The sequence below is a fragment of the Rhinoderma darwinii genome, chromosome 6, assembly GCF_050947455.1.
Source record: "Rhinoderma darwinii isolate aRhiDar2 chromosome 6, aRhiDar2.hap1, whole genome shotgun sequence".
NCBI classification, from domain to species: Eukaryota; Metazoa; Chordata; class Amphibia; order Anura; family Rhinodermatidae; genus Rhinoderma; species Rhinoderma darwinii.
Genome location: NC_134692.1, coordinates 105,857,786 through 106,001,964, shown reverse-complemented (window position 1 = coordinate 106,001,964; position 144,179 = coordinate 105,857,786). Strand labels below are relative to the sequence as shown.

General features: G+C 46.0%; 1 protein-coding gene across 2 annotated transcripts; it reads left to right on the top strand.

Moving 5' to 3' along the window:
• The first annotated feature begins 66,882 nt into the window (after positions 1-66,882).
• CARHSP1 (calcium regulated heat stable protein 1) lies at positions 66,883-119,899 on the top strand. Of its 2 annotated transcripts, none has more exons than XM_075831321.1 (4): positions 66,883-67,020; positions 104,958-105,158; positions 110,215-110,337; positions 118,523-119,899. In XM_075831321.1, the coding sequence occupies exons 2-4, from the start codon at positions 104,971-104,973 to the stop codon at positions 118,683-118,685; spliced, it is 474 nt and encodes a 157-aa protein (XP_075687436.1). In that variant the 5' UTR covers positions 66,883-67,020; positions 104,958-104,970; the 3' UTR covers positions 118,686-119,899. The 2 variants fall into 2 exon arrangements, with proteins under 2 accessions (XP_075687436.1, XP_075687437.1); XM_075831322.1 differs by lacking the exon at positions 66,883-67,020 and adding an exon at positions 67,112-67,171.
• The last annotated feature ends 24,280 nt before the right edge of the window (positions 119,900-144,179 follow it).

The following is a 144,179-nucleotide window of genomic DNA, read 5'->3' as shown; positions in this document are numbered from 1 at the left end:
GGGTAGGCACAGGAACAATACGGAATACAGGAACGGTAACAGGGCACGGGTAACAGCTGGAACGGGAGACACTAAGGGACCATTTGCGAGACAGACTGGGAAAGACTAACAACGCTCAGGCAAGGATTAGAAGGCCAGGGGCCTTCTTATAGACCAGGAAATCGTGGCAGTTGATAATGATGATTTCCTAATTGCGCGCTGGCCCTTTAAGGCCGGGCGCGAGCGTGCGCGCGCACCCTACGGGACCCAGCTGGACGGAGCGGAAGTGAGCACTGGCATCTCCTAGGAGGGAGACGGAGGCCAGCGCTCACAGATCCATGGCTGCGGGCGTCGGGAGGTGAGTAAACCCGACGGCCCGCGGCCATGGGCGCTACAGTATCCCCCCTCTTACGCCCCCTCTTCTTGGGGCCAGAGTGAGAGAGGAACTTTTTAATAAGAGTAGAGGCGCTGAGGTTCTCTTCTGGCTCCCAGGACCTCTCCTCAGGACCAAACCCTCTCCAGTCCACCAAATAGAAAGTCCTTCCTCCTACGCTCTTGCGGTCCAGGATCTCCTTTACCTCGAATACATCAGAAGGGCCGCTGGGAGCAACTGTGGAACTAGAGGTCTTGCTGTAGCGATTCAGGACCACTGGTTTCAGGAGGGACACATGGAAGGAGTTAGGGATTCTGAGGGTAGGAGGCAGCCGCAGCTTATAGGAAACAGGGTTAATTTGTTGCAGGATCTCGATAGGACCAAGGAACCTGGGAGCAAACTTGTATGAAGGCACCCTCAAGCGAATGTTCCGAGAGGACAGCCAGACTTTAGTCCCAGGAAGATACTGAGGCGGCTCTCTTCTCTTGGTATCTGCCTTACGCTTCATGCGATCTACCGCCAGCAAAATAGAGGACCGAGTCTGTTGCCAGATTTGCAGGAAGTCCCCATATGCACAGTTAGCAGCGGGTACCTAAGATGAAGTCGACACTGGAAGAGGAACTCTGGGATGTTGACTGTACACGATGTGAAACGGAGTGGAAGTGGTGGACTCACTTGTGTGGTTATTATATGAAAACTCGGCCTATGGAAGAAGCTGTACACAGTTATCGTGCTGTGAAGAGATGAAGTGGCAGAGATAATTTTCCATGATCTGGTTGATCCTCTCAACTTGCCCATTGGACTGGGGGTGATAGGCAGAGGAAAAGTCCAAACTCACATCCAGGAGTTTACAGAGGGCTCTCCAGAACTTGGAGGTAAACTGAACCCCCCGGTCGGACACAATGTGAAGAGGCAAGCCATGCAAGCGGAAGATGTGCTGAATGAAGAAACTTGCCAGTCGAGGAGCAGAGGGTAGGCCGGTCAGCGGGATAAAATGTGCCATCTTAGAGAAACGGTCCACCACCACCCAGATGGTGTTGCATCCTGCTGAGAGAGGAAGGTCCGTGACGAAGTCCATAGCGATGTGCTGCCAGGGGGCACTGGGTACAGGCAGAGGTTGAAGCAGGCCTGCAGGCTTGCTGTGAGTCACTTTGTTAGAGGCACACACCGTGCAAGCAGAGACAAAGTCCAGAACATCCTTAGGTAGCGTGGGCCACCAGAAGTTACGAGCGACCAAGTCTTGGGTCTTACGGACACCGGCGTGCCCAGCCAGTTTAGAACTGTGTCCCCAGTGGAGAATTCTTTTTCTGTCTGCCAACTGAACAAAAGTTCTCCCCGGAGGGATATTTCTAAGCTGCAGAGGATTGGCGGTGACAACGCAGGATGGGTCTATGATCCTCTGAAGGGACTCCACCGTGTCTTCCGTTTCAAATGATCTGGACAGGGCATCGGCCCTCACGTTCTTGTCAGCGGGACGGTAGTGGAGCAGAAATTGGAAACGGGTGAAGAACAGTGACCACCTGGCTTGACGAGGATTTAGTCTTTGAGCGAACTGAAGGTAAGTGAGATTCTTGTGGTCGGTGAAGATCAGGATGGGGTGAGCAGCACCCTCCAGAAGATGTCTCCACTCCTCCAGAGCCAATTTGATAGCCAGTAGCTCCCGATCTCCAATGGAATAATTGCGCTCAGCAGAGGAAAACAGTCTTGAGTAGTAGCCACATACTACTGCCTTTCCTTTGGAGCTCCGCTGAAACAGAAGTGCGCCTGCACCAACAGAGGAAGCGTCCACTTCCAGTGAGAACTGCTGAGATACGTCAGGGTGATGGAGGATCGAAGCTGAAGTGAAGGCTTTCTTGAGGCTAATGAATGCGGGCTCTGCCTCTGGAGTTCATACCTTGGCGTTCACACCCTTCTTGGTAAGGGTAGAGATGGGGGCCGTCAGAGAAGAAAAGTTCGGAATAAACTGGTGGTAGAAATTGGCGAAACCCAGGAACCGCTGTATGGCCCTTAGGCCTTGAGGACGTGGCCATTCCAGGACAGACTTTAACTTCTCAGGGTCCATCTTAAGGCCTTGATCCGAGATGACATAGCCCAGGAAGGGCAAAGACCTCTTTTCAAAGGTGCATTTCTCTAACTTGGCATACAAGCGATTCTCTCTTAGTCGCAGAAGAACTTGACGAACATGCCTCCGATGGGTCATCAGATCTGGGGAGAAAATTAGAATATCATCGAGATAGACTACAACACACGTATAGAGGAGATCTCGGAAGATGTCATTAACGAACTCCTGAAATACTGCGGGAGCGTTACACAGTCCGAAGGGCATCACTAGGTATTCGTAGCGCCCATCGCGGGTGTTAAATGCCGTCTTCCATTCGTCACCCCGACGAATCCGGATTAGATTATAGGCCCCCCGCAGATCTAGCTTGGAAAAAATTTTGGCTCCTCGTATGCGATCAAACAGCTCGGAAATTAGTGGCAACGGGTATTTGTTCTTGACCGTGATCTGATTGAGACCACGGTAGTCAATGCAGGGTCGGAGAGATCCATCTCTCTTTTTAACGAAGAAGAATCCTGCCCCGGCCGGGGAGGAAGATATTCGAATAAAACCCCTCTCCAAGTTCTCCTTGATATAGGCTGACATCGATAAAGTCTCTGGCAAGGAGAGAGGATATACTCGTCCACGGGGAAGAGAAGCATTGCGAACCAGTTCAATGGGACAGTCATAATTCCAATGTGGAGGCAACGTCTCAGCCTCTCGTTTGCAGAAGACATCCGCAAAACTGGCATACTGAGAAGGTAGATCGGAGAGTGACTGAGGCAGAGGGGGCACAACAGGACGGACTTGTGACAGGCAATGGCTATGGCATCTGGAACCCCATTGAAGAACTTCTCCAGAACTCCAGTCGAGTGTCGGGGCGTGTAGACGGAGCCATGGCAGACCCAGCAGGATAGGATTGATAGCCTTGGGTAGTACCAGGAAGGAGATCTGTTCTGAGTGAAGAGCTCCGACCCGTAGTGTCAACGGCTCAGTGATGAGCATGATCGGATCAGGCAGCGGTAGACCATTCACAGAGGCAACTGCCAGGGGTCTCTCCAGACGGACTGTGGGTAGTTGAAACCGATCCACTAGATCTTGGTGGATAAAATTAGCAGCAACTCCAGAGTCAAGATAGGCGGAGGAAGGATGTGATGCCTGTCCGGTGACGATGGCCACAGGTATCGATAATTTGGAAGAGGTTTTAACGTTTGGAGACGTTCCACCTAGAGTTGCCTCTCCAACCAACCCTAGGTACTGGAGTTTCCCGGTTTCTGTGGGCATTGGCGCACAAAATGACCCTTGAGGCCGCAATACATACAAAGTCCAGAGGCGCGTCTGCGCTGCTTCTCCTGTTCAGATAACCGGACTCTGTCTACCTGCATGGGTTCCTCAGGTAGCGCACTATGAGTGGGCAATAGTGGTCTCTGTGGGCCCGGCTCTCCTGACGAACCTCTTGAGAGCGCTCCCGGATTCTCATATCAACCCGGGTGGCTAACAGGATGAGGGCATCCAAGGTAGAAGGAAGGTCGTGGGCTGCCAGTTCGTCCTTGATGTGAGAGGACAGTCCCTGCCAGAAGGTCGCCACCAGTGCCTCATTGTTCCATGCCAGCTCAGCTGCTAGGGTACGGAAGGAGATCGCATACTCCCCTACTGTGGAGCCTTCTTGCTTGTGGGTCAGCAGAGTGGCTGCGGCAGAGGATGTTCGACCCGGCTCCTCGAACACGGCACAAAAGGACTGCAGGAACAAGGCTAGGTCCGAGGATACAGGTCCTTGTTGCTCCAAGATTGTGTTCGCCCATGCGAGGGCCTTGCCAGCGAGGAGGGAGATAATGAACGCTACTTTGGCATCCTCGGAGGGGAAGAGATGAGGCCGTAGCCTAAAATGCACCGTGCATTGATTGAGAAATCCTCTGCATGCTCTGGGGTCACCGTCGTAACGAGGAGGAAGAGGCAGAGGAACTGAGGATCCGGAACAAACAGGGGAAGCAACAGGCAGTGGCACGGCAACAGCCTCAGGAGGAAGAACCGGGGGTGAAACCGCGAGTAGATCCAGGCGGACCAGAATAGAATTCACCGCCTCAAGTAGTTGATCCTGACGTGTGCGTAGGTCATGCATCTCTGTCTGAATCTTCTGTACTGGGGTCTTGGGCTGGCCAGCGGGTTCCATGGCCTGAGCGTACTGTCACGGACACTGGGTTTGTGGACCCACTAGGCCGCTCCGCCGTAGCGGGGAGGCAGCTGACCAGGTCACAGTCTATGCGAAAGTAAAATGGCAGACAGTAATGCTTAGGTACCTGAAATAGTCCGGGCGGTGGCTGTGGCTTCAGCACGGATGGAGGAAGGTGCGGCAAGTGGCGCCAGACGTGGCGGGCAGTATCCGATGAGCGGTAGACACTTGACGTGGCAGATGGCACTTGACGTGGCAGATGGCACTTGGCGTGGCAGAAGACACTTGACGTGGCAGATGGCACTTGACGTGGCAGATGACACTTGACGTGACAGAAGACACTTGACGTGGCAGAAGACACTTGAACGCGGGTAGGCACAGGAACAATACGGAATACAGGAACGGTAACAGGGCACAGGTAACAGCTGGAACGGGAGACACTAAGGGACCATTTGCGAGACAGACTGGGAAAGACTAACAACGCTCAGGCAAGGATTAGAAGGCCAGAGGCCTTCTTATAGACCAGGAAATCGTGGCAGTTGATAATGATGATTTCCTAATTGCGCGCGCTGGCCCTTTAAGACCGGGCACGAGCGTGCGAGCGCACTCTACGGGACCCAGCCGGACGGAGCGGAAGTGAGCGCTGGCATCTCCTAGGAGGGGGACGGAGGCCAGCGCTCACAGATCCATGGCTGCGGGCGTCGGGAGGTGAGCAAACCCGACGGCCCGCGGCCATGGGCGCTACACTGCCCGAGTCCTGTTGTGAACTCGCGGGAGGTTTGGTTGGGCCCATTGCCCCTGAGGAAACCTTACCAAGTCTGAAGCAGAGTTCTTTTTTAAGAAGGTATCAAGGTTACCGTGTCTGGTAGAGGTAGCGGGTTCTCTAGGTTGCTGGGACCGATTTTGACCATCGTAGATGTTTCTTTCACCTAAAGGATCATGAGGCTGACCTACATAGGTCTAGGATCAAGGCATATTCAGGCCCTCCGAGTGGACGTAGATGAAGAAGTGTGGTTGAAAGCCTGTAGCTATCCAAGAAAAATTGGGCCAAGCCCTTAATAGAGGTGAGGTTGGACAGTCTAAAAGACACACCAGAGTAGACACTTGTAGCGAGGTTCAGAAAAATTGGGGCCAGGCCCCTTGTTGGTCCGGAGGACAAATATGGAGTTTATGCTCGCCAGAGCAACTGCCAAGCGGCGGGCGCCTATGTCCAGATGGTAAAGACAGGTGTGGCAGGCAGGAGTGGTGCGGTGGTATGGCAGGGGGGGTTGCGGTGGTACTAGCGTAGTATTGCAGCAGGTACCACTGTGGGCTTTAGACCGCGACAATTGCCTCAGAGAGGCTGCTCACCAACCCCCAAGGATGTCTCCACATGCAGGCAGAGAGAATTCCAAGATGGCGGCCATGGCCCTGCACCAGCTTTCCCAGCCGACCAGAGTGTCAGAGAGTAGCCCAGCTGCCGCAGTACTTAGGTTAAGAGGCCTGGGAGTGAATCCCTCCGTTTCCGAGGCTCTGGATGGGATGCCAATCAAGCCGCCAGATGAGTCTCCTGTATGGCCGCCATTGAAAATCGAGGCCGCGGCTTCAGTCCCGCCGCTAGGCCTCAAACCCTGATGACTGCCGAAACAGCCACACTCAGCCTCAAAATGTTCAGCGGGAGGTGAGGAGCACTGCGCAGCTGGTAATAACTTAGGTCTGATGGCGGATGAGGTTGGATGGCGCTGGATGAGACTCTCCTTAGATGCGACCATCCAGTTCCACTGCTAGCCATGCCCCCCAAATACGGTAGTTTTATTTTTTTTAAAGTGGTAAAACATAAAACAAGACATATAAATTTGGTATCGCCGTAATCGTATCAACCTGTAGAATAAGGTGAATATGTCGTTTTTACTGCCTGATCGATGTCGCAAAGACAAAACCCACAAAAAATGGCGTAATCGCTGTTTTTTGGCCATTTCACTCCACAAATAATTTTTTTCAGCTTCCCAGTACATTATGCGGTACAATAAATAGTGCCATGAAAAACTACAACTTGCCCTGATATGGCTATGTCAACGAATAAATAAAAAAAGTTATGGCTTTTGGAAGGTGGGGAGGGAAAAAATCAAATTGGCCTGGTCTTTAAGGGGTTAATGACCAGCCTATTTTAAACCTTAATGACCAAGCTATTTTTTAAGTTTTTCCATTGTCGCATTCCAATAGCTATAAATTTTTTATTTTTGCGTCGACTTAGCTGTTTAAGGTGTTGTTTTTTGCGGGACAAGTCATATTTTTTAAAAGCACCATTTTGGGGTACATATAATTTATTGATTAACTTTTATTAACTTTTTTTGGGGGGTATAGAAAAAAAACCAGATATTTCGCAACCCTTTTTTGCATCCTAAATCTATGCCGTTTACCGTGTAGTATAAATAACACAATAACTTTATTCAGCGGGTTGTTACGATTGCAACGATACCAAATTTGTATAGATTTTGTATGTTTTACTACTTTTACACAGTAAAAATACTTTTTTTTCAAAATTATTTGTTTTTTTGTCTCCATATATAAAGAGCAGTAACTTTTTTATTGTTCCGCCGATGTCACTGCATGGGGGCTTTTTTTTTTTTGCGGGACGACTTGCGTTTTTTATTGGTACCATTTTTTAGCACATGCGACTTTTTGATCACTTTTTATCACATTTTTTTTAAGGCAGGATTCACAGAAAGCAGCAATATTTCCATTGTTTTTTATATTATTTTTACGGCGTTCACCGTGCGGATTAAATAATGTAATCGCTTTTTAGTTGGGGTCGTTACAGACGCGGCGATACCAAATATGTGTAACTTTTTTACTTTATTTTGTTTTTTTATTAGTAAAGCATTGTGTAGGGGGAAAAAGTGGGTTTTTCATTTTTTTTTTTAAAAACAATTTTTATTAACTTTATTAAACTTTTTTTTTACTTTTTTTCTAGTCCCACTAGAGGACTTTAACCCCTTAATGACCAGCCTATTTTAAACCTTAATGACCAAGCCATTTTTTACGTTTTTCCATCGTCGCATTCCAAGAGCTATAACCTTTTTATTTTTGCGTCGACATAGCTGTATAAGGTCTTGTTTTTTGCGGGACAAGTTGTATTTTTTAATAGCACCATTTTGGGGGACATATTATTTATTGATTAACTTTTATTAACTTTTTTTTGGGGGGGAATAGAAAAAAACCTGAAATTTCGCCACTCTTTTTCGCGTCTTAAATCTACGCCGTTTACCGTGTGATATAAATAACACAATAACTTTATTCAGCGGGTTGTTACAACTGCAACGACACCAAATTTGTATAGTTTTTGTATGCTTTACTACTTTTACACAGTAAAAATGCTTTTTTTTCAAAATTATTTGGTTTTGTGTCTCCATATTTGAAGAGCCGTAACGTTTTTATTTTTTCACCAATGCGGTTGTATGAGGGCTTTTTTTTTTGCGGGAAGACTTGTAGTTTTTATTGGTACCATTTTGGAGTAGATGCGGCTTTTTGATTACTTTTTATCACATTTTTTTAAAGTCAGGATTCACAGAAAACAGCAATTTTTCCATAGTTTTTTATTACATTTTTTACGGCGTTCACCGTGCGGGTTAAATAATGTAATAGATGTATAGTCGGAGTCGTTACGGACGCGGCGATATGAAATATGTGTAACTTTTTTACTTTATTTTGTTTTTTTAATAGTAAAGCATTTTGTAAGGGGAAAAGCTGGGTTTTTCATATTTTTTCAAATTTTTTTTCAAATTAACTTTATTAAACTTTTTTTTAACTTTTTTACTAGTCCCATTAGGGGACTTTAATATGCGATTCTCCGATCGCTATTATAATACACTGCAATACTTTTGTATTGCAGTGTATTACTGCCTGTCCGTGTAAAACGGCCAGGCATCTGCTAGGTCATGCCAGAGGCATGATCTAGCAGGCATTCATTACAAGCAGACCTGGGGGCCTTTATTAGGCCCCCGGCTGCCATTGGAGACACAGACACTCGGCGATCGTATCGCCGGGTGTCGGTGGGAGAGAGAGGGAGCTCCCTCCCTCTCTCCAAAACCACTCAGATGCGGTGCACGCTATTGTGCACCGCATCTGAGGGGTTAAACGGGTGAGATCGATACTTATATAGATCTCACACGGCAGAGCAGGGACGCTCCCAGCCCTCATCTGCCTCTGGCAGCTGAGAGCAGGGAGATTTGACGCTCCCTGCTCTGTTTACTTTATCCTGATGCAGTGCCGTAAAAAGGCATATGCATCAGAATAAAGCCCGTTAGTGGCCGCCGTTAAAAGGCGTATTGGCGGTCACTAATGGGTTAATATGCGATCCTCAAATCGCTTTTATAATACACTGCAATACTTTTGTATTGCAGTGTATTACTGCCTGTCTGTTTAAAACGGACATGCATCTGCTAGGCCATGCCTATGGCATGACCTAGCAGGTATTCACTACAGGCTGACCTGGGGGCCTTTATTAGGCCCCCGGCTGCCATCGGAGACACAGACACTCGGCGATTTTATTGATGGGTGTCAGTGGGAGAGAGAGGGAGCTCCCACCCTCTTTCCAAAACAACTCAGATGCGGCACTCGCTATTGAGCACCGCATCTGAGGGGTTAAATGGGTGATATCGATACTGCTATCGATCTCACCCGTTCGAGCAGGGATGCCCCCAGCCCTGAGCTACCTCTGGTAGCTGAGAGCAGGGAGATTTAACGGCTACCTGCTCTGTTTATTTATTCTGATGCAGCGCCATGAAAAGGCGTATGCATTAGAGAAAAGCCCATTAGTGGCCGCCGTGAAAAGGCGTATTGGCGGTCACTAACGGGTTAAGAGGTTAAAGAATAATGTAGAGGCTCTTGTGCATGCCTTGTGTATACCTGTTTTAATTGATGTGCCATTTATGGGTTGTCTGCCATCTTAATGCCTACTTCCCCTCTGATATGATTCCCCTAATGCAGCCTACATTTTCCGTGATGCTTCTGACTTTACAAAGGCAGAGAGTGAAGAGTCTTATTATACTGCACTTGCTCTGCACTTAGGGCTTATTCAGACAAACTTGATATACGTCCGTGCAACGCGCGTGATTTTCACGCGCCTCGCACGAACCTATGTTAGTCTATGGGGCCGTGCAGACTGTCCGTGAGTTTCACGCAGCGTGTGTCCGCTGCGTAAAACTTACGACATGTCCTATATCTGTGCGTTGTCCGCGCATCACGCACCCATTGAAGTCAATGGGTGCGTGAAAATCACGCGCAGCACACGGGAGCACTTCCATGTGACGCGCGTGATTCGCGTAACAGCAGTAAAAACTATGACTGAAAACAGAAAAGCACCACGTGCTTTTCTGTTTACAAACATACAAACAGAGTGTCATAATGATGGCGGCTGCGCGAAAATCACGCAGCCACGCATCATACGCGGCTGACACACAAAGCTGTTAAGTATCTTTTGCCCGCGCAAAACGCCACGTTTTTTGTGCGCGCAAAACGCACACGCTCGTGTAAATCCGGCCTAAGTCCTATCTAACTGCAGAAAGTAATAGATCAATGACATAGAAATACTGTACTCACACTGCAGTCATAGTGTATTCCTATGTAGCTTCAGCCTATCTCCTCTGCTTTCTGCTTGTGGTAGGTTTCTTCATGTTAGTTTTTACACAAAAGACAATGAGAAGCTGCATCTTATAGAACTACACTGGATATTCCGCATACAGCACACACAGATAGTATAGACAGTTAGGCCCCATGCCCACTTCAGTTTTTTCCTTCAGGGTGCTATCCGTTTTTCTGACGGCTAGCACCCTGACCCATTCATTTTAGTGGGGCCATGCACACTTCAGTGTTTTTGACGGTCCCGTTGCTCCGTTCCGATCCAAAGTAGAGCATGTCCTTCTTTGGTCCGAGATTCCGTGACCGTGAGGCCCATGCAAGTCAATGGGGCCGTAAAAAAACTGAAGGCACACGGAAGGCATCCGTGTGCCGTCCGTGTGTGACGGAGCCGTTGTCTAGCAACGGCCGGGCGGGCAGAAATACATTACAGAAATATTACACTAATCTGCAGCCACTTGTCTCTATCAATCACTGATAGAGAGAAGAGGCTGCTAATTAAAAATAAAATAAAAAGCAGTTCATACGTACCCGGTCGTTGTCTTGGTGACGAGTCCCTCTTCTTCCTCCAGTTCGACCTTCCTTTCTGACGTGGCAGCCTGTGATTGGCTGCAGAGGCCGCTGCAGCCTGTGATTGGCTGCAGAGGCGGTCACGTGGGATGAAGCGTCATCCCTGGAGGCCGGCCATCTGACGTCATCCTGATGGGCGTGACCGCCACTACAGCCTGTGATTGGCTGCAGCGGCGACATGGATGAAACGTCATCGCTGGAGGCCGGACAGGCGGAAAGTAAGTATGAACTTATTTTTTTATTTATTACATGAAAATTTTATTTTCCGAGCGCCGAGCATGGTACTGTCCAGGGTGCTGAAAGAGTTACCGCCGATCAGTGCAGCCTATTAACTCTTTCAGCACCCTGGACAGTACCATGCGTAGCTCGGAAACGGAGACACGGAGTGCATATGGGAGTGCACACGGCCGCTAAACCGAGCACACGGATCTGTCAAAAACGGCCGTGTAAACGGTGTCGGAAGTGTGCACGAGGCCTAAGTGTGAGTCAGGGGAGTTTTACAACTCTGCAGCTAATTATTATATGGACTCACCTATTATACTCCTGATGATCCAGTGGTCCTAGTCTTTGTTTAAAAGCGGCCAGCACGTGACTGCTGCAGCCAATCTGAGGCCTCAGAGGTCATGTGCAGAGATGAGCGAACCGGGACAACCGAACCCGGTTTCGGTCCGAACTTCCGGAAAAGTTCGGTTCGCAGCGAATCCGAACTTCACCGGGTTCGGCCGAACCCGTTTTGACCGAACCCGGTCAAAAATATTATACAAATCAGCAGCCACTTGTCTCTATCAATCACTGATAGAGAAAAGAGGCTGCTAATTAAAAATTAAATAAAAAGCATTTCATACGTACCTGGTCGTTGTCTTGCGGACGAGTCCCTCTTCTTCCTCCAGTCCGACCTTCTTTTCTGACGCGGCAGCCTGTGATTGGCTGCAGAGGCCTCTGCAGCCTGTGATTGGCTGCAGAGGCCTCTGCAGCCCGTGATTGGCCGCAGAGGCCTCTGCAGCCCGTGATTGGCTGCAGCGCTCACATGGGCTGCATCGTCATCAAGGAATGTCGGGCCGGATGTCGCGAGGGACGCGTCACCAAGGCAACGGACTGGAGGAAGCAGGGAGTTCCCGGTAAGTATGAACGTCTTTTTTTTTTTACAGGTACTCTATATTGTGATCGGTAGTCACTGTCCAGGGTGCTGAAACAGTTACTGCCGATCAGTTAACTCTTTCAGCACCCTGAAGAGTGACTATTTACTGACGTCGCCTAGCAACGCTGCCGTAATGACGGGTGCACACATGTAGCCACCCGTCATTACGGGGCCTCATGCACACGACTGTAAAAACACCCGTTATTAAGGGTCGTAATTACGACCCGAAATAGCGGGCCCATAGACTTCTGTTAGCCACGGGTACCTTCCCGTTTTCTCACGGGAAGGTGCCCGTGCCGTTAAAAAGATAGAACATGTTCTATTTTTTTATTTTACGGGTCGTGCTTGTAATTACGACTCGTAATTACGAGCACGGCCGGCCACGGGCAGCCGGCCGCTTTTACGAGCCATGCTGTCATTATAAAGGTATGTTCACACGACAGCGTCCGTTATGGCTGAAATTACGGGGATGTTTCCGCCTGAAAACATCCCCGTAATTTCAGCCGTTACGGCATATGCAGGCGCTTGAACGCCACGTCCATCACGGACGTAATTAGCGCTGCTATTCATTGGAGTCAATGAATAACGGCTCCAATTACGGCCAAAGAAGTGACAGGTCACTTCTTTGACGCGGGCGTCTATTTACGCGCCGTCATTTGACAGCAACGCGTAAATTACGCCTCGTGTGAACAGACAAACGTCTGCCCATTGCTTTCAATGGGCAGATGTTTGTCAGCGCTACCGAGGCGCTATATTTGGACGTAATTCGGGGCAAAAACCCTGTGTTCACACGCACTAATTACGGATGTAATTCGGGATTTTTTGCCCCGAATTACGCCCGAAAATAGCGCCTCGATAGCGCTGACAAACATCTGCCCATTGAAAGCAATGGGCAGACGTTTGTCTGTTCACACGAGGCGTATATTTACGCGCCGCTGTCAAATGACGGCGTGTAAATAGACGCCCGCGTCAAAGAAGTGACCTGTCACTTCTTTGGCCGTAATTGGAGCCGTTATTCATTGACTCCAATGAATAGCAGCGCCAATTACGTCCGTAATGGACGCGGCGTTCAAGCGCCTGCACATGGCGTTACGGCTGAAATTACGGCAATGTTTTCAGGCGGAAACATCCCCGTAATTTCAGCCGTTACGGACGCTGTCGTGTGAACATACCCTAAATTTTATAGCAGCACGGCCCGTAAAATAGAACATGTTCTATTTTTTTAACGGCACGGGCACCTTCCCGTGAGAAAACGGGAAGGTACCCGTGGATAACAGAAGTCTATGAGCCCGTTATTGCGGGTCGTAATTACGACCCGCAATAACGGGTGTTTTTACGGTCGTGTGCATAATGGGAGCACGGCTTGGAAAAACGACCGGCTGCCTGTGGCCGGCCGTGCTCATCTCCTGAAATACTCTGTGCTGCCTTAAACTCTGTGGACAGGTCAGGATCCTGTTTCTTTTAAATGCTGCTAGGGAACCCGCTCGATCCACTATATAAGGCTGCGCTACAGTGCAGCATTTAAAAGAAACAGGATCCTGACCTGTCCACAGAGTTTAAGGCAGCACAGAGTATTTCAGGAGATGAGCGTGCAGATTCAGTGCTGCTGTGAACTCTGCTCTTACCATTACGTAGCTCTCAGTCAGTTACCTCTCCTCCACTACTGTCCTCAATAACACCTTCATGATTGGCAAGTCACCACGTAACGGTAAGAGCAGAGTTCACAGCAGCACAGAGTATTTCAGGAGATGAGCGTGCGGATCTTGTGCGCAGTGGTGACTTGCCAATCATGTGAAGGTGTTCTTGAGGACAGGAGTGGAGGAGAGGTAACAGACTGAGAGCTACGTAATGGTAAGAGCAGAGTTCACAGCAGCACAAAATATTTCAGGAGAGGAGCGTGCAGATTCTGTGCTGCTGTGAACTTTGCTCTTACCATTACGTAGCTCAGTCTGTTACCTCTCCTCCACTCCTGTCCTCAATAACACCTTCACATGATTGGCAAGTCACCACCCCGCACAAGATCCGCACGCTCATCTCCTGAAATACTCTGTGCTGCTGTGAACTCTGCTCTTACCATTACGTGGTGACTTGCCAATCATGTGAAGGTGTTCTTGAGGACAGGAGTGGAGGAGAGGTAACAGACTGAGAGCTACGTAATGGTAAGAGCAGAGTTCACAGCAGCACTGAATCTGCACGCTCATCTCCTGAAATACTCTGTGCTGCCTTAAACTCTATGGACAGGTCAGGATCCTGTTTCTTTTAAATGCTGCACTATAGCGCAGCCTTATATAGTGGATCGAGCGGGTTCCCCAGCAGCATTTAAAAGAAACAGTGTGTGTGTTTGGGTATGTGTCTTTGTCTGTTTTTGTTTTTATATGTGTGTTTGTGTTTATGTGTGTTTGTGTATATATGGGTGTGTTTGTGTATGTGTTTGTGTATATATGTGTGTGTATATATGGGTGTATGTGTATGTTTGTGTGTAGGTGTTTGTGTGTGTGTGTTTTTGTATATGTGTGTGTTTGTGTATATGTGTGTATATGGGTGTGTGTTTATGTGTGTGTTTGTGTATATATATGGGTGTATTTGTATATATGTGTGTGTGTGTTTTTGTATATGTGTGTGTTTGTGTATATGGGTGTGTGTTTATGTGTGTGTTTGTGTATATATGGGTGTGTTTGTTTTTATATGTGTGTGTATATGTGTTTGTGTATATGTGTGTGTTTGTGTATGGTTGTTTGTTTGTGTGTGCGTGTATATATGTGTGTAGGTGAGTAGAAGTATTGTTATTGTTCACATTGATAACTGTTTTTTTATGTTGTTGCAGATTTTGATGTACCGATTGGACTACATCTTCGATTCGTTGGACTACTGCGTAGATCTACGTTTTTTCAAATTTTAATAAAATGGTTAACGAGGGTTTTGTTGGGGATTTCTTATTTCAATAAAAAAGAATTGTCTTTGTGTTTTTTTTTAAACTTTATTAGTGCCTAGATAATGGCAGTTGGCTGATTGACAGCGTCCATTATTAAGGCGGTACTTAGTGTTAGCCGGTGCAGAGGCTAGCACTAACCACCCATTATTACCCCGGTACCCACCACCACCAGGGGTGCCGGGAAGAGCCTGGTACGATCCAGTGCCCGACCATCTGTTGTGATGGTCGGGTACTGGGGCGGCCGTAGGCTGGTATTATGAGGCTGGGAAGGGCCAAAAACAGTGGACCTTCCCACCCTTGTAATGCTAGGCTGCTGCTGCTGTGTTGTATCGGGCTGGTTATAAAAATGGGGGGGACCCCACGTCGTTTTTTTTTTTTAATTTAACAAATTTAACAATAGACGTTGGGTCCCCCACATTTTTAATAACCAGCCATATACAAGGCCGCAGCAGTCTGGCATTACATGGGTGGGAAGGGCCACTGGTTTTGTCCATTCCCAGGCTAATAACACTGTGTTGTATGTGGCTGGTTATGATAAATTGGGTGGAACCCCATGTCTTTTTTTTAAAAAATTAAAAATAAATAATTTAAAAAAAAATGACGTGGGGTCCCCCCCACTTTTATAACCAGCCAGATACAACACAGCAGCAGCAGCCTAGCATTACAAGGGTGGGAAGGTCCACTGTTTTTGGCCCTTCCCAGCCTCATAATACCAGCCTGCGGCCGCCCCAGAGCCCGACCATCACAACAGATGGTCGGGTACTGGATCGTACCTGGCTCTTCCCGGCACCCCTGGTGGTGGTGGGTACCGGGGTAATAATGGTGGTTAGTGTTAGCCTCTGCACCGGCTAACACTAAGCCTCGCCTTAGTAATGGATGTTGTCACTCAGACAGCGGCCATTACTAAAGTGGTAGTAATAAAATTTGAAAAGAAAAAGACAAAGATATAGATAAAATATTTTATTGAAATAAAGCACCCCCAACACAACCCTCATTAACCATTTTATTGTAGAAAAAAAAAAACGTCATCGAAGTAGTCCTCGAAACCGACGTAGTCCAAACACCAAACCTGTAAAAAAAAAAAAAAAATGAAATAAAACATGTCGTAGGCTTAGATTCAGTTTAATGTGTGATACTGACTGTTATACCATGTATAGAAGCCTGCCACGAAGTTGACTTAGATACAGGACGCCAGCAGACAGTATCATACATGGCCATACAGACATATATACAAACAAACATACATGCAAACATACATACATATATACAAACATACACACATACATACATGCAAACTATCATACATACATGCATACACACACATGAAACCATAAATACAAACATGCAAAGATACATACATACATACATATATACAAGCATGCACAAATATACATGCAAACATAAATACATGCAAACATAATTACATACATGCACATATATATAAACATACATGCAAACATACATGCAAAAATCAAAACATGCAAACATACATGACAACATACATACATACATACATGCAAACATACATACATACAAACATGTATACATACATGACAACATACATACATGACAACATACATACATGACAACATACATACATACATACATGCAAATATACATTCATGCAAACATACATACATACATACATACATACATGCAAATATATACATGCAAATATACATACAAACATGCACATCTATACATACATAACAACATACATACATGACGACATATATACATACATACATGCAAACATACATACATGCAAACATACATAAAATGCAAACATACATACATGCAAATATATACATGCAAATATACATGCACATATATACATACATGCCAACATACATACATACATACATGCAAACATGCAAACATACATACATGCAAACATACATGCATGCAAATATACATGACAACATACATGACAACATACATACATGACAACATACATACATGACAACATACATACATGCAAACATACATTCATGCAAACATACATTCATGCAAACATACATACAAACATACATTCATGCAAACATACATACATGCAAATATATACATGCAAATATACATACACACATGCACATATATACATACATAACAACATACATGCAAACATACATGCACATATATACATGACAACATACAGCATACATACATACATGCAAACATACATACATGCCAAAAAAAATAATAATACGTTCATACTTACTTTCCTCCTGTCCGGCCTCCAGCGATGACGTTTCATCCATGTCGCCGCTGCAGCCTGTGATTGGCTGCAGAGGCGGTCACGTGGGATGAAGCGTCATCCTGACGTGCGTGACCGCCACTACAGCCTGTGATTGGCTGCAGCGGCAAAAGGGATGAAACGTCATCGCTGGAGGCCGGACAGGAGGAAAGTAAGTACGAACGTATAATTTTTATTTTTTTATTACATTTAAATTGTATTTTCCGCGCGCCGAGCATGTACTGTCAAGGTTGCTGAAAGAGTTAGTGCAGCCCATTAACTCTATCAGCACCCGAGACAGTAGCATGCTCGGCGCACGGAAGTGACAGGTTCGGTCCGAACTAGTTCGGTCCGAATCAAACTTTTTTGTGAAATTCGGCGAAGTAGCCGAACCGAACTTTTGAAAAGTTCGCTCATCTCTAGTCATGTGCCGTGCTCCTGGCATCGCAGCTCAGCGATGGGAGCCATGATGCCAGGCATACGTTTGACCGCTGAGGCCTCTGATGGGGACTGCCGCACCATCAGAAGAGGTGAGTACTGATTCTTTATTTGTTCTAGAATATTTGCAGCTGTTTTTTTGCATTTTTTTACAAGTTGGATTTTCAGCCTCTGAAAGTAAACAATAATGTGCTCATTATCTAACACCAAACCGAAATCTTGAAAAAAGTGAGGTATTGAAGCACTAATTATATTAGAAATGTAAATAACTTTTCATCATACAATTATTTAACTTTACTTATACAAGTCTGGAGAAGAATTACCTTCATGTTTCTCTTTTAACCCCTTCCCGACATTTGCCGTATGGATACTGTAACGTCTATGGCCGCGGACCGTCGTACTGACTTACCCTCTGACGGCCGCGGCCATGGACGAGTGAGTTCCCGGCGGCATCTCCCTCCTGAGAGACGCCGGCACTCACTTCCTTGGCCGGACACTGTCTCCCGCAGGGTGCGCGCGCCCGCACATGGCCTTAAAATGCCAGTGCGTGCACAGTTGCAGAATATCTGCAATTAGCCCAGAATGTTGCTGGACTATAAAAGGGGCTCTGCCCTCTTGAACCTTGCCTGAGAGTTGTTGTGTTACCTTTAGTTTGTCATTGCAAATGGCCTCCTAGTGTTTTCCAGTTCCCAGTGTTACCCATTCCTGCTGCCTGTACCCCGTATCCCGTGCTACCATGCCCCTGTGCATTCAAGAGTGGAAGTCGTGTTGTGCCCTCCGCTGCATCTATTGTGTCGCACCCCGCCGGGTGGTCGTCTACTGTTGGAGCCTCGTCTTAGCCTGAAACTCTTTGTTTTATTTGAAAAATAGAAAAACATAACAACATAACTAATACATAACATAAATCACAACAATATATACAATATATACACAAAATACATTACTGCATTTTTTCTCATCCCTGGTCTTGGCCAATTTCCTCATCCATTTGCACTCATCCACGTTCAACCTTAATTATATTCCTCCCTCCTCCCACCAGAATCCACTCACCCCCACTCACTCCCTTCCGTACTCATTCGAAACAATCAGCCGGAAATGTGTCAAACCCCCGGCATACATACCTATATACATGGTGAAACACCATACACCGCACACATTATATACACCCTAACATATTTTTTTTATTTTATTTTATATTAATATACTGACCCTAACTCTATCTAAACTAACCCATCACCACACCAGGCCAACACCCCGCCCCATGTCCTCTCATGTCCGCTTAGTCCTGGCGTTGGCCTCCACCACCTCACCCTAAACCTCCCACTCAGACCCTCGCCCCATGTCCTCTGATGTTCTGCATAGTCCGGGCCTGAGTGGGAAAATAAACTTTAACCACACTCCTCCCCACTCCCCCCAATTACCCCACCCAACCTATCTAAACCCCTTTCACTATCCCTCACATATTCATAGCAACGAAACAACAAAACCACAACCCAAAAGCACCAAGTTCGGTTCCTGTAAGCCTTTATACTGCCTTTACGTATTAAAAAACAAAAACCTGAAGTGCACTAATCCAGCCTACCACCAGAAGGAAGGAGAAAAGAGACCCACCCGACCCCCCCAAGGCCAGGTCCCACCCACGCCGACACTTTCCCTATCGCTTCCCCTATCGCTTCCCCCTATTGCTGTCCCTTCTCTTACCCTATGTTTGATCTAGCCCTAAACTTACCCTCCTTTCCCTATTATTCTCCCTATCGTTTTATGTGCCGAAACGAGGGCGAACCCCCCCAGACAAGCCGGATGAGCCCCCCCCTAAAGGCTGATACCCTAAGGCACCCTAAATGAAAAGCCCCTCCATAAGCGAGAGGCTTTGGGTGCTCCCAATCTATCAACCTCCAAAGAATGCACCTTCACCAGGTCACCGATGATATTCCCTACGAACTCATCAACCCGGAGGATTTTGCTCTGCGTAGATACTAAACACCGTGCATTCCAAGTAAAGTGCCTAACCACTATGCTAACTAAAAAGGAAGTGTTACGGTCCCTACTACCTAGGTCTCTGAACATCCGATAAGTCCACCCGGCATAGGAGAGGTTGGCTAAGCCGGGCCAGCCGATGGAGGTACCCACCCTTTTATATACCTCTGCATTAAAGGGGCAATGAAGCAGGAAACGCTCCATACCCTCCAGTGTATTGCTACACTCCTCCCGAGGACATCCTCTGTCATCAGTGTTTCTGTACTTCAGATTGCCCCTTACGTACAATCTCCCGTGGAAGCAGCGCCAAGCCAGATCCCAAAACTTCTGGGGAATCCTCACTGAATTTAAAAGTTTTAATCCCTCCCCGAGGTTACTACTTGGGCAGTCTTTGAGTGCCAGGGGCTTCTGGAAGTGGGTCATCAGAACCCTTCTGTCGAGAAATTCTCTCGGCATGGTCCCGATTTCCCACACCTCCAGACCCCACCGGCGCACTATCTTCAAAACCAGGGCGACATAAGCCGGGAGATGCCCGTGGGGTGTACACAGGTCTTTCACTTGGCCTCCTCTCTCCCATTCCTGGAAGAAGGGCTGAAACCACTCCCTGCAGGAGAGAATCCACCAAGGAGCCCTCTCTTGTCCGAGGTTTGCTAGATTAATCTTAATAAAAGTGTTCACTAGGAACACCACTGGGTTAACCATACCTAACCCTCCTAGTCTCCTTGGTAGATACGTGACTTCTCTCTTAATTAGGTTAAGCCTGCTCCCCCACAACAGTTGGAAGAACAGGCTATAGACCCGAGCCCAGAGAGGTTCTGGCAAGATGCACACACTGCCAAGGTAGAGCAACATGGGCATTTGGTAAGCTTTGGCCAAATTAACCCTTTCTCTAAGGGTTAAGGACCAACCCTTCCATTGGCCGACCTTCTGGGCAACTAAGTTTAGCCTGCCATCCCAGTTTTTCTTGGGATAATCACCCGGGCCAAATTCCACTCCTAAGATCTTTGCAGACCCCTGAGGCTCAGGAAGGGTGTCCAGGAGACCAAAACTAGGATCTCCTCCTCCCAGCCAGAGACTCTCACACTTGTCACAGTTAATCTTGGACCCAGATGCCCGCGAGTAACATTCCACTTCTGACATAACCCACTCCACCTCCCCTTGCGAGGAGACGAAGATGGAGACATCATCCGCGTATGCAACCATCCTCTGAGTGGCTTCTGCCCCTTCCAAGCCGATCCCGATCCCCGCCAATGGTCCACGGTCAACCCTTCTAAGAAAAGGGTCAATCGCGAACACATATAGCAAGGGACTCAGAGGACAGCCCTGGCGGACACCAGAACCAACCTCAAAGGGGGTTCCAACCCAACCGTTAACCAGTGCAAAAGTCTCTGCCCCAGCGTATAAGGTCTGGAGCCAATTGACAAACCCACCCGGCAGGCCATACCTCAGAAGGACCGACCATAGATATTCATGATTCACCCGGTCAAATGCTTTGGCCTGGTCCAAGGACAGGACGTACCCCTTTCACTGGCCAGAATTTCCCCGCTCCACTGCCTCTCTGACACTGAGGACAGCACTAAATGTGCTGCGGCCTGGAACAATGCTGGACAGGTGAATGGAGCCGGGTGCAAATTTCACCAACCGATTAAACAGCACCTTGGCGAGAACCTTTCTGTCCGTATTGAAGAGCGCTATGGGACGCCAATTCTCAATACGAGTCGAATCCCTACCCTTTGATAGAACAATCAAAGCTGACCTCCTCATTGACCTCGGCAGAGTGTCTGAGGATAGATACTCATTAAACACCGATGTTAAGAGGGGAACTAGGGTTCCTTTAAAGGTCTTATAGAATTCGGATGTTAAGCCATCCGGCCCTGGCGATTTTTTCAGACCTAGCCCGTCAATCGCCAGCATTACTTCCTCTTCTTTGATTGGATCTATCAAAACATTAAGAGAGGAATCCTCTCCTGGCTCGGGAACAGTTTCAGCCAGGAAAGCCGACATCTCCTCTCGGCCTGGATCCTGCTTACCCAAAAGGTGAGAGTAGAAGGATCTAACAATCTCCAGAATCCCTGACTTGGATCTCCTCAGGGACCCTATACTGTCTATTAGTCCAGTCACTATTTTACGACTCACTGACATCTTACAGTTCCTGTAGGGGTCGGGCGAGCGGTACCTCCGGAAATCCCTCTCAAGAACCAAAGATGCATGCCTATCATACTGACACCTCTTGAGCAACGCTTTCATTCCGGAGATCTCGACCTGGCTACCTCCGGCCGAGACCAGACGTTCGAGTTTCCTCCTCCGTTCCTGATACAGGCAGTACCTGCTCATGGACCTGAGGCCTGAAAGCCGGTGGAAAAATCCTGCCACCCGATATTTGAACAACTCCCACCACTCTGACTTAGTGCCACCTAGATCCAACAAAGGTACCTGGTCCTGAAGAAAATCCTCAAAGGCCTGTCTTATCTCTGCTTCTTCCAGGAGAGTGGAATTCAGCCTCCATATACCTCGTCCCATCCGGAGGGATTCTGCAATGTCCAGAGAAAACTAAATCATACAGTGGTCGGAGAATTCCACCTCAACAACGGACACCGGTGATGAGATGGCTTCCTCAGTCAAAAAAAACCTGTCTATCCTAGACCTACAACTACCTCTTTGATAGGTGAACCCGGGGTGACCTGGGGTATGCCTAATGTGGATATCCACCAGACGAGCCTCGCTAGCTATGCTATTTAAGGCCACGCTATCATAGCCCAGTCTATCTTTGGAACCTCCTCTATTACGGGGTCTAACGACAGTGTTAAAATCCCCTCCAAAGATGACCTGTCGACTAGAAAAAAGGAAAGGCTTAATCCTCATAAAGAGACTTTTTCGGTCCCACTTTGTTTGGGGACCATAGATGTTAATTAGCCTTAATTCTTGTCCCTTCATGAGAACATCTAAAATCAGGCACCTCCCTATTTCTAATTCTAACATCCGTCGGCATTTTACCGGTGCGGTGAAAAGAACCGCCACACCGCTATATGGCTCAGCCGCAAGCGACCAGTAGGAGGGTCCACGTCACCAATTCCTCCTGGCTTTTACGACATCTGCCAAAAGGGACAGTCTGGTCTCTTGCAAAAACAAAACGTCAGCTTCAACTCGGCTGAGAAAATCAAAGGCGTCAAATTTATCCATATCTGACTTAATGCTGGCGACATTAATGGAAGCCAGCGTCAACGTTGCGGGTACCGCCATCCTGGATGAACGAATTAGACGGCTTTCTTCTTCCCTCCCCTGTCATGATCTGAAGAGGACCCACCAGACCCTTTCTCTTTAGTTCTTTTTTTGGAGGTAGTGGAGTCCATCTCCTCCTGGCGGACCTCCTCCCCCTCACTCACACTCCCATCCTCGTCCCCTTGTCCCAGGTTGACCCCTGCCCCAGAGGCCTTTGTGCCTCTCGGGGGAAGGGGCCCAGCACCCCCTGAGACCCCTACCTCACCCTCCTCCTCACTTTGCTGAGGAGCTGGAAGATCCATGAGGTCTTGGTAGCGGTTGGGGGAGAGCACCAGAGGGGTGCAGATTTTACCTTCCGTGGCCGGGGCTTGTCCAGATGACTTTGGCCCCCTCAAGATCTTATCCTGTGTCCCAGATGTTTTTTTAGGCTGTACCCTCTCTTCTTCACCAACACTTTCATATTGGGAGGATTGAGAGTCCTCAGCCACTTGCTCCCTCTGGATCCTCCTGACCTCCTCATCCAGTTCAGCGTCCCCAAGGGCATCCGTCTCCAGGGCAGGCTCCGGGTTCAGGCCAGAGGTCCCCCCAGTTACCTGGGCTTCCCTCAGCTCCCTCTCCTTTTGCCTCTTCTCCAGCCTTGCCTCTTCTCCAGCCTTTGATGTCTTCACTTGCCCTTTTGCCCCGCCATCTCTGCATGCCTCCTCATCTACAGGAGCCACCATACTCTCTTCTCCTGCAGGCTTGGCGACAGCATTGACCACGGAGCAAGGACACCTACTGAATGGGTGACCTAAGTCACCACACAGGTGACACCTAATCTGGTCACACGATGCAGCTAGATGAACTACCCCCCACAGTGAGCGCATTTCTGCACCGTGCAGGCCGCACTCAAGTGTGAGGGGTCGCACACCGGTGACACAGCCTCGGCTGTCCCTGGTAGAAGACCAGGATGCGATCTCTCCCAAGGAAAGCAGAGGATGGAATGTGGGACACAGTTTGCCCCAGATGCTAAAGTTTCACCATAAACGTACAGGCCCCCGACCAGATGCCAAACTCATCCAGATTTTTCCTGGGCATCTCCGCTACCTCTCCAAATCGACTTAACCAGGTCATGATGTCAACACAAGAAAGTGACTCGTTACGGGTGAGAACGGTCACCTTCTTGAGACCATTCTGGCGGGATATTGCTTGTGCAGCAAAATCCCGCCAGCCGGGCTCGTCCTTCACCAACTCATAATTCCCCCAGAAGATCTCCAGGCCTCGTGGTTGAACAAAGCTGATGTCAAACTCAGCTGAGCCATGAGGGTGTATCAGGGCAAAGATGTCACGTGCCCTGAAGCCCATCCCTAGCAGCAGCTCCACCACCGTTTTTCTGGGGGGACAGATCTCATTGCCACGCCACCGGAGACGGACCAAATTCCTCCTGACCACAGCCTGCCCGGTTGTCGGGAGTGACCGCTGATCCCCTCTTTTCTCTCGGAAGGCCTCCAACCCGTACCTATCTATCCAGAAAGATAGGTCCCTCTGCACACCCCCTACAATTAGGGACTGCTTCCCCTCCCTTAAGGCCTGCAGGAGGCGCTGTTGCAAATGACCTTCCCCAGGGCCAGAGGACGAGGATGGGTGGGCCGGTGGTTCTCCCCCACTACCCCGGCATAAGTCCTGCTTAGGGCACTGGGGAGAGGAGCACCAGGCCCCCCCACATCACCGGCTGATACATTCACCCACGATCCTACCATTATCTTGGCCAAGCCAGGTTCTTTATTTTTTTGCTTTTCCGTTGCTTTCCCTGCCCTGACCCCAACCCCCACCTTTGCATCATCAGGTGCAGCTATGGAGGGGCCGCCAGATGACATAAGCGGCACCTCCACATGACCCTCCGCATCATCTGTGTCCATATCGCTTGCCAGGGCAGGAAAATACATTTCTTTACTTGCAGAAATATTTTTATTCTTATCTTTATTTTTACTTTCTTTATTAACTTTATTGCCTTCGGTGACTTCATTTGCTTTTTCTTTTGCAGGGCTGCTTTGCAGCGGCCGTTCTGCACTTATTCTTGCCAGGCCAATCCCGTCCTCCGCTCCGGAGTGGCTGGCTCCGCCCCTTGCAGAGGCTCTGACTCCGCCCATATCCGAGGCATCGGGTGCCTGCAGACCTATCACGCCGGCCGGTCCCTGTGTGACAGGACTGGCCATGTAACAGGCACCCGACCAACGGTACCGCGCTGCAGCTGACTTCCAGTCCGTCCCCTCCTCCGATGCACGGCTCACACCGCCCACCGGTCTCGCCGTCAGCCAGTTCTGGGACCACGCCCCTGCTGCGCTCTGGCTGCCAGTGCCGCCCACTTCACTGTAAGTAGCGTCCGGCGCCATTTTGCCCGTCCTCGCTTCAATCTCCCCGCTTTCCTGCCCTGACTCCACTGCAGAGGCTGGGGGGCTTGCGGGACCTGCTGTAAAGGATCTGCCAGGCACTACGTCTGTGGATACTCCCAGGATTAATCAGTCGACACCTGAGGCCAGACCTCTTAGACTGACACCGGCTCCCACCAATCTGGGTGGCAGGCTCAGGAGTGGGAGAGCCTATCGCGGCCTGGTTAGTCGGAGTTAGTTCCGCCCCCTGTCCATTTATACCTGCCGTTTTCTCTTCCTCATTGCTTGTTATTCTTCTTGGATTCCTGGCCCCACTGCTGCCTTGCTCCAGCCTGCTTCTGCCGTGCTTCTGCCTTGCTTCAGTTCCCGCTTATCCTGCTTCGCTCTGCCCCTGGCTTGCTTCCTGCTCCGTGCTCTGCGTTTGTATACTCCACTACATCCTGATCCTGACTGGCTCGTTCACCACTCCGTTTCCTCACGGTGTTCCGTGGGCTACTGCCCCTTCCCTTGCTTGTTCCCTGTTTGTATCCCCTTGCACTTAGTCAGCGTAGGGACCGCCGCCAAGTTGTACCCCGTCGCCTAGGGCGGGTCGTTGCAAGTAGGCAGGGACAGGGCGGTGGGTAGATTAGGGCTCACTTGTTCCCTTCACCTCCTTCCTGCCATAACACCTGCACTCTGGGCCAGAATCTCTTCTGACCCGGAGTGCAGGGGAGACTCATGAACATATACGAGCCTCACCTCTTGTTTTAGCCGTCTCTCCTCCCTCTGCTTCTGTCTCAGCTTCTTCCTTCTCTGGTTCTCTGCTGCCGCACTTCGTGCTTCCTCCTCCGGGGGCAGATCCGGGCCGTAGCTGAAGTTCTCCAGAGACACGGGGGACTCCTGATCCCGGATCTGTGTTAGTATCCCGGGGGGATGCTCTCCCTCTGACCCGGAACTGGACTCTGGCAGGCGTGCCGTGTTGGGAGAGATCTCCTCCCTCACCGTGAGCTCCCCGGACTCGCACGGTGCCTCAGAGTCCGACTCACTGTCAGGGACCGGCACCGGAATGTCAGGGGTTTCTCCCACGGTGACCTCCATGCTGGTCTCCATGCTGGTCTCAGCTGCCTCCTCTTGCTGCTTCCCCCCTCTCTGGCTTGCGTCAGCCATTGCCTGGAACCTGTCTTCGTTTTTCAGTTTTTCGGCGAAGACTCCCCCTCCGGTCATTATCGTTCCCCTCCGCTGCTCCACCTCCTTCACTTCCCTTAGCAGGGCACGGACCTGTGCAGCGAACTTCGCCCACCTGCTGCCTGATGACTTGGCTGCCCACTGCCGGGCCACGGTCAGGTCGCCGCGGATTCACTGCAGGGACCTCCCCAGATCTTTGTACTCCTCCATGTGGGCCACCAGGCGGGAGCCAAACGTGGCGGCGTCTTCTCCTGGCCTCAGTGACCCCCACTCGGACGGGTCCCTGCAGCCTTGTTGATCCATTCCCAGTTGACCTTCTCCTCCTCTCCTCACGGCATGCTGCGATGTCCCAACCCTGGGAGAGGACGAGGCCACGCTGTTACTGCCTCGAGATGTCCTTCTCTCCCCCAGGGCTGGCTCCACTTTCCCAGCCGGCTGGGATGTCCCTCCATCCCACACCGGCCTTTTCCGGAGGGTGAAGGACCGGGACTCCATCTCCAGATGGAGCCCCCCCTCGGGGCACTCTGCTAGCCAAGGCAGGTGTAATAAACCTGGGCAGATGAAAAGGCAGAGTCCCCGGGAAGGTATATGCTCCAAGCACAGTGCACCACACGCAAAACACTCCTCTCTCCTCAGAGATCAAGCTCGTTCTGGCACCTGTCTTAGCCTGAAACCACCACTACTGTCTACGTTGCCTCAGGTACCCTTTCTGAACTGTAGACATTGCATTGTACCTGTTTGGCCAGCTGCTATCCCGCTACGCGGTATGGCCCAGTGGGTCTACACCCCGCGCCGTGACCGTACGCTCAGGCTATGGACCCCCCTGGTCGATCCAAGACCAAGATGACGTCACAGGAGATGCGGACGGATATGCTAGACCTCCGTTCTCGACAGGACCAACTCCTCCAGGCCTTGAACATTCTCGCACGTTAGCAGGAGGTGCGAGCTGCCGTTCCTCCTACTACAACTCCTGGCAGTGTTGATCCTCTGACTACACCACCTGGCAGTGTTGATCCCCAATTTGCTTTGCCACTTCCTGATCGCTATGATGGAGACGCAGGGACCTGTCGTGGATTTTTGAACCAATGCCAGATCCACTTCAGCCTGTATGCTAGGGCATTCTCGTCTGATGGCGCAAGGGTCGCTTTCATCATCTCTCTACTTACTGGCAGGGCCCTTGCATGGGCGAATCCTATCTGGGAGAGACAAGGACCAGAGACCCGTGACTTATAGGGGTTCATCCGGAGATTTCGCATAGTGTTTGAGGAGCCTGGACGAGTTTCGTCTGCAGCCGTCTCCTTACTGAACCTACGCCAAGGAGACACCTCCGGGGGGCGGAGCTAGCGACGGACCTGAATGGACGTGTGCTGCTGAGCTCCGTAACCACCGACAGCTCATTCATCGCATAAGATAGCGTGTTTCCACTCACCATGGTCAAGATCGGCGGCAGTAAGTCCAGAGACTACCAGGATCCCCCCAGAACAGCTGGGGCACAAGGTAACATGGAGAAGTTTGTGAAGAGGGGGCCATTAGGTGCAGGCGGACATGAGGCCAAGATGGCGCTGACCTCCTCCCGCTCTCGTGAGGAGGGGATAGCTGGAGCAGTAGACGATGGCAGCGATGCAGGCAGCACTTCGACTGACTTGCCACTCACCAGGGACTTCTTCACTAAGGTACTAAATAAGGCTTTGGAGCCTCTGGTTAAGGATTTGGCGGACATTAAACAAGATGTGAGGCATGTGGGGCAACGGGTAGAGAAGTTGGAATCGACACAGGCGGCCATGCTGGATTTTAACACTGCAGTCACACATTGCTTCTCCTCGTGCCAGAATCACTTTAATTCAGTTTTCCGGGCCCTGGAAGATCAGGAGAACAGAAACCGCAGGAACAACCTGCGTTTCAGGGGTGTTCCGGAATCCATCCCTGCTGAAGCTCTGATGGATACTATTAAGGGACTCTGTCGCTCGCTTATCGGCCCTAATACGCCTGCGGACCTTGTTCTGGAGAGGGCTCACAGAGCTTTGCGCCCTAAACCTACAGCCTCTGATCCACCACGGGATGTAATTTGCCGGTTCTTGAACTACACGGATAAGGACGCTGTGCTGACTAAAGCAAGAAACACGGCTGCTCTCACTCTGCAAGGTTCTGCTATCTCCATTTATCAAGATCTGGCATCTAGTACCCTTCAAAAACGTTGTCATCTGAAACCGCTTACTGACCACCTGAGGAATAAAAATATTATGTATCGCTGGACATTCCCGTTTGGATTATCATTCTTTCATGAGGGTCGTCGCCTGCTTGTTTCTTCCGTGACGGACTTGGATTCTGTATACGCTCACCTAGATATGGAGCCTTTGGATATAGAAGACTGGGATCCAGTTCTGGATTTGACGTCTCTTCCTGCTACGGCCCATTTGACACCATGGGAAGATGTTCCAGCTCCTAAACGTCAACGCAGTAAGAAGAAATCTGGACGCTTGGGCTCACGCAGATTAGTGGCGGAGAGAGAAGTTCTGCCTTGAATTGCGGCGTTGTAACTCATGCTTTATATCCTTATATCCTTTTTTGCCATGGTGTGGACTGCTATGGCCTGATGGGCTGATTGTGATAGTATATGGTTAACTTACCAGATTCCCCCCCTTGGAAGGTTCTGTGTGAACCGCTATTGTTTTTGTTCTCCGTTTTGGGGTACTGTCCCCCATCTTTGTTATTTATGTTTGTCTTCCCCTTTCCTGTCCTGTTGTTGGTACTTTATGTCCTGTCCGCGTACTCTGTCCTTAGTTCTACAGCATTGTGGAGAATGGATATTCTATCTCCCAGCTCACCTTCACATGGTATCGAAGAGACCAACTGTAATTTATTCGCCTGTCAGGGTCGGCTGTTCGATACTGTATCTTGCCTCTGTACTATATTATGGCTGCCCTGAAGATTGTGTCATATAATGTGAAGGGCCTTAACTCCCTCTCAAAGCGTTGTCAAATTTTTTCCTTTATGAAAAAAGCAAAGTGTGACGTTATGATGCTACAGGAGACACACTTTAAGAAGGATCATTATCCGAATCTTTCTTTCTCTCATTTCGCGGTATGGTTCCATTGTGGGAGCAATAGCTCGGCATCCAGGGGGGTTAGCGTGGGTTTTAAAAAAGTAGTACCGTTTGTCTGTCTCTCTTCCACTCTAGATCCAGAGGGCAGGTATGTTATATTGAAGGGCAAGATAGGCACTCAAATTATCACTTTTGTAAATTTGTATGCTCCCAATGTTGGGCAGGTTCTGTGGTTGAGTAAGGTTCTACTTGTGGTGGACTCAGTGGCAGAAGGTATGATTATCATGGGTGGGGACATCAACCTGGTTATGGATCCTTTAGTGGATTCGTCTGTTAAGAAATCGGCTTTATCTTATAGAGCTTTGAGGAAGGTTAAGACTTATCTGGGGGATCGTGGCCTGGTTGATGTATGGCGATGTTTTCACCCAACTGAGGTGGACTACACCTTTTATTCTCCTATGCATGATTCCTACCAAAGATTAGACCACTTTTTTCTGCACAAAACAAACCTTCAATACTGTGTGAACAACCCCTGACGAAGCACCAGCGAAACGCGCGTTGGGTTAAGCAGAGGTCCCCCTCCTGGTCTTGATCTCCTATTTATCCTCTTATACGCAGGTGTAGGTATACTACTTTACATGTCGTTTTTACTTAGATTGTACCTTATATATATTCTCTATACTTATTTATGTGTTCATCTGTGCAAAGCGTACCATGCCTAGTACCTGCTTATCAATATGTACTTATGCACTTTAGCCATATATAGGTTGTGTCAGACCATTTTTACATCTGGGGGGCTACTCTGCTTTTACGTTCGGATTCCGTTTGTGTTCGAGGGTCCATGGCATTTTATTATGTCTAAGTGTTATATGTTGTCTCCATGTGTCTAATTGACTTTAATAAAGATTATTTGTATTTTTTCAAACACCTGGTCGTGACTTGTTTCTTATTCTGGTTTACTGTGTGAACACGGTTATAGGCTCCCGAGTACACTCAAATCATGCACCGGTTTTTCTGTCCTTGCAGTTAGCTAATATACAAAGCAGATCGCCAAGGTGGAGGCTTAATGATTCTGTTTTAGGGCTACGGGACGTCAAGGATAATATTAAGGGAAAGCTGGAGGAATATTTTAGGCTTAATGCTATACCGGACACTTCTCCCCAGGTAGTTTGGGATGCCCACAAAGCCTTTGTTAGAGGGCATTTGATCAGCATCTGCTCTCATATGAAAAAGGAAAGAGATAGAGCCGCTGAGACACTTCTGTCCCAGATTCAGAAATTGGAAAAGCTTCATAAACAGTCTCTGGCTTGCCGACACTTGACTGAACTGAATGACCTTAGATCCCAGCTTAAGAACTTGCTTAACGCCACTTCTGCTAAATATTTTGAAATGTCCCGACATAATCTTTACGCCCATGGCAATAAGGCCTCTAAGTTTCTGTCCAAGAGGGTCAAACAACGGCAGGTTAACAATCATGTCCATATGTTAAAGGCACCGGATGGCAGCTTGACTTACTCGGCCCCTCGAATTGCTACTCTGTTTAGAGACTTTTATCATAACCTTTATAATCTGGAAAAATCGCTGCCATCGGGGTGTCTGGGGGAGAGACCTGGGCTCATATCCTCCTTTCTAGACTCTCTCTCCCGGTCATCTCCGAGGCGCAGGGGGAAGTCTTGGCGAAACTATTTACTATGGTGGAATTGGAGATAGCAGTTAAGCAGTCCCCAGTGGGCAAGTGCCCGGGGCCAGATGGCTTATCTATAGACTACTATAGGTCCTTCGGAGAAGTACTCCTTCCTCATTTATTATGCATTGCAAATCTCACTACTGAGGGTGTGCCTTTATCTGTAGATATGTCAAGGGCATACATTTCCCTTATTCCCAAAGAGGGGAAGAACCATACGATTTGCGCCAACTTCAGACCCATCTCGCTTCTGAACACGGACCTGAAGCTGATAGCAAAGATGTTGGCGTCTCGTTTAAAACTCTACTAGGTTATTGCACATACTACATCACTCACAAAAAAACAGGGTTCCGACAGTCCTTCTCAGCACAGATGCTGAGAAGGCCTTTGATAATGCTGTTTTTTCAATGTTCGCGTCCCCCTCGGCGGTTATAACCGTGAATGGTGTCCTGTCCTCCCCCTTCGCAATTAGTAACGGTACACGGCAAGGGTGCCCTCTTTCCCCCCTGCTGTTTGTCATGGTTATGGAGACTTTGATGCAGTCTATACGATTACAGCCAGATATCGTGGGTATGTGTTTGGGAGGGGTGGAACATACATTAGCAGCCTATGCAGACGACCTACTTCTGATTGTCACGAACTCTATCACTGCACTCCCAAAAGTAAAAGAACTACTGGACTCTTTTGGCTATATCTCTAATTTTTTGATTAACGTGAGTAAATCTAAGGCACAAGGTATAGCACTACCGTCGGATTGCAGAGTAAGAGTGATGGCCAATTCGGCCTTTGATTGGTCGTCATCGCATATAACCTATCTGGGGATTAAGATGTGTGCAAACTGTGATGAGTTGTTCTCCTTGAACTTTTCACCGCTACTAGCTTCTTTCCCCGACTGGTTACAACGATTAGATCTGCCTTATCTGTCGTGGTTTGGTCGGAAGAACATTGTTATGTCCTATGTCCTGCCTAAGCTTACCTATTTGATGTAGACATTGCCGGTAGCTATCCCACGGCTACATTTTTTACGTATAATCAGAATATTTGCTAAGTTTATTTGGAAGGGGAAAAGGGCACGAATTGCGAGGTCCATTTTAACTCGGCAGAAAATAGCAGGTGGTATTGGTTTTCCTGATCCAGAACAATATTATAGGGTGATACACTTAGCTAGGGTGCAGGATTGGATGTGGGCCCCTGGACATAAACTGTGGGTGGCATTGGAAAATGCCCTACCCCCGACGCCGCATTGTACTCTCATACTAATGGACCCCTCCCTGATTTCGAATAGTGGCCCCTCGAACCCTTTTACGCGGGCAACCCTTTCAGTCTGGAAGGGGTTTATAGCTAGCCTGGGAGGGCAACAGCTGCCATCTCCCGGTGCGGGATAGTGCTCCATTGCATGTTAGTTGCTCTCAGATGCCGCTGACACAACTATTGGATGGCGATGGTTGTTTGATCTCCCATTCTGCTCTAATGTCAAAGTTATCTGTTACCAACGGTCATTTTTTACTCCTTGCTTATGTAAAATCTACCACTTTGTCATGTTGTAGGTCTACCTCGTTTCACAGAGAGGCAAACTGGTTTGAAACTCTGTTTTCGCAGAGCCGCACGCCAGTTAAGATTATCTCTCAGATTTATAGGAGGATCTCTGTCCCTCTTGCAGCCAGACCTCCATATTTTATAGGGTTGTGGGAAAGAGATCTAGGAAGGAAATTTACTGATGCTGAAATCTCTCGGATATTGGTCGCCCCGCATAAAGTGTCTAGATGCATTAAGATACAGGAGAATAGTTACAAAATACTATCCCGTTGGTATAGGACACCAGATAAGACTAGCTTGTTTGGCTCATCACACCCGGATACCTGTTGGCGCTGCGGGACGGACAGAGGTACTTTTTATCATGTTTGGTGGGAATGTGCCTTGGTGCAAGCATGGTGGGAAAAGATTTTTTCAATAGGTAACTCCATATGCAACTGTTCAATTCCGGTGTCGCCAGAAATTGCGTTACTCTCTTTTGCGGACTCCTCGGTCCCGGTAGTCCCTTCTGCTCTATTCAAACTACTTATAGTGGCGGCTCGCCTGTTAATTCCCCTCCATTGGCTATCTGATTCAGTTCCATCTATTGATCACTGGATTGCGCGGGTGGATCAGATATATAGATTTGAGAAGATGTCTCATTGGGACTCTCACTCTAGGGACAAATTTCTCAAGGTATGGCATCCATGGAAGGTGTACCGTAAACTTGTGTGATTTGACCATAATGTAAATTGAGATGTCATATTGTGCCTTATTTTGTGGACAGTATTGCTTGACCTCGATGTACCAATGTTTTCCCTTTCCTGTGTTATCACCCTTTTTATTTTTTATTTTCCTTTTTTCTCTCCCTATTTTTCTGTTATATATGTATAACATGATATGAGATGTAATATGATGTATACCTACCTGTTCAGACATATGTCTTTTTGTTTTGTTGGAAAATGCAATAAAAAATGTACAAAAAAAAAGGAGACACCTCCGTGGGCGAGTATGCCATCCACTTCCGCCCCCTGGCGGGAGACTGTTGTGGAACAATGAGGCCCTGGTGGCTATATTCTGGCAGGGACTGCCTCCTAAGGAGTCTGTGTGGATGGACCAGTTTAAGCTATCTACACAGGAGAGACAACGCAGACGCACCTCGGGACTCTGTCTATATTGTGGCCTTGAAGGCCATCTTCTGCGTCTGTGTCCCAAAAAGCCCCAAAGCCTAGGGTTGGTATGAGAGACAACCTTGGATAAAGAGGGACGTTCATCTAAATTGTCCATTCCCGTGACTATAATGTCCGGCTAAAAAAATGCTCTGCAGCCTATTTTATACGCAAAGACCTTGTGGATCTTCTTCACTTGCCCACTACCCTTTTGGAGAAGCCATTGATCACTGCCGCAGTAGATGGACTACCGCTGCCCGACCAAATATTGTTTGTAACCAAACCGCTGAGGCTTCAAGTGGGAGCCCTTCATTTGGAGCACATCTCCCTATTTGTTCTACCCAAGGCCGTCAACCCGGTGCTGCTGGGTTTGCCTTGGCTCCGTCTACACACCCCAGTCCTGGATTGGAACTCCGGAGAGGTTCTCCAGTGGGGTCCCAAGTGCCTCAACCGCTGTCTGGGGCATATACATCCGCCTCCTCCGCATCAGTCATTGGTAGGTTGCCCTCTTGCTACTTTCAGTTCTCGGATGTCTTCGACAAGAAGGAGGCAGAGACATTGCCACCACATCGAGCTTATGATTGTCCTATTGACTTGGTTCCTGATTCGTCCCCTCCTCACGGTAGAGTACACACTCTCTCCTTACCTGAAACCCAGTCAATGTCTACCTATATTAAGGAGAATCTAGAGAGGGGCTTCATAGGTAAATCCTCATCCCCGACCAGGCCGGGTTTTTCTTTGTGAAAAATAAAGACGGATCCCTCCGACCCAGCATTGACTACTGGGGTCTCAACCAGATCACGGTAAAGAACAGATACCCATTGGTTTTAATCTCTGAACTGTTTGATCGCATACGAGGGCCGAATTTTTTTTCCAAACTAGACCTGTGGGGGGGCCTACAATCTAATCCGGATTCGTCAGGGTGACGAGTGGAAGACTGCATTTAATACACGTCATGGGCACTACGAATACCTTGTTATGCCCTTCGGCCTGTGTAACGCCCCCGCGGTTTTTAAAGATTTCATCAATGACATTTTCCGTAATCTCCTCTATGTCTGTGTTGTGGTGTGTCTCGATGACATTTGGTATTTTTCCCTAGATCTAGTTACTCATCAGAGACATGTCCGCCAAGTTTTGCTTCGATTAAAGGAGAATCACCTATATGCCAAGCTGGAGAAGTGCGTGTTCGAAAAAAAGTCTCTACCTTCCTGGGCTATATCTTCTCCGATCAGGGCCTCAAAATGGATCATGAGAAGGTAAAAGCTCTTCCGTAATGGCCACGCCCTCAAGGCTTAAGGGCCATACAGCACTTCCTGGGATTCGCCAACGGTGTGGACTCCAGAAACAGAGGCCGCGTTCAAGAGCTTAAAGAAGGCCTTCACATCAGCCTCAATTCTTCATCATCCTGATGTGTCTCTACAGTTTTCGTTGGAGGTGGACGCCTCCTCTATTGGTGCTGCGCACTTCTGTTCCAGAGAGTTTCCAAAGGCAAGACTGTGGTATGTGGCTACTACTATAACCTCTTTTCTCCCGTAGAACGCAACTCCTCGATTGGGGATCGGGAGTTACTGGCCATCAAGCTGGCCCTGCCGGATGTCAGTGGTATCTTATCGGAACCAATGGCAAACGGAGGCCTAAAACTGGCCTCCCGGTCTGCCTAGCACCAAAGGGGTTCAGGAACCGCCCGGCGGCGGAGCATGAACGGCTTCCGTAGCCGCCGGCAAGATGGCACCAGCTGAGGAGCTGAGCCGGCGTCATCAGCGGTGGATGTCCGCTGTATGTTACAGCGGACATCCACCTGTAACAGCAAGATCCGGTGCTAGCTCCAATCCCTGCCAATAACCCCTTCGATGCTGCGATCGAAAGCGATTGCTGCGTCTTAGCAGTTGGTAGCAGATCGCCAGCCCTGACAGGCAATCAAGACTGGCGACTGCTGCTATGGCAATAGGAGACCCAATGGCCTTCTGCTCTGCCATTACGAAAGCCGGTTAGGCCCCGCCGGGAGGCGAAGCCTAATCGGCTTGCTGTCAGTGAATAACTGACAGATCTAATACATTGCACTACGTAGGTAACATAAAGTCCCATGTGTCACGAGAAAACAATCTCAGAATCGCTTGGATAGGTAAAAGCATTCCGAAGTTATTACTACATAAAGTGAAACATGTCAGATTTGAAACTTAGGCTCTGTCAGGAAGGTCAACAGTGGCCAAAGAGGGAAGGGGTTAAATGCAAGATAAAATTCAGGAATAACATATAATGGCAATTTTTTCCATTGTCCTCTGAGGAAGATGGAAGACATAACTGCTACACATACTATATCAGTTATTCCAGTCATTAGTGTTATAATACACTTCTGCCAGAGACAGGAAAATTTAATTTTTGCCCCACTTGGTATAGGAACCCATGATAATTAATGGAATCTGTATACAGATCTAAATAATATATTGAAGCTACAATATTTTGGAGCAATAATGAATAAAATCACATAGTAAGTATAGTAGAGCTGGGTTTACCATTGGAAACAGTGTGATATTACAATGTAGGTTTTCACAGGGCTTCAGAATACCCAACTGAGTTTTTCTGTAATCATTCAACGACAAATAAAGCTCTGCTACATTTGTAATTTGCACAAAATTGAATGTAAGGGGAGATTCACACGAACGTTGCGTTTTTGCGCGCGCAAATTACGCAGCGTTTTGCGAGCGCAAAAACCATTTGACAGCTGCGTGTGTCATGCGTGTCTGATGCGCGGCTGCGTGATTTTCGCGCAGCCGGCATCATAGAGATGAGGCTTGTCAACGCCCGTCACTGTCCAAGGTGCTGAAAGAGCTAAATCTTTCAGCACCCTCGACAGTGAATGCCGAACACAACAGCGAAAAACCTGTAAAAAAAAAAGATAAAGTTCCTACTTACCGAGAACTTCCCGGCCGTTGCCTTGGTGACGCGTCCTTGGTGACGCGTCCTTGGTGACGCGCCTCTCTTGACATCGGGCCCCACCTCCCTGGATGACGCAGCAGTCCAAGTGACCGCTGCAGCCTGTGATTGGCTGCAGCCTGTGCTTGGCCTGTGATTGGCTGGAGCTGTCACTTGAACTGAAGTGTCATCCCGGGAGGTCGGACTGCAGGAAGGAGACAGGAGTAATCGGTAAGTTAGAACTTCGTTTTTTTTTTACAGGTTAATGTATTTTGGGATCGCAAGTCACTGTCCATGGTGCTGAAACAGTTTAACTCTTTCAGCACCATGGACAGTGACTATCTCCTGACGTCGCGTACCGATAATTTTTTTGCCGGGATCGGCCAAAACGAGTTTGGCCGAACCCGGTGAAGTTCGGTACGCTTGTCCGGCTTCGCTCATCGCAAAGACACTCCGTTTGGATGTTCGGAAACAGAAAAGCACGTGGTGCTTTTCGGTTTTCATTCATCCTTTTCACTGCTGTTGCGCGAATCACGCTCGTCCCACGGAAGTGCTTCCGTGCGGCATGCGTGATTTTCACGCACCCATTGACTTCAATGGGTGCGTGATGCGCGAAATACGCAGAGTTATTGAACCTGTCGCGCTTTTTGCGCAGCAGACAAACGCTGCGCAAAAAGCACGGACTGTCTGTACTGCCCCATAGACTTGTATTGGTCCATGCGTGCCGCGTGAAAACCACGCGGCCCGCACGGACCGAATACACGCTCGTGTGAATCCCCCCTAAAAGTGCAGCAGTGGCAGCTTTTAAAAACGGGCGTGTAAAAAAACGGCCGCGAAAAAGAAGTGCATGTCACTTCTTCAGCCGTTTTTGGAGCCGTTTTTCATAGACTCTATAGAAAAACAGCTCCAAAAATGGCCGTTAAAAACGCAGCGAAAAACGCGACTTTGATTAAAAAACGTCTGAAAATCAGGAGCTGTTTCCCTTGAAAACAGCTCCGTATTTTGAGACGTTTTTTTATTATGTGTGTGCACGTACCCTAACAATGAAATTACTGTATCACAGAATTAAATAATCTCTTAGGCTGGGTTCACATGGAGATTTTTGCAGGCAGAAAATCTGCCTCAAAATTCCATTTGCAATTTTGAGGCAGATTTTGCTCTGCCTGCACTTCCATTTTCGCCCGCGGCCATTTAACGCCGCGGGCAAAAAAGTCAATAGATACGCTTTCTCTCACTCCTATTGATGTCAATGGGAGGTCAGAGACGTAAACGCCTGATGACAGGGCATGTCGCTTCTTTTTCACGCGAGACGTTTTTTTCGCTCGCGGGAAAAAAACTCCCCCGTTTCTAATTGAAATCAATAGGAGGCATTTTCAGACCTTTTTTTGGTGCATTTTTCAACATGGTTTCGGCGTCAAAAAACGTGTAAAAAAACTCAGCTAAGCTAAGGCTAAGTTTTACTGTACGTCTGACGTGCACATAAAAAACTGGTCAAAATGTGTACCACAGCGTGTACATTGATTTCTATGGTCAGGACCTATTCCCTAAGGCATTCTTCACGCGCATCGCACGGACCTATGTTAATGAATGGGGCCGTTCAGACTGTCAGTGAATTTCACGCAGCGTACGTCCGCTGCGTGAAACTCATGACATGTCCTATATTTGCCCGTGTTTCGCGCTGCACGCACCCATTGAAGTCAATGGGTGCGTGCAAATCGCGCTCGGCACACGGTAGCACTTCCGGGTGCCGCGCGTGATTCGCGCAACAGCAGTAAAATAAATTATTGAAAACAGAAAAGCACCACGTACTTTTCTGTTTGTAAACATAAAACCAGAGTGTCATCATGATGCCGGCTGCGCGAAAATCACGCAGCCGCGCACCATATGCTGATGACACACGAACCTGTGAATCCGGCCTAATGGTGTAGTTTGTGCATAAGTTTTGTTTGCTTACGTTCTATCCTTTTATTTTCCATGTCCTGAAAAGCGTATACAAAATATATACGTTTTTATTAGTATTGAAGTTAAACAACGTAATGGACAACGTATGCAATCTTTTTTTTTTTTAATTCTGTTTTTATTTATTTATCAAAGGTGCATGACAGAGACATAGAACATTTCACGACTCGGTGATATACAGTTGTTACATATGAGCACAAATGAAAATCATACAGACATAGAGAATTCAAAGAGAGAGTGAACCAGAAAGGGGAAGAGAAGAGGGAAGAGGAAGAAGGGTATAGAGGGGGACTTATCCTCAGCATCCACCCCATAAGCAGACGTCTCTTGGAAGGAATACGTAAATTCAGTTACACACTATTGGGACAGCAGAGCGATGTACTCCGGAGAATTCTCAAAGCTTACCCAGATTGACCACACTCGCATAAACTTATCATGAGTGTCCCGCAAGGAAGCTGCAAACTCCTCCATACGTTTCACTTCCTGGATCTTCTGAAACCAAAGGCGCACCGTGGGGGGCTCGACCTGTTTCCACATAGCCGGAATGCAAGCACGTGCCGTCTTGATCAGATGTCGTACTATTGATTTCTTGTATGTGGAGATCGGGATGTCACACAGATGAAGCAGGAAGAAGCCCGGGGATCTGGGCAACGTATAGTCAGTAAACCTAGAAGCTACACTCCAAACCGTATCCCAGAAAGTTGTTAATCGCCGACAATCCCAAAAGGTATGTAAAAGATCACCGACCCCCACCCCGCATCTCCATCACAAAGGAGACACTCCAGGGTAAAATTTGTGAAGTCTGGAAGGGACCCTGTACCATCTCGTCAGAATCTTATATCCCGCTTCCTGAATTCTACTTGATATGGAAGACTGATGAGTCATGGTATACAGTCGAGTACGCACCTCCGCTGTAATACTTATGTCAAGGTCCGTCGCCCATTTAGCCAAGTAGGATGGATGTGAGTCTGCCCTTGGGGAGTTTATGAAACTACATGTTACCGAAAGGGCGTGACTGACAGGGCCCAACATTGTGCATAACGTTTCAAATGCTGTAAGATCACGTGAAAATTCGGAAGCAGGGGCGAGAGATAATTGAAAGTGACGGATTTGGGAGGCCTGCCAGAGCGGGTGGTGGCCCGGATCCGATCTGTCTGTTAATTGAGATGCCGTCTTCCAACTGTCATTACTGATATAATGGCGGGCCGGTGTCTCCCTAGCTAAACGTTTGTGAGAGAATGGTCTAGGTTCACAACCCGGCTGAAAAGAGTGATTGTCTAATACTGGGTATAGTGGTGACGGGGACGGGGAGATACGGAAAAGTTTGAATGCAAGCATCGCAACTCGCAGGGTGGGACCGATAAGAGAATGAGATCTCGCCGATGGTGGGATCTGATCCAACAACCATGGGGCCGCCGAAACGTATGCAATCTTATACCCTACGTTTGCATACATTTTTTTCACCATATATGGGAAATCTTGACTTTACAAAGTTTGATTTATCTCAAGAACAAAAAAACATTTTTTTTAGAAGAACGAACACAAACAAATAAAAACGTATACGACGTATAACGCAGGTATCATCACATGCAATCTGAAAGGCACTCTATACCATCGTGACAGAATCTTAAACCCCGCCTCCTCAAATCTGCTAGCCATCGAGGATTTATGCGTCATAGTGAACAAGCGATCCTTATGTTCTGTAGTGAATGTTAGACCCAAGTCCCTCTCCCTGCTAAGCAGGTAGGAAGGTGTGGACAGATTGGAGGGAGAGATCAGGAGAGCATACAGTCTGGACAATGAGTGACGCACCATGTCCGTGCCCGTGCAAAGGAGTTCGAAAGGGGAGCTATCTTGTGAGTACGCCGATGGATTAGGTAGGGACGCAAGGAAGTGTCTCAACTGGGTGGCCTGCCATGTAGTAAATGAGACAGGGCCAGACAAAGACTCCAACTGAGCGCTAGTCATCCACGTCTCATCCTGCATAAAGTGTGCGGCACGTCCCCTTCCCGTCCCGGAGGGAATGCAGGATTGTCCAAAATCGGAAACAAGGTAGGGAGACGGAGAAATCTCTTTTTGAGGAAAGAGCGGCGACGCAACCGCCAGGGTGGGCCCGATAGTCGGGTGCGTCCGCGCCGACAGGGGAACGTGGTTGCCCAACCAAGGTAAGGCCTGCAAAGGGACTTCAAGAAAGGCCTGTTCCATGGACACCCACTCTTTAACCCCTTAGTGTCTAAGCCTGTTTTGGCCTTGTGGACACAGCCGATTTTTGCAAATCTGACGTGTTAATTTATGTGGTAATAACTCCAGAATGCTTTTGCCTATCCAAGCGATTCTGAGATTGTTTTCTCGTGACATGTTGTACTTTATGATACTGAAAAAATGTTGTCGTTAAATTCAATATTTGTAAAAAACACAAAAATTGAGAGAAAATTTGCAAAAATCAGCATTTTTCTAAATTGTAATGTATCTGCTTGTAAAACAGATAGTAATACCACACAAAATATTTAGTAGTTAACATTTCCTATATCTCTACTTTATGTTTGCATCATTTTTTGAACGTCCTTTTATTTTTCTAGGACGTTACAAGGCTTAGAACTTTAGCTAGAATTTCTCGCATTTTCAAGAAAATTTCAAAAGGCTATTTTTTCAGGGACCAGTTCAGTTCTGAAGTGGCTTTGAAGGCCTTATATATTAGAAAGTCCCCATAAATCATCCCATTTTAAAAAATGCACCTCAAAGTATTCAAAATAGCATTCAGAAATTATTTTAACCCTTTAGGCATTTCACTGGAAATAAAGCAAAGTAGAGGTGAAATGTACAAATTTCAAATTTTTTTTTTATGAAATTCATTTGTAATACATTTTTTCTGTAACACAGAAGTTTTTACGAGAGAAACGCAAGTCAATACTTATTGCCCAGATTCTGCAGTTTTTATAAATATCTCACATGTGGCTCTAGTGCGGTAATGGACTGAAACAGAGGCCTCCAAAGCAAAGGAGCACCTGGTGGATTTTGGGGCCTCTATTTTATTAGAATATATTTTAGGCACCATATCAGGTTTGAAGAGGTCTTGTGGTGCCAAAACTGTGGAAACCCCACAAAAGTGACCCCATTTTAGAAACTACACCCCTCAAGGAATTTTTCAAGATGTATAGTTAGCATTTTTAGCCCACAGGTTTTTTGCTAAATTTATTGGAACTGGTCTGTGAAAATGAAAATCTACTTTTTTTCTGAAAAAACATACGATGTTTTAGTTTTTACAAGGAATAAAGGAGAAAAAGCACCCCAACATTTGTAAAGCAATTTCTCCCGATTACGGCAATACCCCATATGTGGTAATAAACGGCAGGGCTCAGAAGGGAACGAGGGCCAGTTGGATTTTGGAGCGCAGATTTTGCTGGATTGGTTTTCGGTGCCATGTCGTGTTTGCAAAGCCCTGGAGGGACCATAACAGTGGAAACTCCCCAAAAGTTAGCATTTTGACCCTACACGGTTTTTGCTGAATTTATGGGAATTATGCAGTGAAATTGAAAATCTAAATTTTTTCTAATAAAATGTAGTTTTAGCTCAGATTTTTTCATTTTTACAATAGATAAAGGAGAAAAAACACCCCAATATTTGTAAAGCAAACTCTTCTGAGCACAACAATACCCCATATGTGGTAATAAACTGCTGTTTGGACACATGGCGGAAGTTAGAAAGGACGGAGCGCCATTTGACTTTTGGAGCTCAAGTTTTGCTGGAATGGTTTGCTGCCCCATGTCACATTTGCAAAGCCACTGAGGGGCCAAAATAGTGCAAACCCCATTTAGGAAACGATACCCCTCGTGGAATTTATCTAGCGGTATAGTGAGCATTTTGACCCCACAGTTTTTTTGCTGAATTATTGGAATTATGCAGTGAAAATGAAAATCTACATTCTTTCCACTAAAATGTTGCATTTTTTTAATTTTCACAAGGAATAAAGGAGAAAAAGCGCCCCAACAATTGTAAACCAATTTCTCCCGAGTACGGTAATACCCCATATGTGGTCATAAACTGCTGCTTAGATACACCACAGGGCTCAGAATTGCAGGAGTGCTACTTGGCTTGTAGATTTTGGTTGATTGTTTTTTGGGCGCCATGTCGCATTTGCAGAGTCCCTGAGGTACCCGTACAGTAGAAACCCATGAGAAGTGACTCCATTTTGGAAACTATACCCCTCAGGGTAATCATCTAGGGGTGTACTGAGCATTTTGATCCCACAGGTGTTTCATAGATTGTATTAGAATGAGGCAGTGAAAATGAAAAATTCATTTTTTTTCCCAAAAATATGTAGTTTTGCACCCAATTTTTTTTTCCACAAGGGGTAATAGGAGCAAAAACAACACATAATTTGTTACCCAATTTCTCCCGAGTACGGCAATACCCCATGACTGCTGTTTGGGCACATGGCAGAGCTCAAAATGGAAGGAGTGCCATGTGGCTTTTAGAGCACAGATTTTGCTGGACTGGTGTATGGGCGCCATGTCACATTTGCAGAGCTCCCTTAGGTACCAGAGTAGAGTGTAAAACCCTGAGAAGTGACCCCATTTTGTAAACTACACCCCTCAAGGCATTTATAATTTGCCTGGACATATGACAGGGCTTAGGAGTGAAAGGCGCATGTGAGACCTATTTTGGTGATTTTCGCAGCATTAGCCCACAATGGCAGGGCTCTGGGGTAAAATAGTAAAACAAACCCCAAAGTAGTGACCCCAATTTTGGAAACTGCACCCCTGAAGGCATTTTATTAATGGGTGTAGTGAGCATTTTGACCACACAGGTTTTTTTTTTCTATTAGAAATGAATGCTCAGTGGATGGTGCAAAGTGAAAATTACAAATTTCCACAGGTATATGCCATTTTAGTGCACGATATCTTCTGCCCAGTTCATGCCACTGAAGACAGATACCTCAAACTATTAAGCGGGTTCTCCCGGGTATGGCGATGCCATATATGTGGACGTAAACTGCCCGTTTGGCACGCTGCAGGGCTCAGAAGGGAGGGAGCGCCATTTGGCTTTTGGAGCGCAGATTTTGCTTAGTGATAGTTTTGTTTGGGGTTTTGCTGGTATTTCAGTTTATGATGTGGGGGCATATGTAATCTGTGCGGAGTACATCAGGGGCATAATAAGAGGGTTTTTATAATGGGGTAAATAAATAATAATTCATAGATATGTGGCCGGTGTCGCACTGATAAATGGTGCCAGATCTTATCCGCTTTTGTAACACCCTGCACATTTTGCATCGCCATATTCTGAGAGCCAGAACTTTTTTTTTTTTCTCCACCGGAGCTGTGTGAGGGCTTATATGTTGCGGGACAATCTGTAGTTTTCATTGGTACCATTTTGGGGTACATGCGATTTTTTGATCACTTTTGTATTTCATTTTTTTTGGCAAGCAAGGTGACCAAAAACCTGCAATTCTGATGTTTTTTATAAAAACATTTTTACGGCGTTCGCCATGCGCTATGAATGAAAATTTTATTTTATACTGCGGGTCGGTACGATTACGGCGATACCATATGTATATAGTTTCTCTTATGCTTTGCAGCGTCTGCACAATAAAATCACTTTTGTTTAAAATAATTTATTTTTTGTGTCATCATATTCTGAGAGCCATAACTTTTTTATTTTTCCGTCAAAAAAGCTGCGGGAGGACTTGTTTTTTGCGGGACGGGCTGCAATTTTTAATGGTAGAATTTTGGGGTACATGTAACTTTTAGATCCCTTTTTTTATTCTGTTTTGCGAGGGGTAGTGACTAACAAACAGCGATTCTGGAATAGTTTTTTATAAAAAAAAATTACGGTGTTACGGTTTACGGGTAAAATAGCGTCATATTTTTATAGTTTGGGTCGTTATGGACGCGGTGATACCACATATGTGTACTTTTTTTATGTTTTTTTGTTTTTCCTACAATAAAAGACTTATTATAGGAAAAAAGGCTGTTATAGTAGGGTTTTTTTTCATGAAAATTATTATTTTTAACTTTTTTACAACATTTTTATTAACTTGTTTTAACCTTTTTTTGTGTCCCACTAGGGAACTTGAAGGCATGAAGCCCTGATCGCTATTCTAATACACTGCACTACCTACATAGTGCAGTGTATTAGAGCTGTCAGCTATTCACTGACAGCAAGCCTATTAGGCTTCGCCTCCCGGCGGGGCCTAATTGGCTTCCATACAAGGAAGCGATTGTTAGGCTACGGTTGCCATAGCAACCATCGAGAACACCCTCCGGGTACCGATGGTTGTCATTAGCAACCATAGGGTGCGATCTAATCACTTAGATGCAGATTGCTTAATGCCCAAGTGGGCGTGTTTTTACTTTAGACCAAGTGGGCGTTGTACAGCAGAGTGTATGACGCTGACCAATCAGCGTCATCAACTCCTCTCCATTCATTTCCTCAGCGCATATGGATCCTTTTAGATCGCTATGTGCTGTCTTATACTAACACATTAACGATACTGAAGTGTTTAGACAGTGAATAGACATTCCACGGGATGTCTGTTCACAATCTCTGCACTTCGTTACTCTGTCTGTGGTAGTTACAGCAGAGGAAGCATAATCTCATTGTAACCTGTCATCTACAGCGTAATCTCGCGAGATTACGCTTCTTCTGCTGTAACTACCACAGAAACAGTAACGAACTGCAGAGATTGTGAATAGACATCCCGTGGAATGTCTATTCACTGTCTAAACACTGCAGTATCGTTAATGTGTTAGTATTAGGCCGGATTCACACAAGCGTGTGCGTTTTACGCACGCAAAAAACGCTGCGTTTTGCGTGCACAAAAGGCACTTAACAGCTCCGTGTGTCAGCCCCGTATGATGTGCAGCTGCGTGATTTTCGCGCAGCCGCCATCATTATGACACTCCATTTGGATGTTTGTAAACAGAAAAGCATGTGGTGCTTTTCTGTTTACATTCATAGTTTGACAGCTGTTGCGCGAATCACGTGCGTCCCACGGAAGTGCTTCCGTGTGGCATGCGTGATTTTCACGCACCCATTGACTTCAATGGGTGCGTGATGCGCGAAATACGCACAAAGAACGGACATGTCGTGAAATTTTCGCAGCGGACTCATGCTGCGTAAAAATCACGCAACTGTCTGCACGGCCCCATAGACTAATATAGGTCCGTGCGACGAGCGTGAAAATCACGCGCGTTGCACGGACGTATATCCCGTTCGTCTGAATAAGCCCATAAGTGATCTAAAAGGATCCCTATGCGCTAAGTAAATGAATGGAGAGGAGTGCATGACGCTGATTGGTCAGCGTCATACACTCCTCTGTACAACGCCCACTTGGTCTAAAGTAAAAACACGCCCACTTGGGCATTAAGCAACTCATTAGCATAAATCTAAAATCGCTAATAAAGTGGTGAAAACAGATCGTTTTAAAAAAAATAAAAAGCACTGCTGTCATCTACATTATAGCGCCCATCTCCTTATGTAGGAGATAGGGCACTTATAATGTGGTGACAGAGCCTCTTTAAAAGGGTAAATATTTTTTTAAAGGGAGCCTGTCACATTGATAATGGAGAACAATCTGTGGCAGCGTGTTATTGAGTAGAGGGAGCTGAGCAGGTTGATGTATATTTTTGTATGTCAGCTATTTACATATATGGCATATCTGTAGGATAACACATAAATGCATGATTGGTTAAGGTATAACCACTGGGATTCCAACCAAGCAGGAAATTGTGATTCTTGGTCCTTTTGTTGCTGCTCAAAGTAAGTAAAGTAGAGTCCTTCTCTATGAAAACGAGTAAGTGTGTAAGGGGTACACTTACCTGTCCTCTTGGGGGATCACGCAGGAACACAGCCGGTCGTTGAACTGGAGTCCGGCGGGCGGAGGAGTGTTCTGGTCGCCATGGAAACGGCCGCTTTGCCGACAGCTGCGAGCAGACGTTCCGGCGGACGGAGGAGGAGAAGTCTCGCTCTGCGAGCAAGGAAAGAAGGAATAGGAGGGGCCGTGACGTGGCAGGCGAGAGAGGATCTAGGAGGAGTGTCCCTACGTGTCCTCCAGAGTGTAAACAACTGTAATACTTGCATGAACTGTTGTTGATGAATCTTGTTGGATCAGGAGCAGACAGAAGGAATGGTCAGGTTGACGGGACTTTATTGGACTATTAGCTGGACTTGTGTGAACCTTAGCGTCAACCCGCCAGTTCAGTTGCGTCCTAGGGGGTCCACCATTCGGACCACCGACTGAGGAGAGAGAGGGTTTGTCATGAAAGGTAGCGGATAGCTCCGCAAGGACCCGTGACGTTGCTAGTAGGTACGGTAGTTCGCTGATTCCCACGACGCGACGCGTGGGCCGAGAGTGTGACTCTTACCCTAGGGTAGGCTGCCAGTAGCGGGTAGCTCCCGCCGTGACTGACAGCGGCGTGTCCGTAGCCAAGCCTGGCAACGTGGGTTCAGGCACAACCTCTCTCCGGGGGACTTCCAGCGGGATCGAAGTCCCCAACCTCAGGGTTCCTGTCTGCTCTACTAAAGAGAAGTGTCTGTACGTGTTATCACTGAAGAGAAGTTCTTGTACGAGTTGAAGAAAAGAGCGAAATCTTTGTACGTGTTTATAACAGTAAAGAAGTTGTACCAAGGAGTGTGTCTCGTGAATTGCGTTACCGACAGTGGTGATCCCTCCTACAAGTGCCCTAGGCTTTTTCTATATCTCCCATAAACTCGTATGAGAGATTATCATTACTCTCCATAAAATCCTAAGCCTGAAATGCCAGTCATCCCATTTTTGGTGCAGATTCATGCCAGCAGTGTGGGTCACAGAAGCCCCATTCAGTCAGTCTTAGCGAATATGCCATGGATAAGCCATTAATGTCTTGAATACCCTTTTAAATGGATTTTGTCACCATAAATAATGATGGCATATTGCTCTTTGGCTTTTTCCCTGACACAGCCACAATCCTGACTATGCACCATGTAAAGAATAGCACCTGGCTCCTAGTAGCGCTGAAATAGACCGAGTCAGATGTGTAAGGCCAGGTGCCTTGCTCCACAGAGGAATGGTGCAGAAGAAATAGCAGATGATCAGGAGGTAAATTTCAAACGTTACTTTACTAACAAGGAGGTTTAAGGGCATGACCACACATGGCGGAATTCCTCCGCAACTGTCCGCATCAATGCCGCACCTAATCCGGGTTGCGGATTACGGCTGCGGATCTGCACAAAATGTGCAGAAAATTGATGCGGACTGGCCGCTGCGGACTGCAGGAAAAGTGCTTCCCTTCTCCCTATCAGTGCAGGATAGAGAGAAGGGACAGCACTTTCCCTAGTGAAAGTAAAAGAAATTCATACTTACCGCCCGTTGTCTTGGTGACGCGTCCCTCCTTCGGCATCCAGCCCGACCTCCCTGGATGACGCGCCAGTCCATGTGACCGCTGCAGCCTGTGCTTGGCCTGTGATTGGCTGCAGCCGTCACTTCCACTGAAACGTCATCCTGGGAGGCCGGACTGGAGACAGAAACAGGGAGTTCTCGGTAAGTATGAACTTCTATGTTTTTTTACAGATACATGTATATTGAGATCGGTAGTCACTGTCCCGGGTGCAGAAACAGTTACTGCCGATCGCTTAACTCTTTCAGCACCCTGGACAGTGACTATTTACTGACGTCTCCTAGCAACGCTCCCGTCATTACGGGAGCCCCATTGACTTCCTCAGTCTGGCTGTAGACCTAGAAATACATAGGTCCAGCCAGAATGAAGAAATGTCATGTTAAAAAACCAATACGCTCCGCACCACACATAACATGTGCATGACAGCTGCGGACTTCATTGCGGAACTTAGAATCTCCATTGAAGTCAATGGAGAAATTCCGCCATGAGTCCGCAACCAGTCCGCCACTGCTCCGCAACAGACAGAGCATGCTGCGGACACCACATTCCGCTCCGCAGCCTATGCTCCGCAGCGGAATTGTACGCATCGTGTAAACGAACACTGCGAAATTAAAGTGAAAGTCAATGGAGAAACGGCTCCGCTGCGGATTAACGCTGCGGAGTGTCCGCAGCGGAATTTAAGTGAAAATCCGCCATGTGTGAACCCGCCCTAATTCTTTGTGGTTTCAAGTACAGTCATGGTATGTTCACACGCAGTGACCAAAAACGTCTGAAAATACGTAGCTGTTTTCAGGCGAAAACAGCTCCTGATTTTCAGACGTTCTTGTAGCAACTCGCGTTTTTTGCAGCGTATTTTACGGCTGTTTTTGGAGCTGTTTTTAAATGACGTCAATGAAAAACGCCTCCAAAAACGTCCCAAGAAGTGACATGCAGTTCTTTTTCGCGGGCGTCTTTTTACGCACGACAGCGACGCGTAAAATTAAGCCTCGTGGGAACAGAACACCGTAAAACCCATTGAAACCAATGGGCAGATGTTTGTAGGTGTATTAGGGGCGTTTTTTCAGGCATAATTCGAGGCGTAAAACGCCCGAATTACGTCTGAAAACACTGCGTGCGAACATACCCTCACTGTTACAAAAATGTTAACAGTGGGTCTCTTTTGGTCCTGATGATGGCAGCTGCCCTTCTCAGGGTCACTTACTTTTTGGCACCACCCTCTAGACTCTGGAACTCTGGGCATTAATACTTAGTCTCTCCCCTTTTCTGTAACAGCTAAGCGCTGGGTCGGGCAGTCTCTTCTACTGCTTTCCACTCTTTTGCGCAACAGCTTTACACCATAGGCCTGCGTCCAACCGAACACTCCTCGGGTGGGAAATATTTATTTGTATCGATTACTAAACTGCACTCACGTATGGCCTTGGCCTAACTGCAATGTAGATGCGTCATACGTCACTATGGGGCTCTCAATGAAGGGAACCCCGCATTTCTGATAATAAGCAACATGGCATGCAGGGCAATCAACACTGAATCCAATACTGGTTTGATTAAGTAACCCCCACCAACCAGACTATAATGTATAAAAATAAATACAATAACATAATTACCTTTCACTAAAGAGCTGCGTGATGCACACCGCCCAATCTTCTGAAAATACTACAGTCCTGTAAAGAGAATACACACATTAAACTAAACATTCTTAACTGATAGGCATAGATGGGCTCGGGTCACACAGTGGGAAAACCTCTTTTATCATTACTTTTATGAAAAAGTTTATCAATAGTTTTATCATTAAATTCATGGCAAGCTGAATGCAATGTTTCAGCTACATAGAAATCAAGAAGCATTATCATGGTTCAGTCAACTACATTACACAGCAATGTCTTATGATGAACAAATAAGGTGTAGCCAGACTCCTACTAGTCCGAACCAATTCAAAAAGCACTAATAAAAATTTGTAAAAGGATTGTTGTGAATAAGAAAAGATAAAATGATAAAGACGAGTAAATTAATTACTTATCTATTTAAATAGAATAAAAGTGAAAGTGATGAAGGAAATACAGTAAGAAAGAAGACTTGTGACTCACGTCTTTCATCTGTACTTGGTTATGTGAGTGAAAGCAGATGCAGACTTCCAGCCCATGTTGCTGAGGTAAATTATAAAGAATATACTGTATCATATAATGTCCATATTTCAATATACTTGTAAATATTATATACTGAGAATTGTGCGGATGTATCTGGCTCCATGAATCACTTACTGTTTGTTCAAACAACTTATTTTCAGGCGTATGTCGGACCAGAAAACACACGTATTTCGCTCCAAAATACATTCGAAATACGCCTGCAAACAGTTTCCCATTGATTTGAAAAGGAAATACACTTTGGAGTTCATATAAGGCATATTTTTTATGCAGCTGAATTTAAAAAAAGCCTCATAAAAATACGCCTCATAAAAAAAAAGTGACGACAGCTGATTTTCCATTGATACTAAAAAAAAAAACACTTTGAAAATACGCCTCAAAATATGCTTGCATCTGCCAAAAACACCTTGAAAATCAGCTCCAAAAATGCCTGGATCAGAAGCAGTTTTCTATTGAAATCAGACTCCTTAGTTTGGGTTCCAATGGGTCGGACACGCTGCGTAAATGTACGCAGCGTATGTGACCTAGAACCCGCAGGGAATTCTGCCAAAAAAAATGCACCAAATTGTGGTGCACATTTTGATACTTACCCCCCGCGTCATTGTTATAGCTTCGCCTCCCTCTGTTGCGCGTGCATCCGGCCTCCTGGGATGACGCTGCAGCCCATGTGACCACTGCAGCCTGTGATTGGCTGCTGCAGTCACATGGGATGAAATGTCACCCCAGGAGGATTTTTTACTTTTTGAGATATAGCTGCTTTGTTTACAGAGCAGCCGTATCGTTCGTTAAGACCTGAATCCGTCAGGTCCGGGGGACTGACGGGTACAGTGACAGCGGATTCTGCGTGTCACTGTACCCTATGTGATCGATAGAAGCTTGATCCAGGACCCGCTGACACTGAACCCGTCAGTGCTGCTGACGGATACAGGATTCAGCGCAATATACAGTTGCTCTGTATACAGTATACAGTTAGGTCCAGAATTATTTGGACAGTGACACACTCTTCATGATTTGGGCTCTGCTTGCCACCACATTGGATTTGAAATGAAACAACTGAGTTGCAATTGGACGCAGATACAATTGTATATGGCAGTGGCTGAGACACGTCTGGGACAGTAATTTGCCGGGACTGCCTCTGTAGATTCAGGACAGTCCCTGCAAATTCAGGACTGTTGCTAACTATGCCTCCGGTATAAGCTTTCTCCCCCTACCCATTTATACTCTCTCCTTCCTCTACCCCTCCCCATGTATAATTTCTCCCCTCCCTTCAGATATCATCACTTTTCACCCAATTATTACCCCCCCCATTGTATAATGCCTCCTCCTCCAATGTCACGATACCAGAATTTGGACTTCGGTACCGATATTTTGTGTAGTATTGCGATTTCGATAACAAAGCGATACTTTGCCAACAGTAATAAAAAAAAAAAACAGTTCTTCCATTTCTGATGTGAGGCACGTGGTGTGATGGTAAATTTAAGCTCCATGTGTCTCACATTAATAGTAATTAACCCCATCATCTTCCTCAATTATAATGGGTTAATGTGTAAGGTACATGATGGGGTTAATTACTATTAATGTGAGGCACATGGAGGTTAAATTCATCATCGCACCTCGTGCCCCACAATATTAAGTGAAAGAAGTTTTTAGTTTATTTTTTACAGCGTACACATCATAAATGACGCAAAAAAATTGTACAGGTTATTACGGCTGCGCCAATAACGAATATGTGTATATTTTATGTATTGAGACTTATTTTAATGTGTTTTGTAAAAAATGTGTATGTGTATTTTTTTTTCATTTAACATTACTTTATGTTTTTACTTTATTTTTAAACTTTAATGTACTGGTATATATCTATATACGGATAGTACACAGGCAATTGTTAGGACAGACCTGAGTATGCCCTAACAGGAAATATGGTAATACAGCCCTGGGGTCCTTCAATGGACCCTGGGCTGTCTGCCCATATATGGTATGTCCTTCAATTGCGTCACAGGAATTCCCTGTGACGTGATCCAAGGTGCATCCCCCCTTCTCATTTTCCCCTGAATGCTGCAGTCAGCTGTGATCGCAGCATTCAGGGGAATAGGGGCGGAGATGAGAGGTTTCTCTGATCTCTGCCTTTATAGAGTGGGACTGCGGCTGTGTAATACAACCATTGCCCCGCCCCGCACGCGGTCAGCATGAGGTGATGCGGGCGGCGCTGCACTAATGAGCGGCGGTTCAGGCACTGAAGACAGAACATGTGGGTGTTTTGTAGTGCACCCGCCATGTTCTGTTTTCAGTGCCGCCGCTCATTAGTGCAGTCCTGGCTGCATCACATAATCCTGGCGGCGCGTACATGTCAGGACTCCAGAGCGGGGCCGTAACTGTATTACACAGCCGCACTCTCATACATTCATGTATTACAGTATTGAGCTGTGCGCCCGGACAGCATAGTATCAAAATACATGAAATAACGGTATCGAACCGTTTGGGGGTGCACGGTATCGAAACCGTATCAAAGTTTTGATGCATCGTGCATCCCTACTCAAGTGCCATCCTCCCTCCATTATTATCTCCTTCCCACTCTAGCATAATTTCCCTCCCTACCCAATGCCATCTCCCTGCCCCATTATCATCTCCCTGCCCCCATTATCATCTCCCTGCCCCCATTATCATCTCCCTGCCCCCATTATCATCTCCCTGCCCCCATTATCATCTCCCTGCCCCCATTATCATCTCCCTGCCCCCATTATCATCTCCCTGCCCCATTATCATCTCCCTGCCCCCATTATCATCTCCCTGCCCCCATTATCATCTCCCTGCCCCATTATCATCTCCCTGCCCCATTATCATCTCCCTGCCCCCATTATCATCTCCCTGCCCCCATTATCATCTCCCTGCCCCATTATCATGTCCCTGCCCCATTATCATGTCCCTGCCCCCATTATCATCTCCCTGCCCCCATTATCATCTCCCTGCCCCCATTATCATCTAACTCTGCCCCCTCCCCATAGAAAGCAAAAAATCTTACCCACGTCTGTATTAGTTTACACTGCAGCATAGGATTGTATCACTCAGCTCTACAACGGATCTTTTCTCCTGTCCTGTGTAAACAGAGGGAGAAGACAGGTTTATTGTCACATGTTACACAGGACGGGAGATAAGAGCCGTAGAGCCGTAGGGCTGATACAATCCTATGCTGCGGTGTTAACATAATACAGAGGTGGGTAAGATATTTACTTTCTATGGGGGCAGGAGGAGATTTTTTCAGGAGGCTCCGGGCAGCAGCAGCCGGACACAGACATAACTTAGTACTCACTGTGTCTGAAGAAGAAGACGACGCCGACTGCTGCTGCTGGACGTATCCTCCGAGGCTGAGCTCATAACTCCCGCTGCTGTGATGTCTCCACCCCTTGTCTCCTCCCCACACGCTGTCACGCTGTTGTGGAGGAGGAGGGGTGGGCACATCTCACTCTCCAGTGGGCCCTTACGGTTTTATTCTCATGTAATGAACGGGCCCCTGCTTCGTGATGGGACCTGTTCCTTTCACCGAAGTGAAATCGTAAGAGCCACACTGCCGTGAGTGTATTAATTCCAGCGGCAGAGTGCGGGCCCCTTTTTTTTTATTTATGCCCGGGCCCCTCACTGCAGTACCCCCAGTACCCCCCTGATGGTTGCCCTGCCCATGCCATCACACTGCCTCCAGCATGATTTACAGAGGATGTGGTGTGCTTTGGAACGTGAGCCGTTCCAAGCCTTCGCCATACATTCTTCCTCCCATCATTCCGGTATAGGTTGCTCTTAGTTCGATCTGTCCAAAGAATGCTGTTCCAGAACTGGGCTGGCTTCTTTAGATGTTGTTTGGCAAAGTCTAATCTGGCCTTTCTATTTTTGAGGCTGATTAATGGTTTGAACCTTGCGGTGAACCCCCTGTATTTGCTCTCATGAGTGTTATTCACTTGGATAGATTTTGTGATGGGGTTTTTCTTCACCATGGAAAGGATTCTGCGATCATCCACCACAGTTGTCTTCCGTGGACGTCCAGGCCTTTTGGAGTTCACGAGATCACCAGTGCGCTCTTTTTTTTTCAGGAATGTAACTGTTGATTTGGCCACTCCTAACATTTGTGCTATCTCTCTGATGGATTTCTTCTTTTTTTTCATCATAACAATGGTCCGTTTCACTTGCATTGAGATCTCCTTTGACCTCATGTTGTGGGTTCACAGCAACAGCTTCCAAATGCAAATGCCACACCTGGAATCAACTACAGATCTTTTACCTGCTTAATTGTTGATGGATTAATGAGGGAATAGCCCATGCAGCCCATTAAATAGCTTTTGAGATAATTGCTGTAATTCCTAATCTCTTCCTGAAATTAGGATGTGAATACCCTCAAATTAAAGCTGAGATTCTGCACTTTAAGCTCATATTGATTATATAACTGTATATTTAATATGTTTTGGTAAACAGCTAAAATGCCAAAACTTGTGTCACTATCCAAATAATTCTGTTCCTAACTGTATAATGTAGCTGTATCTCAAAAAGAAAAAATAATTTTTAATAAAATATATTTAGGTAGTTGAACCAATCACACTGATTGACAATTTTATTAAAAAAGAAAAAAAATATTTCAAAGGCTTACCTAACCCCTTTCCGCCACAGCCATTTTTCAGATTTTTAGTGTTAGGAAACACCTATTCCTTTAATGATCTCCATGACTACTGTTCTGGCTTCTGGGCGGTTCTGTTTTTTCCTTGAGCCTATCTCTTTTCTCTGTCCTTCTGCCTATCAGATTTTGTTTAGTATTTATACCTGTCCTTCTCACTCAGTCTTTGCTTGTGATTTTCCTTACCTTCAGGTGTCTTGATCAAGCTTCTGACTAAACCCTATACCTTTGACTTTTGGACTAGTTGGAATACTGACCTCGGCTTGTCTCTCGTTAACCCCTTGTTTGTTGATTTGTATTATCTGCTCCCCGGCTGGCTCTGTCCTCTGCTTTACCTGGTATCCACTTGCTTATTGATTTGGACTTTCTCTTTAACCTCTGGCTGTCAGGTTATCCTGTTTAGGTTTGCCTGCATTGCACTTCTTATCCAACATTGAACTCTGCTAAAACAACTTGGGTTCTATGCTGAAAAAAACATCCCCGCCTTGTGGTGGGCTCTGGCGAATACCATAGAGTAGCCTTCGACTCTGTTGATCAAAGTTGTGGCGGATTTGAGGTTCCGGATTTATATGCACTCTCTCTCCCAGCAGTCTCCAGCAACCTTTGGGGAATCGCTCTCCTAGCAATTCCATAACATAGTCTCCAGCAGCCTTTGGGGAATCGCTCTCCTAGCAATTCCATAATATAGTCCCCAGTAGCATTTGGGGAATCGTTCCCCTAGCAATTCCATAACATTTAGTTTCGTTTTTTCCTCCCCACCTTCTAAAAGCCATAACTTTTTTTTTACCATTGGTTGAGCGGTATAAGGGCCTATTTTTTGCAGGGTGAGCTGTAGTTTCTATTGGTATCATTTTAGAGTAAATTAGACTTATTGATCACTTCTTATTTAATTTTTTTTGTGGGAGATGAAGTGACCAAAAAAACGGAGATTCCAGTGTTTTCTTTTTTTTACGGCGTTCACTGTGTGGGGGTAAATAATGTTACATTATATTGTAATAATTCTGACTTTTATGGACACAGCGATACCAGTTATGTTATTTTTTTTTTCATTTTTACATTGTGCTTGGGGGGGAATTGGGAAAAGGTTTATTTTTTTAACTTCAATTTTTTTTTCTATACTAAGGGTCAGTTCACACGTAGCGTAAATACTGCGGATTTTCCGCACTGGATTTAGTGGTGGAAAACCTGCAGCATAATACAGTAACAGCAAAAATTGATAAGATTTGAACAAATCTCATCCACACCCTGTATAAATAGTGAGCGGAAAACACGCTCAGAAATTGACACGCGGTGTGTTTTTTTTAGTCTGCAGAATGTCAATTGTATTTGCATAAACGCTGCTTATTTGTTGCAGGATTTCCCCTTTGAATTCAATGGGGAGGTAAAACCCGCAACAAATATAAGATGTTGCGTTTGTTGCGGCGGAATCGTTGCGATTCCACCATAAATATATAACAGTACATTACGGTTAAAATAAAATATTATAAGTAAAAGTCCTCTAATGGATCTAAGGCTGTGTTCACATCAGCATCGCCCTTCCGTTGAGGGGATCCATCTGAGATTTCCATCAGATTAACCCCTCAAAGGAAAGGCAAACTGAAACCCATTAGCTTCCGTTTCCCTCACCATTGATCTACCCGGGTCTGCGGCAAACTTTATCCAACAGGACCTAGTGGATCATCTCCAGTTGCCCACGGTCCTACGTCAAGGAGAATCTTGAGAGCGGGTTGATACGAAAATCCTCCTCGCCGGCCGAAACCGGGTTCTTCTTTGCTAAAGAAAAAGACGGATCTCTTCGACCCTGCATCGACTACCGTGGTCTCAACCAGATCACGGTCAAGAATAAATATCCATTGCCACTGATCCCCAAGTTATTTGACCGTAAACTAGGAGCCAAGATTTTTTCTAAGCCGGACTTGCATTGGGCTTAAAACTTCGTCCGAATCCGTCGGGGTGATGAGTGCAAGACGGCATTCAACACTCGAGACGGGCACTAGAAATACCTGGTGATGTCCTTCAGTCTGTGTAACACTCTCGCGGTCTTCGAGGAATTTGTGAACGATACCTTCCAAGATCTTTTCTATGTCTGCATGGTGGTCTTTCTAGATGATATCTTGATCTTCCCTCCAGACCCGATGACACATCGGAGGCATATCCGTCAATTACTGTGGCGATTAAGGGAAAATCGCCTGTATGCCAAGCTGGAGAAATGCATTTTTGAGAGAAGTTGTCTGCCCTTCCTGGGCTACATCATCTCTGATCAAGGCCTCAAGATGGATCCTGAGAATGAGAATTCCATCTTGGAGTGACCACGTACTCTGGTCCTGCGGTCCATACGCGTTTTCTGGGATTCGCTAACTTCTACCGGCAGTTTATCCAAAATTTCAAAAGGCAGTAGTGTGTGGCTATTACTCAGGACATTTTTCTTCCGCAGTGCGCAATTACTCTATTGGGGATCGGCAGTTACTGGCCATCAAGCTGGCACTGGAGGTGTGGAGACATCTGCTAGAGGGAACAGTTCATCCCATCCTGATATACGCCGACCACAAGAATCTCACCTATCTCCAGTCGGCTCAATTGCTAAACCTCCGTCAAGCCAGGTGGTCGCTGTTTTTCACCCGTTTCCTGTTTGTGCTCCCCTTCCGTCCCGATGACAATAATGTGAGGGCCGATGCCCTGTCCAGCTCATTTGAAATGGAGGACACTTTGGAGACCCCTCAATGTATCATAGACCCGTCCTGTATTATTGCTGGTAATCCCCTCAACTTGACCATTAGACTGAGGATGGTAGGCAAAGAAAAAAAAAGTTAAATCTCACATCTAGGAGTTTACAGAGGGGTCTCCAGAATTTTGAGGTGAACTGGACCCCTCGATCAGATATGATATGAAGAGGCAAGCCATGCAGTCAGAAGATATGTTGAATGAAGAGGTTTGCCAGACGAGTAGAAGGTAAACAGGCTAGCGGAATAAAATGTGCCATCTTAGAGAACCGATCCACCACCACCCAGACAGTATTGCATCCTGCTGAGGAAGGAAGATCTGTGACAAAGTCCATTGCAATATGCTGCCAGGGAGCGTTTGGCACAGGTAGAGGTTGGAGCAGGCCGGCAGGTCTGGGGTGGGCAACTTTATTAGAAGCACAGACAGCGCAGGATCAGACACAGTCCACAATATCTTTGGGCAGCGTGGGCCACCAGAAATGATGAGCTATCAGGTCTCGCGTATTACGAACACCAGCGTGGCCCAGCCTGTTTGGAGCTGTGTGCCGAGTGAAGAATTCTGTTTCTGTCTGCGAGACGAACAAAAGTCCTCCCCGGAGGATTAACCAAATCTTGGAGAATTATGTTTGTCACTTTATCTCCATGCAGCATGACTGGGTACAGCTCCTTCCATGAGCCAAATTCTCCTATAACAACCACACAAGTGAGTCCACTACTTCCACGCCATTCTACATCGTCTAAGGCCAACATCTACAAGTTCTTATTCCTGTTCCTGCTGCATCTCAGGTACCTGCAGCTGACTCTGCATTTGGGGACTTTCTACACATTTGGCAGCAGACCAGGTCCTCTATTCTACTGGCAGTCTATCGTATGACGGCTGATACACGAAGAAGAGAGCCGCCTTGGTTTGTTCCTGGAATCAAAGTGTAAAGGATTTACCAGACACAGCTTCTGTGTCGACGCCCGTGATTAATCAGTCTGCATCTGCTCCTAGGTCTGATAGAGTGACTCCATCTGCTACCACTCAGGCTGGTAGGCTGAGGAGTGGGAGAACCTATCACAGCCTGACCAGACTGAGCTAGCTCCCACTCTCGGTCTATTTATACCTGTAAAGGATCTGCCAGGCACAGCTTCGGGGTTAACGCCCATAGATAATCAGTCTGCACGTGCTTCTATGTCTGTGAGACTGACTCCATCTTCCACCACTCAGGGTGGAAGGCTTAGGAGTGGGAGAACCGATCACAGCCTGGCCAGACGGAGCTAGCTCCCGCCCTCTGTCTATTTATACCTGCCTTTCCTGTTCCTCCTTTGCTTGTGATTCTTTTCGTTTGGTTTCCTGGCCCCGCTGCAGCGTCTTGTACTATTGTCCTTGCTTCATATTGACCCCGGCTTGCTGACTACTCTCCTGCTCTGCGTTTGGTACCTCGTACACTCCTGGTTTGACTCGGCTTGTTTACTTCTCTTGTTGCTCACGGTGTTGCCGTGGGCAACTGCCCCTTTTCTCCCCCTAGCTCTGTGTACCCTTGTCTGTTTGTCTGTCGTGCACTTATTGAGCGTAGGGACTGTCGCCCAGTTGTACCCCGTCGCCTAGGGCGGGTCGTTGCGGGTCGTAGGCAGGGACTGAGTGGCGGGTAGATTAGGGCTCACTTGTCTGTCTCCCCACCCCCCATCATTACATAATCACAAGCCCATACCTAGTCTACCCTGGTCCCTGACAGTACTATGGACCCCCTTGAGACCCTGGCTCAGCAAATGCAGGGTCTCTCCCTACAGATCCAGGCCCTGGCTCAGAGGGTCAACCAGCCTGATGCTACCTTGGTAGTCCCCCTCAACTCACAGGTCCTGCATCGTGTCGGACGAGCGAGGACACATCGGCACCAGAGGCTACAGTTGATTCTGCAGCAGCATCGGCGTTTGCAGGTAAGTCGATGTAGCTACTTACCTGCAAACGCTGATGCTGCTGCAGAATCAACTGTAGCCTCTGGTGCCGATGTGGCCGACACGATGCAGGACCTGGGGCAGGAAGTGAGTGACGTCACAGCGTGATCCCTCGAGAACACGGCTGTGTCTGCACTGCCAGAAGCTGGGCGTTCTGAAGAGAAATGGATGATACTTCTCGTCAGAACGCCCAGCTAGTAAAAGTAGTAAAAACGCCCCGATGTAACACACATAATACACGCCCACTTGGACTTTTACTTTAAACACGCCCACTTGGACTTTTGCAAGCCTCATTTGCATAAATACAAAAATGGTCATAACTTGGCCAAAAATGCTCGTTTTTTAAAAATAAAAACGTTACTGTAATCTACATTGCAGCGCCGATCTGCTGCAATAGCAGATAGGGGTTGCAAAATCTGGTGACAGAGCCTCTTTAAGGTGCCAGTTTAGGTTGGGTCTGTCGAACGCCCTGAAAGACCTGCTAGTTAGCTATCCCTCTTCTGACTCCCTAGACCAGGTTATGGCTTTAGCGGTACGACTTGACCGACATCTCAGGGAACGACAACGTGAACGTTTTCTCCTCTGACTCCCCCATGATGCCTCCCGAGGTTCCGTTGCTTCGTTCCTCCCCGGAAGACTCTGAGGTACCTATGCAACTCGGGGCCTCCGTGTCCCCCCAACAACGTAGAGATTTCCGCAGGAAGAATGGTCTCTGCTTCTATTGTGGGGATGACAAGCATCAAGTGAACAACTGTACCAAGCGTAAGAATGCAGCCGGAGAACTTCCGCGCCTAAGTGATCATCGGGGAGGTCACTTGGGCGCACAGGTATTTCCCGTAAATATGAAACGTAATAAAATCTTGCTTCCCTTTCAGGTCTCTTTTGGTGGTAGGTCTGCTGCCGGCAGTGCCTTCGTGGATTCAGGGTCTTCTGCTAATATTATGTCTGTGGAATTTGCTATGTCTCTAGCTATGCCATTGATTGATTTGCCTAAACCTGTCCCGGTAGTGGGTATCGACTCCACTCCTCTTGCTAATGGTTATTTTACACAGCATACCCCTGTTTTTGAACTCCTTGTTGGCTCCATGCATTTGGAGCAGTGCTCTGTACTGGTGAGGCAGGGATTATCGTCCGATTTGGTTTTAGGCCTTCCCTGGTTGAAGTTGCATAATCCCACGTTTGACTGGAATACTGGGGATCTTACCAAATGGGGTAATGAATGCATGACGTCATATTTTTCTGTTAATTCTATTTCTCCCCCTGAGGAGGTGAACACTCTACCTGAGTTTGTTCAGGACTTCGCTGATGTTTTCTCTAAAGAGGCCTCCGAAGTGTTACCTCCTCATAGAGAATACGATTGCGCAATTGATTTGGTACCAGGAGCTAAGCTCCCTAAGGGTAGGGCTGGGTCTAAAAATATTAAGGCTGATGCACTGTCGCGTAGCTTCATGGCCAGCCCTCCTTTGGAGCAAGATCCTGCTTGTGTTTTGCCTCCAGGTATAATCATTTCCTCTATTGATTCTGATTTAGTCTCTGAAATTGCGGCTGATCAAGGTTCAGCTCCCGGGAGCCTTCCTGAGAACAAGCTGTTTGTTCCCCTGCAATTCCGGCTAAGGGTACTTAGGGAAAATCATGACTCTGCACTATCTGGCCATCCAGGCATCCTGGGTACCAAGTACCTCATTGCCAGAAACTATTGGTGGCCTGGGTTGCCCAAAGACGTTAAGGCCTACGTCGCCGCTTGTGAAGTTTGTGCTAGGTCCAAGACTCCCAGGTCCCGACCAGCGGGCTTACTATGTTCTTTGCCCATTCCCCAGAGACCTTGGACCCATATCTCCATGGATTTTATCACCGATTTGCCTCCATCTCAAGGCAAGTCGGTGGTGTGGGTTGTAGTAGATCGCTTCAGTAAGATGTGCCACTTTGTGCCCCTCAAGAAACTAGCCAATGCCAAGACGTTAGCTACCTTGTTTGTCAAACACATCCTGCGTCTCCATGGGGTCCCTGTCAATATTGTTTCTGATAGAGGGGTACAATTTGTTTCATTGTTTTGGAGAGCCTTCTGTAAAAAGTTGGAGATTGATCTGTCCTTCTCCTCTGCCTTCCATCCTGAAACTAATGGCCAAACCGAGAGGACTAATCAGTCTCTGGAACAATATTTAAGGTGTTTTATCTCTGACTGTCAATATGATTGGGTCTCATTCATTCCCCTCGCCGAATTTTCCCTTAATAACCGGGTCAGTATCTCGTCAGGGGTCGCCCCCTTTTTCTGTAATTTTGGGTTTAATCCACGGTTCTCTTCCGTTTCATCTGGTAGTTCCAACAATCCCGAGGTAGAGGTCGTTCATCGAGAACTGTGCACAGTCTGGGCTCAGGTTCAGAAGAACCTAGAGGCGTCCCAGAGCATACAAAAAACTCAGGCAGATAGAAAACGTTCTGCTAACCCCTTGTTTATGGTTGGGGATCTGGTGTGGCTATCGTCTAAAAATTTGCGCCTTAAGGTCCCGTCCAAGAAGTTTGCTCCCCGGTTTATAGGGCCGTACAAGGTCATTGAAGTCCTCAATCCTGTCTCCTTCCGACTGGAGTTGCCCCCATCTTTTCGAGTACACGACGTGTTCCATGCCTCCCTCCTTAAACGCTGCTCCCCGTCCTTGGCTCCCTCGAGGAAACCTCCGGTCCCTGTTCTCACCCCTGAGGGGGCAGAATTCGAGGTGGCCAAGATTGTGGACAGCAGGATGGTCCAAGGCTCCCTCCAGTACCTGGTCCATTGGAGAGGATACGGGCCTGAGGAGAGGACTTGGGTACCCGCTCGGGATGTTCACGCTGGGATATTGGTCAGGAGGTTTCACCTTCGTTTCCCCAGTAAACCAGGTCCACTTAGAAAGGGTCCGGTGGCCCCTCATAAAAGGGGGGTTACTGTAAAGGATCTGCCAAGCACAGCTTCGGGGTTAACGCCCATAGATAATCAGTCTGCACGTGCTTCTATGTCTGTGAGACTGACTCCATCTTCCACCACTCAGGGTGGAAGGCTTAGGAGTGGGAGAACCGATCACAGCCTGGCCAGACGGAGCTAGCTCCCGCCCTCTGTCTATTTATACCTGCCTTTCCTGTTCCTCCTTTGCTTGTGATTCTTTTCGTTTGGTTTCCTGGCCCCGCTGCAGCGTCTTGTACTATTGTCCTTGCTTCATATTGACCCCGGCTTGCTGACTACTCTCCTGCTCTGCGTTTGGTACCTCGTACACTCCTGGTTTGACTCGGCTTGTTTACTTCTCTTGTTGCTCACGGTGTTGCCGTGGGCAACTGCCCCTTTTCTCCCCCTAGCTCTGTGTACCCTTGTCTGTTTGTCTGTCGTGCACTTATTGAGCGTAGGGACTGTCGCCCAGTTGTACCCCGTCGCCTAGGGTGGGTCGTTGCAAGTAGGCAGGGACTGAGTGGCGGGTAGATTAGGGCTCACTTGTCTGTCTCCCCACCCCCCGTCATTACAATACCTTCATTTCCTGCTCTTCCTTGCCTGTGACTTTGTCTTGTTTCCTGGCTCTGCTGTTCCTGCTTGTACTACTGACCTCTGCTTCTATTTGACCCTGGCTTTACTGACTACTCTCCTGCTCTGCGTTTGGTACCTCGTACACTCCTGGTTTGACTTGGCTCGTTCACTACTCTTGTTGCTCACGGTGTTGCCGTGGGCAACTGCCCCATTTCCCTTAGCTTCTGTGTACCCTCGTCTGTTTGTCTGTCGTGCACTTATTGAGCGTAGGGACCGTCTTCCAGTTGTACGCCGTCGCCTAGGACGGGCCGTGCAAGTAGGCAGGGACTGAGTGGCGGGTAGATTAGGGCTCACCTGTCTGTCTCTCTACTCCGACATTACACAAATTCTGGTTGTCCTCGAGGAATATTCGTTTGAAGATGCCCTCGTACAAATTTGTTCCAAGGTTCCTCTGACCTTTAGAGATCCTGCAACAGATTAACCCTGTCTCCTTTAAGCTTCGGCTGCCTCCTACCCTCAGAATCCCCAACTCCTTTCATGTGTCTATCCTGAAACCTGTGGTTCTGAAACGCTACAGTAAAGCTCCTAGTCCTGCAGTTGTTCCCAGCGGTTCTTCTGATGTGTTCAAGGTGAAGGAGATCATGGACTACAAGAGAGTAGCGCCTAAAGAAAAGGAAGAAAAACACGGTGCCACATGGTGCAGGTTACCCAAGGCATTGCAGGTGCAGGTTACCCATATGGACAGTGACGTCAGTGGCTACTGATTGAGCAAAATCCCGTTGCTGATGATCTGGCTGGGGATTCCGCTCCTAGAGGAAACCCCTGAGGTTACTGTCCATATATGGACATTGACGTCAGGGGCTCCTCCTAAAGCGGAATCCCTGGCCAGAGTCGGCAACGGGGATTCCGCTTAAGGAGTAGCCACTGACGTCACTGTCTATATATGGACAGTGGCGTCAGGCAGACCTCCGTGACGGAATCCCCAGCCACAGTGTCGGCAATGCTGTGGCCGGGGATTCTGTTCAGGGAGTAACCCCTGACGTCACTGTCCATATATGGACAGTGGCGTCAGAGTCTCCTCCCGGATTGAATCCCCGGCCACAGCATCAGCAATGCTCTGGCCGGGGATTCTGCTGCTAGGAGGAGCTTCAGTGGCGAAATCTACAGGGGAAGGGGGGTAGCACTATATACGGTGGGGGTGGCGCTATATGCAGGGGGCCCTATGTGGCACAATCTACGGGGGACGCAGTGTGACGCCATCTACAGGGGACTCTGTGTGCTGCTATCTACAGGGGGCTGCGTGACATTATCTACAGGGGGTACTGTGGCAAAATATACAGAGGGCACTGCAGCATTATCTACAGGGGCGTGTGGCACTATATACAGGGGGATGTGTGGCACTATATACAGGGGGGTGAGGCACTAACTAAAGAGGGCATTGTGGCATTATCTACAGGGGGGTGTGGCACTATATACAGAGGGCATTGTGGCATTAGATGCAGGGGGTGTGTGGCACTATATACAGGGGGTGTATGGCACTATCTACAGAGGGCACTGCGGCATTATCTACAGGGGTGTGTGGCACTATCTACAGAGGGCACTGTGGCATTATCTACAGAGGACAGTGTGGCACTATCTACAGAGGAAGCTGTGGCATTATCTACAGGGGGTATGTGGCACTATATACAGAGGGCACTGTAGCATTTTCAACAGAGGGCACTCTTTCATTACCTACACATGAAATTCATCTGTTTTTAAAAATTTGTCAAGAACGGAAAACATGGACACAGAATGGATACAAAACAGCTGAGGGTCATGGCCCACCAGTAAATTTCAGCTGCGTCGCTAGGTCTCTTAAGTGACCCATCCATGCAGCCCCTCCTAAAGATAAGTAGTATAAGCCCCAACACGTTTCCCCCTCTAAGAAAAAAATATATCGGACACAGCATAACTACAAGATTGTGACCCCCTATAGCTATGTCACTGGAGAGGATTAGATACAGTGGCTCAGCAGAAAGTACCATAAAATCTGCAACTGTTTCTGCATTCAAATTTATAATCTGCACCTAAAAACGCATTAAAAAATGCAATATTATCTGTGGTTTCGATGCATATTTTCGCAATTTGTGCATGTGCATTGAATGGCTTTCCCAAGAGAAAAATGGCTGTTTAGCGACTGAACAGTCATGTGAAGATGCATCTGTGGCCAGTGGCGTAGCTATAGGGGTCGCAACGGTCGCATTCGTGACCGGGCCCCTAAGCATGGGAGGCCCGCATGGCCCCCGTTACCACACAGAGCTGGACCCGCTTCCAACTGTATCTGCGTCCTCAGGACGCAGATACAGTTCAGTTCAATGCTGGATCTTTGCTCCAGCATTCACTGTGCCATGAGCGGCTCGGCGCAGGCAGGCGCTATGTAGTGACGTCATCGCACCTGTCCGCGCCGAGTCACTCACAGCACAGTGCAGAGGAGGAGAAGGATCTCCTCCACTCGTTGTGGGAACGGGGATAGGTAAGTAATTATGTTATTTTTTTTATTAGGTACTTACATATGGGGGTATTATACTGGGTATGGGAGGGGGGCTGATATGGTAGCTGCATTATATTGTATGGGGCAGCTATGGGGAGCATTATACTGTATGGGGCAGCTATGGGGGCATTATACTGTATGGGACATCTATGGGGGCATTATACTGTATGGGGGACATTTTACTGTATGGGACATCTATGGGGCATTATACTGTATCGGGCAGCTATGGGTGCATTATACTGTATGTGGCAGCTATGGAGGGCATTGTACTGTATGGGGGGCATTATACTGTATGGGGCAGCTATGGGGGCATTATACTGTATGGGACATCTATGGGGGCATTATACTGTATGGGGGACATTTTACTGTATGGGACATCTATGGGGCATTATACTGTATCGGGCAGCTATGGGTGCATTATACTGTATGTGGCAGCTATGGAGGGCATTGTACTGTATGGGGGGCATTATACTGTATGGGGCAGCTATGGGTGGCATTATAATGTATGGGGGTATTATACTGTATGGGGCAGCTATGGGTGGCAATATACTGTGGGGGCAGCTACGGGGGGCATTATACTGTGGGGCAGCTATGGGGGCATTATACTGTGTGGGGGGCAGCTATGGAGACCATTATACTGTATGGGGCAGCTATGGGGGGCATTATACTGTGTGGTGGCATTATACCGTGGGGGCAGCTAAGGGGAGGCATTATACTGTGGGGGCAGCTATGGGTGGCAATATACTATGGGGGCAGCTATGGGGGATATTATACTGAGTGGGGGCAGTTATGGGGGCATTTGACTGTAGGGGCAGCTATGGGGGCATAAGGCCTTATTCACACAAACGTGTTAAACTTTTGTGTGACGGCCGTAGAAACGGCATCTCGTCTATAGGGGATGTGTGATATCGCATCCCACAGCGCAGAGCACGGATTCACCTCGGACGTGAAAAACTGCGGTTTTTCACGTCCAAAATGATCAACGCCCATGTGAATCTAGCCTAATACAGTGGGGGCAACTATATGGAGCAATATACTGTGGTGGTCAGCTATGGGGGCCATTATACTGTGGGGGCATGTATAGGCAGTATTATACTGTGTGGGGTGCAGCTATGTGGGGCATTATACTGTGTGGGGCATTATACTGTGTGGGGCAGCTATGGGGAGCATTATACGGTGTGGGGCAGCTATGGGGGGCATTATACTGTGGGGCATGCATCTGCCAGGCGAGCCGGCTGGGCATAGGTGTGCGCAGGGGTCTGGTGGTGTTGGACAGAGGTGAGCCTTTAGCTACGCCCCTGTCTGTGCCCCCTTTTTGGGGTTTTGCTTGCAGGACTGTGTGCAGTATATAGTGTAACATGTCTATGATTAGATCATCCACTTCTGCTCCTTCCCGCATTTTGCACCTCAGGCATGTCCCGCTGTTTGTACTCTGACCATGATTTATCTATATGACTGACACATTATCAGTGGATGTGAGGAAGTCTAGTGTGGGCTCGTCACATAGGAGAAGGGAGCCGCCACACTGGCCAGCCGGGAGGAGGGGGCGACCAGCAGTGATGACATGAGGGGTGGTGTAGTGATGTCAGAGGGGGAGGAGGACAGGAAAAGCTGAGAGGGACAGTTTTCTTCTTGGACAATTTCGTTGCTGACTGCGAGTTGTGTCCTGCGCTCTGCCCTCAGGTGAGTGAATATCGGACGGTTCCTCGTATATTAATGTTGGACTTGTTTTACCTCTGTCTTAAACGGTCTCCCTGTGTAAAGTTTAGTCAGACTCTGAGGATGAAAGCTGCGCGGTAATCCGGCTAAAACGGTGACTCTTCCTGCACATCAGGTAACTGGTCCCGGTGTGTGGTCCGGACAAGGTGGCTGACTATTGGGAGCTATGAGAGCTCGTCTACAGGTGTGCCACTACTCTCTGCAGTGTGGACGCGATAGTCGTGACTCCAGACTTGTCATGTTGTATGTATACTATAGTTATATGGCCGACATGTTACTGTGGCCTCTTGTGTTACCGGGGGGTAATGGGCTTGCAGCACCGATATCCACAAGTGTGCAATCTCTTTTTTTCCTGGCAGCTCCACTGGTTGTAATATGAGAAGTGGCAAATGTAACTTTATGCTATGCTATTTTTTTGTAGGCTCTTTTTGTATCCCTTGTGTCCTGCCTGAGCAGAATGCAGCTGATGACAAAGTTGTGCACTGGTCTATAGCCGGACAGAAAACTGCTGCATGTGATGTTTTTCTGTCCGGCGTCATAATTGATGCATCGACTCCAAATGTGGTCCTATAGGAAAGCAGGATCAAGTGAAGATTACGTCTCCCTAGGACATAAACTATACTTGACACATGAGATGGATAGATGAACAGAACTGAAGATTATGTCCCCCAGTGTTCGGATAGTCCAGTCAGTTGTGCAGTTTGTTTTTCAGAGGTTTCCAAACACCAGGGGTAAGGCCCCATACACTCGATCGTGCCCGCAAATGCGGGCACGGCCGGCTGCCGACTGCCACCCGCATTTTCGGGCCGTGCTCCCATACAAAGTATGGGAGCACGGCCCGCAAAATGCAAAAGAATGGACATGTTCCATAATATTCGGACCATTTCTACGGCACGGACACCCATCCGTAGCGCTACGGAAAGGTGTCTGCGTTCAATGAAAGTCACTGGGTCCATTTTTGCGGTCCGCAAAAACGGAGGTTTTTTATGGTCGTGTGCATGGGGCCAAAGTAATGTGTGGCCAATTTTTTAGAGAGATGTGCGACTTTTCGAAAAAAGAGCCCCCTCTGATGGATACCCACGAGGCACAGTTCTTGTAAATACACTTCCAAGAATATCAGAACATTGGCGACGAGCGATCCAACGTGGAGGTTGATGGCAGTTTTCGCAGTCCAGATTGCAAGTAAATAGCGCTGTTTCATGAATTTGATGACATTGCTTTTATTCGTACCAGCTATAATAAGCTGCAGCGTCTTCTCAAAGAAATGTTGATCCATTTTAATTTAAGGGCAACAAAAAATTGCAATTAATGGGGAGCTTTGTTAAGCTGTCTTATAGTAGGAATGTCCGTAGTTGCCCATAGCAACCTCTCAGCTCCGCTTTCATTTTACCTGAGCTCATTAATATATGAAAGTTGTGGGGTTGCTATGGGCAACAAAGAACATTCTTACTATAAGGCCCTGTTCACACTGAGTTTTCTGACGAGTTTTTTGGGGCAGAAACCACACCAAAAAACTCCTCAAAAACCGCCCGAAAATGCCTCCCATTGATTTCAATGGGAGGCAGACGAGTTTTTTTTCCACGAGTAAAAAAAACTCGTCGTGGTAAAAAGAAGCAACATGACCCATCTTGAGGCGGTTTCCTCCTCCAAAACCCCATTTCAATGAGTCAGAAAGAGGAAAAAAAACCCTCGACGAGTGTTTTGACGAGTTTTTGTCAAACCACTGTGCAAAAACCTACTGGAGCAGTTTTTGCAGGAGGAATTTTCCTCCTGCAAAAAACTCCGTGTGAACACAGCCTAAGGATCAGTTCACATGTTGCCTAAATACTGCAGATTTTCCGCAACACAATTAGTTGCGGAAAATCCGTAGCAAATACAATAGCAGACAAGTGGATGAGATAAAACAATTTTCATCCACACGCTGCGTAAATACGGAGCGGAAAAAACGCTCAGAATTTGACCTGCAGTGCGGAAATTTAGTCCGCAGCATGTCAACTGTATTTAAGTAAACGCTGCTTAATTGTTGCAGGTTTTCCACATTCAATTCAATGGGGAGGTTAAGACCCCATGCCCACTTCAGTTTTTTTCCTTCAGGGTGCTATCCGTTTTCTGATGGCTAGCACCCTGACCCATTAATTTCAATGGGGCCATGCACACTTCAGTATTTTTGACGGTCCCGTTGCTCCGTTCTGATCCAAAGTAGAGCATGTCCTACCTTGGTCCGAGATTCCGTGACCGTGAGGCCCATGCAAGTCAATGGGACCGTCAAAAAAACTGAAGGCACACGGAAGGCATCGGCCTAGCAACGGCCGGGCGGGCAGAAATACATTACAGAAATATTACACTAAGGCTGGATTCACACGTGCGTGGCGTTTTTGCGCACGCAAAAACACGGCGTTTTGCCTGCGCAAAAGCCACTTAACAGCTCCGTGTGTCAGCAGCATATGATGCGCGGCTGCGTGCTTGTCGCGCAGCCGCCATCATTATGACACTCCGTTTGGATGTTTGTAAACAGAAAAGCACGTGGTGCTTTTCTGTTTTCATTCATCCTTTTGACAGCTGTTGCGCGAATCACGCTGTTTGCACGGAAGTGCTTCCGTGCGACATGCGTGGTTTTCACGCACCCATTGACTTCAATGGGTGCGTAATTCGCGCAAAACGCCCAAAGAACGGACATGTCATGACTTTTTTTCAGCGGACTCACGCTGAGTAAAAATCACGCACATGTCTGCACGGCCCCATAGACTAATATAGGTCCGTGCAATGTGCGTGAAAAACACGCGCGTTGCACGGACCTAATTCTCGTTCGTCTGAATAAAGCCTAATCGGCAGCGACTTGTCTCTATCAATCACTGATAGAGAGAAGAGGCTGCTGATTAAAAATAAAATAAAAATCAGTTCATACGTACCCGGTCGTTGTCTTGGTGACGAGTCCCTCTTTTTCCTCCAGTCTGACCTTCCTTTCTGATGCGGCAGCCTGTGATTGGCTGCAGAGGCGGTCACATGGGATGAAGCGTCATCACTGGAGGCCGCCCCTCTGACGTCATCCTGACGTGCGTGACCGCCACTACAGCCTGTGATTGGCTGCAGCGGTGACATGGATGAAACGTCATCACTGGAGGCCGGACAGGAGGAAAGTAAGTATGAACTTATTATTTTTATTTATTTTTTCATTATAATTGTATTTTCCGAGCTCCGAGCATGGTACTGTCCAGGGTGCTGAAAGAGTTACCTCCGATCAGTGCAGCCCATTAACTCTTTCAGCACCCTGGTCAGTACAATGCTCGGAAAAGGAAACACGGAGTGCACACGGTCGCTAAAACGGGCACACGGGTCCGTCAAAAACAGGTGTGAAAACGGTGTCTGAAGTGTGCACGAGGCCTTAAGGAGATTTTGCAGCGGGTTTGCGGCGATTCCGCCTCAATAAACGCAACTTTGCAAAAATAAAAACTTATACTTAGGGCAGATTCAGGCGAACGTTGCGTTTTGCGTGCGCAAAAACCATTTGACAGCTGCGTGTGTCATCCGTGCATGATGCGCGGCTGCGTGATTTTCGCGCAGCCGCCATCATAGAGATGAGGCTAGTCGACGCCCGTCACTGTCCAAGGTGCTGAAAGAGCTAACTGATCGGCAGTAACTCTTTCAGCACCCTCGACAGTGAATGCAGAACACAATATCGAGAAACCTGTTAAAAAAAAAGAAAAAATTCGTACTTACCGAGAACTTCCCTCCCGGCCGTTGCCTTGGTGACGCGCCTCTCTTGACATCGGGCCCCACCTCCCTGGATGACGCGGCAGTCCATGTGACCGCTGCAGCCTGTGCTTGGCCTGTGATTGGCTGGAGCTGTCACTTGGACTGAATTGTCATCCCGGGAGGTCAGACTGGAGGAAGAAGCCGGGAGTTATCGGTAAGTCAGAACTTCGTTTTTTTTTACAGGTTCATGTTTATTGGGATCGGTAGTCACTGTCCATGGTGCTGAAACAGTTTAACTCTTTCAGCACCCTGGACAGTGACTATCTCCTGACGTCGCGTACCGGAAATTTTTTTGCCGGGTTCGGCCAAAACGAGTTCGGCCGAACCCGGTGAAGTTCGGTTCGATTGTCCGGGTTCGCTCATCTCAAAGACACTCCATTTGGATGTTTGGAAACAGAAAAGCACGTGGTGCTTTTCTGTTTACATTCATCCTTTTGACAGCTGGTGCGCTGTTTGACTTCAATGGGTGCGTGATGTGCGAAATACGCGGAGATATTGAACCTGTCGCGTTTTGTACGCAGCGAACAAACGCTGCGCACAAATCACGCACTGTTTGAACTGCCCCATTGACTTCTATAGGGCTGTGCGTGGCGCGCGAAAAATATGCGGCCTGCACGCACGAAAATCACGCTCGTGTGAATCCCCCCTTACACAGGAGTCTGTTTTTTCCTCCGGGCCGGCCTCCTGGGATGACATTTCACATCCCATGTGACCCACTCACAGGCTGCAGCGCTGTCCTGCGATGCAACATCATCCCAGTAGGCTAGCCCGCTAGCAGGCCGTTTAAGTGCTGCAGTTTTCCGCAGCAGACATTCCGGGCGAAAAACGACACCACAGTTTAAGGCCCCATGCACAGGACCGTGCCCGCAATCACGATTGCGGGCACGGCCGGCCGCCGACTGACAGCCGCATTTTCGGGCCGTGCTCCCATACAAAGTATGGGAGCACGGGCCGCAAAATGCAAAAGAACGGACATGTTCCATAATTCCCGGAACATTTCCACGGCACGGACACCCTTCCATAGTGCTACGGAAAGGTGTCCGCGTTCAATGAAAGTGAATGGGTCCATTTTTGCAGACCGCAATTGCGGTCCGCAAAAACAGAGATTTTTTACGGTCGTGTGCATGGGGCCTTAAGCGGTATTTTTCCTGGAATTCCCTGCGGCGCACAGGGTGGATACACAGCGTGCTATTATGCAGCGTATCTGCTCAGTGTGAACGCCGCCTAAGACAGCTTGATAAATCTCCCACAATGTCACTGGGGAAGCAGGGGGACATAATCTTCACTTGTTCAATCAGGGAGAGGGACATAAACTTCACTTGATCCGGAAAGTATAGGATCAGCCCTGCTGTCCGTTTCCTCTGCTTTTGGATTTCTGTTCCACGTTGGAGAAAAACTAAATCGGATTGTCTGACGTATGTGAAGGGACCTTACTACTCTGGCCGACACTCGCTTGCTCCTGTCACACGGAGCTATGGATGGGGATGAGCGATCGCTCGTCCCCATACATTATTATCATGTCGGCAGCGCATCTCTCTGTTTACACAGGGAGATGCGCTGCCAACAACAATAATCTTTTACTTTATTAAAAATGATATGACCAGCAGATGATCGAGTGTTTTCTTCGTTCAGCTGCTGATTGATACCCTTTTTAAACAGGGCAATTATAGTCAACAAGCGTTATTAACGTTCGTCTGCCTGATAATCGTCCTGTGTAAAACCCCCGTTATATAGCGACATCTCACTCCACAGCACTGGACACACATTAATGCAAATTAATTCCTGTGACCTAAGTAAAGAAACGGCGTATGAGAATCCTGAAAACGGTAACAATTGACTTGCACCATATGGGGGATTTGTATATCTATAGTGTTGCAGGTTTACGGTACGGTGCTATGTAAATGCTCACTATCTTCTGTCTGTGACAAATTTACTAAACTTTCATGAGTCATGATAAACGTTTCTAATATTAACATAGATGTCTAATCCAGATGACCCATTTCCTAAACGCAGACCCTAATTGTGGTGGATCTGGAAGCTGAAACCCCTAGCCATTAGCTGTAATTACATGTGGAAGCTGAGGACAGTCACACCTTTCTGATCTAATAGTACATTGAATCTGGAGCATCATGTCCTTGTGTCCTGTAGACGGCTCTTGTCACCCAGGCAACTCCAATGTATCATTCAGTTGTCACCTTGACTTCCGTGTAGTTTCTTTATTAGAAGTATATGGGGAAGGGGTGCGTGTTCCTACTTTCCCCCAACATGTTCCGTCGGTAAAGTCCGGACACCATCAGACACATTAGATTGTCAGCTAGTTCTGCCAAAATCAACGGGTTCAGCCGACATTCATTTAATGTGTACAGTTACCATAAGTTTCAGACGGAAATATCCGCACTTGTTCAAGGGGACGCATAGAACAATGGCACAAGGATAAAATATTAGTCAGCAGGGTCGCCATGGGATCACAAACTACTGTGATTTGTTTGAGCATCTACAGGGCTGAAATGTTGGGATATACATGTGTTTATATGCATAGGACTATGGACCCGCTGCAAGCTCCAACGTCTATGTACTTAGCATTTCTAAGAGAGCGTAATAGCTGATCATGACCTATAATTTGTATATTGCATGTACTACACCATGCATCTGATTGCACAAGTAAGGGCCTGTTCACATCTGCGTTCAGTGTTTCCGTTGCTGTGCTCCGTTAAAGTAGCAGAACATACTGGAGGGCCTGGTTCCATTGCAAGACTGACCCCATCAGCGCCCGACGGAACCATTGACTTTAATGGGTTTTGCTGAGTTTCCGTCATGGTGTCCATCACTTTACTGGAGATAATAACAGATCTGTAATGGGGGCTTCTAACGCAGATGTGAACAGGCACGAAGACTGGCTGAAGATGGACAGTTCTGATGCCCTGACTGTCCTTGGACGACTTATGTAGCTGGCAGGAGCCTAGCAATGCTGTATGGATAGTGAAAGACAGCATCCCTTTTCACATGTAGAAGATTTCATAATTTTGTCTGAAATCCTTGAGGAATATTGGGCATATGTATCAACACTGTGGTTCTGGTACTATGTAAAGACCATGACCCCATCCCATCTTTGTTGCAATAACATCTGTTTGGCTTTGCTTAGAGTGTGCGTTAAAGAGGCTCTGTCACCAGATTTTGCAACCCCTATCTGCTATTGCAGCAGATCGGCGCTGCAATGTAGATTACAGTAACGTTTTCATTTTTAAAAAACTAGCATTTTTGGCCAAGTTATGACCATTTTCGTATTTATGCAAATGAGGCTTGCAAAAGTACAACTGGGCGTGTTGAAAAGTAAAATTACAACTGGGCGTGTATTATGTGCGTACATCGGGGCGTGTTTACTACTTTTACTAGCTGGGCGTTCTGACGAGGAGTATCATCCTCTTCTCTTCAGAACGCCCAGCTTCTGGCAGTGCAGACACAGCCGTGTTCTCAGAGATCACGCTGTGACGTCACTCACAGGTCCTGCATCGTGTCAGACGAGCGAGGACACATCGGCACCAGAGGCTACAGATGATTCTGCAGCAGCATCGGCGTTTGCAGGTAAATCGATGTAGCTACTTACCTGCAAACGCTGATGCTGCTGCAGAATCAACTGTAGCCTCTGGTGCCGACACGATGCAGGACCTGTGAGTGACGTCACAGCGTGATCTGCCAGAAGCTGGGCGTTCTGAAGAGAAGTGGATGATACTTCTCATCAGAACGCCCAGCTAGTAAAAGTAGTAAACACGCCCCGATGTACGCACATAATACACGCCCAGTTGGACTTTTACTTTTCAACACGCCCAGTTGTACTTTTGCAAGCCTCATTTGCATAAATCCGAAAATGGTCATAACTTGGCCAAAAATGCTCGTTTTTTTAAAATAAAAACGTTACTGTAATCTACATTGCAGCGCCGATCTTCTGCAATAGCAGATAGGGGTTGCAAAATCTGGTGACAGAGCCTCTTTAAATGTTTAATCTCAGTCAATCCCTTTTTAAAAGGAAGCTGGGGCCGAGTCCACCACCGTGGGTTTTGCTCACTCTTAGGCCTTCTTTACACTAACGTAGTTCACGTCTCTGATACGCGAGTTGCACGGAACTGTGTAACTCAATGTGGCCGTTCAGACAGTCTGTGATTTTCACGCAGCATGTGTCCGCTGCGTAAAACTCGCGACATGTCCTATACTTGAGCTTTTTTCGCGCATCACGCACCCATTGAAGTCAATGGGTGCGTGAAAATCACGCGCGACACACGGACGCACTTCCGTGTGCTGCGCGTCATTCGCGCAACAGTTGTTCAAGAAATCAAGGGAAAAGTAAAAGCACCTCCATTTCATTTTATAAACATAAAAACAGAGTGTCATAACGATCTCATATGCGCGAAAAATCACGCAGCCACGCACCAAATACTGATGACACACGGAATTGCAACACCCAAAAAACGCTGCGTTTCTTGCGCACGCAAAACGCACACGTTCGTGTGAATTTCGCCTTAGAGCTCATTCAGACGAGCGTAAAACTCGTTTGTGTGCTGTGCGTGGAAATCACTCACAGCACACGGACCCATTGATTTCAATGGGGCTGTTCACACATGCGTGAGTTTTCACGCAGCGAGAGTCTGTTGAGTGAAACTCACTGCATGTCCTATATTGGTGCATTTTCACATACCTATTGAAGTCAGTGGGTGCGTCAAAACCACGCACAGCACACAAATGCACATCTATGTGCTGTGCGTTATTTGCGCATCAATTCCATTGAAAAAAAAAGTAGTACTTTGTGAGTGCGTGAAAAACACTTGCCACTCGCAAAGCGCACTGATGCAATAACGCAACGCACACAGACAGATTTACGCACTTTTTTTACGCCCGTAAATCTCTCTCGCTCGTGTGAATGTAGCCTAAACTGATGCCAACTCTGCATAATAAAAGAGGTCCCAAAATGAATCAATTGCCATGTAGTAGAATATAAATAATTTCCAGTAATTACTGTACAGGCTATGTACAACTTTCCCATTCAAAGATATGGAACCTGTGTGTGGAAAAATATTTTGTATCGTACAGCCATCTCCATGTCTGGCTCAACACAAATGGAACATTGTAAATTGTAAAGGAATGAATGTAAGAAACCGCACTGGGGTCTTAAAGAGGACCTGTCCCTTCTTCTGACATATAAAAGTAGCTGGATGACTTACCAGCCGTTGCAGCGCTGAGTACAGAACTGATGTTCTTTTTCTGCTAGCCATCCACATTCCTTTGCAATCGGCTCCGTTAGTTTTGTTAAGCTGTTAGGCTATGTTCACACGCTTAGCAAAAAATGTCTGAAAATACAGAGCTGTTTTCAAGGGAAAACCGCTCCTGATTTTTAGCCGTTTTAAAAAAAATCAAACTAGCGTTTTTAGTTGCGTTTTTTACGGCCGTTTTTGGAGCTGTTTTTCTATTGAGTGTATAAAAAACGGCTCAAGAGTTGACATGCACTTCTTTTTACAGGGCGTCTTTTTACGCGCCACTTTTTGAAAATGAGGCGTAAAGAAACGACCCATCGGAACAAAACACCATATTTCCCATTGAAATCAATGAGCAGATGTTTGTAGGCGTTCTGCTTCTGATTTTTCAGCCGTTTTTCGGGACGTTTACGGGCCGAAAAACGGCTGAAATTAGCCCATGTGAACATACCCTCAGAGTAGACTGTCAAGTGGGCGATCCCCAGCACTCCGTTTTTTTGACTGAGATTCAGAGTGAGTTCTGGGGATCACCCACTTGACAGTCTACTCTAACCGCTTAACAAAACTAGTGGGGCCAATTGCAGAGGAATGCGGGCAGCTAGCAGGACAAGAAAACCAGCTCTTCACTCTGCCTCCTGTGAAAACACATCTGCCACTTTTTTCATTTCTTGTGGTTGGCTGCTCTGGCCCACTGAAGACATCTGTGTATAAGAGGACTGATGACGTCTGTGTATATGGGACAAGGTTGTGGAGAATTTTCTCAATGGGAGTTCATCAATCAAAACATGAGCATATGTCAAAAACACACAGTGTGGTCCCATCCTAAACAAGACAATTATAATTAGAACAATTGGTAATTCACTGGAAAGAGTTGCCTTCTAAGTACAACAAATAAAAGGTGACTACAACACTTGATATAGCAATGCATTGTTTCAAAGCCCTTCTGCATTGCAGCACTATAGACTGAGTGCAAGAAAACTGCTGCTGCACGTTATTGACTTCGTTCTAAAGTCCCACACTGCTGCAAGCACACATACTGCAAAGGATTTCTATGGTTCACAAGGCAGTATTCAAGAGCACATTTTGCTCAACTCTTCCATTTCATGTATTGCTGCAGATACGTCAAGCATTTTGCTGATACTCTTTCTCTCTTTTTCCAGAATAGTATAGCTTGATAACTTTCAAAGCTGATTTGAGTGAATATCCACATTGTAAATAGTCTTGGCAATAGGCGGTTTTGTTACATACAAACCTGTCCATGTTCCCTATTATGGTGTAAGGATGTCCTAGAGGGGGTGTCCCCTGCTTGCAAGTTGAACTCAAGCCTTCCATGCACTACATGGTTGGCCATTCATTTAAACGACCGGTGTATACAACTACTTTTTTACTGCAGTTTGACCAGTGGTGATCAGCTGAAAAGTGGTTGTCTGTCAGACAATCCATTTAGGAACTGCATGAATGTTAGGCCTCATTTACACGAGCGTGTGCGTTTTGCGCGCGCAAAAAACGCTGCGTTTTGCGCGCGCAAAAGGCACTTGGCAGCTCCGTGTGTCATCCGTGTATGATGCGCGGCTGCGTGATTTTCGCGCAGCCGCCATCATAGAGATGAGGCTAGTCGACGGCCGTCACTGTCCAAGGTGCTGAAAGAGCTAACTGATCGGCAGTAACTCTTTCAGCACCCTCGACAGTGAATGCCGAACACAATATACACCAACCTGTGAATAAAAAAAGACTTTCATACTTACCAAGAACTTCCTGCTTCCCCCAGTCCGGGCTCCCGGCCGTTGCCTTGGTGACGCGTCCCACTCTTGTCATCCGGCCCCACCTCCCAGGATGACGCCGCAGTCCATGAGACCGCTGCAGCCTGTGATTGGCTGCAGCCTGTGCTTGGCCTGTGATTGGCTGCAGCTGTCACTTGGACTTAACTGTCATCACGGGAGGTCGGACCGGAGTTATCGGTAAGTCAGAACGTCTTTTTTTTTTTACAGGTTCATGGATTTTTGGAGCGGAAGTCACTGTCCATGGTGCTGAACCAGTTTAACGCTTTCAGCACCGTGGACAGTGACTGTCTCCTGACGTCGCGTACCCGAACATTTTTTACCGGTTTCGGTCAAAACGAGTTTGGCCGAACCCGGTGAAGTTCGGTGCGCTCATCTCGAATTTGACACTCCGTTTGGATGTTTGTAAACAGAAAAGCACGTGGTGCTTTTCTGTTTACATTCAGGAGTTTGACAGCTCTTGCGCGAATCACGCAGTTCGCACGGAAGTGCTTCCGTGCGGCATGCGTGGTTTTCACGCACCCATTGACTTCAATGGGTGCGTGAGTGCGCGAAAAACGCACGATTATAGAACATGTCGTGAGTTTTTTTCTGCGCACACGCAATGAGCGCAATTCACGCATCGTCTAAACAGCCCCATTGACTAATATAGGTGCGTACGACATGCGTGCAAAGCACGCGCGTCGCACGCGCGTATAATACGTTCGTGTAAATGAGGCCTTAGTAGACCTTTACAGCTTGATGTGGCTCCTGTCTGTGACGAATAAAGGGTGGTCCCAATTTGGAGACCCTCTTTATTACCTCCACTTACTCTTATAGAACAATGTAAGGCCGGATTCACACGAGCGTGTGCGTTTTGCGCACGCAAAAAAGGTGGCGTTTTGCATGCGCAAAAGGTACTTAACAGCTCCTTGTGTCATGATCATATGGTGCGCGGCTGCGTGCTTTTCGCGCAGCCGCCATCATTATGACACTCCGTTTGTAAACAGAAAAGCACGTGGTGCGAATCACGCACGCACGCTCTTGTGCGAATCACGCACGTCCCATGGAAGTGCTTCCGTGTGGCATGCGTAGTTTTCACGCACCCATTGACTTCAATGGGTGCGTGATGCGCGAAATACGCACAAAGAACGGACATGTCGTGAGTTATGCAGCGGACTCACGCTGCGTAAAAATCACAGACTGTCTGCACGGCCCCATAGACTAATATAGGTCCGTGCGAGGCGCGTGAAAATCACGCGCATTGCACTTACGTCTATCACGTTCGTCTGAATAAGCCCTAAAAGAGGTTGTGCTTAAACCTGTTAGGCTGGGTTCACACGACCATGTTACGTCCGTAATGGACGGAACATATTTCGGCCGGAAGTCCCGGACCGAACACACTGCAGGGAGCCGGGGTCCTAGCATCATAGTTATGTACGACGCTAGGAGTCCCTGCCTCTCCGTGGAACTACTGTCCCGTACTGAAAACATGATTACAGTACGGGACAGTTGTCCTGCAGCGAGGCAGGGACTCAGTGCCGTACATAACTATGATGCTAGGAGCCCGGCTCCCTGCACTGTGTTCGGTCCGGGACTTCCGGCCGAAATACGTTCCGTCCATTACGGACGTAACATGGTCGTGTGAACCCAGCCTTAGGCTGGATTCACACGAGCGTGTGCTTTTTCACGCACCGATTAACTTCAATGGATGCGTGAAAAACTCCCAAAGAACGGACATGTCGTGACTTTCGCAACGGACCAACGCTGCTTAAAAATCACGCACATGTCTGCACTGCCCCATAGACTAATATAGGTCCGTGCGACGCGCGTGAAAATCACGCGCGTTGCACGGACGTATATCCCGTTCGTCTGAATAAGCCCTTAAACCGTTTCTTCCCCTCCCTCTGTCATTGGTAAACCTATGCTATTTAGGTGCTTGTGTATGCTAGCCTTAACCTCTGCTTTTAAGTATTTGTGTATGTGGCTAAATCAAGACAAATTATGTGATTATTTTCTAGAATAAGGCTAGGGCTACTTTGGCAGTGACACGGGTCGCACCTTCAAAGATTGCTGTGTCGCGCTGTGTACATCGCAGTAATGAAAGTGAATGTGGCCACATTGCAACCCACAGGTTGTGGCGGCAGTCACTAGAAATGTATTAAACTTGATGGATTCCCTGTTACTTTCGCAGTTGCGGCGACTTTCAGGGCTCAATTCACTTGCATTCACTTACATTGCTGCAATGTACGCAGTGTGACACAGCAGTCTTTGAACGCGCAATCTTTATAGCGGCCAAAGTCGCAGTGTAGCACTGGCCTAAGCTACAGGTTATTTTTGTCAGCAATTAATTTATGCTCATAGTTTGATGGTTATTAAGATATTATTTTTCTTTTTAGATTGCTTTCTTATGACTGTTGAATCCGTTTGCCATTTATTTTTTCCAAAATTTTATAATGGGGAATCTACTACAGAAATCAGTTTGGATCATGTGATAGTAGATGGATCATGGATCACTAGTGTAGTAAGTCCCAAAATTATGTAGTACTATAGGCCTAAGGCTACCTGCACACTAGGGTTGCACGATGCATCGAAATTTCAATACCGTGCACTGAGGCTTCAATAATGTTAATTAATGTATTTCGATACTAAGCTGTGCGGCCGCTGAGCTAAATATAGTAACACATGAATGTTGTTAGAGCTGGCCTGCCGCTGTGTGATACAGCCATTGCCCCGCTCCTGACAAGTGTATGCGCGAGCTCAGCATGATGTGATGCGATCAGCGTTGTACTAATGATTGCCGGTATTGAAGACAGAACATGGCGGGAACACTGCAAAACACCCCCATGTTCTGCCTTCAGGGTCGGCGCCACCGCTCATTAGTGCAGTGCCGGCCACATCACCTCCTGCTGATCACGCGCGCACACGTATTGTCAGGAGCGGGGCAATGTATGTATTACTCAGCCGCGGCCCTGCTCTAACGGCGGAGATCATAGAAACCTCTCGTCTCCACCTCCTTTTCCCCTGAATGTTACGATCAAAGCTGACCGCAGCATTTAAGGGGTAAATGATAGGGGGTGCCCTTCGGATCGAGATTGAGGGACATACCAATTATGGGCAGACAGCCAAGGGTCCATTGAAGGACCCCAGGGCTGTCTGACCATATTTCCTGTTGTTCGGGCATACTTCGCGTTATCCTAACAACTGCCTGTGTGCTATCATTACACAGGCTAATGTACTGGCATATAGGAATATGCCAGTACATTAAAGTTTAACACTTTAATGACCAGCCTATTTAAGCTATTTTTTACGTTTTTCCATAGTCTTTATTAAACTTTTTTCTACTTTTTTACTTGTCCCACTAGGGGACTTTAATATGCGATCATCCGATCGATTTGTAATACACTGCAATACTTTTGTATTGCAGTGTATTACTGCCTGTCCGTTTAAAACGGACAGGCATCTGCTAGGCCATGCCTCTGGCATGACCTAGCAGGCATTCACTACAGGCAGACCTGGGGGCCCTCCCTCTTTCCAAAACAAATCCGATGTGGCGCTTGCTATTAATCGCCGCATCTGAGGGGGTTAAACGGATGAGATCTACTACTTATATCGATCTCACCCGTTCGAGCACGGATGCCCCCAGCAGGGAGATTTAACGGCTCCCTACTCTATTTATTTATTTTGATACAGCGCCGTAAAAAGGCCTATGCATCAGAATAAAGCCCATTAGTGGCTCCCGTGAAAAGGCGTATTGGTGGTCCCTAACGGGTTAAAAATAAAAAAGTTTAAAAAATAAAGTAATGTTAAATAAAATAAAAATACACATGCATGTTGTTTTTTACAATACATATTAACCCCATAGTGACCAGCCTATTTTAGGCCCTAATAACCAAGCTATTTTTTTTTTTTTTTTTTTTTTTTTTTTTTTTATATAGTCACATTCAAAAAGCTATAATTTTAGCTTTTATTTTTCCGTCGACATCTGTATGAGGACTTGTTTTTTTCGGGATTAGTTGTACTTTTTAATGGCAGCATTTTGGGTGTACATATCATTATTTGATTAACTTTCATTAACTTTTTTTTGGGAGGAATAGAAAAAAACCTGATATTCCGCCATTGTCATATGCGTTTTAAATTCACGCCGTTCACTGTGAGGCGTAACTAACATGTTACTAACATGTTACCTTTTATTCTGTAGGTCGGTACTATTACACCACATATGTATCGTTTTGTTTATGTTTTACGACTTACATAATAAAAACTCTTTTGGGCTAAAATTAGTTGTTTTTTGCATCATCGCATTCCACGAGGCGTAATTTTTTTTGTTTTATGTCAATGCAGTGATATGAGGGCTTGTTTTTTTGTGGGACAAGACGTAGTTTCGATTGGTACTGTTTTGGAGTACATGGGACTTATTGATTAAATTTTATTATGGGGGCATGGCGGTGTGAGGACGTGTTCGTCTGCAGCTCCGTACTCATCCAGCCGAAAATCGCCCGTCAGGGCTCAATCACCGGTCCCCGACGCAGCATGACTAAGGGGAGAAGCCGCAGGAACCTCCAGGACACCTCTGGCACTCCATCCATCGGCTGTATCTTCAGTCCACCTTGGACGGCACTCCGCCGCGATCCTCTTCCTCTCTTCCTGTAGGTCGCACCCAGCCTCCGTCGCCTCGTGGGATCTCGTGGCCTCCTTCCTCCTCTGGTCAGGCGCTGCCCGGTTGCTGCGCTCGAGCCCCTGGAGGGGAGATGTCATCTCAGGATGGAGGTCAGTGCGTGGCAGGCTTTCCAGGGCCGGCTCCTCCGCTCCTGGCTGAGGCCTTTCCCCTTATGCAGCCCCAGTCAGCACCCGGACATGGGTCACATGAGGCGCCATTTTTATTGGCCGTTCAGCAGCAGTCGCCACAACAGGCCTGTCAGCTGAGTCAGGGAACGCCGGCCATTTTCAGGGGGTCTCTGGCCCCGTCGGTACACACGAGGGAACATCAAACAGGCCCGTCCCCGGGCCTCCCGCTATCAATGGAACGGACCCTGGCGGAACTCTGGGAGATGGTCAAAGCATTGCCCACCAAAACCGACTTGGATCTCCGCCTCACCCGGCTAGAGGAGAAACACAACAGGGCCATTGGCGTGGTCACACAGGAGTTGCGTGCTCTGGCTACGAGGGTGGAAACCTTGGAGCGCCAGCACTCCATATCTTCTCTAGACATCTCTGTCCTCTCACAGTCCCTGGCCACTCAAGCTACGCAATTACGGGACTTCTCCCTGCATTTGGATGATGTCGAAAACAGGGGGAGACGTAACAACTTGAAGTTGAGAGGTTTGCCGGAGTCTGTACCTCCAGATGGACTTTATGATGCTGTGACACACATTTTTAATAACCTCCTGGACCGACCGCGTGATATGGCCATTGAGATGAACAGAGTTCATAGACTGGCGGGCCCCCGGAATAGAGACTGCAACCGACCCAGAGATGTTATATGTAGAGTGCATTTCTACAAACAGAAAGAAGAGATTGCCCGGAGAGCCTGGGAGAAGGGGGCTGTTCCCTTCAATGGTGCCGAGATTACAGTCCTGCCGGAGACTGACACTCTCCATGCGCAGAATTGTCCGCCCCTTACTGGTAGCGACAAAGGCGGCAGGCGCAACCTACAGATGGGGCCACCCCTTTCACATCATCATTCGCAGACAGGGGATGTCATTTGCGGTTCGGTCTCCGGATGACCTGGAGGAGGCTTTCCGGTTTTTGGAGATCTCACCGGTGCGGTTACCGGACCGGACTGAACCCCCGGCACCGTTTGCTCTCAGAGGTGGACCGTTCCCAGAGTTTGTGTCTCGTTTTCCGCCTTGTCCTGGAGCAGAGCTGCCCGTGCCCCGACCTTCAGGGCGACGATCCCCGCACGGAGACCGTGGAGTCGGGCCCGTTGATCCTCGGACCCCAGGGCGGCGTTCCCCGCGAAGGGACTGATTGATCTTCTGCATTCATATGTGGCAGTTAATTGTACTTTACCCCCCCCCCCCCTCCTTTTTCTTTCACAGGATTCTCTGTGGGCGGTGGAAGATGGCGTTGATGGTGTTGCTTCAGTGACATTTGTACTAGATGTGGGTCGGGGGGGGGGGGGGGAGGTTTTCACAGGTTGGGGATGTTTTAACTGTTTAGCTACAAGGGGGAAGGTGGGTTCATGTAGTAGATGGTCTGGTGAGTCCGGGGCTTAGAAGTAATTAATTTGAGATTTTAAAGTTAACTACTATATTCTTGAGACACTGTTTTTTGCATTGCTGTCTTTCCTCGTTCCCCATTAGGGTTCCGTGCGCTGTCGTGGTCGGAGGCCTTCCTTTGGGGCAACATAGCTCACGTTGAGTAGTGGAGGGATTTTGCACTCCGACTTTAGAGTAATTGTGTTTCTTGTCGCTCCTGTTCAGCAGCTTCTGTGTAGGAGCTTTTCTTTTTCTCTCTCTCTTCCTCTCTCTCCCTTCCCTCCTCTGTCCATTCCTCAGCCCACTATCATGTCTGACATTACTGTTGTTTCCCTGAACGCACAGGGTCTGAATATCCCCGAAAAGAGGTCCTCCATTCTCCGTGTTCTGTGGAAGAGAAAAGCACACGTGGCATTCCTACAGGAGACCCACTTTCGGGCTGACTGCATACAGAAGCTCACAGACTCCAATTATCCTGACGGGTATCATAGTGTGTCCCCTGACTCCAAGACTAAGGGGGGTCTCCATCCTGATCTCACTCTCCCTTCACTGGGAACATGTGGAGACTTGCACAGATGGAGCGGGTCGGTACCTCTTCGTGAAGGGTAAGTTGGATAACACACTGTACACACTGGCCTCATACTATCTCCCTAACACTGGTCAAGTAGCCTTCTTGGAAAGAGTTCTTGGGGCGTTGGATGGCTTTCTGGAAGGCACCCTAATACTGGGGGGGGGATTTAAATGTCACATTGGATCCCATATTAGATTCCTCGCGAGGGCACTCCTCTTTACCCAGGGTGGCGCACCGCCGTATACGACGACTGTTGCATGAGCACCAACTGGTGGACTCGTGGCGGGTTCTGCATCCCTCGACCAAAGACTATACGTTTTAGTCGGCCCCCCACAACTCCTACTCCCGATTTAGATAATTTTTTTCTGCGTCACTCTCACCTCCCTAGCCTCACATCGGCCTCCATTGACGACATTATACTTTCTGACCATGCCCTTATTACTCATACTCTATCTCGACCATCGGCCCACCCTCGTTCTTGGCAGTGGCGATTGTATGAATCGCTCTTACAGGATCCGACGGTTTATACGTATTGGCTCCAAACTTAAGACCGAGCGGTCGGCACACCTTAGGGACTTACTGACCCAGATACATCGCGTGGAACAGTCACATAAGGTATCCCAGGATCGGGTTGTGGGGGCGGAGCTGGGACAGTTGAGAGAGCAGGTACATTCACTCTGCCTTGCAAAGGCGAGGGCCTCCCTAGTTATGTAGACGACACTTTTATGAATTCAGTAATAAACTGGGTAGGACCCTGGCTCAAGCACTTAGGAAGACACGCTCTCGCACCTATGTCCTCTATGTTCTAGGTTCACACAATAGACGTCTCCAGCTTCCACAAGACATATCGGAGGCCTTCCATGCCTATTACCATTCTCTCTATAACCTCCCGCGGGCACCCCCTTCTCCGGATGGCGGTGGTCAACTGGAGAAGATTGAGCAGTATCTCCGGTCTTCAGGGATGAAATGTATCCCTCCAGAGGCTATTGCGGCCTTGGAGGCGCCCATTTCCCCGGAAGAGTTGTCATGGGCACTGAAGGACTCACCCATGGGGAATGCGCCGGGTCCGGATGGTCTGCCCTTACAATATTATAAGGCCTACTCTGACTTGCTCTCGCCCCATTTCCTCCGGGCCTTCAATTCAATTACTGAGGGGGGTTCCATTCCTCGAGACACATTGAGGGCCCATATTACGGTCATACCCAAGGAGGGGAAGGATCCATCCTTGTGCCAGACTTATCGTCCTATTTCTCTACTTGATGTGGATCTAAAACTATTTGCTAAGATCCTGGCACATAGGATGACTCCACTCCTACACAGCGTGATACACAATGACCAGGTGGGTTTTATGCCCTTGCGGGAGGCACGAGATAACACCACGCGGGCGATTAACTTGATGTACCAAGCGGCTGTTTCGGCTCGTCCCACTTTTTTTCTGTCGACGGATGCAGAGAAGGCCTTCGACAGGGTCAACTGGGATTTTATGCTGGCAACCTTGCGGTATGTGGGTTTAGGGGCTCATATGACGAACTGGATCTTGAGTTTCTACTCCTCCCCATCGGCTCAGGTTAAGGTTAACGGGCACTATTCACCCTCCTTTGCAATCACTAATGGCACGAGGCAAGGCTGTCCCTTGTCCCCATTGATTTTCATTTTATGCTTGGAGCCCTTTTTGTGCCATATTCGCTCCAACCCAGATATTGCGGGCGTGAACTTGGGAGGTAGGCCTCACAAGGTCGCCGCCTACGCGGATGACCTGCTTGTTTTCTCTCGGCTCCCAGGATTTCCTTGCTCAACCTGATGGCGGAGTTGAGTAGATACTCTAAATTATCCAACTTCAAGATCAACTACCAGAAGTCTGAGGCTCTTAACATCTCGTTGCCACAGACCCTGGTCGCTGACCTGTCTGCGTCCTTTCGCTTTAAATGGGCGAGGGACTCTCTTAAATATCTGGGGGTCCGACTTCCCAGTGATCTGTCTCGCCTTTACGCAGTAAAATTTCCTTCACTTCTTCAACGTGTGAAGAGCGACTTGGATTCTTGGACGTCGGGCACCTTTACCTGGTTTGGTAGGTGCACCATATTTAAAATGAATATTTTACCGCGGATTCTGTATCTCTTTCAGGCCCTCCCGATACATGTCCCACGCCCGTTCTGTCAATCTCTGCTGTCTCTTCTACACAAGTTCATATGGGCGGGGAAACCTGCGCGTATTGCCCGTTCCATTCTTTTTCGTGCGAAGTGTGAGGGGGGTGTTGGTCTTCCGGACTTTGTTTCCTACCACTATGCCTCCCACTTGACACGAATTTTAGACTGGTTTAGGCACAGCGAGATTAAAGAGTGGGTGTCCATGGAACAGGCTTTTATGGAAGTCCCTCTACAGGCCTTACCGTGGTTGGGCAGACACGCTCCCCTGGCAGCGCGGACGCACCCGACGATCGGGCCCACCCTGGCAGTAGCGGCGCTGCTCTTCCCTCGGACAGAGATTTCCCCGTCCCCCTCCCCACTTGTTCCCGATTTTGGGTAACCCTGCATTTCCACCGGGGCGGGAAGGGGTCCCTTTCCAGCTTTGGTTGAGGGCAGGTAAGGGATGTGCTGTACACTTTTTGCAGGATGAGATGTGGATGACTGGCACTCCGTTACAGTCTTTGTCAGACCCTATCTCTTTTTCTACATGGCAGATCACCCAGCTACAACACTACCTGGCGTCCTTAGCTAATCCGGCGGCGTACTCACGGGGCAGCTCCCCATTTGAACTCTTATGCACAGGCACGGGCACGGTGCGCCATTCGTTGTCCAAACTTTATGCTCTCTTGATCTCGCCCTCCAATCTGACTACACCATCTTACCTACTTAGTTGGGAAAGGGATTTGGGTCTAACATTCACTCCCGAACAAACGGAGCGTCTGTTCACCATGACGCATAAATCCTCAATGGCTAGTAGATTTCAGGAGGCAGGGTTTAAGATTCTGTCTCGTTGGTATAGGGTGCCATCCAGATTGCATGCAATGATTCCGGCGTTGTTTTGGAGATGTGGTGACCATGTGGGTACGATCTTGCACATTTTTTGGGACTGCCCACTCTTGACTGATTTCTGGTCCGAGGTGTGGCGCATTTTCTCGAAATTTACGGATTTCCCCCTTTCGAGATCGCCGGGCCTTTTCCTGCTCCATCTGTGTGAGGTGCCTCTGTCTACGTATAGGCGTTCAGTTGTTCGCCATTTGGTGAATGCGGCTAGAGCGTGCGTACCCGCGCTGTGGAGACCATCTTGTTTCCCCCGTCGGTGGGCATGGGGTGCGGTAAGATCCAGGAGATTATGAGAATGGAGGACCTCACGGCATCAATGAGAGGATCCCATGCCTCCTTCCTCAGAACATGGCGTGAATGGATCCGATTTCAATTCTCTGTGGAATACAAGGCCATCATGGCATCTTGACTTCTTACCTAGGCGCAGTGTGTCAGGTTAGTTCCTTCCCCTTTCTCTCTCTCCTTACTGTCCCCGCTTTTCTTTCTTTCTCTTTACTGTTTTCCTCTTCGACTACGGAGTATTATGCATGGCTGTGGGTTCAGGGTGCATATCTGAGTTCCTACCATTATTACTCTGAGCGGTATACTTCTTTTCATTGTGTTTCTATGCACTTTTGTTATGCAAGTTGCTGGCCTGTGGCCCGATGTCAGTACTGAGTTGGTTTGTACCAATTATACTGTGTGTTTTTCTTTGTGCTTTTGAAAACAAAAATAAAAGAATTAAAAAAAAACAAAAAAACATTTTTATTTTGACTTTTTTTTTAGGGGAAAATGGAAAAAAAAATAGCAATTTCGCAGTGGTCTTTTGCGGGTGTTTTTACGGCATTCACCTTGTGGTTCAAGTTACATGTTAACTTTATTGTTTGGGTCATTGCGGTTGCGGCGATACCATATATGTGTACTTTTTATTTAATTTTTTACACTTTTACTAAATAAAACCACATTTTATGAAAAAAAATGGTTTATTTATTTTTTACTATAATCCTTTATTTTTTTAGTCCCACTAGGGGACTTCACTCTGCGATCTTTTGGGCACATCCTAATAGGTATATACCCCTTATTACGCCCCTGGCTGCCATGACACCCCATTGGAGTGCATATGCAGATCGCCGATGGGGGAGAGAGGGAGCTCCCTCACTCTGCAAATGATTTAAATGCTGCAGTCGCTATTGACCGCGGTATTTAACGGTTTAAAAGGCCGCGATCTAAGTAAACTTCAATCGCTACCGTTGGAGCAAGAGTCCAGCTGTCATCCGACAGCTGAGCCCCGGCTCCAGCCTGTACGGGACACCCGTGCAGGACTTGGACTGTGCCGCCGTGAAAAGGCAACGGCCTAGCCTAAGGCCCCTTAGTGACTGCCGTGAAAAGGCGTATTGGTGGTTACTAAGGGGTTAGAATAAGTCTCAATACATAAAATATATACATGTTCGGTATCGTCGCGACCGTAATAACAACTTTATATCATCATTTATGATGTTTGCGCTGTTATAAAATAAAATAAAAACTTCTTTCTTTCACTTATTAATGAGACACGAGGTATTATGAATTTTGAACCTCCATGTGCCTCTCATTAATAGTAATTAACCCCATCATGTACCTCACACATTAACCCAATGTTGTCCATTATGACTGTGAGGAACATGATGGGGTTAATTACTATTAATATGAGGCAGATGGAGGTTCAAAATTTATCACACCACGTGCCTCACATTCGAAAATGGAAGACCTTCTTTTTTTTTTTTGTATTATTGTTGGCAAAGTACAGTTTTGGTATCGATTATCGCAATACTACTGGAAATATCGGTATCGAAGTCCAAATTCTGGTATCCTGACAACCCTAATGCACACGTTGCGTATTTTGCTGCAGAAAATACGTACCAAAACCGCATCAAAACCAGGAAATTTGCAGGTAAAAGACATCTAATCGTGTGTTTTTCGATGCAGTTTTTGCGTTTTTCAGTGCGTTTTCATTCTGCGGGTTTTGGTGCGATTTTCCTCAGCACTAGGCAGATATAATTCGCAAGCGGAAACGCAAGATAAATTGACATGCTGTTGGTTTTAAAATCTTTGTCGCAGGTCAATTTATGTGTGGAAAAATACTTCAGCGTGCACATGAGATTTCCTGGAATCTAATTGACTATGCTGGTACTGTATTACTCTGCGGTTTTGCCGCACTTAAATACACGCAGCAAAACCGCACGTAATACGCATCGTGTGCATTGACCCCTATAGTGCTATAAACATGAGTTGGTGTGCAACCATTTTAAAGAAACATGGTGTCTTATATTGCTAATATGTCTTGTACTGGTGTATATCAAAAGGAATGTGTCATCAGATAATGACCTATTTGTTTAAATCAAGTTTTATGATAACCATATTTTTAAAGACTTTTTTTTTATTTATTTACATTTTTCTTTGTCATTATCTATATTAAAAAATAATCCTAAAACCTTGCAGTTTTCACTCTGGGAACAGAGGCTTACAATAGACTGACATTTCCTATTCTGTAGAGCTGGAGAACTAGAACCCCCCCCCCCCCCCCAAAAAAAAAACAGCAAAACACTGTGCTCCATTGTGTGATATTGCACAGGTAGAAATTAAAACACAAACGACGTCTGTGCTGTATACACTCAACTTAGTTGACGCCCATAGGTAATCAGTCTGCACCTGAGTCTATGTCTCTGAGACTGACTCCATCTTCCACCACTCAAGATGGCAGGCTTAGGAGTGGGAGAGCCTATCGCAGCCTGGCCAGACGGAGCTAGCTTCCGCCCTCTGTCTATATATACCTGCCTTTTCTGTTCCTCCTTTGCTTGTGATTCTTCTCGTGTGGTTTCCTGGCCCAGCTACAGCTTCTAACTATTTGATCCTGCTCCATACTGACCCTGGCTTACTGACTACTCTCCTGCTCTGCGTTTGGTACCTCGTTCTCTCCTGGTTTGACTCGGCTCGTTCACCACTCTTGTTGCTCACGGTGTTGCCGTGGGCAACTGCCCCTTTTCCCTTTGCTTTGTGAACCCTTGTCTGTTTGTCTCGTGCACTTACTGGGCGGCGGTCCCTACGCTCAGTAAGTGCACGAGACAAACAGACAAGGGTACACAAAGCAAAGGGAAAAGGGGCAGTTGCCCACGGCAACACCGTGAGCAACAAGAGTGGTGAACGAGCCGAGTCAAACCAGGAGAGAACGAGGTACCAAACGGAGAGTAGTCAGTAAGCCAGGGTCAGTATGGAGCAGGATCAAATAGTTAGAAGCTGTAGCTGGGCCAGGAAACTACACGAGAAGAATCACAAGCAAAGGAGGAACAGGAAAGACAGGTATAAATAGACAGAGGGCGGGAGCTAGCTCCGTCTGGCCAGGCTGTGATAGGCTCTCCCACTCCTAAGCCTGCCATCTTGAGTGGTGGAAGATGGAAGATGGAGTCAGTCTCAGAGACATAGACTCAGGTGCAGACTGATTACCTATGGGCGTATACACAGAAGTTGTGCCTGGCAGATCCTTTACAGCCGCACTCAGGACAAATTGGGCAACAGAATGGGGTATTTTATTTCTTGTGAAAATAAGAAATTTTCAGCCAAAACTACATATTATTGGAAAAAAATAATTTTGTTTTAATTCCCAGCCCAATTCAAATAAATTCTGTGAAAAAACTGTGGGGTCAAAATGGTCACAAAACCCATAAATGAATTCCTTGAGGGGTGTAGTTTACGAAATGGGGTCACTTCTGGTGGGTTTCCATTGCTTTGATACCTCTGGGGCTCTGCAAATGCGACATGGCACCTGAAAGCCAATCCTTCAAAATCTGGACTCCAAAGAACAAATAGCGCTCCTTTCTTTCTGAGCCCTCCCATGGGTCCAAACGGCAGTTTAGCTCCACAAATGGGGTATTGCTGCACTCAGGACAAATTGGGCAACAAAATGGAGTATTTTATTTCTTGTGAAAATAAGAAATTTTCAGCCAAAACTACATATTATTGGAAAAAAATATTATTTTTTAAATTCCCAGCCCAATTCAAATAAGTTCTGTGAAGAAACTATGGGGTCTAAATAGTCACATTACCCATAAATGATTTGTTTGAAGAGTGTAGTTTCCAAAATGGGGTCACTTCTGGTGGGTTTCCATTGCTTTGATGCCTCTGGGGCTCTGCAAATGCGACATGGCACCCGAAAACCAATCCAGCAAAATCTGGACTCCAACAAACACATAGCGCTCCTTTCCTTCTGAGCGCTCCCATGGGCCCAAACGGCAGTTTATCACCACAAATGGGGTATTGCCGCACTAAGGACAAATTGGGCAACAAAATGGGGTATTTTGTTCCCTGTGCAAATAGGAAATTTTGATCACAAATGACATCTTATTGGAAAAAATGACATTTTTTTAATTTCACAACCCAATTAAAATAGGTGCTGTGAAAAAACTGTGTGGTCAAAATGATAACAACAACCATAAATTAATTCCTTGAGGGGTGTAGTTTCCAAAATGGGGTCACTTTTGGGGGATTTCTACTGTTTTGGCACCTCAACACCTCTTCAAACCTGGCATGCTGCCTAAAATATATTCTAATAAAAAAAGAGGCCTCAAAATGCACTAGGTGCTTCTGTGCTTCTGGGGCTTGTGTTTTAGTCCACGAGCGCACTAGAGCCACATGTGGGACATTTCTAAAAACTGCAGAATCTGGACAATACATATTTAGTAGTATTTCTCTGGTAAAACCTTCTGTGTTACACAAAAATTTTTTAATAAAATTGAAATTCAGCAAGAAAAATGAAATTTGCAAATTTCTCCTCCACTTTGCTTTAATTCCTGTGAAATGCCTGAAGGGTTAAAAAACTTTCTAAATGCTGTTTTGAATACTTTGAGGGGTCTAGTTTTTAAAATGGAGTGTTTTATCGGAGTTTCTAATACATAGGCCCCTCAAAGCCACTTCAGAACTGAACTGGTACCTTAAAAAAAAAAGGCTTTTGAAATTTTCTTAAAAAAAAAGAGAAATTGCGGTTTATTTTCTAAGCCTTGTAACGTCCAAGAAAAATAAAAGAATGCTCTAAAAACTATGCAGATCTAAAGTAGACATATGGGAAATGTGAACTAGTCACTATTTTGGGTGGTATAACCATCTGTTTTACAAGCAGATGCATTTAAATTCTGAAAAATGCTATTTTTTCTAAATTTTCTCTAAATTTTGCAATTTTTCACCAATAAACACTGAATATAGCGACCAAATATTACCACGAACATGAAGCCCAAAGTGTCACGAGAAAACAGTCTCCGAATCGCTTGGATAGGTTTAAGCATTCAGACGTTATTACCACATAAAGTGAAATATGTCCGATTTCAAAAATGGGCTCTGAGCCTTAAGGCCCAAACTAGGCTCCGTCCTTAAGGGGTTAAATTCGCTTTCAATTCATGAACATCGTCCATAGACTGAACATTACTGCATAGCTTTGTCTCATCTGCAAAAAATAGAAATAGTGCTATTAATCCCATCCTCTATATCAGGGGTCTCAGGCCCGCGGGCCGCATGCGGCCCCTGGGGCTGTCATCTGCGGCCCGCGGGACACAGAGCCGCTAGTATCGGCTCTGCTCCGAGACTCTGGAATTCCCTGACATCGCTGTCCACATATGAACAGCGATGTCTGGGGCTTCCCCAGAGCCGGAGTCCCGAGCAGAGCGCTGGTGTCGGCTCTGCTCCGGGACTCTGTGGAATTCCCTGACATATCTGCCCATATATGGACAGTGTGGCAGGGTATTCCCCAGAGCGGAGTCCCGGGCAGAGCGCTATTATAGGCTCTGCTCTGGGGAAGCCTCTGACATCGCTGTCCATACATCGACAATTATGTCAGGGGCTTCCCCAGAGCAGGAGTCCCAGTGATGTCAGGAGCACAGCTGGAGTCCCAGGAAGAGCCTACTAGTGCTCTACCCGGGACATCTCTGTCCATATATGGACAGTGATGTTAGGAGCAGAGCTGGAATCCCAGGCTGCACTCACAACTCTACTATTATATCATGTACTTTACTCCAGTCACATCCAGAGCTGCACTCACAGCTCTACTGTAACATCATGTACTATACTCCAGAGACATCCACAGCTACACTCACAACTCTACTGCAAGATCAGTAGATGCAGATGCAAACATCTTGTCTTATACTCAGAACAAATCCAGAGCTCCAGTCACAACTCTACTATTATATAATTAATGTGCTATACTCGTGTGGGCAGCGATGTCAGGGAATTCCACAGAGTCCCGGAGCAGAGCCTATACTAGCGCTCTGCACAGGACTCCGTCTCTGGGGAAGCCCCAGACATCATGTGTCCAAACATGGACAGCGATGTCAGGGAATTCCACAGAGTCCCGGTCCGGAGCAGAGCCGATACTAGCGCTCTGCCCGGGACTCCGCTCTGGGGAAGACCCTGACAAACTGTCCATATATGAACAGCGATGTCAGGGAATTCCACAGAGTCCCGGAGCAGAGCCGATACTAGCGCTCTGCCCGGGACTCCTCTCTGGGGAAGACCCTGACACACTGTCCATATATGGGCAGCGATGTCAGGGAATTCCACAGAGTCCCGGAGCAGAGCCTGTACTAGTGCTCTGCCCGGGACTCCGCTCTGGGGAAGACCCTAACACACTGTCCATATATGGGCAGCGATGTCGGGGAATTCCACAGAGTCCCGGAGCAGAGCCGATACTAGCGCTCTGCCCGGGACTCCGCTTTGGGGAAGACCCTGACACACTGTCCATATATGGGCAGCGATGTCAGGGAATTCCACAGAGTCCCGGAGCAGAGCCTGTACTAGTGCTCTGCCCGGGACTCCGCTCTGGGGAAGACCCTAACACACTGTCCATATATGGGCAGCGATGTCGGGGAATTCCACAGAGTCCCGGAGCAGAGCCTATACTAGCGCTCTGCACGGGACTCCGGCTCTGGGGAAGCCCCAGACATCGTGTGTCCAAACATGGACAGTGATGTCAGGGAATTCCACAGAGTCCCGGTGCAGAGCCGATACTAGCGCTCTGCCCGGGACTCCGCTCTGGGGAAGACCCTGACAAACTGTCCATATATGGACAGCGATGTCAGGGAATTCCACAGAGTCTCGGAGCAGAGCCGATACTAGCGGCTCTGTGTCCCGCGGGCCGCAGATGATAGCCCCAGGGGCCGCATGTGGCCCGCGGGCTGCGTGCTTGAGACCCCTGATCTAAACCTATAGTCCTTCATTTACCCATTAGACGTCTATGAGGGACAGTGTCAAATTCCTTTTTCAAAGTCCAAAAACACTATATCCACAGCGGCCCCTCTGTCTAGGCTTCTGCTCACCTCTTCATAAAAACAGATCAGGTTAGTTTGATAACTTCTGTCCTTAGTAAAACCGTGCTGGCTGTCACTTATAATACTATTTATTGTCACATAATTCTGTATATAGTCCCTCAATAGCCCCTCAAACATTTTCCCCACTATGGATGTTAAGCTTACTGGTCTATAATTACCCGGGGAAGACCTAGAGCCCTTTTTGAAAATAGGCACCACATTTGCCCTGCGCCAGTCACTTGGCACTATATCGGTCACTAGATAATCTCTAAATATTATGAAGAGGGGGACAGAAATAACTGAACTAAGCTGTTTAAGAACTCTAGGGTGTAACCCATCTGGTCCCGGGGCCTTGTGCATATTTATTTTATTTTATTTAGCTTGGACCATATCTACATTTAGCCAATTCAGTATATCAACTGATATATTAATAGCACTGGCAGCGGCTACATCAGCTGCTCTTGATTCTGTTGTATATACAGAGCTAAAGAACCCATTTAGTAACTCTGTCTTCTCTTGATCCCCTGTGACCAACTCCCCATTACCATTATCTAGGGGTCCTACATGTTCAGACCTTGGCTTTTTTGCGTTTATATACTTGAAGAATTTTTGGGTATTTGTTTTACTATCCTTGGCCACCTGCCTTTCATTTTGTATTTTTGCTAATTTTATTACACTTTTACAGATTTTATTACGCTCTTTATAATTTAAAAGTACTAGTGAAGGTAAAGGGCGTGTGTGCAGCTTGTATTTACTCTAGCTTCCTGTTTCACTTATACCAGGATTATTTACTCTATTACAGTCCCAGCAGTCTTGGTATCCAGGTAGCTAGTTATATTTTTTACTCTGACTCTAGCTGATGTAACTCTATCCCTGATCAAGGTAAAACAACAGCAGGGCATGTGGTTTATAATCTCTAGGGTCACTATTGTCCTGACTTAAAAAGGCGAGACGCTTACGTTACAAATACATAGTGTCAAGTCACGATGAATACCGTGCTACTATTAATGTGTAGACTTTGAGCTTTGGCTTATTTTCTCCATTGCTTTGGACTATAATTGTCCAGGGCACATAGACCTAGAGATTGTATGTGTGCCTTTGGTTTTACAGTGGTTTGCAAACTATGTTAAAGAGCCTCTGTCACCAGATTTTGCAACTCCTATCTCCTATTGCAGCAGATCGGCGCTGCAATGTAGATAAGAGTAACGTTTTTTTGTTTTTTTTAAACGAGCATTTTTGGCCAAGTTATGACCATTTTTATATTTATGCAAATGAGGCTTTCTAAAGTACAACTGGGCGTGTTTTCTCTTATTTCCAACTGGGCGTGTATTGTGTGTACATCTGGGCGTTTTTACTTCTTTTACTAGCTGGGCGTTGTGAATAGAAGTGTATGATGCTGACGAATCAGCATCATCCACTTCTCTTCGTTAACACCCAGCTTCTGGCAGTGCACAGACACAGCGTGATCTCAAGAGATCACGCTGTGACGTCACTTCGTGCCCAAGGTCCTGCATCGTGTCGGACGAGCAATATATTGCTATATTTATTGGAGTTGGTCTGTAGAAATTTGTAATATTTACAAGGAATAAAGAAGAAAATGCACCCCAACATTTGTAAAGCATCTTCTCCCGATTACGGAAATACCCCAAATGTGGTAATAAACTGCTGTTTGGACCCACGGCAGCGCTCAGAAGGGAGGGAGCGCCATTTGGATTTTGGAGCGCAGATATTGCTGGATTGGTTTTTAGTGCCATGTCGCGATTGCAGAATTTAGTAGAATTAGGCCGTGAAAATTAATTAAAACATTTTTGTCCACTAAAACGTTTCATTTTTTCATTTTCACAAGGGATAAAGGAGAAAAAGTCGCCCTAAATTTGTAATGCAATTTCTCCCGAGTATGACAATACCCCACACCGATTGACTTCAATGGGTGTGTGATGCGCAAAAAACGCACAAGAATAGGACATGCAGGGAGTTTCACGCAGCGGACACATGCCCCATTGAATTGCATAGGTCCGTGTGAGGTTCGTTGTTTTAACGTGCGTAACACGGACGTGAAATACGCTCGTGTGAATAAGGCCTAAGATTTTGCGGTCTATATTGAAGCATGTTTTTACTGCACGGAACTGCTGGATCCTATTGTTTTTTCGGATATGTGGGACCCCACCCCTTTGTGTCCGAGCACCAGTGCAGTTTACCGCCCGTGGAGCTGGCTGTCGTTTGCCTACTTTTGTTTGTATACAATTTGAAAATTAAATTCTATTTTAACCCCTTAATACCGAAGGTATTATAAACCTTAATGATCAAGCAATTTTTTAAGTTTTTCCATCGTCGCTATAACTTTTTTTTATTTTTCTGTCGACATAGCTGTATAAGGGCTTGATTTTTGCGGGACAAGTTTGTATTTTTTAATCTCACCATTTTCGGGTACTTATAATTTTTTTGAGTATCTTTTATTAACTTTTTCGTGGAGTAAAAGGAAAAAAACCTGAAATTTCACCACACTTTTTTTTTTTCTAAATTATTTGTTTTTGTGTCGCCATATTTTAAGCGCCATAACTTTTTTATTTTTCTGCTGACATAGCTGTATGATATGAGGGCTTTTTTTTGCAGGACGACTTGTATTTTTTATTGGTACCGTTTTGGAGTACATTCAACTTTTTGATCACTTTTTATCACATTTTTTTGAAGGCAGGATAAACAGAAGACAGCAATTCTGGCATTGTCTTTTATTTTTTACAGCATTCAGCATGTAACTTTTTACTTTTTTTCATAATAAAGTAAGGGGGAAAAGTGGGTTTTAATTTTTTTTTCTTCGGACGTTTATTTATTAAAAGCTTTATTAAACTTTTTTTTTGTCTCACCAGGGGACTTTACTGTGCGATCATTTTATCGCTTTTATTATTCACTGCATTATGCCTGTCAGTCTAAAAATGACAAGACATCTGTTAGGCCCCATGCTCACGAACGTCCTTTTGCGGCCGCAATTCCCCCGAAAATCCACGGGAGAATTGCGGCCCCATTCATTTCTATGGGGCCATGCACACAACCGTAGTTTTTACGGTCCGTGCACGGCCCGGGAGCCCGTACCGCAGAAAGAACGGACCTGTCTTATTACGGCCGTCTTCTGCGGTCCGGGCTAATTGAAAATAATGGCCGTGGCCATGTGCATATCCCGCGATTTGCGGGCGGCTCGCGGCAGACAGTCTGCAGCCGGCCGACCCGTAAATCACGGCCGTGCACATGGCTACGGTCATGTGCATGAGCCCTTAGGCCATGCCTCTGGCACTCATTGTTATATCGGTGCTCAATATGGGCAGAAATCGAATGCACAGAATTTAACTATTTATTCCACCAGAAAAGAGATTTTTAACAACAAATTCATGGCATTGTCTATTATAATGTATGTCCGTTAAAGAAACGGCTGATTGTGTCTGTCAAGGGAAAACCATCTCAGAATCTTACGACAATATACCAAAGCTAGGCCCCATGCACACAGAGCCTGTACGGCCTTCATGTAATGCTGTAATATGCTTCGTTGGTTGCTGTTTGTATGGAGATATTCTCACGTATAAGCCATACATCTAGGGGAGAATAGCTCAGTATATATGGCGTCCAATGGAGCATGTTATGATTTCCTTTCTGTTTTGATTCTTTACAAAATAGGAGTCATACGGAGGCACGGTAAAAACCTCATGCATGAGAACCCTAATACTGATCTGTAATTTGACCGAGGTCATTGACAAATTACAGCAGAGAATAGTAGCTGCATATTGATCGCTCCAGTCCCCTAGCACGCAGATCAGGGCTATACTTCTGCGTAGGTATTTTACACATGCATTTGTTAGGCGCTTCTGGTTTATATTGCCTTCCACACAGGGAGCCTCAGATAATGTTCAGCTTTAGCTGTCTGCATGCATGGTTGTGATTGACTTGTAATACATATAAACATGAGGTGAAACGTAGGAAATAGGATGAAATATTATATTCAATATATCTGTTTGCTGTATTCGTCCCTGCTAAGGCCCCATGCACACGACCGCATTTTTCATCTGTAATTACGGACCATAATTATAGAACCATTCATTTCTATGGGCTACGGACACCTTTCCATATATGATGGGTGTGCGTTCCGTAAAATATAGAACATGTCCTATTCTTGGCCGTAATTCCGGCACGAACTCCCCATAGAAGTCTATGAGCGCTCCCCTAATTACGGACGGCTACGGATGTGCACCCGTAGCCGTCCGTAATTACGGAAGCGTTTCTAGGCGACACCAGGTTTGCAGCTGTTGCACATTGTTTGTGGTTTTCTTCTTTTTGCGGATCCGTATATACGGATTCACTATGGACTGTACTTGCGGATACCGTTCCTCTATATGCGGATAAGTTGCGGATGACTACAGATCCGTATTTACGGATGGATAAAAATACAGTCGTGTGCACGGGGGCTTATTTAATCATCAGCTCATCTCCTTCAGTACAGCATACGGCTTCATAGAGATGTACAACACATGCGCAATGTAAAAGATATTTATGTCTATTTATACTTTTACTTCCCAAGTTCCCACTATACAGCCATGTGCTGCTTCCACAGATACTTCATCTAAACAAGTTACCTTCAGAATATGGTTGGTTTCCTCTAGAAAACTGGAATAGATTTTTCATGTTTGTATTTTATTCTCCTGGCTTTACACTTTATGTAGCACCCTGCCCAAGAAACGTTTTTATTTGTTGTTTTTGATCCAATAATCCAGTCGGTCATCCATTTAATTGACTGGTGAACTTTGTTGGCGTTCATGAAATCTGCCAATCAGCATTTGTCACAGTTGGTCTCGTTTTACATTTTGGACAAAGCTTCTGTAACTTCAGAGGATTAAGTGGGCTTTTGTTTTGGAATATCTCCTATTTCCAACACCCACTCTAAATATGTGATGATTAAAACCTTCCATTCCATGAAGTGACCAGACAGCTACTTGTCAACAGGATTCATGTTCCAAATAAATCGTCAAAAATATAAGTAGGACCGGCAATTATTCAGATTATATTTTCCTCCATGTCACCTCTATCTTTTTTTTATTTTTCGAAGAAATGAATTTCACTTCTAAACACCATCTTTATGGTATAAATCCCTGACTTCAGGGAGGAGTTCTGGTCACATGATCCCCTACCTACATATCACATTGTGGCCAGATCACATATATAAAAAGTTATGGTTAAATAGATCATTCCAAATGGTCAGTGACAACTGCAAAATTACACAGGGCTAAAAAGACTTGAGGTTTTTACCCAATGCAACTGCCCAGGCACATTCCACTTGATATTTTATTAAACCAAAACCTACAGGGGATAGCAGTAGCATCCAAAATCATGAATACTGGTGATAATTCACATGAGATACTATGGTTTGCCAGAGTTTCCTTTTAAAGAGGCTCTGTCACCACATTATAAGTTCCCTATCTCCTACATAAGATCGGCGCTATAATGTAGGTGACAGCAGTGATTTTTATTTAAAAAAAACTATCTGTTTTCACCACTTTATTAGCGGTTTTAGATTTATGCTAATGAGTTGCTTAATGCCCAACTGGGCGTGTTTTTAGTTTATAAACAAATGTCTCACAGGGACAAGTAACTGGTTAGGTGCGACCAACATTGGTATCGGGCACCTCCAAAGTATCACAGAATAGCAGACTCACTAATAGCATAGCATATATTGAGAAAAGAAAGAGTCCTAAGGCTATATATAAAGTAGAAAAGATGAATTTTATTACACATAAATTATACATCAAACAAATTGATAAAAAACATGGCGAGGTTTCTAAAAAGAAGAAGTTGCTTGTGGGTCACGTAAGCGTAATATATAACCATGGGGACCTAGGCATAATTGGATATAAATGGTAGAGGAGCATGTAGAAGTACAATATAGTAATATAGCAATTAATAATTACAGAAGAGCTGCTGTCTATCAGATATAAATCCAAAGTGTCTATATCATTCCAGAGAAAGGGGGTCCATAAGAAAAACCCCTTTCTCAAATGCATATCTACCAGATCCGGACATCCTCAATAATACTCGAAGGGAAAACATCAAATCTTAATATCTAAGTAAAAGTACCATACAGAGAATCCCCGAGACAAAAGAGTACCATCCAGTCCAAGTGTAGTTACAATGGGTATGCAGGGTATACGGGGTATGCCAAGCTACTCATCTGGAATCACCAGAGAGAGCCAGAAGGAAAACACTCACCCATGGTTTAAGAGGTAATAATCGTGATCCACGTGCAGAAAATAACCACCCCAACGCGCGTTTCGCTGTATCAGCTTCCTCAGGGGGTATCCTGTGTTTTTAGTTTAGACCAAGTGGGCGTTGTACAGAGGAGTGTATGATGCTGACCAATCAGCGTCATGCACTCCTCTCCATTCATTTAGGCAGCGCATAGGGATCCTTTTAGATCAGTATGTGCTGTCTTATACTAACACATTAACAATACTGAAGTGTTTAGACAGTGAATAGACATTCCACGGGATGTCTATTCACAATCTGTGCACTTCGTTACTGTGTCTGTGGTAGTTACAGCAGAGGAAGCGTAATCTCGCGAGATTACGCTGTAGATGACAGGTTACAACGAGATTACGCTTCTTCTGCTGTAACTACCACAGAAACAGTAATGAAGTGCAGGGATTGTGAATAGACATCCCGTGGAATGTCTACTCACTGTCTAAACACTTCAGTATCGTTAATGTGTTAGTATAAGACAGCACATAGCGATCTAAAAGGATCCCTATGCGCTGACTAAATGAATGGAGAGAAGTGCATGATGCTGATTGGTCAGCGTCATACACTCCTCTGTACAACGCCCACTTGGTCTAAACTAAAAACACGCCCAGTTGGGCATTAAGCAACTCATTAGCATAAATCTAAAATCGCTAATAAAGTGGTGAAAACAGATCGGTTTTTTAAATAAAAAGCACTGCTGACACCTACATTATAGCGCCGATCTCCTTATGTAGGAGATAGGGCACTTATAATGTGGTGACAGAGCCTCTTTAAGCAACTTCTTAATATACAGTACATACCCTGCACATTTTCCACATTGTTTTACAGCCTTATTCCAAAATGGATGAGAATATATTTTATTTTCTCATCAATCTAAACACAAAACCTCATAGTGAGTGCTCAAGTCCAGGATTTGTCTGGACCATTCAAGGACATTCACAGACTTATCTGGAAGAAACTCCTGCGTTGTCTTCGCTGTGTGCTTAGGATCGCTGTCCTTTTGGAAGTTGAATCTTCACCCCGGTATGAGCCCAGAGTGCTCCATTCCCTCAATCCTGACTAATTTTCCAGTTCCTGCCACTGAAAAACATGCCCACTGTATGACGCTGTCACCACACACCTAACCGTAGGGAAAGTATTCACCAGACATGATGCATGGCATTCAGGGTAAAGAGTTCAATCTTGGTTTCATCAAACCAGAGATTCTTGTTTTTCTATGGTCTGAGTCCTTAGAGTGCCTTTTGGCAAGCGGGCTGTTAGTGCCTTTTGCTGAGGAGTGGCTTATGTCTGGCCAAATATTCCTTACGCTTGTATGCCCCCTAAAGTGTAACCTGTAGCAAGAGCTAAATGGAAAACTAACACACAGGTGAACTATTTTATTACAGCACAACAGTAAGAAAAGTAACCTATGTAGAGGTCTACGTGTTACACTTTAATAAGATGTGAGGTGGACCAGAAGATAAAGGATATTATGATATTTGAATGAATCTGAAGATCACTATTAAAGCAGTAAAGTCCCCATGGCAACGTGTGTTAGTATTTGATCATCTTGACATACTAGAAAATACTTGGGTAGTACTTGTAGAGAAGCTTGACAAAGGCTGCATTGAGCAGCTGAAACGTTGCCCTGTTTACTGCACTGATGGGAGAATAAATCCACTTTTCTGACGGCATCTGTTTGGAGTTCTGCCTCTCTTTTCTACTTCTTGTTTGGACATTGTGGGATTTACAAGTCTCAGATCCCTGGAGGCTTCTCTTATTCTGCTGTGCTGCCCACACTCTTTCCATATATGGACAGTGACGTCCGGTACTACATCTGCAGCGGGATCCCCGGCCAGAGGGATTCTGCTCCTACAGGGAGCTACAGTGGTGCTATTTACAGGAAGGTGTGCCATTTACGAGGGGGTGGGGTGGCGCTATCTGCAGAGGGTATGTTGCTATCTACAGAGGGGTGGCGCTATTTGTAGGGGGTGGTGCTATCTACAGGGGTGTGGTGCTATCTACAGGGGTGTGCTGTATACAAGGGTGTAGCACTATCTACATGGGCACTGTGGCATTATATGGGCACTACCTACAGGGGACACTGTGGCGCTATCTACATGGGCACTGTGTGTGGCACTATGTGGGCATTGGCACTATTTACAGTGGGCACTATCTGTGTTGGAACTGGCACTATGTGGGCAACGTGTCACTATCTACTTGGGCACTGTGGTGTTTTCAGGGGGTTGGGACAAAGAACCACCGATTTTAAAATTGATCCATTTATTTTTTTTATTTTTTTTAACGTTCATGAAAAACGGATGGCAAATGGTTAAAAACGGTCAGACGGTCAGGAAATGGATTAAAATTTTGGGACAGTGATGCAAAACAGCTATGAAAAACGACATTTAAATTACAAATAAGTGTGTTTTTAAAATTTTTAGTGAATAAAAATTTAAAAAACAAATCTAGAAAATGAAAGCCTCATAAGTCTTGTAAAAAAAAAGTAGTTGTGATATTCAAAGCGGTTGCAAATATATTATTGTTTAAAGGGAATGTGTTGCCAGCAAAACATGATTTTTTTTTTTTTAATTAAACATTTAGTGTGTAGGTGATTAAACATTGTTCAAATTTTTTTTATTTTTTTCACGAGTCAGGAAATATTATAAATTAGATTCTAATTTATAATATTTCCCAGTGCTGGTCACTAGATGGAGCTATTCCCAAAATTGCAGCATTGCATGTGGTAAAGCAACCACATTGCTTTTTGCTGCAAAATTGGGAAAAAAAGCACTCGCTCTAGTGAGCTCTGAGAATCCCCCCCCTCCTTTATCCTGGCTAGTGCCGGGATAAACGAGGGGATTGAACGGTCTAACCTCCTACACTGTGTGTCGCCATTTTTTGAGCTAACACACAGTGTAGTAGGTTTACATACAGTAGTAAACACACACAAACACGAACATACATAGAAATCTCTTACCTGCTCCTGCCGCCGCGGCTCCCTCCGGCCCGTCCGCTCCGTCTGCTGCCGCTGGTCCAAGTGCACAAGTCCGGAAGCCGCGACCGGAAGTAGTAATCTTACTGTCCGGCCGCGACTTCCGGTCCACAGGAAAATGGCGCCGGACGGCGCGCATTTCAAATTGGACTGTGTGGGAGCGGCGCATGCGCAGTTCCCACACAGACGGCGTACACAGAAGTGGATGGGACGGGCCCCGTTCGCAGTCCCTATGGGACTGTGGCTGCCGTATTCCATGTCTGTATGTGTCGTTAATCGACACATACAGAAATGGAAAAAAATATGGCAGCCCCCGTAGGGAAGAAAAAGTGAAAAAATGGAAAAAAGTAACACACAAACACACATATAAATAAAAACGTTTTTAATAAAACACTAACATCAAACTGACATGAAAATTTTTTGGGTGGTGACACTGTTCCTTTAAAGAAGTGCATATCGGTAATGGAAAATTTTACCTGGACACAGGGGCATCAATGAACCCTGGTCATGATAGGGTTAAAGGGATTTTTTTTTTTGGTCGAGAATGAATGCAGTTGAGAGCAGTTTTGACAATGCAAGTAATTACACTTTGTAAATGCAGCTGAATAAGTGCCGTTGGGCTTCCTTGTGTTCCTGTAGATACAGGATAAATGATGCAAGGAATAGACAGAAATGTTTATTTTATTAGCTCCTGCTGGCAGTGAATAACACAGGATGGATCCTTGATACGTGTAACCTTTAAGAACGTGTTGAATAATGCCTGTGCATATATTTTGTCTTTGTTTTATGTGTTTCAGATAAGAAGCAGAAATGTCATCTGACTCAACCTCTCCGGTTACTGGCACATCCAGCGAGTTGCCGGTATCTCCTCAATCTCCAGAGTCTCCAAAGACCCTTAATTTACCAGGCCCTAGACGAATAAGAGATCGCTCTCCATCTCCTATGAGACACCTCGTACCTAGTCCGCTTCCAACTAGACGTACTAGAACATTTTCTGCGTGAGTTTGAATATTCTCTTTTTGTCTTATGCAAGCTCTTAAAGTGCAACCATCGTTTGAATTTTTTTCCCCATAAATCAATAGGACAAGTGAACATAACAACTTTTTTGATATATCTTATTTCATAGTTACATTGTTGAAAATAGACAACCTATAATCCCACAGTGTTAATCCAGATGAAGGCAAAAACAAACCCACAATGTGGATGCCAATTTCCTCACTAGGGAAAAAATTCCTCCAGACCCCAAATATGCCAGAATAAATCCCTGGATCAACGTCCCATTCTCATAATCTGGTACTTATAACCTGTGATATTATATTTTTCCAAAAGGCATCAAGGTAGGGCTGGGCAATTATGACCTAAATCAAAATCACAATTAATTGAACATGTAATTTCGATTACGATTATTGAACTGTTATTTAGGCCACACACCATTTTCATGCCATGCCCCTATTTGCATGCTTCACCATTGAATTAATATTTATCCCCTGAGCCTGCTGTATACTATTGTATATAATATACCCCTTGACACCAATCCCACACAGTATATTGCCCTATAGTGCTCCCCACGCAGTATAATGCCCCTATAGCTGCCACCACACAGTATAATGCCCTCCAGAACTGCCCTCCACACAGTATAATGCCCCCGTAGCTGCCTCTACATAGTATAATGCCCCATAACTGACTTCCAAGCAGTCTAATTCCCCTATAGCTGCTCCCCACATCGTACAAATTCCCCCATAGCTGCCCCCACGCTGTACAATGCCCCTACAGCTGCCCCCAAAAGTGTCTGATAATAATAATTACATACTCACCTAACCCCGTTCCAATGACGAGTGGAGGAGATGACGTCACTGCCTCGTTCCAGAGATACATAGTGAGGGGTACAGCAGGGATCTTACGGTTCCCTGGTCTACCATTGGATTCTGCTGTATCTGCGTCCTGAAGATGTAGATACATTTTAAACCGGGAGAAAATAATTGATAAAACCAAAATTCGCAAGAGGACGTTGATTAATTGCGCTAAATTTCGATTTTGATTTATTTTTCTATTAATTGCCCATCCCTACATCAAGGACCTTCTTGAACTTGTTCAATGAATCAACCATCACAATATCATGTGGCAGAGAGTTCCATAGTCTCACTGCTCTCACAGTAAAGAATCCCCGTCTGTGACGGTGGTGAAACCTTTTCTCCTCTAGATGTAGAGGATGCCCCCTTGTTCTTGTTACAGGCCTAGGTATAAAAAGATCATTAGAAAGATCACTGTACTGTCCAATTATATATTTGTACATTGAAAGTAGATCGCCCCTAAGGCTTAGTTTAGATCTGCTCTAGGGCTCCATTCCGATGGAAACCCTAGCGCAGTCGACTACGGTATTGATTCCGTCACAACGACGGAACCCTTGCACAACGGAGACAAACGGAAACCATTGGCACTGGCTCCGTCCCCATTGAAATCAGTGGTGATAGAAACCCAAACCTATGTTTTCCGTTTGTGTCTGTCAGGGCTCCGGAAAGCTCAGACGGAATGTCGGAACGGAAGCCTAGCGCAGATATGAATGAAGCCTAAGCCATCTTTTTTTTCTGAACTGAATGGCCCCAAGTTTGATAACCTTTCTTGGTACTGCAATCCACCGATTCCCCTAATTACCATGGTTGCCCTTCTTTGCACCCGTTCTAGTTCCGCCATGTCCTTCTTAGACACCGGTGCCCAAAATTGTACACCATATTCCATGTGTGGTCTGACTAGTGATTTGTTTAGAGGCAAAACTATGTTCTTGTCACGAGCATATATGCCTCTTTTGATGCATGATTTTATTTGTCTTGGCAGCAGCTGCCTGGCTCTGGTTGCTAAAGTCAAATTTACTGTCCACCAATATCCACAAGTCTTTTTTCAGTAGTAGTTTTATCCAGTGTTTTACCATTTAATGCATAATTGTAGAATTTGTTTGCTCGGCCCAAGTGCATAACCTTATATTTATCCACATCTTCATTGTCATTTCTTTGCCTCTAGCATCCAAAAATCACTTTATAGTATTATATTATGCAGATAATACTAAGCTCTCTAACGTAATCAGCACAAGTACAAAAACTATATTCTGTAAACCCTCTAAAAAGTAATTAATAAACATATTAAAAAGTAGAGGACCCAATACTGACGGCTCAGACAAGTGCCTCAACAAAGACGTTGGTTATTTTAAAAGTTAGACTAGGTTGATATCAGTTAAGGAAAAAATTCAGTGTAACTAGTGTAGCCCTCTCGTTCAACATCCTGTGTCTGCCCTCACACGTACTCTGTGGAAAATGTTGCCCATTCATCCAGTAGACACCCTCCAAAATCTTCCCAGAAGAGTGGAAGATGTTTTAGCTGCAAAGGGGGGGGGGACCAACTCTGTATTAAATCCTATGGATTCAGAATGGGATGTCGTAGAAGCTTCTGTTGGTGTAATGTGTAGGTGGCCCAATTTTTTTGTCCATATAGTGCGTGTAGATTCCGCAAATATGAGCGCATTGGTGACGTATGGCATACGTCACAGCTATACGTATAACGTAAAAGTCATGGGCTCTTCAATAGTCTTTCATGACGTATAAATTAAACGCATACCATTATAGTTATTGGGTGACGGATACGTTAAACAGATGCCTAATCCATCACCCATAGACTATAATGATATCTATTTAATGGATACCATTAAAGTCTACTGTGATGGATGCCACTGTTAGGGTAGGAACACACTAGGCGTAAGCACTCTGGATAGAATTGTGAAAAATCTGCAGCGTAATACAGTAGCAGAGTGGGTGAGATTTGAAAAAATATCAGCTGAAAAAAAACGTTCATAAATTCACCTGCGATGCATTTCTTTTTAGCTGCTGCATGTCTATTTATATTGCGGAATCGCTGCTTTTCTGTTGCAGGTTTTCCCCATTGAATTCAAAGGGGAGGTAAAACCCGGAACAAAGAGCTGTGTTGCGACTTTTGCGGCGGAAATGCTGCGATTCCACCACAAAAATCGCAATTGAAAAAAGGATATTTTTTATTTTAAATGAATAGAAAAAAAGTTTATTCTTCCCCCGGCTGTAGTCTTAGCAGCACGCCCCTCTCTTCTGTGCGCAGCCCGGCCAATCAATGGCTGCAGCGGTCACATGGACTACAGAGTCATCCGAGGAGGCCGGGTTGTGCTCAGAAGAGAGGTGTCTGAACGTTTTTGTTTTTTTCCCCCTATCGCTGCTTTCCGCAGCAGAAATTCTGCCTGAAAAACAGCACCACAATGTGGCACAGTTTTTTGGACCGAATGTGCTGCAGATTCTAGGTCTGATACACTGTGTAGTTTACTCAGCATATCCGCCTAGTGTTTTCCTATCCTTAGGCATCCGTAACAGCCTATGTTTAGTGCCTCCTTCACATCACATTTATTGCACTACATTTGATGTATATGCTGGAAAACCTCCTGATATATACGTTAAATGCAGGCTGTGATGGATGCCCTAACCATGTCATCTGTTACCATATACCTTAAAGAGAACCTTTCACCTCCCCATGCATGTGCAGCATGTAATGGGGAGGGCTGAACAAACTCTGGGGCACTTTAAAAAAAAATTCTACCTCCCTCCGTTATTTAGATATCGGTGCCGTTATTTTTGGTGCCCGATATTTAAATAACCCCCTGAACAGTCAACGGGGCGTGTACTGGCAAGAGGGCGTGTTACTATGGCTGTGACACTGTCCAATCAGATATGGACAGTGCCACAGCAAGAGCGAGCAGAGAAAGTGCACGCTCGCTTCAGCTTTGAAGATCAGTCTTTTCACCCAAACTGGCAAGGGGGCGTGTCACTGCTACGGACAGTGTAAGAGCTGGGGAGAGCTTGCACCGTCTGTAGCAGTGACAGGCCCCCTTGCCGGTTCGGCAGACAATACTAGACTGATCTCTCGCAAGAGCTGAAGAGACATGAGCGTGCTCTCCTCTCCAGAGCTCTTACACTGTCCGTAGCAGTGACACGCTCCCTTGCCAGTTCGGGTGAAAAGACTGATCTTCAAAGCTGAAGAGAGAGAGCGTGCACTTTCTCTGCTCGCTCTTGCTGTGGCACTGTCCATATCTGATTGGACAGTGTCACAGCCATAGTAACACGCGCCCTTGCCAGTACACTCCACGTTGACTCTTAAGGGGGTTTTATAAATATTGGGCGCCAAATATAACAGCACCGATATCTAAATAACAGAGGGAGGTAGAATTTTTTTTAAAAATGCCCCAGGGTTTGTTCAGCCCTCCCCATTACATGCTGCTCTCAGCTGCACATGTATGGGGAGGTGAAAGGTTATCTTTAAGGGTATCCGTTAAACAGATATGTCATGAACTGGGGTCAGGAACGTTCATAACTTTATCCTTTAAATGGATAGCATTATAGTCTGATGGATTCCGTTGTATGGAATAGCATAGTGTACTACGATATTCCATATTGACATTCATTCTGGAAATCTGTAAAAAATTGGACATTATGCCCGAATTTTATTTATTTTTTTGTCTCAGGAAATTTGTGGGGCTCTGAATTTCTTTAGCCTTTATTGGACATCTAGGTAGAAAATGGGTTAAGAATGTAGGTTTCCTTGTATGAGATTCGGGGGGAAAAAATTAGGCCCTTTTTTTTTCTAAACAGTCCCATTCTTATTAGGCTCTGTTCATGTTTGCGTTGGTGGCTTAGTCAGGAGCCTCTGTTGGTTTTTTTTCCAAGCAGAATAGCGCAGTATGCAGCGCTATCTTGTCCAGCAAATTGACGGAAACCTGACGGAACCTATTAAAGTTAATGGGTGCCGCGATCTTTTTTTGTTCTGATGGATCCGAACAGTGGAGATGCCTAATGCAGATATGAATAACCCCTTAGTAGGGCATGTCTGGTTTTGCAAATCATTCATAGGTGAGCTGCACTACCAGACATAGCCCAAGGACAAGAGTGGTGCTTTTTCTGGGGGGAAAAAGTAGACCTTTTTTTTTTCTAATCTAAATAGAAAATATTATTATTCTGCTGCCACCATACTAATGTTTGTCATATCCCCCAGAACTGTACGAGCTGCTGAAGGACCAGTGTACAAAGGAGTATGTAAATCCTTCTGCCGATCAAAAGGACATGGCTTCATAATACCTAAAGACGGAGGGCCGGATATCTTTGTACACATCTCTGAGTAAGTGTTGAAAGCGACATGGATCATCTGAGCACATGCATGCTCACTCAGTATACAGAGTGTTGAACATCGCTAAAAGCATCATGGGGAAATCAGATTTTAAGGCTTGTTCCACTTGAGAGGCAGTTATTGCATTAGTATTCATTATTAGCTGTGGGCTTGCTGACTATGAAAAGCTATTCGAAGATTCTTAGCTGGGAAACAGAAGGCTTTGTCTAATGATGGATCCACATCAATTATTTATAGGGTAATAAACCTCCACTTGAAGATTGATCTTTTTATTTTTTTAGTGCTTTGAGTTGTCCGCACAATATATTCATGTGGTAAACAGTAGTATATTGATTTTGTAGATGCATTTTCACGAGTTTAACCCCTTCCATCTTTGGCCGCTTTTGACCTTCCTGACAGAGCCTCATTTTTCAAATCTGACATGTTTCACTTTATGTGGTAATAACTCCGGAATGCTTTCACCTATCCAAGCGATTCTGAGATTGTTTTCTCGTGACACATTGGACTTTATGTTACTGGCAAAATTTGCCCGATACATTCAGTATTTAATTGTGAAAAACACCAAAATGTAGCGAAAATTTTCAAAAATTAGCATTTTACTCAATTTAAATGTATCTGCTTGTAAGACAAGCAGTTATACCACACAAAAATGTTGCTAACTAGCATCCCCCATATGTCTACTTTAGATTGGCATCGTTTTTTGAACGTCCTTTTATTTTTCTAGGACGTTACAAGGCTTAGAACTTTAGCAGCAATTTCTCACATTTTCAAGAAAATTTCAAAATGCTATTTTTACAGGGGCCAGTTCAGTTGTGAAGTGGCTTTGAGGTCCTTAGATATTAGAAACCCCCAATAAGTCACCCCATTTTAAAAACTGCACTCCTCAAAGTATTCAAAACAGCATTTAGAAAGTTTCTTAACCCTTTAGACATTGCGCAGGAATTAAGGCAAAGTAGAGGTGAAATTTACAAAGTTCTTTTATTTTTTTCCAGAAATTCATTTTGAATCCATTTTTTTTGTACCACAGAATGTTTTACCCAAGAAATGCAACTCAATATTTATTGCCCAGGTTCTGCAGTTTTAGGAAATATCCCACATATGGCCCTAGTGTGCTACTGGACTGAAGCACCGGCCTCAGAAGCAAAGGAGCACCTTGTGGATTTTGGGCCTCCTTTTTATTAGAATATATTTTAGGCACCATGTCAGCTTTGAACAGGCCTAGTGGAACTAAAACAGTGGAAACCCCCCAAAAGTTACCCCATTTGGGAAACTACACCCCTCGAGGAATTTATCTAGGGGTGTAGCAAGCATTTTGACCGGCCAGTTTTTTTGCAAAAATTTTTGGAACTAGGCCATGAAAATGAAAATCTACATTTTTTCAAATAAAATTTAGGTTTAGCTAATTTTTTTTCATTTCCAAAAGAACTAAAGTAGAAAAAGCACCACAACATTTGTAGAGCAATTTCTCCCGAGTAAAACAATACCCCACATGTGGTAATAAACGGTTGTTTGGACACACGGCAGGGCTTAGAATGGAAAGTGCGCCATTTGGCTCTTGGAGCTCAAATTTAGCAGGAATGGTTTGCGGAGGCCATGTCGCATTTGCAAAGCCCCTGAGGTGACAAAACAGTGGAAACCCCCAACAAGTGACCCCATTTTGGAAACTACACCCCATAAGGAAATTATCTAGGGGTACAGTGAGCAGTTTGACCCCACAGGTGTTTTACAGAACTTATTGTAAGTAGGCCGTAAAAATGAAAATCTACATTTTTTCAAAGAAAATGTAGGTTTAGTTATTTTTTTTAAATTTCCACAAGGACTGAAGGAGAAAAAGCACCGCAACATTTGTAAAGCAACTTCTCCCGAGTAAAACAATACCCCACATGTGGTCACAAACATCTGTTTGGACACACGGTAGGGCTTAGAATGGAAGGAGCACCATTTGGATTTTGGAATGGTTTCTGGGTGTCATGTCATATTTGCTGAGCCCCTGTAGTACTAATACAGTTGAAACACCCCAAAAGTGACTCCATTTGGGAAACTGCACCCCCTGAGGAATCATCTAGGGGTATAGTGAAAATTTTGATCCCAAAGGTTTTTTTGCTGAATTAATTAGAATTAAGCCATGAAAATGAAAAATAATTTTTTTTTCCAACAAGATGTCGTTTTAGATACACATTTTTCATTTTTACAAGGAATAGAGAAGAAAAAGCACCCCAACATTTGTAAAGTAATTTCTCCCGAGTACGGTAACACCCCATATGTGGTTATAATCAGCTGTTTACATATATGGGAGCATTCAGAAGAAAAGGAGCGGTATTTATCTTTTGGAGCGTAGATTTTGCTGGAATGGTTTGCGGACGCCATGTTGCATTTGCAAAAACCCTGATGTACCAAACAAAAGTGACCCCGTTTTAGAAACTACACCCCTAAAGGCATTTATCAAGGGGTGTAGTGAGAATTTAGACTCCACAGGTGTTTTGCAGAAATTAATACGCAGTGGATTGTGCAAAGTGAAAATTGCAATTTCTCCACTGATCTGCCCATTCACCGCACAAGATGTTGTGCCCCTAGAGAATCATGGAACCATGAGAATATGTAATCTGTGCGGAGTATATCAGGTGTATATGTAATCTGTGCGGAGTACATCAGGGCATAATAAGAGGGTATAATAATGGGGTAAATAATACAATTATCCATAGATGTGTGTTATGCTGTGAAGCGATCCGTTATGCGCAGGCCGGTGTCACACTGATAAACGGTTTTCTTTCTTATCCCCCTTTTGTAACGCTCTGCACCTTTTGGGGACTTTTTCTCCTTCGTAGTTTGGGAAATATTGCTGAGAAAGTTTTGCGCTGGTATAATACGGGCGCCCTCGCTTCCAGCGGATGTGCGGTGTCCATTCCCTTTCCTAGTTCCTAAATACTAGCGCCCTGAAACTGAAGGAATGTTCCCCTCCGGCCTGCACATTGAGATGTTTTTCATCACCGCATTACTAGTGCCATAACGTTTTTATTTTTCAGTTGATTGAGCGGTGTGCGGGCTTGTTTTCTGCGAGACGGGCTGTAGATTTTATTGGTACCATTTTAGAACACATACGACTTTTTGATCACTTTTTATTTCATTTTTTGGTAAAGGAAATTACCAAAAACAAGCAATTCTGGAATAGTTTTTTATTGGTTTTTTTATCGGCATCCACAGTGTGCCCTAAATTACATCTTAGCTTTATTCTGCGGGTCGATACGATTACGGCGATACCAAATTTATATAGTTTTTTTTATGTATTGCAGCTTTTGCACAATAAAATCACTTTTTTTATAAAATCATTTGTTTTCTGTGTCGACATTCTAAGACCCATAACTTTATTATTTTTGCGTGCACAAAGCGGTGTCGGGGATTATTTTTTGCGGCACAGATTGTCATTTTTTAGTAGTACTATTTTGAAGTAAATGTGACTTTTTGATCACTTTTTATAGCATTTTTTGAAAGGAGATGTGACCTAAAAACAAAGATTCTGGCGCTGTTTTTCATGTTTTTTTTTTACCGCGTTTACCGTGCGGGATAAATTACATAATAGTTTTGTCGTTTGGGTCGTTACGGATGCGGCGATACCAATTATGTATAGTTTTTTTTATTTTTACGGTTTTTCCCATAATAAAAGACTTACTATGGGAAAAAAGTAAGTTTAGCTTTATTTTTATTTGAAATGTGTGTGTTTTTATTGTTTTACCACATTTTTATTAACTTTTTTTTACTTTTCTGACTTGTCCCACTAGGGGACATGAGGGCCTGATGCCCCGATCGCTACTCTAATACACTGCACTACATACGTAGTGCAGTGTATTAGCGCTGTCAGATATTCACTGACAGCAAGCCTATGAGGACACGCCGCAGGCGGGTCCTCATCGGCTCCCGTACAAGGCAGACTCGGACGCCATTTTCTGGCGTCTGATTGCAACAGCAACCCAGCGATTGCATCACTGGGTTGCCGATCGGGTGAAAACCTATCAGATGCTGCGCTCTATTGAGCGCAGCATCTGAGGGGTTAATCTGCCGGATCGGAGAATAGCTCCGGTCCTGGCAGTTACAGGAGGGTTCCAGTTGTATAATACAGCTGTCACCTCGCGGTGATGGTGCCGGCTCTGCTTCTGAGCCCGCACCATCACTGCGCCGTACATATACGGCGCTTTGCGGGAAGCACCTCCCGACAGCGCCGTGTATATATACGGCGGATGTCGGGAAGGGGTTAAAGTTAAACCAAAACAAATCATTTTACAATGTAGTCGAATATGGCAATCCGAAGTCGGGCACTAGTTACAACTACCACGGGCGGACGTAGTCATTTCAAACATCGCTTATTTTGTGTCAATAAAAATTAGTCCAAGGGAATGGTAAAAAAAAAAATGATGGTTTGCTCCATATACACAGTGACATCTGCCTATACGTGAAGAGGTCAGAATGTATGCGAAAACAGCTGCTTAAGGAGGTGACCGTGGAAAATATAGTAAATTCTAAGAATAATTTCAATTACGTGTCATTAGTAAATCAGCAGATTTGTACACGATGCGTATTACGTACGGATATGCAGCACATATTTTTGTGCGCCAAATCCGCAGCGTAATACAGTACCATCAACGTAAATGATATGTCAAGAAATCTAATCTACACGTTGCGTTTTTCTGCACATAAATTGACGTGCGGTGCGTATTTTAAAATCTGCAGTATGTCAATTTATCTTGCAGTTCCGCTTGTGATTTGTATCTGACAAATTTAAAAAAAAAAAAAAAAACGCTGCAAAGTCTGCACCATAAAAAGGCACCTATTTCCGCATCAAAATGTAAAAACCACACCTAAAATGAAGCATTAGGTGCAGAATTTGGTGCAGAAAATCTGCAATGTGTGCATTTAGACTTGGGGAGTAGAACTGTGTCCTGTAAGTCCAGGATCACACACAATTTTTATACCGTTTTTGGCACCAAAGTCAGAAGTAGATCCAAAAGAAAGGAAAGGTATAAAGGAAAGACTGATGCATCTCCTTTCTTTAGAGTCAAAAAGCTGCAGCTAAAATGTGCGTGTTCCTGGCCTAATACTGATTTCACGTGAGATTGTCTTCACTGTGGGATTTCCTACTTACTAAACTCCATATAATACAATCGGAGAATCTAATTCCCTATTTTTTTACCCCTAAATTTTCCGAAAGCAATTCTCCAAGCTGGTGAATGAATTCACATAATTATTCTATTAGGCAGCAAAACGCTAATTGGCTAACCTCTGGTTGTATTATGCAGCCCAGCTAGTGGAGGAGGATACAGCTGCTTCTAGTGAGAGACTCTTCACATTACCCAGCAGTCTCCTCCTCCAGCTGCTCCATAATACACAGGAGATCATCTTACATTGTCCCTAATAGAGCAACATCCAACATGAAGTAACACAGGGGGAGATCTCTGCTGCTAACCGTCCTCCCCTCACAGTGGACTCTCCCAATTCACAATCAGGATATCTCACAGAGCCGTCAAAATTTTCTGAGACTTGGACTGTTTGCTGCTACAGGAGGAAAGCCAAAGTCTGCTCGGCTTTTAAAGAGCCAGAGCTTTAGTCACAAAACGAGAGGAATTAATGACATTTCCCCACATGTACGTGTGTCTTCCCAAGAAGTGATAGGTCCCTAGGGAGTCTTATCTATTCCAGATGCAGGTTTTGTACTAGGGCTGGGCGATTTTTGATTTGAATCTCTATTTTCTTATTTTTGTCAAATAAACGGGAAAAAATAATACCAAGACGGGTTATATATGGTACATTGCTAGTAAACAATGTACAGTATATATGGTGTGGGGCATATATGAGCAGCAGGATAACAGTGAGACTGGAGGTAAAATACACATAAGGCCCCATTCACATCACACTTTCTCTACGGTTAACGTACTTTATGTTACAATTAGCCTGGCGTAAATTATAATAAATTTGTTGGGTCGGGTCATGCTCTCTTTCACAGAGGTCACGCCCCTTTCTACGAAATTATCACGAGTAGCGCAAAAGTCTCAATTTGCACAGCAAATTGTGACACTTTGGACCCTTTTGTGACTTTTCTATGCCAGAAAACTGGTGTAGAAAGGTTGATAAATTACCCCCAGAGTCTGCATGTGATTTATAACTGCTCTTTGGACATCACTTCTGTGGCAATTCTCTTATACACAGAAACTGTTTTACTAGATTTATTAGCAGCAGTACTACACAGTAAACCCGGCTGCATTGTATATCATCAGCACTGAGGGCCCTCCACTGAGACTGCTCTGCTACAGCGTTATCATAACTGAAGATAACGAAAACCACTTTAGTTACCATCCAGCCTATATCTTCTTAAAGGGGTTTTCCCATTTTGGACATTTATGGCATATCCACAGAATATGCCATAAAAGTCAGATAGATGCGTGTCCCACCTCTGGGACCCGCACCTATTTCTAGTACAGGGCCGCCTAAACCCCGTTCTAGCTTACTCGGCTCCTGCCTCCCAGTCACATCCTGGTTAGGTGGTCGGGAGTTACGGTGGTCAGGAGTTCACTCCCATAGAAGTGAATCCGTTACAGAAACCGCGTAGCTCGATGAGCTCTCGGCTGTTTCCGTAACTCCCGACCACCAAACCAGGAAGTGGCCGGGAGGCAGCGGGGCCGAGTAAGCTAGAGCTGGGTTTAGGGTGGCCCATTCAAGAGATAAGTGCGGATCCCAGAAGTGGGGCCCGCATCTATTGGACATTTATGGCATATCCTGTGGAATGCAGCTGGAACAGAATGGGTTAAGAGACTGCCTGGGAGAACTGGACATATAAAACAAACACAGTCAGCAAACCCTCCCTCTGCTGCTCCTATTCAATGTCGGCATTCACTGATGTAGATGCGCTGTGCAGCGTGCCTGCTTGTTCATAAAGCTTTTCTTCCTCTCTCCTGCCATGGGGGTGGGGCCAGTAACGATTTCACGATTCTGGGCAAATTCAGAATCGTGCTGACTTGAAATGGCGAACTAAGCAAATTAATTTAAATCGCCTAGCCCCATATTGTACACAAAGAAGAGAAAAAACTGTCGATTTTCCTCGCCTAAAAAGCTTAGGGTGTGCTAACACGTGGCGAACTAGAATTTTTATTTCCGCAGGGTAAAAATAAGCTTCGGAAAACTACAGTGTATGCCCTTGGGAAAAGTATTCTGCAACGCAGACAGATCTTCTCTAGTTCTCGCTTTGCAGAATTGTTCCTACACATTGTAGTTTTCCACAGCTGATTTTAATGCTCTGGAAACACAATGCGAGTACGCCACATGTGAGCACACCCTGGTATGGCCAAGACTCACTCGCAAATAAGAGAAACGTATCTATTTTTCTGGACATCTTTTTATCTAGTTTTAGTGACTATAATGAAGGTTAAAGGGTTATTCCCATCTAAGACATTAATGACATATCCACATAATATGCTGTAAATCTCTGATAGATGTGGGTCCCGGCTCTACCCTGCTGCCGCCTCCAGGTGGTGAATCAATGGAGAGGTGGCAGACTCTCTCCATTGATACCTAATGGGAGATATGGAAATAGCAGAGCAATTGGCTTAATTCATTCTGTGTTCATGTAAACTATATTTATGCAAAACCAGAAAAATCTTTGTACAATTAACATAACATAAAATTGTAAAATAGATTGTAAGCTCTTGCGAGCAGGGTCCTCATTCCTCTTGTTTGAATTGTAAATTAACTTTGACAGAGATGTAATGTCTGATATTGTCTGTTTCACGTTCCCTCTAAATTGTAAAGTGCTGTGTAATATGTTGGCGCTCTATAAATTATTCTTATAATAAAATGTCCTGTATGCTTACGGAGACTGAATCATTACAAAATGTATATGAGAAAGTTTGGGTGCCTGGTATATTCATTTTATTAAAAAACAACTGTACTACCATTTTATAGGGGGATTCTGAGAAGTCCTTCGTGGCATATTCATAGGATATGTCCTTCATGTCTAACAAGTGGGGGTCCTATATGTGGGAGAATTGCTGGTGGCAACTGCTGCAAAGAGGTGAAGGGAAGAGCTGGCTATTACTTGGTTACTGCGTGTATAAACTGAATGCAGATCACTGGAAGATATTTTAATGGTATTTTGATTCAGAAATCTCTCTTCTTTTTTTCCCCACCTTGACAGTATTGAAGGAGAATATGTTCCTGTAGAAGGTGATGAAGTCACTTACAAAGTTTGCACCATTCCTCCGAAACATGAGAAAAAACAGGCTGTGGAAGTTGCGATTACCTATTTAACTCCGGGAACAAAGCATGAGACGTGGTCTGGACATATCATCACCTCTTAGATCCATTCCAGCATCATGATTTTTTTTGTTTGTAACCATTGTTTGATAAGCTACATTCTTTACTACTGCATATAACTATAGCCATTCCAACCATGGAAGCACTGGATTCTACATTTTATGGGTTCTTAACACGCTGCCTTAATTTCCATAGTTTAGTTTATCATTCAGAATTAAAAAAAATAGTCTAGTGGTTGTAATCCGTGTCTTCTATGATTCTGTGACTTCTGCTACCAGCACTTTAACATTCAAGTCCAATCCAGACGGAGCTCCAGATATAGTGCCCTTTGAGAAGTCACACTGGCTTGGTTTCCATTTTTTTCCCCCTTTGGAACTGATTCACACAAACGTCAGTTTTGCATCCACAAAAAAACTGACACGTTTGTCATGCGCTACAGTTCCATGTGTCATCCGTTGTCTTTTCATGTACACATTTGTTTATTTTAAATTTTTTCTCTTAATTTCTTATGAACTTGAGTGAATCACGGACAGCACACGGGTGTCTGAATGGCCCCATTGAATTGCATAGGTCTGTGTGACGGACGTCGCACGGACGTATTCAATGTTCGTGTGAATAACCCTTTCTTTTGTTATGCACAAAACCAATTGATGCACATTAATGACTTAGGGCTTATTCAGACAAACGGGATATACGTCCGTGCAACGCGCGTGATTTTCACGCACGTCGCACGGACCTATATTAGTCTATGGGGCCGTGCAGACATGTGCGTGATTTTTACGCAGCGTTGGTCCGCTGTGTAAAAGTCACGACATGTCCGTTCTTTCAGCGTTTTTCGCGCATCACGCACCCATTGAAGTCAATGGGTTCGTGAAAACCACGCATGCCACACGGAAGCACTTCCGTGCGAACAGCGTGATTCGGGCAACAGCAGAGAAAAGGATGAATGAAAACAGAAAAGCACCACGTGCTTTTCTGTTTACAAACATCCAAATGGAGTGTCATAATTATGGCTGCTGCGCGAAAAGCACGCAGCCCCGCATCATATGCTGCTGCCCCACGGAGCTGTCACGTGCCTTTTGCGCAGGCAAAACGCCACGTTTTTTGCGTGCGCAAAAGGCACACGCTCGTGTGAATCCAGCCTTAGTGTGTGCTATTCTTATGCAGATCTTGAGTAACAGGAGTGTCTTAACGATTTCAAAATGTTTTGACTTGAATAAATACATTTTATGTAATTAAAGGTCTATAGATACAATTATTTGGACTCTGAGCCTTCATTCACTTGAAACAGCAATTTCGCCACACTTTTTGCATCCTAAATTTATGCAGTTTACCGTGTGGTATAAATAACACAATAACTTTATTCAGTGGGTTGTTGCGATTGCAACGATACCGAGTTTGTATGTTTTACTACTTTTTCACAGTGAAAACACTTTTTTTTCAAAATTAATTTGTTTTTGTGTCTCCATATTTGAAGAGGCATAACGTTTTTATTTTTTCGCCGATGCAATTGTAGGCTTTTTTTGCAGGACGACTTGTAGTTTTTATCGGTACCATTTTGGAGTAGATGCGACTTTTTGACCACTTTTTCTCAAATTTTTTTTAAGGCTGGATTCAAAGAAAACAGAAATTTTTGCATGGTTTTTAATGTTATTTTTTACGACGTTCACCGTGCGGGTTAAATAATGTAATAGCTTTATAGTCGGGGTCGTTACAGATGCGGGGATACCAAATATGTGTAACTTTTTAACTTTATTTTGTTTTTTAATAATAAAACTGTTTGTAAGGGGGAAAAGTGGGTTTTTCATTTTATTTTATTTTCTCTTTTTATTAAACATTTTTACTTTTTTACTAGTCCTACTAGGGGACTTCACTATGCGATTATCTGATCGCATTTATAATACAGGCATGCATTTACTACAGGCAGACCTGGGGGCCTAATAATTTATTAGGCCCCGGCTGCCATCGGAGACACACACTCGTCAATCTTATCGCCGGGTGCCGGTGGGATGACAGGAAGCACCCTCTCTCTCTCCATAACAACTCAGATGCGGCACACGCTATTAAGCGCCGCATCTGAAGGGTTAAACAGGTGAGATCAATACGAATATCGATCTCACACGTTCGAGCAGGGAAGCCACGAGCCCTCAGCTACCTCCAGTAGCTGAGAGCAGGGAGATTTGACAGCTCCCTGCTCTGTTTACTTATTCCGATGCAGTGACGTAAAAAGTCTATTGCATCGGAATAAAGCCGACGTAAAAACACTATGGAGCGGTCACTAACGGGTCAAGGCTCAGAGCCCATTTTTCAAATCTGACATTTCACTTTATGTGGTAATAACTTGGGAATGCTTAAACCTATCCAAGCGATTCTGAGATTTTCTCGTGACACATTGGGCTTTATGTTAGTGATAAAATTTGGTCGATATATTCAGTGTTTATTTGTGAAAAATTGCAAAATTTAGAGGAAATTTAGAAAAAATAGAATTTTTCTGAATTTAAATGCATCTGCTTGTAAAACAGATGGCTATACCACCCAAAATAGTTACTAGTTCACATTTCCCATTCTACTTTATATTTGTATAGTTTTTTGAACATTTTTTGGACGTTACAAGGCTTAGAACATAAACAGCAATTTTTCATATTTTTAGGAACATTTCAAAGCCTTTTTTTAAGGTACCTGTTCAGTTCTGAAGTGGCTTTGAGTGGCCTATGTATTAGAAACCCCCATAAAACACCCCATTTTAAAAACTAAACCCCTAAAAGTATTCAAAACAGCATTTAGAAAGGTGTTTTTTTAACCCTTTAGGCATTTCACAGGAATTAAAGCAAGGTGGAGGTGAAATTTGCAAATTTCATTTTTCTTGCTGAATTTCAATTATTTTTTTTTTTCTGTAACACAGAAGGTTTTACCAGAGAAACACTACTAAATATGTATTGTCCAGATTCTGCAGTTTTTAGAAATGTCCCACATGTGGCTCTAGTGTGCTCGTGGACTAAAACACAGGCCTAATAAAAATCTCTTTTTTTATTAGAATATATTTTAGGCAGCATGCCAGGTTTGGAGAGGTGTTGAGGTGCCAAAACAGTAGGAATCCCACAAAAGTGACCCCATTTTGGAAACTACACCCCTCAAGGAATTCATTTATGGTGGTTGTTACCATTTTCACCCAACAGTTTTTTCACATCATGTATTTGAATTGGGCTGTGAAATGAAAAAAAATGACATTTTTTCCAATAATATGTAGTTTTGGCTCAAAATTTAAAGGAATAAAATACCCCATTTTGTTGCCCAATTTGTCCTGAGTGCGGTAATACCCCATTTGTGGTGATAAACTGCCGTTTGGGCCCATGGGAGGGCTCAGAAGAGAAGGTGTGCTGTGTGTTCTTTGGAGTGCAGATTTTGCTGGATTGGTTTCCGGGTGCCATGTCGCATTTGCAGAGCCCCAGAGGTATCAAAGCAATGGAAACCCACAAGAAGCGACCCCATTTTAAAATCTACACCCCTTAAGGCATCTAGAGGTGTAGTAAGCATTTTGACCCCACAGGTTTTGTCTAAAAGGTAATGCACAGCAGATGGGGCAGTGTGAGATTTGCAATTTTCTATATATGTATGCCATTTCAGTGTCCAATATATTGTGCCCAGCATGCAACACCGGAGACATACACCCCATAAACTAATGAGGGTTCTCCCGGATACGGCAATACCCTACATATGGCTGTTATCAGCTGCCTGGGCACACGGCAGGGCTCAGAAGGGAAAGATGAGGGGGATAAGCTGTGCGGAGTGCATCAGGATAAGTAAAATTGTGGTAGATTAAAAATCAAGGAATGTATGACAAATTTTAAAACACTTTCATACAGAGCACTGGTTTTTCAGGACACGTGTCACATTGATATATTGTGTCCTTCCTTATCCCCCTCTTTGAGCAGACTTTGCACCTCTTTTGACTTTTTCCCTTCTTGCCAGTTTGGGGAACTTCTCCTGGAAATTGTTGCCCTGGTACGATGCGTGTGGCCTCGCTTCCAGAAGTACTGGGTGCCCCCCCTTCTTGGTCCCTAAAGATTAGTTTCTTGATATCCACCTCTTGAAATTCCAGGAAAGTTCTCCTCTGGCCTGCACATCGACGTAGCATGTACACATTGTACAATGCCATCTGTATGATGTGCACGGCCAGCTTCTTATACCACACCGCAAGGCGCTGTAGGGCTTCAGGACTTCATCTGACAAGTCCACCCCTCCCATGTACCTATTATAGTCCAGGATGCAATCTGGTTTGGGGCTCTGTACTGGTACCTCGCACAGGTACATGGGTACTGGTGTGGCCATGTATTGTTGTCAATACAAGGACATCTCTCTTGTACGTGACACACAATATGTTGCTGCTAGATTGTGCCCTGCTTTCACCCCTTCTGAATGTTTGCCCAAGCAGTGTTTTAGGGAGGCCTCTCATATTTTATACCTGGTAGAGGTGGTAATCCTGGTCCAGCAGTGGGTGCACCAAATCCCACACAATATTTGCATAACTCCCAGTAAGGGGGGGGGCATTCTGGGGGCTGAATACTGGTGTCCTTCCCGTCATATATCCTAAATTTGTACATATACCCTGATGCACTGTCACACAGCTTATACATCTTCACACCATACCTTGCCCTCTTAGGGTATGTTCACACGCAAAGTCAAAAACGTCTCAAAATACGGAGCTGTTTTCAAGAGAAAACCGCTCCTGATTTTCAGACGTTTTTTGTGCCACTCGCGATTTTCGGTGCGTTTTTGGAGCTTTTTTCCCTAGTCTATAGAAAACTGCTCCAAAAACATCCCAAGAAGTGTCCTGCACTTCTTTTTAGCGGCTGTTTTTTTACGCGTAGAAAAACGCTCCGTCGGAAAGGAACTTTATTTTCCCATTGAAATCAATGGGCAGATGTTTGGAGTCGTTCTGCTTCCGATTTTTCTGGCGTTTACGGCCCGAAAAATGGCAGAAAATAGGCCGTGTGAACATACCCTTACTCGGCAGGTACTTGCGTAATTGAAGCCTCCCTTTTAAAATTACCAGGGACTCCTCAACAGAAATAACGGTCTCGGGGGTGTATGCTTGGGAAAACCGGGAACCGAAAAGTTCTAATAGGGGTCTCCGTTTATACAAACGGTCAAAACTGGGGTCATCTCGGGGCGGGCGCTGTTAACTATCAGTATAATGTAAGAAGTGAAGTATTGCCTTTTTCTTTTTTTAGCGTTCAGTTCTGAAGTTGCTTTGAGGGGCCTATATATTATAAAACACCCCATTTTAGAAACTAGACCCCTCAAAGTATTCACAATAGCATTTAGAAAGTTTATGAACCCTTTAGGTGTTTCACAGGAATTTAAAGCAAAGTTGAGGTGAAATTCACATATTTATTTTTTTGGGCAGAAAATCCTTTTTTTTTTTTTTTAAACTCAGTTTATTGAAGGAGACATATGAATACAATAACACAGTTAGCAGCAGGACCCCCGCGTAGCGGACATGTCCATAAGTTATGCATATACAGGGCCAATCTGTTCATAATCACTGTGAAGTACTTAACAAGAGTCATACCACTCCTATACAATAACCACATAAACAAAAAAGAAAGAAAATAAAATACAATAAAAGAAAAGAAAAGAAAATACGTCTCTTTTTATCAAATTCTTGTCAGTTACATTTCTGTCTTGATATAGTATACAGTATCTCAAAATGAACAATTAAAGGATCAGGTATATGAGTATAGGGTACCCCCCTCTGCAGTGCCGATCAATCAACTCGACCCTATTCCACCTAGCTCCTGAATGCTCATATGCGAATCCCTCTAATAGCACCCGTTAGCTCTGTTCCTGAGTAGGACGTAAGATCCGAATTACACCAATTATCCCATATCCAGTTGAATTTTTCAGGACAATTCCTATGAAGAAACATTATACGCTCATAAGGTATAGCTGCATTTACCAATTGGATCCACATAGCCTTGGTAGGTGGACGGGCGTTCATCCACCTGAGCGCTATTGATTTGCGGGCCATAAACAACGTCTCCCGAAGGCAAATTCGAAGGTGTGGGGAAATCAGGTCTTCCTCCATCATCCCAAATAAGCAGATACCTGGCTCTGCCAACACAGGAATCGACAGAACCCTAGCAAGCAAGGCAGTAACCTCCGTCCAGAAGTGGCGGGATATCTGGGCAGTCCCATATCATATGCCGGAAATCAGCCGGGCTATAAAGGCATCTATGACACTGGGGGGAGGGCCTTCTACCCATTTTATATAATCGTAGTGGTGTTAAATAACACTGATGTATTATATATAGCTGTATAAGTTTGTTATTAATGGCCGGGGATACAAATCTATGTGATTCCAAAAGGCTATCTCTGGCCTCCTCATCCATGGATGGGATCAGCTCCTGCCACTTGTCCAGCGCCGGAAAGGCTGCCCTGCCTGCTTTGGCGTGTATGAGATAAGAGTATATCGAGAAAATCAGCCCTCCCGGTCCCTGGGACCGTACAATACATATTAGGGGATTTGAGGAGATGTCTATGTCTCTACCTCTAAACTGGGCCTGTAAAGAGTGCCTGAATTGCAAAAATTTGTAAAATGCCTGTCTTGGGATCTGATATATCTCTTCCAGCTGGGTAAAAGAAAGTAATACATTATTATTAAACACATCCCCGACAGTGTTGATACCTAGATTAGACCAAAACCCAGCATCCTGTGAAGTACTCATCTGGTCCATCGTGTCATTATGCCACAAGGGGGTTTCTGCCATTATTTGTTCATTCCATGAGAGCTGCCTCGCGGCTCCCCAGGACTTTTTTGCCACCCTGTGGATTGGCAGGGCATTACTGCCAAGTGGAGCCGAAGGTTCCAGTATTGACCACATTTTCCTTAGTCCTAGAAAGTTTGCCAGACATCTCTCCAAACCCACCGGTTCTTCATGTGACACCCAGTCTCCCAGGTATTTCAATTGACCAGCTAAATAATATACGTATAAGTCCGTGAGTGCCATGCCCGCCCGGTTTTTTAGGCCGTTGTAGTTTGGCTAATTGCAGCTTAGATCTGGAGGACCCCCATATAAACCTTATGAACATAGAATCCATTTCTCTAAAGAACGCCATGGGAATGGGAACAAATATGCGCTGCAGTATATATAAACACTTAGGTTGAACCACCATTTTAACAAGATTAATCCGGCCCGACACTGAAAGAGGTAGAGCCGACCAAATTTTAAATTTGTCTTTAAAGGTTGCTAACAAAGGTTCTACATTCAGCTTCAGCATGTCATTATCTGATCTAGCTATCTGAATCCCCAAATATTTAAATTGAGATACCACTTGTAGCCCGCTAATCTTCTGGCCCACCCCCATATTCCGGGTAGGGGAGAGATACATCAGACAAGATTTGCCCCAATTAATACGTAAACCAGAATAGTCTCCAAATAGTTCAATAATTGACATAGCTCTGTGAAGTGACTCCTTCGGGTTCGACATATATAGAAGCATATCATCTGCATATAAGGCAATCCGTTCCTCGCCCCTATTTAAGCACGTACCCCGGAATATCTCATCCTGTCGAATCAAGATTGCAAGGGGTTCTATGGCAAGGGCAAACAATAAAGGAGATATCGGGCACCCCTGCCTGGTTCCCCGTTCCAATTTGAAGTATGAAGACAACTGCCCATTCAGGGCTATGGCCGCTCTGGGATGTGAATATAAGAGGCTTATCCATTTTATAAAAACTGGCCCTAACCCGAATTTTTGGAGAATATGAAGTAAGTATGGCCATTCAATAGAGTCAAAGGCCTTGGCCGCATCCAAGGAGGCCAAGGCCCAGTCCTTTTTTTGCCGCGTAGCTATCTGAGACACAATTTGGGTCCTACGTAAATTGTCTGATGTACTTCTCCCTTTAATAAACCCCGTTTGATCCGGGGTTATAACAGATGGCATGATAGCGTTCAACCTATTGCCCAATACCTTCGTCAGTATTTTATAATCCACGTTAAGAAGTGCTATAGGTCTATATGATGAGCAATCTAGGGGATCTTTATCTGGCTTTAATATGACCACTATAGTTGCATCAGAAAATGAATCTGGTAAAGCCCCCTCAACAAGGGATGCATGATACGTCTTAAGCAGCTCAGGAGCCAACTGGTCTATATACTTCACATAGACTTCCAGTGGGATGCCATCCGGGCCCGAGGCCTTCCCTTTAGGCATGGACGTTATAGCTTCCACTATCTCCTCCATAGTAATGGGACTATCTAGGTACTGTCTTTGGTCTAGTGTTATTTTAGGGCAGCTGACTTGATCACAGTAGCCAACCAGCTCCTCCTTTGATGTATGAGATCTAGTAACATATAAATCTTTGTAAAATTTATAAAACTCCAGTAATATATCAGGTGTAGAAGTCAGAATCGTACCCTCTCTAGTTTTGATTTTGAGTATGGCCGGTGACGCATTATTCTGGTGAATAATGTGTGCTAGCATGCTACTAGATTGGTTGCCCTGTTCAAAATACTTCTGGTTATTAAAAAACATTCTGTGCTTGCTTTTCTCAGTAAGATATAAAAGATACTGTCTCCCCGCCTGCAGCCATGTCAGTCTGTTAACCTCCGAGGGGTCAGAAATGTAATGTGCTTCCAACCGTGTGCAAGCCTCCGCTAATTCTTTTTTAACCGACTCTCGCTTTATATAGGAGATGGTGGATTGGAGGCAACCCCTGAGGTATGCTTTTTGTGCATCCCAGTAGGCAGAGTGGTTAGGAGTCATCGAATTCTCCCCTACGTATATCTGTAATTGATCCGGTATACGGTCCTGCTGGGTAAACTGTGTTAGCAAGAAGGAGTGTATCTTCCTACTCAACACTCGTGTACCCTCCTGAGTCACCTTTATGCGCACCACGACCGGTGAGTGGTCTGAGAACGTGCGAGGTAAATGTTCTGCAGACTGCAAGGCTAAGCAAATCTGACCATTCCCGCAGATATAATCAATTCGAGACATCGAATTCTTCCCAGGGGTGAAGCAGGTAAACTCCCGAGCACCAGGCCACATGTGTCTCCAGAGGTCGTGCCACCCAACCTCCTCCAAAAATATTGCCAGTGGCGACGGCCTACTACTCGACACGGGATCCGGGCAGCGTCGCCCCTGAACTTATCCAACCCAGGAGCGGCTAAAGAGTTAAAATCGCCCATACAGATAACTGCTGCGGATGGATATGCTGAAGCGAAGCCCGCTGCCTCATATAACACAGCTAAGGCCTGTGTAGGGGGTATATATACACACAGTATTACATAGGGCTGACATTCAATCCATGCGTGTATGAAAATGTATCTACCCTCCGGGTCTTTTTTGATTACTCCAGGCTCCCACCTAAGGGACCTATGAACTAGCAAAGAAACCCCTCTGGAATAGGTAGAATAAGTGGCATGTGCTGCCCATTGTATCCATGACCGTCTAAGAAAGCGAACCGTATCTGGAATTGAATGTGTCTCCTGTAGACTTATCATCTGTGCTCCGCTTGCACGTATTTGAGAAAAGACTCGGGTTCGTTTACCTGGGGTACCCATTCCCCTTACATTCCATGATAATACGTTGAGAACTACCATTTACTGGGTATTATACGACAGAGAGCTTCAACAGAAGAGATAAGAAAAGAGACGGAACTTACTAACACAATAAACTATAAACTTTCTCCGAATCTGATGTAAAACTAATCAGATCCTATCAAGAAGATTTTCACGGGGGTAGTCTGTGAAGAACGATCTACCTATCACAGACTATTGCTCCGCCCCTTCAGCGTCTCCCAGGCTGTATCAGACATTTTGTTCCACATTATAAAGATATACCCGTATTTGCAGACAATTATTAAATAATTTCACTCCGGCTCCCTCTAATACTTTGTGTGTTATCAACCACATATATTGTTAAACTTACAGCTAACAGTTGTTTCATACTGCTCAAGTATGTACCCAAACCTACAAAATACAGCAGGAGTGGTTATATGCTTTTTGTAATAAAGAAAAAACAACCCCACACATATTTGAAAAGAACTACCAGGTAATTTACACAGTGGTGCAATTCTGAGTATACAGATATAGAAATAAATAAATCTGGGCTGAAAATAAACGGTACTCAGCCTATCAGTCCAACTTTTCTATCCTTGCCAGGCTCCATGACCTGCTTCACCGCAGGCAGCATCATGGTAAATTTCTTGGCGCCATGGCATTGCGACTGTTCAGCCAGTCTTCGGCCTCCGCCGGCGTGTTAAAGAAAAGGGACCTGTCCTGATGGACGACTCGTAGCCTTGCAGGAAAAACCATTGAGTATGGAATCTGTAGATCTCTCAGGCGCTTTTTAATCCCCACAAACGTGGCCCGTGCTTTCTGGAGTACAGCAGAGAAATCCGGAAAAAGCATGATAGATGCCGTGTTGTAGGTAATGTGACCTTTTTGGCGCGCAGCTCTCAGGATGGTATCTCTATCTTTACTGCTAAGCAGTTTAACCAGCATGGGTCTCGGTGCAGTCCCTGGGGGGGGGGCGAGAGGGGATACGGTGTGCTCTCTCAACCGCGTAGGCCATAGATAATTTAGCGTCCGGTAAGATATCCTTAATCCACTGCTCCATGAATGTGCTGGGGTCCGAACCTTCGGCTCGTTCCGGTAATCCCAGAACCCGTACATTGTTCCGCCTTAGGCGGTTTTCCAGATCATCGGATCTTTGTGACCACATTTCTGCTGCCCTCTCCAGAGCCCCAAGCTGTCTAGCCACAGGTGCAGCATCGTCCTCAATCTGTGAAATGCGAGTTTCCGTGTCTTTCACTCTGTCCCGGAGCTTATGCATATCCTGGCATATCAAGCCAATATCAATTTTAACTTCCTCTATTCTGGTAGTCAAAGAGGTAGTCGATTCCCTTATAGCCGTTAATAGCTGAGCTGTGACTTCTTTCAGAGTTGGCTCCTTCTCCCCCTCCCCCTCACTCTGCTCTTGCCGCGCCTCAGGAACTTCGGCGCCATGCTGTCCTCCCGGCCTAGCAAACTCCCGGAGCTTGTCCGCTGCCGTCGAATGTCGCGTTTTGCTCATAGTAAGTGCTCCTCTGTTCCTCCGTCTAGTATACCTGGTCCAGGAAATGTTTGCAGCAGTATTATGTCAGGATTATTAGTGGAGACTAGGGATGCACGGTGCATCGAAACTTCGATACTGTTTCGATACTTTGCATCCCTAAACGGTTCGATACCGCTATTTCCTGTATTTCGATACTGAGCTGCGCAGCCGCACAGCTCAGTATAGTAATACATGAATGTATGGGAGCGCGTCTGCGGCTGTGTAATTCAGCCACAGCCCCGCTCCTGAGTCATAAGTGCGCACGGTCAGGATGATGCGATGTGGCCAGCGCTGTACTTATGAGCGGCGGCACTGAAGACCGAACATGGCTGGCGCGCTGCAAAACACCCCCGTGTTCTGTGTTCAGTGCCTGAACTGCCGCTCATTAGTGCAGCGCCGGCCGCACCTCCTCATGCTGACCGCGCGCGCACTTCCTGTCAGGAGCGGGGCAATGGCTGTATTACACAGCCGCAGCCCCGCTCTATAACGGCAGAGATCTGAGAAACCTCTCATCTCCGCCTTTATTCCCCTGAATGCTGCGATCACAGCTGACTGCAACATTCAGGGGAAAGTGAGCAGGGGGGATGCCCCTGGATCGCGTCACAGGGAATTCTTTTGACGCGATCGAGGGCCATACCATATATGGGCAGAAAGCCCAGGGTCTATTGACGGACCCCAGGGCTGTCCTACCATATTTCATGTTGTTAGGACATACCCAAGTATGTCCTAACAACAGCCTGTGTGCTCTCTGTCCACAGGCTAATGTACTGGCACATATCTGATATATGTCAGTACATTGAAGTTTAAAAACAAAGTATTGTTAAAATGAAAAAAAATACACATTCACCTTTTTTACAATAAACATTAAAATAAGTCTCAATACATAAAATATTCACACATTCAGTATTGGCGCGCACAACAATTTTTCTGCATCATTTATGATGTGTGCGCTGTAAAAAAATGAAATAAACACGGCTTTCATTCACTTATTATTGTGAGGCAGGAGGTGCGATGAATTTAACCTCCATGTTCTTCACATTAATAGTAATTAACCCCATCGTGTACCTCACACATTAACCCATTATGACTGAGAAACATGATGGGATTAATTACTATTAATGTGAGGCGCGTTCAAAATTCATCACACCTCGCGCCTCACCTCAGAAAACGGAAGAATTGATTTTTTTTATTACTGTTGGCAAAAGTATCGAAATTGGTATCGAAATCGCAATACTAAACGAAGTATCGGTATCGAAGTCCAAATTCTGGTATCGTGACATCCCTAGTGGAGACGCTGAGACCTGCACGGAGCTCCTACTGCATGCGACTGCTCGTGGTGGTAGCTAGCCACGCCCCCCAGAAAATCCTTTTTATTCAATTTTTTTTTGTAAAACAGAAGGTTAAACGTATTGCCCAGATTCTGCAGTTTTGAGAAATATCCCACATGTAGACCTAGTGTGGTAAAGGAGTGAAGCACCGGCCTCCGAAGCAAAGGAGCACCTAGAGGATTTTGAGGCCTCCTTTTTATTAGGCACCATGTCCGATTTGAAGAAGTCTTGTGGTGCCAAAACAGTGGAAACCCCCCAAAAGTGACCCTATTTTGGAAAATAGACCCCTTGAGGTTTTCATGGGGTGCATGCGACTTGATCAGTTTTCATTCTATTTTTAAGAGGCATGGTGACTAAAAAACAGCAATTCTACTATTGTTTTTTTATTCTATTTTATTTTTTTTACAGCGTTCACCGTGCGCTATAAATGACATATTCACTTTATTCTGCGGGGCGATACGATTATGGCGATACCAGATGTTTATAGTTTTTTTATGGCGTTTGCACAATAAAATATTTTGTAAAAAATCATTTACTTTTTGTGTTACATTATTCTAACAGCCATAACTTTTTTATTTTTCCATCAAGTGCGGACTACCGGTTCCGGCGCTGGTATGTGAAGACGCGTGTAACATCGCTCCCGCTCCTCCAGACCTAACAAAGCTGTTTGCTCTTACAAATCTCTCCTCAAGATACACTGGGGTGGAGAAGACCTAACATCTAAATGACTGGCGTTACCTATATGGAGCGTTACTTGCTGAGGAGCAGCAGAAAACCGGATTTGGAAGACATGGGGGACGACGCTATGGAGGAACAGCCGCCCAAGATTGCGCCGTTAGAGGAGAGACGGGACAGCGCTGACTTGCCGACTCAGCTTCCACCCACGCAACTTCATACCTTGCAAGAAACTCTGGATTACAAATTATTGGCTAAAGCAGTGGCCGACCTTATAGCTCCGGATCTGTCCAGCACTCTGGTATCGACGGTGCAATCCACCTTAAACCGCCTACAAGAGAGCATTACCCAGCATGAGGGCCGCATAAACGAAGCTGAACAGAGGATTTCTAATGCTGAGGACGAGTTGATTGCAGTGGTGTCCCAGACAAGTGATCTGCATCAGACCGTTAAACAGCTTTACGACCGCATTGAAGACCTTGAAAATCGGTCCCGCCGGAACAACTTGAGACTGGTCTGTTTGCCGGAGTCCATACCAGTTAAGGCTCTTAGAAAGCTGTGTGAGTGTGATTTACCACAGGCCCTGGGCTTCTCAGGGATCAGACGGGTGGAACGAGCTCACAGGGTGGGCCAAAACCGCCTGCCTCTGACCATAATGTTGGCAATACTGAGCGGCCCCGACAAGTCATAATGCGATTCTTGGATTTTGTGGATAAAGAAGACATCCTTCATGCTTACCGTACCCGAAAGGAACCACTTACCTTTCAAGGTGCACGTATACTCCTCTTCGGAGATTACTCAGCAGATGTGACAAGACAACGACGAGCTTTCAGCGCCACGTGCTCCTTGCTGTTTCGGAAGAACATTCGATTTCAACTCCTGTATCCTGCTATTCTTCGCATTAAACACCCAGATGGATCTTTCCAGACGTTCAGAGATCCGGCGGCAGCGGACCGATTCCTGGCTTCTGAATCTTCGCCTACTACATCGGTGATCTCGGAGGCAGGGACATCCATCTCCTCCAGACGCAGGCCACCCTTGTCCAGGTGCTCTCCTTCTTTGACCGAAGCAAAGGGGTCCCCATCTAGTCCAAAGGCACAGCGCACTACACACCGAGGACGTCAAAGCGGATTGCGACTGCCAGACTGAGGACTGTACCTGAGCGGGATGGTCTCGTGCCGCAACACTGGGACTTACTTGAGTATACCTAGTTAATTGTCAATATGGGTTGCACTGCTGCGGGAGGGAAGGGTATGAGTCTGGTCCCCCAGGTCTTGGGGTTTACCTTCTGAGGTCGTTCCCTCTTGTTCTTAATCGTACAATAGGGAGGGGAGTAGATGTGTAACGTTAAGTACCAGAATAATGGGAGTCCTAGACATATATTGTTGGATATACTTGTTACTTGTTCCTATGCACTGTTGTCACTGGCGTAGCTATGGGGGTAGCAATTGCGACCGGGCCCCGAAGCCAGGGGGCCCACGGCCCCCCGCACCACATCAATAAAAAGTTACTATAGTAACTCGGGCCGCGGGCCCCTCTTACTATAGTAACATACTTTACTTACCTTCCTGGTTCCGGATCGCAGCGGAGGTCCTGACGTCAAGCGCTGTGCGCAGCGCATGACGTCACAGCGCTATGCGCCGCGCACAGCATCGAGACGACAGAACTTTTGCCGCGGCCGAAGAGGAAGGTAAGATAGCCCTGACTGGCGGGGTCCGACTCCCGGGACCCGCCAATCAGCTGTTTTGAAGGGGCCGCAGCACTCGTACGAGAGCTGCTCCCCTTCATTCCGGTCACACTGTGAATCCGTGTCGGCGATTCACAGTGTGAGCGAGTAGTGAAATGAAGGGGAAGCAGCTCTCGTACGAGTGCTGCGGCCCCTTCAAAACAGCTGATTTGCGAGTCCCGAGAGACACATCAGCTATTGATGGCCTATCCTGAGGATAGGCCATCAATGTTTAGGGAGTGCACAACCCCTAAGCCTACGATGTAGCAGGCTTAGGGGGCCCATGAGACAGGATCACAGATTGTGTGATCCTGTCTGCTGGGCCCTGTATCTAAGCCAATCACATGGTAGGCTTAGATACATGGCCCATGCGTGATCCTGTCTGCTGGGCCCTGTATCTAAGCCAATCACATGGTAGGCTTAGATACATGGCCCATGTGTGATACTGTCTGTGGGACCCTGTATCTAAGCCTACCACACTGTAGGTTTAGATACAGGGCCCCAGCACACAGTAATCTTATACTGTATAAGATTACTGTCTGCTGGACCCTGTATCTAAGCCTACGTTGTGGTAGGCTTAGATACAGTGTCCCACAGACAGTATCACACATGGGCCCTGTATCTAAGCCTAACACACGTGTTACTAATCCTTTTTTGTGTTTTCTTACAGGTTCGGTCGTTGGACTACGGCGGATTCCAGGACTACTTCGATGACGGCTTTTTTTTAATTATCAATAAAATGGTTAATGAGGGCTGTGTGGGGTTTTTTTTTTATTTCAATAAAATATTTTTTCTATGTCTTTGTGGTTTTTTTTAAACTATATTACTACCGCCTTAGTAATGGCCGCCGGCTGATTGACAGCATCCATTGCTAAGGCGGGGCTTAGTGTTAGCCGATGCAGAGGCTAACACTAACCCCCTTTATTACCCCGGTACCCACCGCCACCAGGGCTGCTGGGAAGAGCCGGGTACGATCCAGTACCTGACCATCTGTAGTGATGGTCGTCCACTGGGGTGGCCGCAGGCTGGTATTATCAGGAGGGGAAAGGCCAAAAACAGTGGCCCTTCCCACCCTGGTAATGCTAGGCTGCTGCTGCTTTATTGTATCTGGCTGGTTATGAAAAATGGGGGGGACCCCACATCATTTAAAAAAAAAAAAAAATAAATAATTGGAAAGAACGATGTGGGGTCCCCCCCCAATTTTCATAACCAGCCAGATACAACACAGCAGCAGCAGGCAGCATTACCAGGGTGGGAAGGGCCACTGTTTTTGGCCTTCCCCAGCCTAATACTACCAGCCTGCGGCCACCCCGGTGCCTGCCCGTCACTACAGATGGTCGGGTACTGGTTCGTACCCGGCTCTTCCCAGTACAACTGGTGGCGGTGGGTACCGGGGTAATAATGGGGGTTAGTGTAGCCTCTGCACCGGCTAACATTAAGCCTCGCCTTAGTAATGGAGGTTGTCAATCAGCCAGCGGCCATTACTAAGGCGGTGATAATAAAGTTTAAAAAAGTACAAGCACATAGAAAAAATATTTCATTGAAATAAAAAAACACAACCCTCATTAACCATTTTATTGAGAATAAAAAAAACGCCATCATTGAAGTCCTCGAATCCGAAGTCCAACAACCGAACCTGTAAAATAACACAAACACACAAAAATAATTAGTAACACATAAAGAAGCAAAATTATTATTCTTACCTTTCCTGGGTCCAGCGCTGGAGACGCAATGTCAGCGAGCTGGGCCCTGTATCTAATCCAATCATGTGTGATACTGTCTGCTGAGCTGTGTATCTAATCCAATCATGTGTGATACTGTCTGCTGGGCCCTGTATCTAATACTATCATGTGTGATACTGTCTGCTTAGCCACTGTATCTAATCCTATCATGTGTGATACTGCCTTCTGAGCCACTGTATCTAATCCTATAATGTGTGATACTGTCTGCTGAGCTGTGTATCTAATCCTATCATGTGTGATACTGCCTTCTGAGCCACTGTATCTAATCCTATAATGTGTGATACGGTCTGCTGAACTGTGTATCTAATCCTATCATGTGTGATACTGTCTGCTGAGCCAATGTATCTAATCCTATCCATAGTTTATAGGGTCGTAGTGCTATAGATATGCTATGCTGTTTCCTATACACACACTTTTTTTTGGGCGGACACATATGTATTGGGGCTATTTCCCTGACATTTTAAGCCCTGAGGGTATGTTCACACGGCAGCGTCTGTTACGGCTGAAATTACGGTGCTGTTTTCAGGAGAAAACAGCACCGTAATTTCAGCCTTAATGGCATGTGCAGGCGTCTTTCGCTGCGTCCATTACGGACGTAATTGGAGCTGTTTTTCTATGGAGTCCATGGAAAACGGCTCCATTTATGTCTGAAGAAGTGACAGGCACTTCTTTGACGCGGGCGTCTTTTTTACGCGCCGCCCTTTTGACAGCGGCGCGTAAAAAAAAATGACCGTCGGCACAGAACATCGTAAGACCCATTCAAATGAATGGGCAGATGTTTGCCAACGCTTTTGAGCCGCATTTTCGGACGTAATTCAATGCTAAAACGCCCGAATTACGTCCGTAAATAGGGTGTGTGAACCCAGCCTTAGTGACGCCCCAGCTGCTAGTGCATTGTTGGGTCACTTAGGAGACCCAGCGATGCAGCTGAAAGCTGCGGACCGTCGGCCATGAGAAGTTTGCGGGGGGGGGCCCAGTAAGAATTTTTGCATCGGGGCCCATGAGCCTTTAGCTACGCCCCTGACTGTTGCACTTTGTTTAATGTGCCTTTTACTGCAGTAGTTCCCATTGGAATCTACTATTGCACTCTTAGGCTGCAGTTACTTACTCGGGAGATATATTTTAGCTGTCACCATCTTGGCCCCTCAACAGGGATTGGCGCCCGCGTATTAATGACCTATCCAGTTGCTCGTATTTATAGTACACCTGTGACATGAAAATCGTAACTTGGAATGTTAAAGGGCTTAGGTCCCCAGCCAAACGTATGATGGTCTTGCTCCATTTGAAAAGACTTCGGGTAGATGTCGCCCTACTACAGGAGACCCATCTCCTTAAAGATTTCCCGCGCATGCTCAAATTATGGGTCGGGGAGGTGTATGGGTCCCCTGCAGTGGAGCGGAAAGCAGGGGTTTTAGTACGGATTCGTAGGGCATTTCCTCATACGGTCACTGATGTGGTTGCAGATGATGAAGGCAGGATGGTACACCTCCAACTCAACAGTCCCCAGGGTGCGATGAGGTTATATAATGTGTATGTTCCGAATAGCTCACAGAAACCCTTTTATGATAAGTTTCGTGCCACCTTACTCCTTGATTCATCTCCGGAAATAGTGGTGGGAGGGGATTTCAATGGGGTAGTGTCGCAGCAGGAGGATAGATCGTCCAGACTCGCTACAGATCTGACGACCCCTGTCGCGGGCTCTAACTTGGCGGGTCTTTTGTCGGTTGCATCATTGATTGATGGTTGGAGACATGTTCATCCTGGTGACCGGGAGTATACTCATTTTTCTCACCCCCACTCTTCTTGGTCGCGTATTGACTATGTATTACTTAGTCGTGCATTAATTCCCAAGGTCAAGGAGGTCTCAATTATAGACCTAGTTATTTCAGATCACGCAGCTGTCTTAATAGACCTGCTTGATACTCATCCTAAGGGAGACGCTTATTTGTGGCGCTTTCCATCCTTTTTGGCCAAAGATGAAAGTTTCCTGACGCTTATGAAGGGTTGGTGGCTTGAATACGGGGCTACGAATGAGCAACATGTATCCGATCCTCAGCTATTTTGGAACACGGCAAAAGCAGTTTTGAGGGGACGCATTATAGCACACGTTAGTAAACTTAAAAAAGTGGTACGGTCACAATACGAGAAGACTAGTGCAGCATTGAGACAGGCATATACTGAATTTTTAGCAAAGCAGACCCCACTCTCTAAAGCCTTATGGATATCAGCCAGGGGAGACTTTGATATATGGGCTGAACGTCGGGAAGATTTCATTAGGACCCAACAGGAAGTAAGCTATAGACGTTTTGGAGATAAACCTGGGAAATTGTTAGCAAACCTGGCTAGGGGAAAGAGACCTTTTCACTGTATCCAACGCCTGAGATCCCTGGGAGGCAGGGTTACAGAAGACCCAAAGTCCATTAACACATCACTGGGGAACTATTATGCTTCGCTGTACCGGGATTACCCGGGGGAACTGCCGGAGGGCGAGACCTTTTTGCAAAACACTCTTTACCGCAAATTTCTGAGGAACAATTGCACGCGCTTAACGCGCCGATAACCGCGGATGAGGTGCGTAGTGTAATTATGGCCTTGCCCTCGGGCAAGTCTCCTGGGCCTGATGGATACCCAGGTGAATTTTATAATGCTCTGGGGACACAAGTGGCGCCCATCTTGACTAGCCTGTTTAACAACGTATTGTCAGGACAGGATCGGGCTTTCCGAACTAATCTAGCCTACATCAAGCTAATACCTAAAGAGGGTCGAGATCTTGAATGTCCCTCCTCTTACCGGCCCATTTCGCTGATTGATCAGGACCTCAAGATATTGGCTAAGCTCATGGCCAACCGTCTGGCTTTGATATTACCCTCACTGATAAGCCCATCGCAGGTGGGTTTCGTAAAGGGCCGTTCAGCTGTAACGAACATCCGAAGAGTTTTATTGGCAATGGATAAGGTTGGAGAGGCCGAGGGGGAGAACCGCCTGCCCTGATCACCCTAGATGCAGAAAAAGCATTTGACAATTTGAGAAGGGGGTGGTTGGGTCAGGTGCTGGATGCCATGGGTTTTCAGGGGGCTTTTAGACGATTTCTGAGAGTTCTTTACACACAACCTAAAGCTAGTGTACACACGCCTGGATTTATCTCCCCGTCTTTTCCTTTGCTAAAGGGGACGAAACAGGGATGTCCGTTGTTCCCTTTAGTATTTGATCTGGCTTTAGAGCCCTTGGCCCGGTCCCTGGATACAGACCGGACCTTTCAGGGTATTTCGATCGGGGGGGGGCGACTCTGAAGCTGGCTCTTTTTGCAGACGATATCCTCTTATTTATGGCTCACCCGGATACAGAGCTGCCCAAAGTACTGGATGTCATATCGGATTTTGGCGTTTTTTCGGGATTCAAACTGAATGTGTCAAAATGTGAGGCTCTGTTTTTGGGCACCACAGATCCGCGGGGGGGGGGGGGTTACCCACTCAGTTGCACAATATTCCAGTGGCCAAACGATCCATCAAATACTTGGGGATACATATTGGGCGCACAGCCGACTCCCTTTATCGTTTGAACTTTCTCCCCTTATTTACGAAGATCTTACATGACTTGAAAAGGTGGCATGGTTTACCACTCTCTCTATTGGGTAGGAATCACCTTCTTAAGATGATGTACTTCTCGAAGCTATTGTACCCTTTACAAACCCTGCCACTTCTTTTAAAGCATACAGATGTCTCAAGACTACAGTCGGCTTTTGGTCACTTTCTATGGAAAGGGAGGAGGCCTCAAATCCATATAGACAAGCTCATGGCCACTAAGGAGAGAGGGGGTATCAACTTGCCTAATATACGAGGGTACAATTTGGCCTATCTAGCAAGACATGTTATAGACTGGGTGGCGTCTACTAGTTATCATTCAGATCACACGCTTGAATCACATTTTTGTGCCCCATGGGACCTCTGCACGCTCCTACATTCGTCCCTATCAGTCATGCCTGGGTACATAAAGCAATCGGTGATCTGTAGAGATACTTTCATGACATGGAGGGCGATGAGACGAAGTTATGGTTTATCTTTTCGAGTTTCCAAATATCTTCCCCTATGGAATCATCCGGAATTCGCTCAAGGAAGACAGAGTAGTCTTTTTGCAGAATGGAGGGCGAGGGGCATTCTAAGGGTGGAACATCTACTCCATGACACGGATCCGAGATGGCTTACGGGTCAAGAATTGATAGACAAATTTGGGTTGAGACCTTTCCAAAGTATCCAATATGCTCAGGTCCAGCATTTCGTTAGGAATGCGCTAAGGGAGGTGGGTCGTGAGGTGATCGCAAATAAAATGGATAAAGCAATTTTTCAACATACGGGAATGCTGTCTGTATCACATATCTACTGCAAAATTAGGGATAGTTTGATTGTTACTCCGCCAGAACAATTTTTTATGAAATGGGAAGAACAATTAGGAGACGGGGACCTCAGGGACAAAATTCTGATAGGATGGGGCTCAGTTCGGAAACATGTGATGAGAGAGGTGTGGAGAGATACTCAGTTTCGCATAATGCACAGGGCAAGCTTAGGTTTTAATATACCGCCGAGCACTGCTATGCCTGACCGCCTGGTGGCCTGTCCTAAATGTCATGTCCAAAAAACAGATCTGCTCCATGGTTTATGGCAATGCTCGGAAATTCAGCCCTTGTGGTCTCAGGTCCGTGACATGATGGATACACTATGGGGATTGACCCTGCCAATGTCGCATTTCCTTTTCCTTTTCCACTATTGGGAGGAGGAGACGGATGGTGGCAGAGCGGAAGGGAGACAACTGCCCCAACTGTTTCACCTCATCTGTTTGGTAGTTAAACAACTACTGCTACAACAATGGTTGGTATCAACAATACCAACTATGCAAAATGTAGTGAACCAACTAAAGCAATGTTTACACATAGAACGATTAGATGCGGAACGTATGAAAACCAAAACGCACTAAAAGATTTTTCATAAAATGGAAGGCATTCATGATACGGCATTTAAAGAGGCTCTGTCACCAGATTTTGCAACCCCTATCTGCTATTGCAGCAGATAGGCGCTGCAATGTAGATTACAGTAACGGTTTTATTTTTAAAAAACGAGCATTTTTGGCCAAGTTATGACCATTTTTGTATTTATGCAAATGAGGCTTGCAAAAGTACAACTGGGCGTGTTTACAGTAAAAGTACAACTGGGCGTGTATTATGTGTGTACATCGGGGCGTTTTTACTTCTTTTACTAGCTGGGCGTTAGGAATGGGAGTGTATGATGCTGACGAATCAGCATCATCCACTTCTGTTCGTTAACACCCAGCTTCTGGCAGTGCAGACACAGCGTGTTCTCGAGAGATCACGCTGTGACGTCACTCACTTCCTGCCCCAGGTCCTGCATCGTGTCGGCCATATTGGCACCAGAGGCTACAGTTGATTCTGCAGCAGCATCAGCGTTTGCAGGTAAGTAGCTACATCGACTTACCTGCAAACGCCGATGCGGCTGCAGAATCAACTGTAGCCTCTGGTGCCGATGTGTCCTCGCTCGCCCGACACGATGCAGGACCTGGGGCAGGAAGTGAGTGACGACACAGCGTAATCTCGCGAGAACACGCTGTGCGTCTGCACTGCCAGAAGCTAGGCGTTCTGAAGAGAAGTGGATGATAATTCTATACACAACGCCCAGCTAGTAAAATAAGTAAACACACCCCGATGTAACACACATAATACACGCCCAGTTGGACTTTTACTTTAAACACGCCCAGTTGGACTTTAGCAAGCCTCATTTGCATAAATACAAAAATGGTCATAACTTGGCCAAAAATGCTCGTTTTTTAAAAATAAAAACTTTACTGTAATCTACATTGCAGCGCCTATCTGCTGCAATAGCAGATAGGGGTTGCAAAATCTGGTGACAGAGCCTCTTTAACTGAATCGGAACTTAAACAGGCGGTGTCTCCCTTCACGCTCACCAAATGGTACTTGTTGGAAGTCTTAAAGGGTACGCTGGGCCGTTTGCGGGACAGCTGAATTTCTTACCAAACTAAACTAGGATTTTCTCTTCCCGAGAAGGTGGGAGGGGTTGGTTCCCCCTTTTTTCCTATTACTGCTTCATGAATATTCTTATTTTTAGAATTTTTTGATACAAACTAATGTGCAATCTCTTTATTTGTTATATTACACTTTGTGGTAATACTGTTTAACAGGTTCCCGACCGCTGGCCGTAAATATACGGCCAGCGGCCAGGGTCTCTAAAGTCCGGCGTATAGTATATATACGGCCGCACTTCAGAGACTGTGCACGCGCGATCGCGTGCACACAGCTCTATGCCCTGGCTGTTGCTAACAGCCATGGGCACTGGGCAGAATGTCAGGGGTCAATCTTTTGGCCCCTGAACATGTGATCGCTGTGACAACCAATCACAGCGATCACATGCATTTCTGCATAGAAAACAGTGTGCACGCGATCGCGTGCACACAGCCCTGTGCCCTCGCTGTTACCAACAGCTCTGGGCACTGGGCAGAGTATCAGGGACCAATCTGATGGTCCCTGATCATGTGGTCGCTGTGAAAACCTATCACAGCGACCACATTTGTTTTATTTTGACTTTTCTGGCAGTAAATCTCCTGCCTCTTTTCTTCTCCTCAAACATTGTTTCAGTTTGAGGAGAAGAAGAGACTCGGGAGAATTGCTGCCAGAAGAATACAGTGAAAAAAAATACAGTTACACTAAAACATTCTCTGTATAGATAGATTTCTATCTATCTATACAATCTATCTATCTTTTTTTCTATCTATCTACCTTTCTTTCTTTTATTCTATTAGAATAGGCAGGTAGGGAGTATATAATTATATATATATCCACATATATATAATATATATAGCAATAGCGGTTTATTTTTTTGTTAGCGGTAGTGTAGATATATATAGCAGTTAGTTTGTGTGTTTTATAAAAAAAAAAAAAAAAAAAAAATTTGTTTAGTTAGTGTTAGTGTTAGTTACGTTATGGCGAGGAAGTTGTTTAGCGCCGAGGAGGCATACGCCATGCTGTGGTCTGAGTCGGAGACCGCATCAGAGATGGCGTCCGAGATGGAACCTGTTTTAGGTAGTGACGATGACAGCGTCACTTCAGGTTCATCTTCAGGGGACGTTGTCCCTGATGCAGTCGAAACTGCAGAACATGAAAGTGCAGGGCCAAGTAGCGCTGTAGCACGGGACAGCCTGGTCCCTCCAGTCCAGGCTCTTGTATGGGCACCTGCCCCATCTTTTGGGCCTAGAATCCACGGATTTACGGCCACTCCTGGCATAACCGTGGACAATACAAATTTTGTCCAAATGGATTACTTCCATTTATTTATAACGGACGACATCCTAAATCAGATTGTCCACGAAACAAATTTATATGCCACGCAATATATAAGGCAGAAACCTTCATCCACCCATGCCAGAGATTGGACGCCCACCAATTTGCAGGAATTAAAAAATTTTTTGGGGCTCACCCTAAATATGGGTATTGTCAAAAAGCCCTCCATTAGGTCTTACTGGTCAACAAGACCCGCCCAAGCCACCCCAGTATATTCTGCAGTAATGCCCAGGTCTCGTTATGAGACAATAATGAGGTTCCTCCACTTCAATGACAACGCACAGGCCCCCCCAAGTACCGATGCAAACCGGGATCGGTTGTTCAAAATAAGACCGCTAATAAATTCCCTGAATAATTTATTTCTGCAACTCTACACCCCTGAGCAGAATGTAAGTGTGGACGAATCCCTCCTCAACTTCCATGGCAGACTTAGCTTTCGCCAATATCTACCTTCAAAAAGGGCAAGATATGGCGTTAAGCTCTACAAATTGTGTGAAAGCGGGTCAGGATATACCACACGCCTTCAGGATTTATGAAGGGCGGGACCGCACAATAAATGTTCCTGGATGCCCCCCTGATCTTTCCACCAGCAGTAAGATCGTGTGGGAGATAATGCAGCCTCTGCTTCACAAGGGGTACCACCTGTACTGTGATAATTTTTATTCCAGTGTGCCCCTGTTTAGGCATTTGCATGCTGCAAGGACTGGGGCATGTGGTACCATGCGCAAAAACAGAATTGGTTTTCCGCAGCAATTAGTGGGTTAGCGCATGGTAAAGGGGGACTCCTGTGCTTATGCATCTGAGGAATTGCTGGCGGTCAAGTTCAGGGATCGCAAAGATGTGTATGTGCTAAGCACGATTCATACCGCAGGAACAGTGGCAGTGAGGGAAAGAGGGGCAACATCGGACAAGCACAAACCAGTGAGCGTGTCCGAATATAACAAGTACATGGGGGGGGGTGGATTTAAGCGACCAGGTTTTACAGCCCTATTTAGTAAAACGCAAAACTAAAACCTGGTACAAAAAGGTGGCCATTTATTTGTTACAGGTGGCCATCCACAACTCATTTGTGCTCTATAAAAAAAACAGAGGCAGAGACACATACCTGGATTTCCAGGAGAAAATTATTGAAGGCCTCATTTTTGATGTTCAGGACACCCGAGAATGCCCCCAGTCTGAGGATGTCACGCGACTGACTGAAAGACACTTCGTCAGTCGGATTCCCCCAACAGCAACCAGAAGCAACCCCCAGAAAAAGTGCCGCGTCTGCAGAAAAGACGGGCACCGCAAAGATTCCCGATATTTCTGTCCCTCATGTCCCTCGCAACCAGGCCTGTGCATTGAGCCATGTTTTAAAAAATACCACACTGTTCTGAATTATTAGATTTTAGTTAATTTGTTGAAAATATATTTGCCCTACATTACGTTTTTATTTTTCCCCTGATTTTACTCCAAGGGTGAGGGAGGGAATGGGTGGGGGGTGGATGTCATGTTTGATGTTTTCTAAAGTTCATCTGCTGGAGAGCTCCATTTGCATTAACCTGAAATTTCTTATTTTAGAAAACCCCAAAAAATAAATTCCCATTATACCGCTAGATGAATATTTT

What these genes read in the sequence shown, in the direction of transcription:
- CARHSP1 (XM_075831321.1), top strand. Translation starts at nt 104,971, where the DNA reads ATGTCATCTGACTCAACCTCTCCGGTTACTGGCACATCCAGCGAGTTG. An exon ending in CGTACTAGAACATTTTCTGC is followed by an intron (nt 105,159 to 110,214) that starts GTGAGTTTGAAT and finishes CATATCCCCCAG; the next exon opens with AACTGTACGAGCTGCTGAAG. An exon ending in ATCTTTGTACACATCTCTGA is followed by an intron (nt 110,338 to 118,522) that starts GTAAGTGTTGAA and finishes CCACCTTGACAG; the next exon opens with TATTGAAGGAGAATATGTTC.